General features: G+C 37.4%; 1 protein-coding gene across 1 annotated transcript; it reads right to left on the minus strand.

The window, feature by feature from the left end:
• Positions 1-48,604: 48,604 nt before the first annotated feature.
• On the minus strand, positions 48,605-100,827 carry LOC128639863 (acetylcholinesterase collagenic tail peptide). The gene is made up of 9 exons (XM_053692079.1): positions 100,764-100,827; positions 89,176-89,357; positions 88,089-88,187; positions 84,374-84,472; positions 82,409-82,498; positions 65,018-65,056; positions 63,056-63,136; positions 51,387-51,437; positions 48,605-48,705 (listed from the first exon to the last, which is right to left on the minus strand). The coding sequence occupies exons 2-8, from the start codon at positions 89,339-89,341 to the stop codon at positions 51,391-51,393; spliced, it is 621 nt and encodes a 206-aa protein (XP_053548054.1). The 5' UTR covers positions 89,342-89,357; positions 100,764-100,827; the 3' UTR covers positions 48,605-48,705; positions 51,387-51,390.
• Between the last annotated feature and the right edge of the window lie 43,352 nt (positions 100,828-144,179).

The following is a 144,179-nucleotide window of genomic DNA, read 5'->3' on the forward strand; positions in this document are numbered from 1 at the left end:
CTACTATACATTTTATATATGTTATAAAGGTTGTGGCCACAACATTATATTATTTGTTCCTCTTTGTCTATTTTAAATGTATTGTTGAATTGTATTTTTATGTCTAGGGTTAAATAAACCTTTTATTTAAGTCACTGTACTCATTCATACTTTGCAGAGATTAGATAGGATATTTTCCCTTCCATATATTAGAGCACTTTATTATATATCCTCAGCTTTCATTAGCGCCACTCAACTATTGTTTTTTGTGTCATTTATTGTTTACTTTTGTTTTAGATTAAAAGTTGTGTAAATATGTAATTTTTTTAAGCTTATTTTTTTAAGAGGGGTTAGGATACGCTGGGGGGTGAGGGCGAGCAAAGGGGTTAATAATGCAGTTGGGTTAGAGAGGGGTTAATAGTGTAGTAGAGTTAGATTTGGTGGGGGGTGAGGGCACATAAGGGGTTAAAAGTTTAGAGGCACATTACATGTATAGCCAATGTTTTTATTTATATGCATTATTATTTTAATTATTATATTGATTAATTATTTTTGCGTGTTCTATTTTTAAAATTTTTTTATTTTTCATTATATAAATATGTTACAAAAGTCAGTAGCCACAACTTAAAAGTTTTACAAATCAAAATGACACAAAGTGTCAATGTTAAACATTATGCAGCTTTGTAAAATGATAAGGTCTTTTATAACATATTTATATAACTAAAGATAAATATTATTGTTTTTTTTTTTAAATAAAAAATTGAACATGCAAAAAAAAAGCTGTTTAAAATAAAAACAACACTTAAAATACATAGTATCGCTTTGTACAATAGAATATATAAACATGAAACATTGTATATACATATATCGACATAGCTCCTATAGTTTTTCTTGTCTTTACAGTATTAGCAAGGCAGATCGCAGACATGACGTAGATATAGGTGTTCTATGGGAGTAACCTGTATTTTAATGGGGAAACCGCCGGTAGTGCATAATAGTCAAAGCACAGCTCCCCAGCTTAGATACAGCTTTTCAGCTATATTTTAAAATGCTTTTCAATGGTGAGAATTTCCAGTGTGACGAATGTAGTACAGTGACACTAAGATTGCACATGCATTATTTGAAGTGCTCCTAAACAGAAACCTTTTTTTGTGTCAGCGAACACACTGTTTTATGTAGGAACACTTCAAATACACCCCACCCCCCCACTCATAAGACAAGTAGAGTTGAGGGCAGACGTTTGCTAAAGCCTCAATCACTATTATTTCCCATCGGAGACACATCGCCACTCGTTGTCACAGAGAGGGTCAGACACTTTTTTTCAAAATATCGCTAGACCCACGGACAAAGAGACAGGCAAGGCCAGAAAGGCAGTTTCTTGTGGGTCTGACTATCTTTTGAATATCAAGGCTGTGACGATACCCCGGCTACCCCGACTGGGTAGCTCCACCAAACGGGTCCTGCCGACTGCAGCTATGAAGCTGGCAAGTGACCACAGCCTGTTGCCACCCCTGATGCCTGACAGCACCAGTATTCAGGGTCCCACCCTGTGGCAGACTCCAGCTACCCAGACTGGGTAGCTCTGCCTGAGGGTCCTTCCTCTGCCTGGTACAGGCTGCTATGTAGCCCAGGAAAGTGATTCTAGCAGGAGCCCACCTAAATGACTAGACAGACTAGGATTCAGGTGAAATAAGAACTGATTTTATTGAAAACACACACTCCTTTTATACACACATCTCATCTTGATAAGACAAAGGACAATCCCACAATTTTCCCGCCATTCCCGCCCCTCCAGAGAACCCGGCACCTCCATAGGAGCCACAGTCCCACATAATCCCAGTACCTAGGGGTGGCGGTTTTAGGGTGATCCCGGTGGAGTGGCGGAACTTCCAGGGTGTCATTTTAAAGCTCTCGGTCCCCAGATGCCACAGTCAAAGGAGCTCCCCTCCGGTAATTCCCACACCTCTTGTCCTCCCTAGGGTCTACTAATTCCCAAAAGAGCGGAGCTCTGGGGCATATGGTTACTGAAGCGACCAGGGGTAAAGTTAGCGGGTGTCCTGCTGTTCTGTGGCCGACGGTAGTTCCACTAGCCTGGCCAGCCTAGGAGGGTTTGTTGTAGGGGTGGGGGTGGGGGGTAGCCTTAGCTGTCTGATATCCATGACAGAGGCCTTAGAGAGAACAATGGAAAATGAACATTTTAGTACATCTCACAGCCCCCAACTGGGAGCATTATTTTATCTAAACCTTCTTGTTTACATGTTTTTGCAACCAGAACTTAAGTTTAGAAATGTTCAGTATGTGTGGGGATTCAATAGGCAAAACTATCTATTTCAAATGAGAAAATAAAGGTTAAGGTGCTATTTGTAAACAATTTAATTCACTCCAGTAGGCAAAATTAATAATTGGAAGCATGTTAAAAATGAGAAAATATCAAGAGTACACTGTTCTTTTAAGTATTTTATGGGATGGCATTTTAAGGATTACCGCAATAACAACTAAACATACTTAAGTTTAGCTAAATAAAATATTCCTGTATATAATATAGTGATGCGTTAATTTATCCTATTCCTTAATAGTGATAATAATAAAAAAGGTATTTTTTGACATTTAAAAACCTTAAAGGATACTATTTTTTTATTTTCTGTATTCTTAGGAATGGTCAAAAATACAAATACTACTATTAAAGGGACAGTCTACCATAGAATTGGTATTGTTTTAAAAGATAGATAATCCCTTTATTACCCATTCCCCAGTTTTGCATAACCAACACAGTTATATTAATATACTTTTTACCTCTGTGATAACCTTGTATCTAGGAACCTTTTTCCAGCCCCCTGATCACATGACTGTGACTGTTTATTATCTGTCTTAAATTTAGCATTGTTTTGTGCTAAATCTTAAATAACCCCCAGTGTTATCTATATGGCCCATGTGTACTTTATGTCTCTTTGTGTTGAAAATAGATTTAAAAAGATGTGATAAGAGGCAGCCCTCAAAGGTTTAGAGATTAGCATATGAGCCTACCTATGTTTAGTTTTAACTAATAATACCAAGAGAACAAAGCAAATTTGATTATAAAAGTAAATTGGAAAGTTGATTAAAATTAAAAGTCCTATCTGAATAATGAAAGTTTAATTTATACTAGATTGTCCCTTTAATGTGTAATTTTTAAATATGTTATTTTATATGCAAAATATAAACTTTTTGGAGTTGTGTGTCCTCTATGGATAGGGTGACCATATTGCCGCTTTAAAAAGGGACACATATGAAAAATACATATGTCAGGGCTGTTTAAAGAAATGCTTTGTATAAGAACCCTGACATATGTATTTTTCATATGTGTCCCTTCTTAAAGCGGCAATATGGTCAGCCTATCTATGGATAATTACAATAACTAAATAACAATTTAACGTAAAACATTAGGGGGGCGTAATCACAATCAAATTATTTATCTACAGAAATCCCCATAGACTTTAATAGTGTTTTTCTCTTGAACATCATTAGAAACATTTTTGTAAAGGTTTGTGATCAAACTAAATCCATTGTCATATAGGGTTTGATAAAAATCCTTTAGAAAATAGTATTTAATCATTAAGAAAAGAAAAACACCATTAAAATCCATGGAGACGTTTTGTAGATAAATCATTTGATACATTTTTCTAACTGATTATTATCTAACCCATTATGAGGTTCATCACAATCCTTTCAATAAGCTTAAAGGAACACTAAAGTTAAAAATAAATTTTAATTATTCAGATAGAGCATGGAATTTCAAGCAACTTTCCACAAATGTTCACAGTATATACACATATGACACTGATTTGCTGATGGCTGTCACATGATAAAGGGGTGCAGGGAAATGGAAGGAGATTTAAAATTTTACAGAAAAAAAATAAATCATAAATTTAAAGTCAGAGTAAGTGCTATTGCATTGTCTTTTTCTTTTGCATTTGTTAAAAGATGCAATTCTACTGTATTTAATGACAATTAGCAAATGATTCATTTACAAAAATCCTAATTGACTTTAAAAATTGTATTCCTTATCTGAATCATGAAAGAATTTTTTTGGGTTTTATGTCCCTTTAAATAACGTTCCAATTTACTTCTATTATCCATTTTGCATCATTCTTTTGGTATCATTTGTTGAAGAAACAGCAATGCACATGGGTGAGCCAATATTATGAGGCATATATGTGCACTCAACAGCAGCTCCTTAGCTTACCTACGTATGTTTTTCAACAAAGGATACCAAGAGAACAAAACACAAATGGATAATAAAAGTAATTGGAAAGCTGTTTAATATTGCATGTCTGAATCATGACAGAAAAAACGAGTTTCATGTCCCTTTATTGGTACATTTTGTAGAAAAATATTTAAAGGGACAGTAAAGTCAAAATTAAACTTTCATGATTCAGATAGGGCATGCAATTTTAAACAACTTTCAATTTACATTTATCATCAAATTTGCTTTGTTCCTTGGTATTCTTAGTTGAAAGCTAAACCTAGGTAGGCTCATATGCTAATTTCTAAACACTTAAAGGTCGCTTCTAATCTGAATGCATTTGGCAGTTTTTCACAGCTAGAGGGTGTTAGTTCATGTGTGCCATATAGATTACATTGTGCTCACACCCGTGGAGTTACTTATGAGAGGGCACTGATTGGCTAAAATGCAAGTCTGTCAAAATGACTGAAATAAGGGGGCAGTCTGCAGGGGCTTAGATACAAGGTAACCAGAGGTAAAAAGTATATTAATATAACTGTGTTGGTTATGCAAAACTGGGGAATGGGTAATATAGGGATTAGTTATCGTTTTAAACAATAACAATTCTGGAGTAGACTGTACCTTTAAATAAAGGTTTTAAAGGATTGTGATTAAAACCTATATGTTTAAAAATGTGTACATTTACACTATATAGCTTTTTGATATTTAGATTAGTTACTCATTGCTTTGTCATTTTGATTTAGAAACACAGAGACTTAATTGTTGCTATGTTTTGTGTATTTGTTTGAGAACAGGTTTCAAATCAGAAGATGACGGAACTTTGAAGTTACAGAGGACTCTTATTCTAAAGGTCTGATGGAGAAACTGTATTTACAGACCAGAAGGAAAACGCACGAGAATCCATGTAAAGTACTCACTTAAAATGAACAAGGCATTTTATCAGTATAAATAAAAAATCATTTCAAAATGTTTCTTCATAGATTGAGAAACACATTGGAATGGAACATATATAAATGTAGTGTTTGTTGAATAGTTTGTAGTTTCACGTTCCTCCCAAAATCCATGAAACCTTCTGTGAATATAAAAAAATAAACAGACTGGGGAGTCAAAAGAAAAATGTATAATAACTGTGCTGGCTTAAAGGGGCACAGTTTTTTCTATCACGATTCAGATAGAACATACATTTTTAATCAGCTTTCTAATTTACTTCTATTATCATGTGCATGTTAGCAAACTAGGTATTCTTTTCAACAAAGAATATCATGAGAATTAAGTAAATTTGATAATAGAAGTAAATTGGAAAGTTTTTTTTAAATTGTATGCTCTGTCTGAATCATGAAAGAAAAAAATTGGATTTCAAGTCCCATTAATATGGGACAAGAGGATTCCTGTGCAATGCCGCCCCCTGCTTGGGCACAACCAATTGCGCTAGAGCGGGGAATGTCAATCACCCTGAGGGGGCGGAGAGGAAAAAGCGGTTTCTGCTTCTTAAATTTGTGGAAGTATCTTCTCCAATGCAGCTGCTCCTCATAGCCCAAAAAGCCGTGTACTGAGTATTAAGTTTACCTCTTAGTGTAACTAGATCCAGGGTAAATTGCCTAAACAGAAAAAGAGACATTACCAACTAGGAAGTAAAAGAGCTAGAAAAAATAATTTGTCTTAAACTGGATGATGCTCAAAGCGGGTGCTGCCCTTTTTAAGCATATTATGAACTTTTCATAGGAAAAATCTCTCATTTTGCGCCGATTCTCAAAAACTTTCCAGCACTGAGAGAAATCATCAACTTGTTTTATTAAAGGGCCATAATACCCAAATGTTTAAACACTTGAAAGTGATGCAGCATAGCTGTAAAAAGCTGACTAGAAAATATCTCCTGAACAACTCTATGTAAAAAAGAAAGATATTTTACCTCAAAAGTTCCTCAGTAGCCACCTCCCATTGTAAAGGATTTCTAAGCAGCATTTTAGTGTGTCTGTCCTGGGACAGTTTAGGGGATGAGCCTCGTGAACTCTCATATTATTTCACTAATCAGGTAAAGGAAGCTTACTATGAAATCTCATGAGAGTTAAGTCAAATCTCATGAGATCACAGTAAGAGTTCATGACCTCAGCACTGCTGATGCTGATTGGCTGCTGTTCATTTCTTCATTTTTTTTATCTGCAGCTGGGAGCAGCTGAGTATATCTTTTTACACAGAACTTACTCTGCTGAGCTGAGGAGATTGTGAGGTAAAATATCTTCCTTTTTTACATAGAGATGCTCAGGTGATATTTTCCTGTCAGCTTTTTACAGTTATACTGCATCAGTTTCAAATGATTTAGCATATGAGTATTATGTCCCTTTAAGCATTATATTGTAAAGTAAGTGTCTCTCCTTAAAGCATAGTAGTGAAATCCCCTTAAAGGGACATAAACCCCCAAAGTACTTTCATGATTCAGATAGTGAGTACATTTAAAAAAAAGAAAAAAACATTTCCAATGTATTTCTATTATCAAATTTACTTTGATCATTTGGTATCCTTTGTTGAAAAGCATGAAGATGTAGAAGCGTGCACGTGACTGAAGCAACAAATATGAATCACAAATAAAAAAGGTTTGGGTTTCATGTCCCTTTAATAAGATACAAAGTTCACAAGGTAAACACTGCCTTTAAAACAATCCCTGGAGGGTCTGATAATACTGATGAGGATTCTATTTGAAGCTTTGCAGAATCAATCTGTTTCTGTAAAAGACATTTTGGGCCCACAATAGAAAGTCTTTAAAAGCCTTTAAGTCAGATCTCCTTTAGGTACTTCAGAACATCATATAAAAAGGGCAGCTGCATGCCCTAAATTCACACCACAGAGAAATGTGCACTGATATGAAGAAGTGTCAGCAGGAAAAACGTTGATTGGGTTGGTGCCCATGCAGGGTGGGGTATTTTTTGCAGTCGAAGGGGCCGATTTACCAACAGTCGGACAAACATGATCCGCACAGCAGATCATGTCCGCCCAACATCGCTGAATGCCGACAGCATACGCAGTCGGCATTTAACATTGCACAAGCAGTTCTGGTGAACTGCTTGTGCAATGCCGCCCTCTGCAGATTCCTGGCCAATTGGCCGCTAGCAGGGGGTGTCAATCAACCTGATCGTATCTGATCGGGTTGATTGCTGTCCGCTGCCTCTGAGGCAGAGGACTAGTTAAGAAGCAGCAGTCTTAAGAGCCTGAACGCTTGCACAGAAACAGGGGTATTCAGGGCCATTCGGCCCTTGATTATTTGGCCCCCATGCATTCATCAAAAGGAGTAATCTCAGTGTGTCAGTATATTGTCCCAAGAGACTGTCACATTGTCTGAACATAGAGAACACATACACGCACTTAAAGGGTCATGAAACCCAACACTTTTATTTCATCGTTCAGATAGAGCACATGATTTTAAATGACTTTCCAATTTACTTCTCTTGGTATCCTTTATTGGAGGAACAGCAATGCACTACTGGGAGTTAGCTGAACACATCTAGTGAGCCAGTTTCATGAGGCATATATATCTGCAGCCAATAATCAGCAGCTAGCTCACAGTAGTGCTCCTTAACCTAGCTAGGTATGTTTTTCAACAAAAGGTACCAAGAGAATGAAGCAAACTAGATAATAGAAGTAAATTGGGATGTTTGTTTAAAAACGGTATGATTTATCTGAATGATGAACATTTCATTTTGACTTTACTGTCCCTTTAAGACCATGTGGCCCATTTAATAAGCTCCGTAGGGAGTTTGTGGGCCCGTGTTTCTGGCGAGTCTTCAGACTCGCCAGAAACACAAGTTATGGAGCTACGGTCTAAAGACCGCTGCTCCATAACCCTGTCCGCCTGCTCTGATGAGGTGGACAGGAATCGCAACAAATTAAACCCGATCGAGTACGATAGGGTTGATTGACACCTCCCTGCTGGCGGCCGATTCGCTGCGAGTCTGCAGGGGGCGGCGTTGCACCAGCAGCTCTTGTGAGCTGCTGGTGTAATGCTGAATACGGAGAGCATATTGCTCTCCGCATTCAACGAGGTCTTGCGGACCTGATCCGCAGTGTCGGAAAAGGTCTGCAAGACCTTTCTTAAATAGGGGCCCATATGTTAAACCATACAAATGGTTCCTGATGTCATTCAATAACGAGTAATATTTTTCTTTCATATTTTGAAAAATGTAACCAACAAAACAAATATATACAGAATATTTACAAGAAACTGAACAAATGACAATAATAGCACATTGGAACAAATACTTTTGATCCTTATATAAAACTTGTATACCCTATAACAAGGTTAAGTACAAATAAATCACTCACTAAATAATCTTTCCAAAAACACAGTTTATTCTTCTTCTGTTCGTTGGATTATTCCTGGGTGTGCTTATCTATAGTTATATTGTGTTTTCATCTTCTGCTTGTTCGTTGTTGGCTACTGTTTGTATCCTGACTCGGTACCTCTGCTGCCTGCAAGCTGCTGACCTCGGCTTGTTCTCTGACCTGCCTCTGGTTACTGGTTCTGTTCCTCTGCAAATTGCCTGACATTTGGCCTCTCTGACCTTTCTTGTGCTGAGACCCATAAAGGGACACTAAACCCACATTTTTTCTTTAATGATTCAGATAGAGCATGCAATTTTAAGCAACTTTCTCACGTATTCCTATTATACATTTTTCTTTGGTCTCTTTTTTGGTATCTTTTTTTAAGAAGCAAGAATATAAAGCTTAGTAGCCAACTAATTTTTGGTTTAGAACCTGGGTTACGCTTGCTTATTTGTGGCTAATTGAATCCACAAATAAGCAAGCGCTATCCAGGGTTCTGAACCTAAAATGGGCCTTTAAAATGTGTTTGCTTTCTCTTTAATATGGGTAAGCAATTTATATGCTTAATTAATCAATGATATATGCTTAAAGTAAACCTAAAAAAAAAAAAAAATTCTAATAATATGTAGATTATACACTCACCGGCCACTTTATTAGGTACACCTTGCTAATACTGGGTTGGACCCACTTTTGCCTTCAGAACTGCCTTAACTCTTTGTGGCATAGATTAAGCAAGGTGTTGGAAACATTCCTCAGAGATTTTGGTCCATATTGACATGATAGCATCACGCAGTTGCTGCAGATTTGTCAGCTGCACATCCATGATGTGAATCTCCCGTTCCACCACATCCCAAAGGTGCTCTATTGGATTGCGATCTGGTGACTGTTGAGGCCATTTGAGTATAGCAAACTCATTGCCATGTTCAAGAAACCAGTTTGAAATGATTTGCGCTATGTGACATGGTGCATTATCCTGCTGGAAGTAACAATCGGAAGATGGGTACACTGAAGTCATAAAGGGATGGACAGCAACAATACTCAGGTATGCTGTGGCTTTAAACGATGCTCAATTAGTACTAAGGGGCCAAAGTGTGCCAAGAAAATATCCCCCACACCATTACACCAGCACCACCAGCCTGAACTGTTGATCCGTATTCAGCGAGGTCTGGCGGACCTGATCCGCACTGTCGGATCAGGTCCACCAGACCTTGATAAATAGAGGCCAATGTACCAAATATTAGGTTTGTGTCTGATATTCTGAGTTGTACATAAAGAGTTATAGTCCTAATTATTTTCCCCACTTATTCCGACAATCTAGGTCACTCTTGGACCTGTTATGCAATATCTATCTATAACCAGGGGTAAAGGTTAAACAAAACAGAAGATAGACAAAACAAGAAAATTTGCATCTAAGTGAATATTAATGTTATATTGGTCATTGGGAGAGTAAAGATGCAAAAGCCAAAATGTAATAGGTATATCAACAGATTCAACCATTATGAATTGAAGGGGGTAACATGGTCATTTGACAGGGGTTTGTCCTACGTAATTTGTGCCGTTGATATCTAAAATCTGGGATTTTAATTTGCAATGGGAGCTTATGAAGGTATAATTCAAGGGACTCTACTCCATGTGTCACATTCATGAGGCCACCTTGTGTCTAGTAAGAAAAGAACAATTGTGGAAATATGTGGGCAAGTGGAATCTGTCACAATAATATGAAAGGAGATTATTTGAAGGATTATAAAAGATGCTAGTGCCCAATTAAGCGATTATGGAGGTGGTATATAGGACTATAGAGTTGATAGGCTCTTCGGTAAGGAGATGTGTATTGATTCCTAGAGTGCGTACTAAAGCTCAGTTCTCGACCATTGCCATGCAGTCGGAACCTATTAGTAGAAGAGGGAACCTATTAGTAGAAGAGATCTGGGGGTCACTAGTATGTTAGGGCACGCTATATGTATAAAAGATTCTAGGTATATACATGTATCTAATATTCAGATAATAGTGTTTGTTCAGGGAGGGTTATGTTAATCTAGTTTGTTTGAAAAACTTCTTTGAAGATAGAAAGCATGTCCCAATAAATAACCACCATCCTGCAGTGAGGTGATCCCACATTTCCATGTCATTATATTAAAAATGTTAAATTGTCCAACACCGTACCTATGTTCATGGTAATTGAATTTCAAACATCTGCTAGGTAAGGTTATCCAAATGATAAGTCAGACAAAGATAAACATAGGAGCAGCATAGTTAGGTTATTCTAGATATTATATAGTACAAGTCTATGTTATATATTGCAGTATATAAAAAGAGTATTGACATAGGCCAGCCCTTTTGCCTACTTGAGGGTGAGATTTGTGGCTTGAGAGGCAAACCATCTGATGTTATCTAGTGGAGGGTATTCACAGCTTTGAGTTATCGAAGAGGGCCACATCACATGACAGATGCTCCACTGAGTGGCTTCTCTATCCAGCAACATTTTGGTTTGTTCATCTTCCCCATTGTGCGGTGTCAAACCCACCTGCTCAATCGGAGGGGGTTGTAGTAGTGCTTCTGTAGGCTTTGATGGTATTGCTCTTTCTATAAGGCGTGTAGCTCGTCCTCCAAGGGCAATCTGTTTGCTATTCATTGCAGCAAGGCCTCTATTTTGGAGAGCTGATGATCCAGCTTGTTGGATGAGTTATTAACCCACATGGCTGCGATTAGTGGCAGTGTTGTTAAGTTGCGATCGTGCAGCCTGGTGGTAAAAGCTTGTGTAGGATAGTGATATGATGTGGATTGAGTATTGGAGACAACCAGCTTTGTCTAAATACCCCCGGGTTCTGGGGGGACGGGACGCTGTCTGTAAGATTGTCACCGCTACAGGCCTCAGATGTCCTGTTCTGGCTCCAGTGCTGATGAATACAATGGCAATCATAATCTTGATAAAAGCTGTGAATTTGTATAAATAATCAGCAGATTACTGTTTTTTTCCTCTGGAGCTCAAGGATGCAACTGCTCAGAGCGGCTACTTGGACACGCCCCCATATGTGTGATACATTTATGTGAAATATCAGGCAAATTCCTATTGTCAGTGCTTACACAACTAAAATTAGGAATATCCTGCTTTTTTTTTTTTGCTTTTTGCAATTAATTAATTGGCATCAATTTTTCCCATTCCTTTATCCCCGTTGTACAGTTATCCTGCTTTCATCAAAATATTATTCAAAACAAATACATGATTGATCATCAACATTATCAACATTGCTATCTTTAACCCCCCCCCCCCAAAAAAAACCCAAAAAACCCCACCTTTTTTTAAAATGTTACTTTCCATCTAAATAGTAACTTTGTCAGATAAAAATACACTTTTTAATATCATACAATTGTATAGGTTGCGCTCGATGGACTGTTTTAACCTCATCTACTATATTTGCAAGCATTTTTATTTGTAGCATATTATACAACTTAAAGGGACATTGTACACTAGATTTTCTTTGAATAAATATTTTGTAGATTATCCTTTTATATAGCCCATCTGGGGGTGTTTTTGTAAAAAGGTATAGTTTTGCTTATTTTAACATTGTTCTGATTTTCAGATTCCTAATCAAACCCAGAAGTTTTAGATGTATACTGATGTCTACAGACTCCTGGTTGTGCAATGGGTGTTTTCATATGCAGGGAAGGGAGGGTTGGGGTCTTCTCTTCTTGTTTTCCCCAGACCCTTTCAATGGGTGTCCTAGCCTAACCTCACCAACAGTGCTAAACTGGGAGCTTCTAAGTAAGTTTTTAAAACGTTTTATACTGGATTTTTATATCAGTATCTGTGAATAATATTCTTTATATAAAAAGTGTCTATTACAAGCAGTTATATTAACATTGGTATATACTGTCCCTTAAATATACCAAACCATGAACATTGGTAACAAATCTGCAGTTAGGATTACAGTACAGTGGGAAACAAAATAGAAAACAAAAAACACACCAAGCACACTTCTAGGGCAATCAAAGCCTCAAAACCTTTTACTTACCTCATCCCAACAATATATTTCCCACAAATTTTGATTAGTTTGGTGTGGTCAATTACAATAACATACTCACACTTACATGTACTATGACTTATCTCATTAAGGGACCAATGGATCTAAAGGTCTCAGGGCTGTCAAGACCACTAAACTAGAAGAGCATAATCATTAAATGCATAATAAAAACAGCTTACAAACGCACTTAGTTTGAATTTCAAATGAGTAGTAGATTTTTGAGAATTTTTAAAGATAGTTCTATTTTCCCTTCCACTGCATCATGTGACTGCCATTAGCCAATCACAAAATACATAAATGTATATTCTGTGAATTCTTGCACTTGCTCAATAGGAGCTTGTGCCTCAGAAAGTGTGCAAATAAAATGGATTGTGCACTTTTAGATAATGGAAGTGCACCAAGACTGTTCCTATAAGGCTAAACATGGTTTTTCACATTTCTGAGTGAGTTTAAAAAAAAATTTTTTTTTAATACATACACACACATTTTATATATATATATATATATATATATATATATATATATATATATATATATATATATATATATATATATATATATATACACACACACACAGTATCTAAGTGAGTGTTTCTGTTCCAATCAGCCAATAGAATGCAAGCTCAATCCTATTGGCTGATTGCATCAGCCAATAGGATTTTTTCTACCTTAATTCCGATTGGCTGATAGAATTCTATCAGCCAATCGGAATTGAAGGGACGCCATCTTGGATGACGTCATTTAAAGGAACCTTCATTCTACAGTCAACATCGAAAGAAGAGGATGCTCCGCATCGGATGTCTTGAAGATGGACCCGCTCCGCGCCGGATGGATGAAGATAGAAGATGCCGTCTGGATGAAGACTTCTGCCCGTCTGGAGGACCTCTTCTTCCCGGCTTGGATGAAGACTTCTGCCCGTCTGGAGGACCACTTCGCCCGGCTTCGTTGAGGACTTCGGCCCGGTTGGGTGAAGACTTCTCAAGGTAGGGTGATCTTCAAGGGGTTAGTGTTAGGTTTTATTAAGGGGGGGTTGGGTGTGTTTTAGAGTAGGATTGGGTGTGTGGGTGGTGGGTTTTAATGTTGGGGGGTATTGTACTTTTTTTTTACAGGTAAAAGAGCTGATTACTTTGGGGCAATGCCCCGCAAAAGGCCCTTTTAAGGGCTATTTGTAATTTAGTATAGGGTAGGGCTTTTTATTATTTTGGGGGGATTAGATTAGGTGTAATTAGTTTAAAAAACTTGTAATTATTTTATTATTTTCTGTAATTTAGTGTTTTTGTACTTTAGTTAATTTTATTTAATTGTAATTAATTTAATTTAATTTAGGTCATTAATTTAATTATAGTGTAGTGTTAGGTGTAATTGAAACTTAGGTTAGGTTTTATTTTACAGGTATATTTGTATTTATTTTAACTAGGTAGTTATTAAATAGTTAATAACTATTTAATAACTATTCTACCAAGTTAAAATAAATACAAAGTTGCCTGTAAAATAAAAATAAACCCTGAGATAGCTACAATGTAACTATTAGTTATCGTGTAGCTATCTTTGGGTTTATTTTATAGGTATTTAGTTTTAAATAGGAATTATTTAGTTAATTACAGTAATTTTATTTAGATTTATTTAAATAATATTTAAGCTAGGGGGGTGTTAGGGTTAGACTTAGATTTAGGGGTTAATAACTTTAATATAGTGGCGGCGACGATTGGGGCCGCAGATTAGGGGTTAATAAGTGTAGGTAGGTTGCAGTGACATTGGGGGCGGCAGATTAGGGGTTAATAAATATAATGTAGGTGTCGGCGATGTTGGGGGCAGCAGATTAGGGGTTCATAAGTATAATGTAGGTGGCGGCGGTGTCCGGAGCGGTAGATTAGGGGTTAATAATATAATGCAGGTGGCGGTGATGTCGGGGGCGGCAGATTAGGGGTTAATAAGTGTAAGATTAGGGGTGTTTAGACTCGGGGGTTCATGTTAGGGTGTTAGGTGGAAACATAAAATGTGTTTCCCCATAGGAATCAATGGGGCTGAGTTACTGAGTTTTACACTGCTTTTTTGCAGTTGTTAAGACTTTTTCTCAGCCGGCTCTCCCCCATTGATTCCAATGGGGAAATCGTGCACAAGCACATTTAGCCAGTTCACCGCTACCGTAAGCAGCGCTGGAATTACAGTGAGATGTGGAGCTAAATTTTGCTCTCCGCTCACTTTTCTGCGGCTAACGCCGGGTTTCTAAAAACCCGTAATAGAGGGAATGTTCATCTGATACATGCATGCCTTCAATAAACAAAAAAACAACAGTTTGAACTATATCATAATCCAACTTTTACTTGTCCTCTTTTCATCCTCCCCTATTTGGGGAACATTATTAATTTAACTGAACTTCTATACATCTATTAATTAACTGTGACACCTTCGTATGGCAAGTTATCTGTTGGGTTCTTGGCAAGACTTGTAATAGTCATAGTACCTGCTCTATGAAAAGAAAAGAAAAAAAAAAAAAAAAAAGGGAAGAGAAAAGGGGAAGAGGGTGAAGGCTGTAGTGGATAGGGTCCTAGAGTCACCTATGAGCGTTTATATGGTCATGTTTTCCCTCTCTCCCACCCCATTATCGCGTGGTTGGTACAAGAATCCCCACTCGCCTCTTAGGGATGCTGTCAGCATATATTCAGTATGTGCAAAGGGGTTTAAAATTAGTCTCTGGGAGTCCAAGCTCAATGATTCGATGTATTGTCGCCATTTAAGTATAAACTGTTTAAGTCTCCTAGTAGTATCTAGTTTAGTGTCTAGCTGTTCAATGAGCAATTGTTTGTGTAATCGGTGTTTGAATGCATTGAAGGTGGGGCTAGTACTCTCTGCCCAGACACTCAAGATGGTCTTCCTAGCAATTAAAATAATGGTAGTCAATAAGAGAGTATCTCTGAAACAGAGATCGCGCCATTCCAAGAAGCAAATTTGTTCTATTTCTAGTTGAACTCCAAGCTTAATGGCGCTCGTAATCCAAAAGGCAACCTTGCCCCAGAACTGTCTGATCTTTGGGCATGTGTAAAAGAAGTGAAGAAAGTCTGGGTTAGCCAATTTGCACTTGCTACATTCATTCACTACTCCGGGTCTCCACTTGGTCAATCTTTGAGGGATAATATAATCACCTATGTAGTAATCTAAACTGAGATTCCCTCAGGGACATGGATAAAGTCGCTCTCCGAGCGCACATCACGCTCTGCTGGATTAATTCCGTGAGGTCTGCCCTTTCCACACTCCCACTCCATTTATCAGCCAACAAAGTTATGTTTTTAGAGTCAATGGAGCTTAAGAGCGTTCTGTACATTTCCGAAATGGAAAAGTTGCCTAATTTAAATGAGGACACAGTTCTGACAAATGCATGAGGCTCCCAGAATTGTGGGTCCCCTCTTATCAGATGGTCTATAAAGTGTCTCATTTGTAGGTATGCGTAAAAGTGGGTTCTTGGTAGCCCAAATTGAGTTTGAAGATCGGCAAAAGCTTTAATGCACTTCCTAGACAGGTCTACAGCATCTCCAACAGAGCTCAGTCCTCTGGAGGCCCACATGGTAAAGGGAGAGGAGTCTGTTCCTGGGGGAAAGCTAGTGTTGTTTCGCAATGGAATCATTCTAGACGCCACACAGCAGCGGCCGACCTGTTTGAGGGCTAGTCGCCAGGCCCTCATTGTGTCCCCATAGAGGAAGCTGTCCGTAAGCTGTGCGAGTGGGACACTGGGGGGGGTGAAGGGTAGGACCGATAAATCAAGACCACCCAGGGCCTGTCTCTCCAGTTCTGGAGAGTAGAAGTGGGTTGTTTGCAGCTGCCAGTCGATCATAAGGCGGCCAAGTGTTGCCCAGTTATACAACCTTAGGTTGGGTAGGCCTAGCCCCCCTTCCGAAGGGTGTGAATATAACTTCACAAGAGCTATTCTCGGTCTACCCCCCTTCCATAAGAATTTCGAGAGGGCCCGATTATACTCCGCCATGTCTTTCCTGCTAATAAGAAAAGGTAACATCAGCAATGGGTACAGTAGCCGTGGCAGAATCACCATCTTAACAAGACTTATGCGCCCCGAAAGAGAGACTGGCAGATTTCTCCAGCCGTCCATCGTGACCGCGGCATCACGACATGCTCGGCTGATATTGTCGCAATACAGAGCTTGACCACTGGGGGATAACTGAATACCCAAGTAGGTTAAGGTAGGTTTGGCCTCCTGGAATGGGTAGGGGAACAGTTGAACCTTGTCCTTTTGTAACCACAAAATTTCCGATTTGGTGTTGTTCACCTTGTAGCCTGAGAAAGATCCAAAGGCTTCAATTATCGCCAGGACGTTCGGGATATGTTTGGCGGGATTCTCTACGAATAGAAGCATATCGTCCGCATATAGTGTGAGGTGTAGTCTCTCCTGACCTATTAGAATGCCGGGATATGCCGAGCGTAACTTGATGGCTAATGGCTCTAAGGCCATGTTAAAGAGGAGGGGGGATAATGGGCATCCTTGGCGTGTACCCCTTTGCAGTGAGATGCGTGGGGAGAATAAGCCGTTAGCCATAATGTGGACCCAAGGGGATGTATAGATATTTCTGACATAAGTAAGAAATGAGCCCGCAAAGCCAAAGCGCCGCAGGGTATCGATGAGATGACTCCACTCTACTCTATCGAAGGCCTTCTCTGCATCCAAGGATAGCAGGAAGGCCTCCGAGTTAACTCTCACCTCAGTGGGTTCTGGGGTCGATGCGAAATGCGCGATAGTGTGTAGCACTCTCCGTACGTTCGTCACTGAGGTTCTATGATACATAAATCCGGTTTGGTCCGGATGAATAATGTCTGTCAGGATTACTTTTAATCTATCTGCCAAGATCTTCATAAGTATCTTGTAATCCGAATTGAGGAGGGAGATGGGGCGATATGATTCAGGGAGACCGGGGTCTTTTCCTGGTTTCAAGATCAGCGACACATGTGCCATCGTAAATGTCTGGGAGGGAGCAATCGTTTCCTTATAGTACTGGTTATAGAGTTTAGTTAAAGTAGGGGTAATTTGGGGCCTCAACATTTTAAAGAATTCAATGGGTAGGCCATCGGGACCCGCTGCTTTCCCATTGGACATGGAAGAGATTGTTTTTTGAATCTCTTCAGGGGATATCGGGGAGTTTAGAGCCTCAAGTTGCTCATCTCTGAGTTGAGGAAGCTCCAGGTCCTTCCAAAAGTCTGACACCCTTTCCGGAGTAGAGTCTTGTTGGCTAGTATATAGGTTAGAGTAGTATAGAGCCAAAGCCTTCACAATGGACTCCGGAGTCTTGTAGGTTTTGTTACAGTATTTAATGGCCGCTATGGGCTTGCGAGCCGTCTGTTTATTTATCAGTAAGGCCAGCAACCTGCCCGACCTGTCCCCCTCTCTATAGAACCTAGCGCTGGTTCGAAGAAGTTGACCGACTGCTTGATGGTTAAGGAACACATCCAGTTCGCTCTTACTGGCCAGGTATCTGTCCTTAGAAGTCTGGCACGGTTTGCCACAATAGGCCTGATAGGCTTCCGTGAGAGCTAATTGTAGCGACTGTAATTTGGCCTGGGCCTTTTTCCGTATAGCGACCACATAGGAGATTATATCCCCAGTCAGGACTGCTTTCGCAGTATTCCAGAACAATTCTGGGTTGTCCCGGTGGGCTTGATTATCCGTGTAAAAATCATTCCAGGCATGTGTTAAGTGCTTCAGGAAAGCATCCGAGGTGTACAAGAAGCCTGGGAATCGCAAAGTCTGCTTGTTGGCAATCCTTGCTCCCATAGAGATCACGAGTTCTACTGGTGCGTGGTCAGAGACCACTACCTGGTGTATCTTGGCCTTGTTAACCCTTGGAACGATATTGGAAGAAATCATGAACAGGTCTATCCGCGACACCGTGGGCGACGCTCTAGAGATACAAGTAAAGTCCTTGCTTTCTGCATTCCGCAATCTCCATACATCTACTAACTGTAAGGAGTTCGACAATCTAGAGAAGGTCCTCTTTTCAAAGGCACCAGAATCCCGAGGCTGTCCGCCTCCCGATACTCGCTCTGGGTCTCTCCACCTGTCACACACAGGGTTTGGTGCTAGGTTGAAATCTCCCCCGAGTATGATATCCTGACCAAGATAAGGGGACAGTGTCTGGATGAGCCTGGTCCAAAAAGCTGTGGATTTGCAGTTCGGGGCATAAATGTTGCAGATTACCAGTATCTTTTGATTTGTTCTAATTTTGACTATTAAAAAGCGTCCTTCACTGTCTTTGTGGGTGTTTAAAATCTCAGTGTTCCCCCTTTTCCCAAATAGAATGGCTATACCTCTGCTCGAGTTGGTGTATGAGACATGTTCCACCATTCCCACCCAGTCCCGTCTGAGTTTGTCGTGTTCCACCTCTGAGAGGTGAGTCTCCTGCAGTAGGGCAATGTCTGTCCCCAAACGTCGCAAGTGCGCCAATATGGTGCTTCTCTTAGCAGGGGAGTTAATTCCCCCTACGTTCCATGTCACTAATCTTACAGCCATTTAAGTAATGCTATAAGGTGGCTGTACAGGTCGTTCCCCCAGTGGGGGGAGTCGGGGAGGGGTAAGGCAAGCGGCAGACCGAAAGCAGCGAGAGAAGGCGTAGAGAGGGCAGGGGAAGCAGGAAGGAAAAGAAGGGGGGAGGGGGGAGAGAAGGAGAGAGAGGAGAAGGGAGAGGGAAAGAGAAGAAAAAAAAAAAAAAAAAAAAGGGGGAACCATCAGTTTGATATTATCCTGATAGGTTAAGTGCTCTAGAATGGGGAGGTCCTTTATTTCATCAAATTTGTCATGAGCATTTAAACTAACGGGGTCCGGGGACGCCACTCCCAGGAGTATAACTAGTGTCCCATTCTTTAGAGAGATCGTGAAATATGTAATATCAGAGAATTGGCAAAATAAACAGTTCCAAGATAGCGTATAAGCCCAACTAAACAATCTTAGTACTATAATAGAGAGGTTGAATCGGTACCTGCGAACCCTCCAATCTGTTGACATGATCTGACTGACATATTGTAACATTAGTACCATAGAAATAAAAAGAAGATACCTTATAATATGGGGTGTCTTATCTAACTTAACATTGCTTTGAGTGTTGGAGCAGTAGCAGTCCCTCTGCACCGGCCCTGTTGTCCGGATTACTGTCACATACCTCATGGCAGTAAACTTCAGAAGTAAGAACATTATCAGCATATACAATGAGCTAGGTTCACGGATAAACATAACAAGAAAACATTTTGTGCAAAAAACAAACATCGTAACCAGTCATTAGGCCTATATGGCAACTATCCTGCAAATGAGAAACCTGGACCTAATCAAGGCCATTGATCTAAACCCTCTCAACCCGGGTCTGAGCGAGATGGGCCATTGGGGCTATTCCCTCTTCTATTTTGTTCTCTTCCCAGGTATTCTGTAACCTCCCGCGGGGAGTCAAAGAATCTAGGGCCCGAGGGAGTTAGCAGTTTAAGTCTGGCTGGGTATAAAAGGTAAACCTGCCTACCCTCCGAGTTAAGTCGCGAGCATAGCGGGGAAAATTCTTTACGCTTCCTCATTAGTTCTGAGGAATAATCCTGAAAAATGAGCCATTTAGAGCCTTCAAAAATTACGGGTGACATTTTTCTATAAGCACGTAGCAGTTCTACCTTCAATTGGAAATGTAGTAACTTGACCATCACTTGTCTGGGCTGCGCATTATCCCTCTCCTGCTGTCTATCAGGTCCCACCCGATGTGCCCTTTCCACACTACCTTTAAAAATGTTGGGGATGAGTTTAAGCACTAGGGGCAGGGTATTTTCAATAAAGTGAATAAGGTCTCTGGGCTTGACGCTCTCAGGAATCCCCAATATGCACAAGTTGTTGCGGCGGGACCTATTTTCTAAATCCTCCAGCCTCTGGTGTAAAACAATGTTTTCCTTAACTAGTACATCAATTTGGGTACCATGAGTAACTGCAGTGTCCTCAAGCCCTGACACAGTGTTCTCTATCTCAGTAAAGCGAACCGAAAACTGTTTCATCTCCCCTGTTAAGTGATCTAGGCCCTTCTGCAAGCTATCAATTCTGGGGAGAAAGATGGAGGAAAGTTGCTGCACCACAACATGCGTATCGAGAGGTAGCCCATTAAAGTCCTGCACAGCAGAGGGCGTATCCTGTGTGTGGTCAGCAGCCCCCCTGTTCTTTCCTGAGGACTTGTTTTTCCCTGACATTTTGCCCCCAGTCAAAAATCTATCCATGCAAGGGTACAATCTCTATCAGAGGTAGTGTCCCACCACCCCACTCCCCTTCAGAGGTATAATCAATTCAATAGGAAAAGCCTGTAAAATACAACACTACCTTAGTTATTTGAAACACTTGGCACAGTAAATTAACACAGTCTATACAGAGTCTTAGTTGTATGAACCTCTTTGCATATAATCACCAAAAGTCCAGGCAAGAAACAAACATGTATAAGAGAGTCTGTTTTCTTTTCTTCTGTCTCCCCTTCCCCTAACTTTTGGGTGGATCAGCCAAGGGGAATCCCTGTTGATTGTAGAGAGTTTTAACTGGCTCGTAGCAAGGGGGTTAGTAGTGATGAGAGAGGGCTATAAGGTGATTAGAGCCACTGATGTTGTAAAAAGTTCTCTGCAAGCTGAGCCGTTTGTGGCTTAAGGTGTGCTTCCCCCAGTGTTCTTACAGCTACTGAGTATTATTATAGCACCGTCCAGGCCCCATGTTTAGCTATCAGGGATAGTGCCAGGGCACTCTGTGAGAAGTACGTTCCCTTGTCTAGTGTAATACCAGAGTCTGTCCCCCACCAAGTGAAAATGTGCAGGGTGATAAAGTTACCTTTTCAGCCGGTCACAGGTTATGTGTTGTGGGTACTTAGGCACACAGGTGATCTTTTCTTTAGCGAGCCGATGCAAGGTATGAAGCGGCATGAAGCGGCAGTGCTTTGTGGAGTTGGGCAGCGCTTTTTGTCCAGCAGCCACGTGGGTCCGGTCTTTCTCAGCGGCTTGCGGTGAGCAAGATGGCGGCTTTTCGCGCCGTATGCTGGCGGCCCTGTGGAGTCGGTAGTCTCTGCTCCTAGACAGCCCCGCTTACCTCCGCTGTCATCTCGGCTATTAAAGGTAAGTACACCTTGGATCGGTCCTCTCTACTTGATGTGTCCCAGTACCGGCACAGGAGGTTTTTCCGGATTCGTGGTGAGGCTTAGCACTCTCCAGGCAGCGGTCTCACCCTTGTGGTCTCCCCAACCAGGTGGGGGTGTCTGTCGAGCCCTTCACAACAGCAGCCGGGTTGTCAGACGTGGTCCGGAACTTTGCGGTAACACTCTCATACTCAGAATGGCGCACGTACACGTGCTATCTTTCAACGGTGGGGGCGAGATGACTGTCGCCAGTGCTTGAAGTGCCGAACACCAACCGTGTTAAGGCTATAATGCACTTGTGGGTAGCCAGTAGTAGAAACCAGCAATCCAAAAGGGGTTAAGTAGCAGCTTAATAGCTTTTGAATTTGTAGCAGCTCCGGAGCTCTTCACTACAGCTGCCTATCCCTTGGCCCGCCCACCGGAAGTCTCAGATGGATATATATTTTATTATTACTTACTATATATTTCACTTTACGAACAGAAGTTTTCATTTTGGAACTTTTAGAAATGAATAGACCATTGGAAGTATCATCAATATGTCATTAGAACTCACATTTATGCTATTTGTTTTTTGTATTTTTATTGTGATAACATTTCAGATTTCATTTTTATTTTAAAATCTGATTAGTTTGTCTATTATATATTAAAACATTTTTTTCTCAAACCATTGGAAGAGGAGGATGAGGTTTACATATTTGTTTATTTCTACCAATTGATTTGTCAAGATGCAACAAAGATACCTTGGTCTGCTTTCTCTCCTTTTTCACCAGTATATCCTGCAAAAGACCAAAAACAGCAATAAATCTAAAAAAGTTACTAAATTTGGGCTAATTTATTACTACAGTAAAATTAACTGACATGTACTGTGTTTAATGTATTATAATATGCAAAAAAATGTTTTTTTAATTTTAAGTTGCACTTGTGCTAGACAGGAATTTATGTGTTTTATTACTTTTGAAATTTTGTAGACTTTAAAGGAGAAAAACTGCAGTACAGATGTGCACATTCAGTAAATAGTTGGTGAGAGCTGAATACAACTTATGTTTCTCAGCATAGATAGGAACAAGCAATAGGCTGTGCCAATAATGGAATGAAGAATGAACTGGTAGAAACTGGCTTGTAGTTCAAATTAAGAAACATCAATTTCTTTCATAAGATTCCATGAGCCATCACATGTGGGATTAAAGTCCTGTCCTACAGGATGAGGCAAAACATCCCACATAGAGCATAAATCCCTCCCACTTTCCCATGATTCCATAGTCTTTTTGCTTCCAGCAAGGAATGATGGCGAAACTTTAATTGCTCAGCTACATGTCCATTGAAAACGGTTCTCAGACCAATGTAAGACCCATTATCCCCTTAAAAAGAACTGAGTTCTAGGACAAAGGGGTGTAAACAACTACATTGACAGTGAGTATTTCTCCTGCTTGTTTTTGTCACTTACCTGCCACAGGTGTCACTTGTGCCGTAGCCACATCCTGTTGATGCGTCAAAGTACTCCTTCCTTAGACGCTGTGTTAGTGTGTACTACACAGTATGGGCTCTGCTACTGGAAACAAGTCTCCAGTAGATTAGTAAGCATGGCATATCCCTTTTCACAGGTATACAGAATGTACTCACATTTGGCTTTTTAAACAGGCATTACCAATGTATGCCAATCTCCTTTGGTCTGGCATCAGCACCAATAATCTTCTCAAATATTCTCAGAGCTCTTGTCTATAGTGAAAGCTTAGGGTACGATAGTAGCTCCTTACTTGGACAACATTCTAGTACAGGCTGTTTCTTTTCAGATACCTCACGAACATACAGACACAGTTCTTCAGTTCCATGGTTGGAAAATAAAGCTCCCAAAAAGCTCTACCACAAACCAGCCTTTCTGTGCCTAATCATAGACTGAGGCTCTCACAGACCTAAACTGCAGAAGCCCTGTGCTCTTCTCCATCAAATGCATCTTCCTGCACTACTTCAATGCATGGAAGTATCTGATCTCATGAGAACGTCTTCAGATGCCCTACCTTTTCCAAGATTCCACTTTCTTTTCAGATTCAAATGTTTAAACCATGGAATGAAGATAACAATCTGTCTCAGATCTCTTTAGATTGCAAGACAAGACATTCTATTAGCAGCAGACTCACCAATCATTGATATAGGGAGTCTCATTTCTCCATCCAAATTGGGTAGCAATTACCACTAATGCTTCCTTGGCACTGCAAGGAGTTTGGTCTCCTTGGGAGGTGAGGTTACCGATCAACATCTTGGAACTCAGTGTGATCTTCAGGGCTCTCCAAAGTTGCTCCCTGTTAAGACAGCATTCTTTTCTGAGGTTTAAGTCAGACAATGTCACAGTAGTGGCTAACATTAGTCACTAAGGCACACCTGGGCTGCAAATTAGTGCATAATCTCTTTCATGATGGTGAGCGTCCACAAGAATCACCCTTGCTTTTACATAAGTTGGCAGCAGTACCAGTTTGCCCTTTAACTAGGGATGGGTGAATGTGTAGATCCTATACCCAAGCTGTATTCATTTGGTAGAACGAATAGTCCTGTGGGCATTAGTTTTGGACAATCAAATGTTGATATGAATGAAAATCCATTAAAATTTGGTAATCAAATGTTTTCAGTTTTTGAATGTTACTTTAGTTTTCGAATATTCAGAAATAGATTGAATATCTACAGTCGAAATTTCAAATGTAACATACTTTTCAGAAGTTCAATAGTTCATGTGGTAGGGAATTTTAGTAAATTGATACATAGATACAAATATATCAATTTCAATGTTTCTATTTAGAATATTGCATAATTTAAATAGTACATTTAAAAAAAAAAAAGCATAATAAATACTATTACAAATAAATTCAAATTCGAATTAAATTAAAAAAATTCGAATTGAATACAGGTGGCCCTCGTTTTACAACGGTTCAATTTACAACGTTTCAGAATAACAACCTTTTAATCCAGTCATGTGACTGCTATTGGAAAGCATTGAGAAGCAGTGCATTTATTAAAATAGCCTGTAGGTGGAGCTGTCCACTTGTGTTGCAGCAAAGCCAAGCAAGCTGAAATTAATCAGTTTAACCAGACCTGAGCTATTGATCAGATTTCAAAGATCTTCCTGTCTATAAATCAGTCCAGATTGGAATGCATAGAAAGAACTGTTTGCAGAAAAATGCAAGTGAAGTCTGTGTTGTGTGATTATTTTATTAGGTTTATAATGCTGTTTAGCAAATGTTTTTGTTAATTTAACTTAGTTTAATTATATATTCTGTGTTGTGTGATTATTTTATTAGGTTTATAATGCTGTTTAGCATTTAAATTCTTCATTTCAAAGCTTTAAAAATAATGTATTAGGTGTTATTATGACAATTTTGAGAGGGGCCTGGAACCTATCTCCCTCACTTCCCATTGACTTACATTATAAACTGGGTTTCAATTTACGATGGTTTTGATTTACAACCATTCCTTGTGGAACCTAACCCCGGCGTAAACTGAGGGCTACTTGTATTACATTTTAAGAAAGCATTAGAAATACTTTTAAATGAATGTTAGAATGTTGTACAAACATTCAAAATTCGAAACAAACGTGTTAAAATTAGTTTCATTTTTCAGCTGTTGCAAAACATTTGCCCATCCCTACCTTTAACCCTGCTTTTTCTTTTTTAATTTTCCCACTTGACAATATGTATAAGGAATCATGGGAAAGTATCAGGGATTAAAGGGATATGAAACCCAAATGTTTCCTTAATGATACAGATAAACCATGTCATTTTAAACAACTTTCTAATTTACTTTTATCAAATTTCTTCGTTCTCTTGGTATTTTGCTGAAAAGCAGGGACAAACTCAAGTGCCTGCCCATGTCTGAAGCACTATAAGGCAGCAGTTCTGAAAGAAGGTTTTCCCATTTGCAAGACCACTAAATGGCAGCACTATGTCCTCCCATTCAGTGCTCTAGACACTTAACTAGGTATTTATTCAATGAATATCACGGGAACAAAGCAAATTAGGTAATAGAAGTACATTGGAAACCGTTTAAAATTGTATGCTCTGTCTAAATCACAATTTTTGTGTGTGTCATATCCATTTAAAGCTTTGTTGTTTGGGGTGTTTTGCCTCCTTTTTTAGAACTGGATGTTAATCCCACATGTAAAGGCTTAAAGACTGCAACATCAATAAATAATTTATCAGGTAAGGATACATTTTGTTTTTTACAGCAGAGAAAAAAACATAGGCCTAAAAAAACAAACAAAAAAACCCCTACCCAAAATGTCGTTAAAGTGTAAGGCCTAGATTTAGAGTTTGGCGGTAGCCGTGAAAACCAGCGTTAGAGGCTCCTAACGCTGGTTTTAGGCTACCGCCGGTATTTGGAGTCACTCAAAAAAGGGTCTAACGCTCACTTTTCAGCTGCAACTTTTCCATACCGCAGATCCCCTTACGTAAATTACGTATCCTATCTTTTCAATGGGATCTTTCTAACTCCGGTATTTAGAGTCGTGGCTGAAGTGAGCGTTAGAAATCTAACGACAAAACTCCAGCCGCAGAAAAAAACCAGGAGTTAAGAGCTTTTTGGGCTAACGCCTGTTCATAAAGCTCTTAACTACTGTACTCTAAAGTACACTAACACCCATAAACTACCTATGTACCCCTAAACCGAGGTCCCCCCACATCGCCGCCACTCGATTAATTTTTTTTAACCCCTAATCTGCCGACCGCCACCTACGTTATACTTATGTACCCCTAATCTGCTGCCCCTAACACCGCCGACCCCTGTATTATATTTATTAACCCCTAACCTGCCTCCCACAACGTCGCCGCCAGCTACATACAATAATTAACCCCTAATCTGCCGACCGCAAAGCGCCGCCACCTACATTATAGCTATGTACCCCTAATCTGCTGCCCCTAACACCGCCGACCCCTATATTATATTTATTAACCCCTAATCTGCCCCCCACAACGTCGCCTCCACCTGCCTACACTTATTAACCCCTAATCTGCCAACCGGAGCTCACCGCTATTCTAATAAATGTATTAACCCCTAAAGCTAAGTCTAACCCTAACACTAACACCCCCCTAAGTTAAATATAATTTTAATCTAACGAAATTAATTAACTCTTATTAAATAAATTATTCCTATTTAAAGCTAAATACTTACCTGTAAAATAAATCCTAATATAGCTACAATATAAATTATAATTACATTGTAGCTATTTTAGGATTAATATTTATTTTACAGGCAACTTTGTAATTATTTTAACCAGGTACAATAGCTATTAAATAGTTAAGAACTATTTAATAGTTACCTAGTTAAAATAATTACAAAATTACCTGTAAAATAAATCCTAACCTAAGTTACAATTAAACCTAACACTATACTATCATTAAATTAATTAAATAAAATACCTACAATTACCTACAATTAAACCTAACACTACACTATCAATACATTAATTAAATACAATATCTACAAATAACTACAATGAAATAAACTAACTAAAGTACAAAAAATAAAAAAGAACTAAGTTACAAAAAATAAAAAAATATTTACAAACATAAGAAAAATATTACAACAATTTTAAACTAATTACACCTACTCTAAGCCCCCTAATAAAATAACAAAGACCCCCAAAATAAAAAATTCCATACCCTATTCTGAATTACTAAAGTTAAAAGCTCTTTTACCTTACCAGCCCTGAACAGGGCCCTTTGCGGGGCATGCCCCAAGAAGTTCAGCTCTTTTGCCTGTAAAAAAAAATAATACAATATCCCCCCCCCAAACATTACAACCCACCACCCACATACCCCTAATCTAACCCAAACCCCCCTTAAATAAACCTAACACTAAGCCCCTGAAGATCATCCTACCTTGTCTTCACTTCACCAGGTATCACCGGCTCCAAAATCTTCATCCAACCCAAGCGGGGGCTGGCGATCCATCATCCGGTGGCTGAAGAGGTCCAGAAGAGGCTCCAAAGTCTTCATCCTATCCGGGAAGAAGAGGCGATCCGGACCGGCAACCATCTTGATCCAAGCAGGATCTTCTATCTTCATCCGATGACGACCGGCTCCATCCTGAAGACCTCCACCGCGGACCCATCTTCATCCGGCGACGTCCAACTGAAGAATGACGGTTCCTTTAAGGGACGTCATCCAAGATGGCGTCCCTCGAATTCCGATTGGCTGATAGGATTCTATCAGCCAATCTTAATTAAGGTAGGAATATTCTGATTGGCTGATGGAATCAGCCAATCAGAATCAAGATCAATCCGATTGGCTGATCCAATCAGCCAATCAGATTGAGCTCGCATTCTATTGGCTTATCGGAACAGCCAATAGAATGCGAGCTCAATCTGATTGGCTGATTGGATCAGCCAATCGGATTGAACTTGATTCTGATTGGCTGATTCCATCAGCCAATCAGAATATTCCTACCTTAATTCCGATTGGCTGATAGAATCCTATCAGCCAATCAGAATTCGAGGGACGCCATCTTGGATGACGTCCCTTAAAGGAACCGTCATTCGTCGGGAAGTCGTCGGAAGAAGAGGACGGATCCGCACTGGAGGTCTTCAAGATGGAGCCGGTCGTCATCGGATGAAGATAGAAGATGCCGCTTGGATCAAGATGGTTGCCGGTCCGGATCGCCTCTTCTTTCCGGATAGGATGAAGACTTTGGAGCCTCTTCTGGACCTCTTCAGCCACCGGATGATGGATCGCCAGCCCCCGCTTGGGTTGGATGAAGATTTTGGAGCCAGGACGGATCGGTGATACCTGGTGAGGTGAAGACAAGGTAGGATGATCTTCAGGGGCTTAGTGTTAGGTTTATTTAAGGGGGGTTTGGGTTAGATTAGGGGTATGTGGGTGGTGGGTTGTAATGTTGGGGGGGGGTATTGTATGTTTTTTTTACAGGCAAAAGAGCTGAACTTCTTGGGGCATGCCCCGCAAAGGGCCCTGTTCAGGGCTGGTAAGGTAAAAAAGCTTTTAACTTTAGTAATTTAGAATAGGGTAGGGCATTTTTTTTGGGGGGGGTCTTTGTTATTTTATTAGGGGGCTTAGAGTAGGTGTAATTAGTTTAAAATTGTTGTAATATTTTTCTTATGTTTGTAAATATTTTTTTATTTTTTGTAACTTAGTTCTTTTTTATTTTTTGTACTTTAGTTAGTTTATTTCATTGTAGTTATTTGTAGATATTGTATTTAATTAATGTATTGATAGTGTAGTGTTAGGTTTAATTGTAGGTAATTGTAGGTATTTTATTTAATTAATTTAATGATAGTATAGTGTTAGGTTTAATTGTAACTTAGGTTAGGATTTATTTTACAGGTAATTTTGTAATTATTTTAACTAGGTAACTATTAAATAGTTCTTAACTATTTAATAGCTATTGTACCTGGTTAAAATAATTACAAAGTTGCCTGTAAAATAAATATTAATCCTAAAATAGCTACAATGTAATTATAATTTATATTGCAGCTATATTAGGATTTATTTTACAGGTAAGTATTTAGCTTTAAATAGGAATAATTTATTTAATAAGAGTTAATTAATTTCGTTAGAATAAAATTATATTTAACTTAGGGGGGTGTTAGTGTTAGGGTTAGACTTAGCTTTAGGGGTTAATACATTTATTAGAATAGCGGTGAGCTCCGGTCGGCAGATTAGGGGTTAATAAGTGTAGGCAGGTGGAGGCGACGTTGTGGGGGGCAGATTAGGGGTTAATAAATATAATATAGGGGTCGGCGGTGTTAGGGGCAGCAGATTAGGGGTACATAAGGATAATGTAAGTAGCGGCGGTTTACGGAGCGGCAGATTAGGGGTTAATAATAATATGCAGGGGTCAGCGATAGCGGGGGCGGCAGATTAGGGGTTAATAAGTATAAGGTTAGGGGTGTTTAGACTCGGGGTACATGTTAGAGTGTTAGGTGCAGACGTAGGAAGTGTTTCCCCATAGCAAACAATGGGTCTGCGTTAGGAGCTGAACGCGGCTTTTTTGCAGGTGTTAGGTTTTTTTTCAGCTCAAACAGCCCCATTGTTTTCTATGGGGGAATCGTGCACGAGCACGTTTTTGAGGCTGGCCGCGTCCGTAAGCAACTCTGGTATCGAGAGTTGCAGTTGCGTTAAAAATGCTCTACGCTCCTTTTTTGGAGCCTAACACAGCCATTCTGTGGACTCTCAATACCAGAGTTATTTTTATGGTGCGGCCAGAAAAAAGCCAGCGTTAGCTACGCGGGTCGTTACCGACAAAACTCTACCAGTCCACCACAGTATTTATATATTATATGTATACATATGTATTTGTGTTTATATGTATACATATGTATTTGTGTTTTTATGTATACATATGTATTTGTGTTTATATGTGTACATATGTATTTGTGTTTATATGTGTACATATGTATTTGTGTTTATATGTATACATATGTATTTGTGTTTATATGTGTACATATGTATTTGTGTTTATATGTATACATATGTATTTGTGTTTATATCTGTACATATGTATTTGTGTTTATATGTATACATATGTATTTGTGTTTATATGTGTGCATATGTATTTGTGTTTTTATGTATACATATGTATTTGTGTTTATATGTGTGCATATGTATTTGTGTTTATATGTGTACATATGTATTTGTGTTTATATGTGTACATATGTATTTGTGTTTATATGTGTACATATGTATTTGTGTTTATATGTATACATATGTATTTGTGTTTATATCTGTACATATGTATTTGTGTTTATATGTGTACATATGTATTTGTGTTTTTATGTATACATATGTATTTGTGTTTATATGTGTACATATGTATTTGTGTTTATATATATACATATGTATGTGTGTTTATATGTGTACATATGTATTTGTGTTTATATGTGTACATATGTATTTGTGTTTATATGTATACATATGTATTTGTGTTTATATGTGTACATATTTATTTGTGTTTATATGTCTACATATGTATTTGTGTTTATATGTATACATATGTATTTGTGTTTATATCTGTACATATGTATTTATGCTTATATGTATGCATATGTATTTGTGTTTATATGTGTACATATGTATTTTGTATATGTATACAAAAGTGGCGTTATTTAACCCCCTATAGCGCTTCCATTACAAGTTTAAAAAAACACGGCTTGCATGGGCGATATGGAGATTTTGAGCTCCATACCGCACCAAAATACAAGCAGTGTTTTGACGTGCTCGTGCACACTTTCCCCATAAACATCAATGGTAAGAGTCGGCTAAAAATAAGCCTAACACCTGCGATCACGGAAACAAAAGTCTAAACACCCCTAATCTGCTGCCCCCAACATTGCCGACGCCTGCCTACAGTTATTAACCCCTAATCTGCTGCTCCCGATATCGCCGCCATCTAAATACAATTATTAACCCCTAATCTGCCGCTCCTGATATCACCGCCATCTGCCGCTCCCGATATCGCCGCCACTATACTACATTTATTAACCCCTATTCCACCACACCCCAACATCGCCACCACTATATTAAAGTTATTAACATTGCAACAACCTAAATTAAACTATTAACCCCAACCCTAACGTAACCCTAACCCTAACCCTAAACCTAACCCTAACACCCCCTAACTTTAACATAATTAAATTAGATCTAAATTAAATTTACAATTATTAACTAGATAATACCTATTTAAAACTAAATACTTACCTGTAAAATAAAACATAAGCTAGCTACAATATAACTAATAGTAGACTAACTACATAGTTAAAATAAATACAAACTTACCTGTGAAATAAAACCTAACCTGCCTTACATTAAAACCTAACATTACAAAAAATAAAAAAAACTACCATTACAAAAAATAAAAAAAACACCATTACAAAAAAACAAAATGAAATTATCCAAAAAACATAAATATTATTCCTATTCTAATACCCTATTAAAATAAAAAAAACATCCCAAAATAAAAAGCCTAATCTAGAATAAACTACCAAGGGCCCTTAAAAGGGCCGTTTGGGGGGGCCTTAAAAGGGCCTTTTGTAGGGCATTACCCTGAGTTAAACAGCTCTTTTGCTCCAAAAAAATACAAACACCCCCTAACACTATACAAACTCCCACCCCCAAACTACCAAGGGCCCTTAAAAAGGCCTTTTGGGGGGCCCTTAGAAGGGCCTTTTGTAGGGCATTGCCCTAAGTTAAAAAACTATTTTGCTAAAAAAAAACACCCCCTAAAAATATACATTACACAAAATAACAAATAAATTATCAAAAATAAAAAAATTATTCCTATTCTAATACCCATAAAAAAAAAACACCCCAAAATAAAAAACCTAATCCAGAATAAGCTACCAATGGCCCTTAAAATGGCCTTTTGTGGGGCATTGCCCCAAAGATATCAGCTCTTTTACCTGTAAAAATACACAAAAGACCCCCAACAGTAAAACCCACCACCCAACCAACCCCCCAAAATAAAAAACCTAATTCTAGAAAAACCTAAGATACCCATTGCCCTGAAAAGGGCATTTGTATGGGCATTGCCTTAAAAGGGCATTTAGCTCTTTTACTGCCCAGACCCTAAACTAAAAAATAAAACCCACACAATAAACCCTTAAAAAAGCCTAACACTAACCCCCTGATGATCCACTTACAGTTTTTGAAGTCCTGCTTGAACGTTCTTCATCCCGGAATTGAAGTCCTAATCCAGGCGGCCTCTTCAATCTTCATCCCGGCGGCTAAGTCCTGATCCAAGCGACGAGAAGTCTTCATCCAGGTGGCCTCTTCAATCTTCATCCAGATGGCATCTTCTATCTTGATCCCGGAGGCGCGGAGCGGGTCCATCCTGAAGACATCCGGCACGGAGCATCCTCTTCATACGGTTGCCGCCATACACTGAATCTTCAATGCAAGGGAAGCAATTCAAGATGGCGTCCCTTGCATTCCTATTGGCTGAAAAAATTGAATCAGCCAATAGGAATTAGGGCTGCTAAAATCCTATTGGCTATTCAAATCAGCCAATGGGATTTAAGCAGCTCTCATTCTATTGGCTAATTCGAACACATATTTTTTAATCAAAAGACAGAGATGTTTAATAAATAAGACTAGGATAAAAAAGGGATATATTAATCTTAACTAAGTTTATTGTGCATACAAAAAAGCACTGTTCAAACATAATTTATATTATATTTAGATTTATAAAAAAATGTATTACAATAAAAGATATATTATAAATATATATCTATATAATAATTAAGAATATCTGAAAGTCTCTTAAAAAAAAGGTTCTCAGCCGTGTTCACCAGTGAAATCAATAAATAATATTTTGTGCAATAAAATACTCAAAAACGGCAGAAACAACTGTTTTGTTCCAAAAAAGTTCAAGGTCTTTTCTTAATATGTTAAAGAAGGTTGTACTCATTGATTTTAATGTTATGCTGTATGTGAATACAAAACACTTTTCCGTATCATCTGAAGTGTTTTCACAATTGACCAGTCAAAAATAAATAAAGTAAAGCTAAAGTCTCTACCTGTGGAGTATAGTTCATCTTTTTGGGAATTAATCGGTGTGTCCTCTAACCAATTCCTACAGCACGGACAGAAGACCGCTGAAATTTATTTACGGCATGGGATTCAAAGTTTAGCAGAGAGTACTACGGATCTTCCACAAGGATATTAGAGTAGGCTTATTTACTGCAATACATATCAACCCATTAGCTGGGTCTTTCTCAATCAGGATTTTGACATACTCCTTGGCTTACTTTAAATAGCGTCCTTTATTGAACTGCTTTGTGGGGTGTTAGAAAGAAAACGGCACTGAAAAGTGCGTTTACATAGCAGTCTTTGGGGACTGTGTGTTATCTGTAAATATATATGTATGTGCTTATTTTCATATACATATATATATTTTTATTTGCTGCCCCTCGCTGCGCGACTTACCCCCTTCACTGCGCTAGGTTCTCTGCCGCGTCTCACGGCATGAGAATGAGGCTCCCATTGAATCCTATGGAAGAGCGGTCTCTTGATCGCAAAAATTTCCTGCAATGCAAATGCTCTACTTGTAATAAAAACTGCACATTTGTATTCGCTGGTATTACTGAGTGGAGCACAAATATTGTTTTTTTTTGCGCTTTACTAGTAATCTGTTCCTTAGAGTTTTAAGGATATAAGCTCTTTGTCTGTACTGGTTGGTGCAAGGGACTCTTTCAGTGCAGGGTGCAAATTCTATCTTTTTATTGTTCAAACATAACTTTTCTTCATGAAAAAGCTTAAAGGGACAGTATACACCAATTTTAATAAAACTGCATGTAATAGACACTTCTGTAAAAAAGAATATGCACAGATACTGATATAAAAATCCAGTGAAAGGGGCTGGGAAAACAGGAACAGCAGACACCCCCCCTCCCCCCTTCCATGCATATGAAAAGACATAACACTTAGAAGTCTGAAAATCAGCACAATATTATTTAAAAATAAGCAAAACTATACATTACAAAAACACCCCAGGTGGGCTATATAAATGGATCATCTACTAAACATTTATGCAAAGAAAAATCTAGTGTACAATGTCCCTCAAAGTTTAGGTTATTTATATTGATTATGAAACTAGCAGGAAATGCATAATTGTGCATTAATAATCACTAACGCCTAGATTTAGAGTTCTGCGTTAGCCGTCCAAACCAGCGTTAGGGGGTCCTAACGCTGCTTTTTACCGCCCGCTTGTATTTAGAGTCAGTCAGGAAAGGGTCTAACGCTCACTTTCCAGCCGCGACTTTTCCATACCTCAGATCCCCTTACGTCAATTGTGTATCCTATCTTTTCAATGGGATCTTTCTAACGCTGGTATTTAGAGTCTTGGCTGAAGTGAGCGTTAGAAATCGAACAACAAGACTCCAGCCGCAGAAAAAAGTCAGGAGTTAAGAGCTTAAAGCTCTTAACTACTGTGCTCTAAAGTACACTAACACCCATAAACTACCTATGTACCCCTAAACCGAGGTCCCCCACATTGCCGCCACTCTAATTTTTAACCCCTAATCTGCTGAACGCACACCGCCGCAACCTACATTATCCCTATGTACCCCTAATCTGCTGCCCCTAACATCGCCAACCCCTATATTAAATTTATTACCCCCTAATCTGCCTCCCCCCAACGCCGCCGCTACCTACATACACTTATTAACCCCTAATCTGCCGACCGGACCTCGCCGCCACTATAATAAATGTATCAACCCCTAAACCGCCTCACTCCCGCCTCAAAAACCCTATAATAAATAGTATTAACCCCTAATCTGCCCTCCCTAACATCGCCGACACCTAACTTCAAGTATTAACCCCTAATCAGCCGACCGGACCTCGCCGCTACTATAAATATAAATGTATTAACCCCTAAAGCTAAGTCTAACCCTAACACTAACACCCCCCTAAGTTAAATATAATTTTTATCTAACGAAATAAATTAACTCTTATTAAATAAATTAATCCTATTTAAAGCTAAATACTTACCTGTAAAATAAACCCTAATATAGATACAATATAGCAAATAATTATATTGTAGCTATTTTAGGATTTATATTTATTTTACAGGCAACTTTGTATTTATTTTAACTAGGTACAATAGCTATTAAATAGTTAATAACCATTTAATAGCTGCCTAGTTAAAATAATTACAAAATTACCTGTAAAATAAATCCTAACCTAAGTTACAATTAAACCTAACACTACACTATTAATAAATTAACTAAACGACCTACAATTATCTACAATTAAATCAACTAAACTAAATTACAAAAAACAAACAAACACTAAATTACAAAAAATAAAAAAAGATTACAAGAATTTTAAACTAATTAAACCTACTCTAAGCCCCCTAAAAAAATAACAAAGCCCCCCAAAATAAAAAAATGCCCTACCCTATTCTAAAATAAAAAGTTAACAGCTCTTTTACCTTACCAGCCCTTAAAAGGGCCTTTTGTGGGGCATGCCCCAAAGAAAACAGCTCTTTTGCATTTAAATAAACATACAATACCCCCCCCAACATTACAACCCACCACCCACATACCCCTAATCTAACCCAAACACCCCTTAAAAAACCTAACACTAAGCCCCTGAAGATCTCCCTACCTTATCTTCACCACGCCGGGTATCACTGATCCGTCCAGAAGAGGGTCCGAAGTCTTCATCCTATCCGGCAAGAAGAGGTCCAGAAGAGGGTCCGAAGTCTTCATCCTATCCGGCAAGAAGAGGACATCCGGACCGGTAGACCTGTTCATCCAGGTGGCGTCTTCTATCTTCATCCATCCGACGCGGAGCGGGACCATCTTGAAGCAGCCGATGCGGATCCATCCTCTTCTTCCGGCGACTCCTGACGAATGAAGGTTCCTTTAAGGGACGTCATCCAAGATGGCGTCCCTCGAATTCCGATTCGCTGATAGGATTCTATCAGCCAATCGGAATTAAGGTAGGAAAAATCTGATTGGCTGATTGAATCAGACAATCAGATTCAAGTTCAATCCGATTGGCTGATCCAATCAGCCAATCAGATTGAGCTAGCATTCTATTGGTTGTTCCGGTCAGCCAATAGAATGCAAGCTCAATCTGATTGGCTGATTGGATCAGCCAATCGGATTGAACTTGAATCTGATTGGCTGATTCAATCAGCCAATCAGATTTTTCCTACCTTAATTCCGATTGGCTGATAGAATCCTATCAGCCAATCCGAATTCGAGGGACGCCATCTTGGATGACGTCCCTTAAAGGAACCTTCATTCGTCGGGAGTCGCCGGAAGAAGAGGATGGATCCACATCGGCTGCTTCAAGATGGTCCCGCTCCGCGCCGGATGGATGAAGATAGAAGACGCTGCCTGGATGAACATGTCTACCGGTCCGGATGTCCTCTTCTTGCCGGATAGGATGAAGACTTCGGACTCTGTTCTGGACCTCTTCTTGCCGGATAGGATGAAGATTTCGGGTATATATTTGATTCTGGAGGTGGGGGGGGGATTCTCCCCCATATTCTCTTTTTTCTTTCCCTTTTTTTTTCTTTCTTTCCTTTTACCCTGATTGGTTGTTATTTATTTGAAAATTAGCCACCTTAGCTGAATTTGCATTTGTGAAATAGATAGGGGCGATGCTGACCCGAAATCTTGGATGTATATGTTTTTCTTTTTTTATTCTTTTGGATATGCATTGGTCCTGCGTGACTCAGAAGCTGTTATTTTTATGTTATTATCATTTTTTGTTAAGTGGCTAAGACTAATAAAGATAATAAAAAAAAAAAAAAGGATGAAGACTTCGGACCCTCTTCTTGACGTATCGGTGATACCCGGCGTGGTGAAGATAAGGTAGGGAGATCTTCAGGGGCTTAGTGTTAGGTTTTTTAAGGGGTGTTTGGGTTAGATTAGGGGTATGTGGGTGGTGGGTTGTAAAGTTTTGGGGGGTATTGTATGTTTATTTAAATGCAAAAGAGTTGTTTTCTTTGGGGCATGCCCCGCAAAAGGGCCTTTTAAGGGCTGGTAAGGTAAAAGAGCTGTTAACTTTTTATTTTAGAATAGGGTAGGGCATTTTTTTATTTTGGGGGGGCTTTGTTATTTTTTTAGGGGGCTTAGAGTAGGTGTAATAAGTTTAAAATTCTTGTAATCTTTTTTTATTTTTTGTAATTTAGTGTTTGTTTTTTTTGTAATTTAGTTTAGTTGATTTAATTGTAGATAATTGTAGATAGTTTAGTTAATTAATTTATTGATAGTGTAGTGTTAGGTTTAATTGTAACTTAGGTTAGGATTTATTTTACAGGTAATTTTGTAATTATTTTAACGATGTAGCTATTAAATAGTTATTAACTATTTAATAGCTATTGTACCTAGTTAAAATAAATACAAAGTTGCCTGTAAAATAAATATAAATCCTAAAATAGCTACAATATAATTATTTGTTATATTGTAGCTATATTAGGGTTTATTTTACAGATAAGTATTTAGCTTTAAATAGGATTCATTTATTTAATAAGAGTTAATTTATTTCATTAGATAAAAATTATATTTAACTTAGGGGGGTGTTAGTGTTAGGGTTAGAGTTAGCTTTAGGGGTTAATACATTTATTATAGTAGCGGCGAGGTCGGCAGATTAGGGGTTAATACTTGAAGTTAGGTGTCGGCGATGTTAGGGAGGGCAGATTAGGGGTTAATACTATTTATTATAGGGTTTTTGAGGCAGGAGTGAGGCGGTTTAGGGGTTAATACATTTATTATAGTGGCGGCGAGGTCCGGTCGGCAGATTAGGGGTTAAGAAGTGTAGGTAGGTAGCGGCGACGTTGGTGGGGGGCAGATTAGGGGGTAATAAATATAATATAGGGGTCGGCGATGTTAGGGGCAGCAGATTAGGGGTACATAGCTATAATGTAGGTTGCGGCGGTGTACGGAGCGGCAGATTAGGGGTTAATAATAAAATGCAGGGGTCAGCGATAGCGGGGGTGGCAGATTAGGGGTTAATAAGTGTAAGGTTAGGGGTGTTTAGACTCGGGGTACATGTTAGGGTGTTAGGTGCAGACTTAGGAAGTGTTTCCCCATAGAAAACAATGGGGCTGCGTTAGGAGCTGAACGCTGCTTTTTTGCAGGTGTTAGGTTTTTTTTCAGCTCAAAGTGCCCCATTGTTTCCTATGGGGGAATCATGCACGAGCACGTTTTTGAAGCTGGCCGCATCCGTAAGCAACGCTGGTATTGAGAGCTGAAGTGGCGGTAAATATGCCTGTACGCTTCCTTTTTGGAGCCTAACGCAGCCCTTCAGAGAACTCTCAATACCAGCGTTATTTAAAAGGTGCGGGGGGAAAAAAACATGCGTAGCTAACGCACCCCTTCTAACGCAAAACTCTAAATCTAGGTGTAAGAGTAGATTGACCCCCTCAGACACACCTTCACAGGCAAAAAAAATAAAATAATAATATTTAAGGGTCACAAAAAATATGACACAAATTCTTAGTTCTGCTTTTTTTACAGGGGTCACAAAGACTAAACAATCACTGTGTAGAATTCACTTCAAGATATAACCAAAATAGAAATAGGAAGGGATATAAAATGGCACACACAACCCAAAATTGTGATTTAACACAAATGTAAATTGGACAAACTATTGGTTCAGCTTTATTTGTGTAAATAGAAACTCTACTTAGAAATGAATACAAGAAAACAGTTTGGATGCACATAATTAAATCGTTTGGATGCACATAATTAAATTGTTTGGATGCACATAATTAAATCGTTTGGATGCACATAATTAGGAAAGTATGAATTAATCTGAAGTTTTAACTTGAAAAAAATATTGTGAAGTTGGAAAAAGCGACAGTACAAAATGTTGGCACTGAGAAATGACATCTTACAAATATAAAAAGCAATTTAAAGTGTAATACATTTTGAAGTGTTTGCTACCAAAATAAAAACTCATGTAAAGCCACTTATAATACCTACCATACCTTGGCCGTAGTTGAAACAAAGTCTGTGACTGTGCTTTAGTGGTTGCCTGTTACTTCTTAAGGTAATAATTTATAATCATTGTTTCTTTTTCTTGTTCTTTTATTCCCCATAGATGCTAGAGGGTATCTTGCTTAAAGTGTTTAGCAGTGTTTAGCAGTGGGGCGTTTGGTGGCTAATGGCAGTTAGGGGAATTAAGTGTTGTTACAGGTTCAAATCCCCAAATCCAGATTTCCAAGATCCAAACTTATTCTGAAATCCAAACTTTTTAATTGATATATTTTATAAAATAAAATTATCACAAATTACTATTTTTCCCCACCTGTATGTCACAATCTTCTCTGCCTGTGTTTTTTTGTGATTTCAAATGCAATTACCAGTCTATATTTATTTAAAACAATAAATATTACCTGTACTATCTTTCTGAGGGTACTATGCTTATGACCGATAAATATTGCTCTAATGACATAAGTTGTTGTTTACATTTGATTTCATCCCCTCTCCAAACTGTCCCATTTTAAAGATGCAAATATTCCAAAATCCAAACAGTTTCCAGTTACAAGTAGTTTGGATGAAGGGTTTTCTATGTTTTCTATGTGTGTTTATATTTGATTCTAATGCACAATATGCATGTTCTTATTTGTTTCTAATAACTGTTTTTTCCCTGCCCATGACCTGAATAACCACATGTACCTGTGGCAAACAAATGAAATGTTACAACATGTGACTTATTGATACACCAATGTGTTCCTTATCCAAAGCAGAGTTGTGGGAGGGTGCAGTAGTATTCTGCAGTGTAATGGGTGGCATGGCTTCTGATTGGCTGTATCACCTCCTATGTAAGTGATGAAAAAAATAGCCAGAGGTCATAGAAAGGAACAGGTCTTTAAAACTTTGTAAACTATGTATTTGATAATAACACTGCAGTTTAAAGTATACAATAAACTGCTATAAATTAATATAAAGGGGGTTTCCCTTTTGTTGCTTTAAATTGATGCCTAATCAATTATGCATTCACAATGGCTCATCAGATATATGGCATTACCCATGCTACACTTGATTTGAACAAAAATCTACACTTCAAAGCAGGAGTAAGGGGTGTATTTGTGAACTTTTTGCTTATTCTGCTTTTAATTACTGGAAACCTGGATTTAAATTGATTAAAGGGACATGAAATCCAAAAAATGTATGTCAAGATTTAGATACAGAATACAATTTTAAACAACTTTCCAATATGCTTCTATTGCCTAAATTGCTTTTGTTCTCTTTTATCAAAAAGAATACCTAGTTAGACTTAGGAGCAACAACACACTTCTGGGACCTAGCTGCTGATTGGTGGCTGTACACATATACCTCTTGTGATTGGTTCACCCAATGTGATCGGCTAGCTCCCAGTACATCGCTGCTTCTTCAACAAAGAATACCAAAGGAATTAAGCTAATTTGCTAATTGAAGTAAATTAGAAAGCTGTTTAAAATTGCATGCTCTATCTGAACCATGAAAGAAAAAATGTGGGTTTCCCATCCGCTTAAAGCTGCTAAGTTTTTAACTTCAGTTTTTAACTGTGCACCTGCTACTAGTCTGTTCATGTGCTACCTAGTTATACATATCTAGCCCAGCAGTTTACAGACTGTGTCAACAGTACATAATCTATGACACACAATATACAGTACATATATTTATCTATTTGTGCTAATAGCAAAACTTTTAACAAACTATTCCAGTGAATGAGTAGGGGGCCTCTGCATATTTATGGTATATGGAGGTCATAGTGCAGAGTTTAATATCAATGGTGCAGTGCAACACCCCACCTGTGCAGAGGTTCTGACAATACATATAAATATATAATATGGCGGTCATGATGCAGAGTTTCAGATCACTGAAAACAGGGCACATCCCTACTTGTGCAAAATAAAAAAAACATACACCCAACTGCCTTCCCCAGTATGTGCCAGGGGCTCATACACACTGTGCAGCTTCCAACTTCTACAGAGGAACAGACTATACTCCCAGCTGCCTTCCCCAGTATGTGCCAGGGGCTCCTACAAACAGTGCACCTACCATACTTGTTTAGAGGAACAGACCATACTCCCAGCTGCCTTCCCCAGTATGTGCAAGGGGCTCCTACAAACAGTGCACCTCCCATCAGGGGCGGTTCTACACAGGGGCCCACAGGGGCCAGTGCCCCAGTAAAACTGTCCCTGGCCCCCCCCTGAGCTGACTGAAAAATACCGTACAAGATCAAGGCTATTTATCTGCTTCCCTGTCCCTGAAACGCTGTCTAGTCAAAGCATTGGGTTAACAAAGTGAAGTAAAACTTGTGTCCCCTCCCCTTTCAGAGATGTGCTATCTGAACTATGAAGCACTAGTTAACCTCTTAAGGACATATGACGGAATTTTTCCGTCATAAAACAATTGAGTAAACTGAAAGCTGTGTCCTTAAAGGGTTAAGTGCATATACTTTTTTTTTTAATTTAATTTTTTTCTACTCAGTGTGTGTATGTATATGTGTATGTGTGTGTGTGTATATATATTTATATACTGTATATATATATATATATATATATATATACACACATATATATATATATACAGTATATATGTGTGTGTATATATGTATATATATATTTATATATATATATATATATATATATATATATATATATATATATATATATATATATATATATATATATATATATATATATATATGTGTGTGTGTGTGTATATGTGTATGGTTGTGTGTGTATGTATATATATATCTACGTTTGATGTGAATCCGCCCTCCAGAGGCCAACCACCTGAATGTTCTGAGTAAATATAAAGACTTCACAATAACAGCAAACAAACAGGATTTCAAGTGAGTCAAATTTGACTCATTTGAAGAAATCCTGTTTGTTTGCTGTTATTGCAAAGTATATATATATATATATATATATATATATATATATATATATATATATATATATATATATATATATATATATATATATGTGTGTGTGTGTGTGTGTGTGTGTGTGTGTGTGTGTATGTATGTATGTGTGTGTGTGTATGTATGTATGTGTATATGCGTTTGTGTGTATGTGTATATATATGTGTATGTATGGTGTGTGTGTATGTATATGTGTGTGTGTGTATATATATATATATATATATATATATATATATATGCCCCCCTGATTAAACACTGTGATACAAACAGTGCACCTCCGTACTTGTGCAGAGGAACAGACCATATTCCCAGCTGCCTTCCCCAGTATGTGCCAGGGGCTCCTACACACAATGCACCTCCCCTACTTGTTCAGAGGAACAGACCATACTCCCAGTTGCATTCCCCAGTATGTGCCCGGGGCTCATACACACAGTGTACCTCTCTACTTGTGCAGAGGAACAGGCCATACTCCCAGCTGCCTTCCCCAGTATGTGCCAGGGGCTCATACACACAATGCACCTCCCCTACTTGTACAGAGGAACAGACCATTCTCCCAGTTGTCTTCCCCAGTATGTGCCTGGGGCTTAAACACACAGTGCACCACCCCTATTTGTGCAGAGGAACAGACCATACTCCCAGTTGCTTTGCCCAGTATGTGCCAGGGGTTCCTACACACACTGTACCTCTCAACATGTGCAGAGGAACAGACCATACTCCCAGTTGCCTTTCCTGGTATGTGCCAGGGGCTCCTACACACAGTGCACCTCTCTACTTGTGCAGAGGAACAGACCATACTTACAGTTGCCTTTCCTGGTATGTGCCAGGAGCTCCTACACACATTGCACCACCCTTACTTGTACAGAGGAACAGACCATATTCCCAGCTGCCATCCCCAGTATGTGCCAGGGGCTCCTACACACACTGCATCCCCCCCCTACTTGTGCAGAGGAAGACTATACTCCCAGCTGAACCTCACTGACGAGGCCCACAATAGTCCGAAATGTACATCTGGGATTTTGCTGTTTCTCTCTTTCAGAGAGGGATTACCTGGTATTTCGGGGCTGGACTGGACTGGACTGTACTGTGAAGTCAGGATCAGACTGATATGCTACAGGAAAGTTCTTCTTCTCTCTTTTTATTTACACACTGCACCTCTCTACTTGTGCAGAGGATCAGACCATACTCCCAGCTGCCTTCCCCAGTATGTGCCAGGGGCTCCTACACACACTGTACCTCTCAACATGTGCAGAGGAACAGACCATTCTCCCAGTTGCCTTCCCCAGTATGTGCCAGGGGCTCCTACAAACAGTGCACCTCCCTACTTGTGCAGAGGAACAGACCATATTCCCAGCTGCCTTCCCCAGTATGTGCCAGGGGCTCCTACACACAATGCACCTCCCCTACTTATGCAGAGGAATAGACCATACTCCCAGTTGCTTTCCCCAGTATGTGCCAGGGGTTCCTACACACAATGCACCTCTCAACATGTGCAGAGGAACAGACCATTCTCCCAATTGCCTTTCCTGGTATGTGCCAGGGGCTCCTACACACACTGCACCTCTCTACTTGTGCAGCAGAACAGACCATACTCCCAGCTGCCTTCCCCAGTATGTGCCAGGGACCTCCCTAAATGCATATATAGAAAGAAGCGCTCTACCAGGAACAAGCAGCTCAGTAGCTTGTTCTATAGTGAGTTACGACCTAGGTGCAGCATCTTTTAGTCCCATGGGCAGCATTGCATCTTTTCAGTTCGTTTTCAGGCTATAAGGTAAACAATACTAAATCAGATTTTTTTTAGTTCTATAAGAATGAGAAGGCAAAACATAATATCCCTTTTTAGGAAGCCAATACCTATTATAACATACCAATCATTGATATAAGGCGAACTATCTGCCTATAATATGGAAATTAGAGCAAGATCCAATCAGATGGGCATTGTTCCCTTTTTCTCTGACATCAAAACTTAATTTTTATTATTTATTTATTTTCAAAAGTATTATATCTTATGCAGAAAGTAAACTGCGTATTGCACTAGATAAATTGATGCATTCCCCTCTCTTCAGGTGTATAATTTACTATGCCTAGGCAAGATTGCTGTTGACGGGTCAACAAAGGATATTTATACTTCCCTTATTATTATGATTTCACCATATTCTTTGAAGGCTATGTCATTCTGTCCACTGAAAGATATACCTAATGAAACTCATAAACTAATGATTTCTCAAATGTAATAAAGGCATTGCAAGATATCCTAATCAGACTGGGGATTAATCCTTATATCTCTTATCTTGTACCAATGGTTGGACACCCTCAGTTTTCTTCAGGGTTAAATAATATGGTATTTAAGAAATGGGCTGAAAATGGATTGCAATACTTAAAGGGACACTGAACCCAAATTTTTTCTTTCATGATTCAGATAGAGCATGCAATTTTAAACAACTTTCTAATTTACTCCTATTATCAATTATTCTTCCTTCTCTTGCTATCTTTATTTGAAAAAGAAGGCATCTAAGTTTTTTTTGTTCAATACTCTGGACAGCACTTTTTTATTGTTGGATAAATTTATCCACCAATCAGCAAGAACAACCCAGGTTGTTTACCAAAAATGGGCCGGCATCTAAACTTACATTCTTGCATTTCAAATAAAGATACCAAGAGAATGAAGAAAATTTGATAATAGGAGTAAATTAGAAAGTTGCTTAAAATGTCATGCTCTACCTAAATCATGAAAGAAAAATGTTTGGTTCAGTGTCCCTTTAAAGGGACATGAAACCCAAAATTGTTCTTTCATTATTCACATAGAGCATACAATTTAAAAAAAGTTTCCAATTTACTTCTATTAACAAATTTGCTACTCATGTTATTCTTTGTTGAAGAGATACCTAGATAGGTAGCGTGCACATGTCTGTAACACTACATGACAGGAAGTAGTGCTGCCATCTAGTTCTCTTGCTAAGTTTATAACATTGTTTCAAAGCTCCTGCCATATAATGCTGCAGACACATGCACACTCCTGAGCTTACTTTCCTGCTTTTAAACAAAGGATAACAACAAAACAAAGACAATTTGATAATAGATGCAAATTAAAAAGTTCAAAAATGTTCTGCATCATGAAAGAAAATTTATGGGTTTTATGTCCCTTTAAATGAATGAAGGGAAATCTATGAGAGTTTTTACTTTTGAGTGACTAAAACTAGAATATAATCTCTCTAACAAGGATTTCTATCCTTTCTTACACATCCAACACTGGTTTTGCAATACAATTCAAGACTCTGACCCCAATTGGGAACACATGGAAGTTAAAGGGGCAGTATACACAAATGTTCATATAACTGCATGTAACAGACAATACTATGAAGAAGAATAAGCACAGATACTGATCTAAACATCCAGAATAAAACCTGCGCTTACAAAATGGGACCCTCTTCCTCCTGTACTAGATTTGTTTATTCTGTTATGTTTTTGTATCTTATCACAAATCCCTGTCACTGTATATTCCTATCTCTGTACCCAGTACTGCGGCGTTGTGTGGTGCTATACAAAATAAATTAAAATAATAATAATACATTCATCTCCAAATGTCTCATAAAATGTTAATTTATTTATAGTAAAAATACTTTACAATGCACTTTCATTGTTGATTTTGTAAGCTTTAACTGCAATATGACTCTGAAAATCGCAGCTTTTCCATTGCCACAAGAGAGACTGTACTGCACGTCATAGACATCAGATCCTCATACCAAGGATGTGTTACACAATGGTGTTGTATAAGTGCTTGAGCATATTTAGGTATTTCCTTAATTGGTCACAGTGGAGGAGGTATTCCAAGTGGTATGTAATTGGAGTGTTCAAAATTCAAAATGACAATTTATAAAATGATTTAAAAACATTTAGAGGTTCATCACTATCTTGCGTTTGATCAGACGTTATTGTCAGGGTTTTTTCCAGTAATCACAATCCTAAAATGATAATCTGCCTCTTTAATCTCCTCATAAAAACCAAATACGCAGGATTAAGGATAAACAAAATGGCTTTATATAACCTGTTGAAATAACTTTATCTTGACTGATCCCTTTTATTCGTGTACAAAGATACTAATAGGTGATGTATGCAATTAACTGTTTAACGTGGACTTCAAAACCATAGAGTTATGTGTGTGTATGTCTCTGGGATTTCAATATAGGCATGATCGGTATAGTGGGTATGTGTGTTTCTATTGTTATTGATTTTTCTTTGTTTTTTTAAAATGTAAGTGCTTATTAATACTTTATTTTAAGGGACCCAAATGATGAAGCACTTGGAAGTGATGCAGCATAGCTGTAAAATGCTGACTAGAAAAGGAAAATATCACCTGAAATTTTCCTAAATATTCACACCCCATTGTAAAGGGACTTTAAGCCACCAATCAGGATACTAGCCCCAGGACTTGCAAGAGAGTGTGCATCTGGAATGTGCAGACACAGTCATGTTATTTTACTATTCACTTTAAGGAAGTTTACTATGAAATCTCACAAGATTTAAAGGGACATTAAACCCAAACATTTTCTTTCATGATTCAGACAAAGAATACAATTTTAAATAACATTCCAATTTACTTCTATTATCTAATTTGCTTCATTCTTTAGATATCTTTTGTTAAAGAAATAGCAATGCACATGGCTGAGCCAATCACATGAGGCAAATATGTGCAGCCACCAATCAGAAGCTACTGAGCCTATCTAGATATGCTTTTCAGGAAGGAATATCAAGAGAATGAAGCAAATTAGATAACAGAAGTAAATTAGAAAGTTGTTTAAAATAGTATTCTCTATCTGAATCATGAAAGAAAAAAAATGAGTTTAATGTCCCTTTAAGTGAAATATCATGAGATCACTGCAAAGCAAAGCATGACCTTAGCACTGCTGATGCTGATTGGCTATTGTTTTTTTTGTTTTGGTTTTCAACTTGCAGTTGGACAGTAGCTGAAGGATAACTGTTACCAGAGCACTTACTCTGGTGAGCTGAGGAGATTGTGAGGTAAAATATCTTCATTTTTTACATAGAGATGCTCAGGTGATATTTTCTTGTCAGCTTTTTACAGTTATACTGCATCAGTTTAAAAAATTAAGCATATAGGTATTATACCCCTTTAACTTTAGCTGATCTAGCAAATAAAGATACCATTGGGTTCAGTGTCCCTTTAAGTATGAAGAATTTGGACATTTTCTCTGAACCAATAAATGTAAAAATTTCTGCTAATAATGATAATTATCAAAGGATAGATTGTGATCCACCCGCTATTTTTCATTAATAAAAGGACAGTAAATATAGAGTGTGCAATTTTAAACAACTTTGCAAATTACTTAAATTTTCTAATTTGGTTTGTTCTCTTGGTATCCTTTTTTGACGATCATCATACCTAGGTAGGCTCAGGAGCAGCAATTCTCTACTGGTGACTAGCTTTTAATTGGTGGCTGCACATATATGCCTTTTGTCTTTGGCTAACAAAATGTGTTCAGCTAGCTCCCAGTCGTGTAGTGTTGCTCCTTTAACAAAGGATAACAAGAGAATGAAGAAAATTAGAAAATTGAAATTGAAACATCTATAGGCCTCTAGTTATTAAGGTCTGGCGGACCTGATCTGACAGTGCGGATCAGGTCTGCCAGACCTCGCTAAATATGGCGAGCAATACTCTCGCCGTATTCAGCATTGCACCAGCAGTTCACAAGAGCTGCTGGTGCAACGCCGCCCCCTGCAGACTCGCGGCCAATAGGCCGCCAGCAGGGGGGTGTCAATCAACAAGATCGTAACTCGGACAGGTTATGGAGCAGCGGTCTTTGTGACCGCTGCTTCATAACTGCTGTTTCTGGTGAGCCTGCAGGCTCGCCAGAAACACGGGGCATCAAGCTCCATTCAGAGCTTGATACATATGCCCCATAGCTTTTATTAGAAGTATTTTTGCTAATTCATTTATATTACAAAAATGCTTCCAATCAAAACTGAAATACATCCATGTGCAATCCAATAGACCCTGGAATGTCCCTTTAATGTCTATTGTGACATGCTCCTTCAGCACAAAATCTTGACATGAAGATGACATTTAAAGGTTCATTGTTTAGAATGTAAAAAACAGACAGACACCAACACATATATTATATAGAAACCATATAGATTATTTAGTTAAACAGACACCAACACATATATTATATAGAAACCATATAGATTATTTAGTTAAACAGACACCAACACATATATTATATAGAAACCATATAGATTATTTAGTTAAACAGACACCAACACATATATTATATAGAAACCATATAGATTATTTAGTTAAACAGACACCAACACATATATTATATAGAAACCATATAGATTATTTAGTTAAACAGACACCAACACATATATTATATAGAAACCATATAGATTATTTAGTTAAACAGACACCAACACATATATTATATAGAAACCATATAGATTATTTAGTTAAACAGACACCAACACATATATTATATAGAAACCATATAGAACATACTTTTACAATTTACATTTTTTTGCTGACAGCTGATACAAAATAGAAAACGCTGTATATAAAGACAAACTCATTAACTTTAATTATAGGATAAAATGATTATCTCGTCCTGATCATTATACTTGTTGTTGACTATCCAATATATACTCTCCCAGTTACTCTGAAAAAGAAATAAACAACATTTACTACATCTATAACCGGAAATGTTATTTTAAACTTCTATAATCTCAAAAATGTCAGGTCATACTAACTTTAAAAATAACTAAACAACAATTTGCACAAAAAATTAAAGGGACATTAAACTTAATTGCTTATTGTTATAATTCAGAGAGAACATGCAATTTTAAACAACTTTCCAATTTACTTATATCTAATTTGTTTTGTTCTCTTGGTATCTATTGATGAAAAGCATACCTAGGTAGGCCATGAGCTCATGATCGGTGGCTGCACATATATGCCTCATGTTATTGGCGCACCTGTGTGCTGTTTCTTCAACAAAGGATACCATGAGAATGAAGCAAATAAGAAGTAAATTTGAAAGTTGCTTAAAATAGTTTTCTCTATCTGAATCATGAAAGAAAACATTTGGGTTTCATGTCCCTTTAAAGATACAGTAAAGTCATAATTAGACATTCATGATTTAGACAGAGCATGCAATTTTAAACAACTTTCCAATTTACTTATATTATTTAATTTGCTTCCTTCTCTTGTTATTTTTGCTGAAAGGTTTATCTAGGTAAGCTCAGGAGCAGTAAAGAAACTAGGTTCTAGCTGCTGATTGGTTGCTGCATATAGTTACTGATTGTGATTGGCTCAACCATGTGTTCAGTTAGAAACCAGTAGTGGATTGCTGCTCCTTCAACAAATGATACCGAGAGAATGAAACAAATTTGATAATAGAAGTAAACTGGAAATGGTTTAAAGTTGTATCTTCTACCTAAATCTAAAAATATTTTTTTTGGTTTCATGTCCCTTTAAGGCTGTTTATTTGGGTTTAAACTAATAGCAAGTGCATGTTTGTACAAAACTAATAAATAAGTTCTTCATTGGCTGATAATGACAACTCTCAAAGCCCCATTGGTGGAGAGTGCAAACTCCACAAGAATAAAAACACTTGAACATAAAATAGTTATATGATTTAGAATGATAATAAAATAACATAAATGGGAACAGTACACTATGGTTGTGTAACCCCATGATGCCCTTTTAATAATAAGTACAACATAAATTAACTTTGAAAAGGGTCCTTATTACTCTTAAAGGGACATAAAACCCAACATTTTTCTTTCATAATTTAGAAAGAGCATGCAATTTTAAGCAACTTTTAATTTATTTCTATTATCTAATTTGCTTTATTATCTTGATATTCTTTGCTGAAAATCATATCTAAATAGGCTCAGTAGCTGCTGATTGGTGGCTGCACATAGAGGCCTTGTGTGATTGGCTCACCCATGTGGATTGCTATTTTTCTACAACGGATACCTAAAGAATGAAGCAAATTAGATAATAGAAGTAAATTGGAATGTTGCTTAAAATTATATTATCTATCTGAATAATGAATGAAAAATATTGGGTTTAATGTCCCTTTAAAGTGATACCAATCTCTGAGCACAATTAGCTATTTGCTAGATGTCTGTTTCTCCAGTGAATGTCTGTTAAAGGGACATGAAAACCTAAAAAAACATTTTGTGATTCAGATAAATAATACATTTTTAAACAACTTCCTAATTTGCTATTATGACATTTGCTTCATTCTCATGTTATTTTTTGTTGAAGATATATCTAGATAGGCAGTGTGTACATGTCTGGGCACTACATGACAGGAAATAGTGCTGCCATCTAGTGCTCTTTCTAATGTAAAACATTGTGACAAAACTGCTGCCATATAGTATTGCAGACACGTGCACACTCTCAAACTTACCTTCCTGCTTTTCAACAAAGAATTACAAGAAAACAAAGAAAATTGCTAATAGAAGTAAATTATGTTCTATCTGAATCGTGAAAGAAACATTTGGAGGTTTTATGTCCCTTCGATGCTCTTAATATCACTGCATGGAACCTGTCTGCCTGTGATCAATGGCTGAAATCAGCCCCAGCTGGTAAAATGTAAGATTGCGTAACAGCTCTCTTGTGCACTGCCACCCCAGATCTCTGAGAGATTGAGAGTAGTCATGTGAGAGCAGGGGTTGTCAATCCACAGAGATTTTAATCCACTACCTCTGAGGTAGAGGAGAGCTTAGGAAGTAGGATCCTAAAGACTACTGCTTTTTAAACTGCAGTTTACACTAGGGGGCCGAATTATCATTGTGCGAGCGGATATGATCCGATATTGCGGATCATGTCCCCTGCACATCGATAAATGCCGACAGCATACACTCTCAGCATTTATCATTGCACCAGCAGTTCTTGTGAACTGCTGGTGCAATACCGCCCCTACAGATTCACGGCCAATCGGCCGCTAGCAGGGGGTGTCAATCAACCCGATCGTATTTAATCGGGTTGATTTGTCGATTTCTGTCCGCCGCCTCAGAGCATGCGGACAGGTTATGGAGCAGCGGTCTTTAGATCGCTGCTTCATAACTTGTGTTTCCGGGGAGCCTAAAGGCACGCCAGAAACACGGGGCATCAAGCTCCATTCGGAGCTTGATAATTTGGCCCCTAGGTCTACGAATCTGCATTATCAGCTTCATAAATAAGCCCATCAAACTGTGCACTGATTGGCTTTTTTTTGTTTGCCTGATAATTAAACACTGAGTTTAAGGGAGAGGTTTTGTGTAATTTCTAATAATTACATAATAATTACATAATAATAATAATAAATCACTAACTTGTGTTGCTTACAGTTTTATTTGCCAGCGAACATACTCAGCTCTCTCCGCATATGCAAATTAGCTGTACAAAAAATAAAAAATAAATCAGGTTATACTTATTCATCTACAGCACATTCATGTAAAGCAAATTATTTTCTTTAAAACTCTTTCAAGAAAAAGTGTAATTCTTTCAGGATTTAATTAACACTCCATGCCCAATAATGTAGTTATAGCCATGTCTTGAGGTATCATATTACATATTACAATGCCTTTTATGCCCCAAACTAGGGTGCTGTAGGGCCTCCTGATTTTCCTTGAAAAGATGTCCATTTTTAACTTTTTTTTGTTCAAAAAAATTGGAGTCAATCACATTCCTTTAGAAAAACGTATCTATTGTTTGTCAACAGAGAAACACCATTAACGTCATTGGGGATTTTTGTAGATAGATTTTTTTTTTTTTAATAAAGAATTGTTATTGACTCCACTGCGTTACTTTCATTTAGAATCTTTACCAGTTGCTCCATAGTTTCGACTCTGTGTAGATGGGGCACACATGCTTTAACTGAGAGACAGGAGCTACCATGGAGTGAGCAGAACAGCTTGTGTTTTGCTGATGGGAATTTTCTAAAAAAGATGGCTTTTTCTGTGGAGTGAGCAATGGGCTTTGCGGCACACTACTTTGGTGCATGAAAAACCACTCTGCCTGTTAACCCCTAAACTGCTGGATTGATATACTGCTGCTAAACTCTGCTTCTCTGACCACTCTGCCTGTTATCCCCTAAACTGCTGGATTGATATACTGTTGCTGAACTCGTCTGAGCTTGTCTGACCATTCTATTGTTTTACCCCTGAACTGTTATACTGCTGGATTTCTCTTTGTTGCTGACTCCTGCCTATTCCTGGTCCTTCTATTGGTTTACCCCTGAACTGCTATTCTGCCGGATTTCCTTCCTATTGCCGCTAAGGACTGCCCTGCCTACTGTGAGTACTGCTTACCTCGTTTTACAAACTTTCTCTGCTCTGGGATATTTCCTATCACTCCACTTGATGCGGGGATAAGAAGACTACTGGCCAAGTTTGGTTTGATAGAGGAATATCCCACAAGCATTATACTTGGGCTATGGATCCAAATGAGGTTGCAAGAGCAGTCCATCTTCAGGGACAGATGCTGGGAACCCATACCGTACACTTGCAGAATGTGGAATCTAAACTAGAGACTATATCTGCTATGATCCTCATTGGTTGCAGAAAAGAATACTACTCCTGTCGTTGCGCAGCCAGTCCCAGCTGCCAATGCTGCATCCTCTTCCCCTGCTTCTGGAAACATACACCGGATACCTTTGCCTGACAAGTACGATGGTACTACTGACTGTAGGGGTTTTCTTAACCAGTGCAGAATGCACTTTTGCAATGATCCTCACACCTTCCAGTCTCATTAGTCAAAGGTCACCTTCATCATTTCTTTATTGAAAGACAAGGCCCTGGCCTGGGTCTTTCCCCATTTGGTACAGAGCGCTCAACTCCTGAACGATGTTGATGCTTTCATTACTGCATTATCTTCTGTGTTTGGGACTTCTGGCCGTGCTTCTGCTGCAGAATACTCTCTCTTGGATCTCCACCAGAGCAATAGGACTGTTGCACAATATGCTATCGAGTTTCGCACCTTGGCACTTGAGACCAGTTGGGACGGCAGTGCACTCAAGGTGGCCTTTAGGAGAGGTTTGCATGAATGCATCACAGATGAACTTACTTATTGTGATGCTCCTCCTTCCCTTGATGAATTTATATCACTTTGTATCAGTCTAGATTCTCGCTTCCAGGAGAGACAAGTTGAGAGAGACAGAACTCATAGAATCCTTCCCTCTCATCCTCTTACTCTTCTGGTTTCTAGGCTATCCTCTACCCCTTCAGCACCTCCAGTTGTCTCTGTAGAGGAACCCATGGATCTCTCCTCCCTCAAGCCCTCTGAATCCAAAAGACAGAGAAGAAGGAGATTGAGACTGTGTTTCTTTTGTGGTTCTATCTCACTCCAGCTTAAGAACTGTGGTATTCTGCCGGGAAAAGCCAATTCTTAGTGGATAATATTGGGGTACCTCTAAGTGTGGTCACTACTAAATTCCCTCACTCCTTTCAGATCAAGGTACCTGTTACCCTGACCTTCCTTCAGAATTCAGTCCACAATCAAGCCTTTATTGATTCAGACGCAGCTGGAAATTTTCTTGATCACTGTTTTATGATTCAGACAGGCTTACCTATTCTGCAGAAAAAACAATGTCTCAAGATAACCACTCTGGATGGCACTCCCCTTGGATCAGGTTTAATCCAATTTGAATCAGCACCCCTAACCCTAACTGTGGGAGTCCTTCATATCGAACAGTTGCAGTTCAATGTCATTCATTCTCCAGCACAACCTGTTATCCTTGATCTTCCTTGGCTTCATATACACAATCCACAGTTTGACTGGGCTGAGGGACAGTTTACCTCCTGGGGTACATCCTGCTTCCACCCCTGCTTTGCTAAGGTTACTCCTCTGCTCCGCATTCCCATAGCCAGTCTACAGACCACTTCAAGCCTTCCCTCAGTATATGCAGATTTCACAGACGTCTTTGAAAAGAAAGCAGCTGATCTGCTGCAACCCCACCGTCCTTACGACTGCAAAATCAACCTCTTTCCTTGAGCCCCACTTCCTAAAGGGAGGACTTATCCACTCTCTAAAGCTGAAACCAAGTCCATGGAGGACTATATTCAAGAAAACCTAGAGGCTTTATTCGCACTTCCTCTTCTACTGCAGGGGCTGGCTTCATTTTTGTCAGTAAGAAGGATGGTGGACTCAGACCCTGTATTGACTACAGAGTCCTAAATAACATCACTATCAAGAATCGCTATCCCATTCTTTTGATCACTGAACTTTACGATTCACTTCAGAATGCTTGCTACTTCACCAAGTTGGACCTAGGTGGGGTGTACAATCTTATCCGTTCCTTCCCAGGGCATTAATGGAAGACTGCCTTCAACACAAGATCAGGGCATTACAAATACCTTGTAATGCCCTTTGGGCTGTGTAATGCCCCTGCAGTCTTTCAAGAATTTGTCAACGATGTCTTCCGTGACCTCCTCAATCGCGCTGTCATCGTCTACCTGGATGATATCCTTATATTCTCTTCCACCCTTGAGGAGCATCATGACAGGTACTTCTCCGCCTCAGAGACAATTCTCTGGTAGCCAGATTGGAGAAATGTGAGTTTGATCAAGTCCAGATCCAGTTACTTGGCTATGTCATCTCGAAGGAGGGTTTTGCCATGGATCGTTCTAAGCTTACAGAAGTTCTGGAATGGCCTCAACCAACTTCATTAAAGGAACTACAGAGATTATTGGGGTTCTCCAATTATTACCACGTTTATAAAGAACTTTTCCCAGATAGTTGCTCCACTCACTGAGTTGACTAAATGGAACAATGAGAGCAAAAATTGGCCTCCTGAAGCCATGAATGCCTTCTCTCTTCTGAAAAAAAGCCTTTTGTTCTGCTCTTGTGCTCCGCCATCCTGATCCTGACCTGCAGTTGACTTTAGAGGTTGACGCCTCTGATATTGGAGCTGGGGCAGTCTTAACCAAAAGGGATCCTATAACTTCCAAGTTGCACCCTGTAGTCGTTTTCTCTAAACGCTTTGCTCCTGCCGAGAGGAATTACGATGTGGGTAATCGTGAACTCTTAGCCATTAAGATTGCCTTGACTGAATAGCGTCATTGGCTAGAGGGTACCACCAATCTCATTTAAATTCTCACTGAGCACAAGAATATGACTTACCAAGAGACTGCTCATCGACTCAATCCTCGACAGGCCAAGTGGGCCTTGTTCTTTTCCTGTTTTAACTTTGTGGTCTCTTATCTTCCTAGGATCAAAAATAAAACGGCTTACGCCCTTTCCCATCGGTTTCCTCAGTCTAGTGATTCTTCTTAAGCTCCTATTGAACACATCATACTCCCCTCCTGTGTGGTTGCTCAACCTAACACCTGTCTTCTTCAAAGACTGCAACGTGCCCAGTATAGAAAGCCTCCTGAAGCCCCCACGGCTCATGATAGTAAACTGTCAGGACATCCTGGTTTGACAAGAACTTTCAATTATCATCTCTTTTTCTCTTACATGTGGTACGATTACATGGAATTCCTGTGAATATAGTTTCCGACAGAATTCCACAATTCATCTCTACTTTTTGGAAAGCTTTTTGCAAGTTGACTGGAACCATTGTTTCCTTGTCTTCTTGCTACCATCCTCAGACTGATGGGTTGACTGAGAGAGTGAATCAAGATCTCGAAGCCTATCTCAGAACATTAGTTAATTTTCTCCATACCAACTGGTCTGAATTGTTACCCGTAGCTGAGCTGGCAAAGAATATTCATTGGCACTCTTATCTACAATGTTCTCCCTTTCAAGCTGCAGTAGGTTACCAACCTCTTGTCTTTCCTCTTTCTGATCAGTCCACAGGGATCCCCGCTGCAGACCGACACATCACTAACCTCACTGCTCATTGGCAACATATTCGCTCTTAGTTGTGTTCAGCTGTCTCCAGATACAAGAGGTTTGCTGATCACCATAAAGCTTCTGTTCATGCCTTTTCGGTAGGTGAACGTGTTTGGGTCTCTACTCTACATATTCGTCTACATCAACCCAGTTACAAACTAGGGCCTAGGTTTATTGGCCCTTACAAGGTCCTTAAAAGACTGTCTCCCTTTGCCTACAAAGTGGCCTTGCCCAGAACCCAACATATACACCCAGTCTTCCACATCTCACTGCTCAAGTCCTACATCAAGAACAGATATACTCGACTCAGATCTCCTCCTCTGCTCTTAATTCATGGTGAACCTGAGTACGAGGTTGCTAAGATCCTGGATTCCCAATACAGGCGCAGGCAACTGGAGTACCTTGTGCATTGGAAGAGTTACTCTGTGGCAGATCGTTCCTGGATTCCTGTGTACACCTCTGCATCCTCCTTGGTGTGAATCTGCGCCTATGCAAGTACCTGCAGTGCTTACATGCACTGCCCAAGTATAAGTGTTACTTAGTGTTCTCCTGGGTGTTTTTGTTGCTGTATGCTGGACTGTTACTCTGCTTGTCTGACCACTCTGCCTGTTAACCCCTAAACTGCTGGATTGATATACTGCTGCTGAACTCTGCTTGTCTGACCACTCTGCCTGTTAACCCCTAAATTGCTGGATTGATATACTGTTGCTGAACTCTGCTTGTCTGACCATTCTATTGGTTTACCTCTGAACTGTTATACTGTTGGATTTCCCTTTGTTGCTGATTCCTGCCTGTTCCTGGTAATTTTATTGGTTTACCCCTAAACCGCTATTCTGCCTGGATTTTAAATCCTATTGCCGCTAAGGACTGCCCTGCCTACTGTGAGTACTGTTTACCTCATTTTACAAACTCTCTCTGCTCTGGGATATTTCCTATCACTCCACTTGACGTGGGGATAAGAAGACTACTGGCCAAGTTTGGTTTGATAGAGGAATATCCCACGAGCATTAAAAATACATGAACTCACATGCGATAATCTAACTTTGGCTATTTGTGCTTGTTGGGTTAGCACGGGAATAAAAACAGTTTAATTTCAACTAATTACGAGCGCAACTGTGATGTCCTGTTTTATGCAGGAACTTTTGCAGTGTTATTGAATTAAGGGTTTGTTGCTCTTTTAATGAATAAAACAGGCAGTATGATTTGAACTACCTGTTAGATCACTGGTGAGACTTTTACTGGTAGAAAACTTCATAGATGCCAAATAGAGGCAAGGAATAGGTAGAAACAATTGTTGCAATATAAGTAAGGAACATAAATCAAACAGTTCTGAGTAAATGATAAAAGAAATATGTATTTTGATACACTTTGTGAAAGCGTCAGTAATTGATTCTTGTTGTAGCAATGTTCAGATATGGCTTCACGCACTCACACACTCATTCATAAAATATATACATCACAGACAGGCAATGGTAATAACCGGAAGATTCAGCAAGGTAATGCGGATGGTTTCCAGAGAGTAACAACGTAAGAACAATCCTTTGTAAATGGATTAAATATTACCTTAAGTTTGAAGGGAGCGGTTTTACCTCTGTGACCGGTAAATATCTTCAGTGAGAGTGCGGCTTCCAGACGCTGCAAGTAGTTCCGGTGCTCCTTGATTCAGTTTGTTTGTTAAATTAGAATTCCGGAAGAATGAGTAAATACTTTGAAAGTAAAATGTGCAACAAAAGATTCTAACTTACTACTCCTGTTTAGAGAGAAAGAAGTTAAAGCAAGTTAGGAATTTTCAGAGTAGAATCACAGCAATAGGGATGCGGTCAAATAAGCTGCAAAGGGAAAAAATTTTTCAGGCAATGAATGATGGTTCAGGTGTGCCTGATATAGGGTGGAGGAAAGGTAGGCGGGATATACCTTAAAGGTATATCACATACTCCCCCCACTAAGGGGTCCCCCAATTGACGAGAGGGATGGCTTCAAAGGATATCTGCGATGAAAGGATCTAATTAAACGGGGAGCAGAAATGTCCGTGCTACGATGCCAAGAATTGTCCTCAGGACCAAAACCTTTCCATTTTAATAAGTACTCTAAGTGATGATTCTTGATCCTAGAATCCAGAATATGTTCCACCTCAAATTCATCGTGGTCATCTATTTGTAACGCAGTTGGAGTCTGAAGACTGGATGGTACGGTAGAAGTATAAGGTTTAATTAAAGATACATGTATAGTGGGATGAATCCTATAAGCTGCAGGAAGAGTTAAACATACTGTCATAGGGTTCAAAATTGTATTGATTACAAAAGGTCCAATGTATTGATTTGCCAATTTCTTAGAGGGTACATGGAGTTTTAGATTCTTTACAGATAGTAATACTTTGTCACCCACTTTATATACTGGACTGGGTCTGTGACGTTTATCATAATAAGCTTTCTGGTAATTCTTTGCGTCAGATAAATGTTTTTTGACTAGGGCTAGTCTTGCTTCTAGTTGTAAAGAATAGTCTTTAGCAGCTGGAGAATTTACATCAGTTTTGGATAGAGTCAAAGTTGTTGGATGATAGCCATAGGTTACATAGAACGGTGTCATCTTTGTTGAAGATGATACTGAATTGTTGTAAGAGAATTCCGCCATTGATAAATAATCTATCCAATCATCTTGCAAATGGGAAATGTAACAACGAAGATATTGTTCTAATGTTTGGTTTAGTTTTTCAGTCATCCCATTGGTTTGGGGATGGAAAGCTGTTGAGTATCTTGGTGTAATTTTTAATAATTTGCATAATGATCTCCAAAAGGATGAGGTGAATTGTGTACCTCTATCTGTTATAATATCAGTGGGTAGTCCATGAAGTTTTACGATGTGATTAAGAAAAACATTAGCTGTAATATAAGCGGAAGGTAACCTTTTTAGAGGTATAAAATGTCCCAACTTTGTTAGATGATCTATTACAACTAATATAGTGTTAAAGTTCCTTGATTTTGGTAGCTCTACAATAAAGTCCATCGAGATCATGGACCAGGGTTTATCCGGAACTGGCAATGGGGTCAACAATCCGATGGGTCCTTTATGATCTATTTTATTTCTAGCACAAATGTCACAGGAATTGACATAATCTTGAATGGTTTGATTCATGTGGGGCCACCAAAAGTTTCTTCTTGTTTTTTCAATGGTTTTTTGTATTCCGGTATGACCGGATAAAGGTTCGTCATGAGTGTGTTTCAATATTTGTTTCCTTAATGAACTGGGTATATACAATTGATTTTTATGATTTATCAAACCAGTATTTAAGTTTTTGTGACAGGATTTAGGTGTATTGGTTTCTTTTTCTTGTGCCCTTTTAATCTCCTCCTCTAGAGGTGTTAGGGCTCCAATAAATTTTTCGATTGGTACTATTGGAGTCATGGTCTCTTGAGGTGTCATTTCCTGTACTCTGGATAATGCATCAGCCTTGGTATTCAGACTTCCTGGTCGGTAAGTGATCAAGAAATTGAACCTATCTAAAAATAGAGACCATCTTACTTGTCTAGAAGTTAGAGTTTTACTTTTCTTCAAATATTCCAGATTCTTATGATCTGTGAAGATTTTAAATGGTTTTTGTGTACCTTCCAGTAAGTGTCTCCATTGTTCGAGGGATACTTTGATAGCAAGGAGTTCTTTATCTCCTATACTATAATTATTTTCTGCGGGTGTGAATCTTCTTGAATAATAAGCTACAGGAAATAATTCTGATTTGTTATCTACTTGTTGAGATAGAACTGCTCCTATACCTGAACTTGATGCATCTACCTCTAATACATATTGCAGCTCAGGATCTGGCATGTGTAAAATGGGGGCTTTGGAAAATTGCCCTTTTAAGTAGTCAAAAGCTGATTGGGCCTGTTCGGTCCATTTATATCTTTGTTTCTTACTAGTCAACTGAGTTAAGGGCTTTACTATATCAGAAAAGTTTTTTATAAACTTTCGATAGTAGTTGGCAAAGCCAATAAAACGTTGTAGTGCACGAACTGATTTTGGTGTAGGCCATTCTAATACAGATGAAATTTTATCTGGATCCATTTGGATCCTATTAGGAGTTATTATGTATCCCAGAAATTTAATTTTGTTAACATGAAATAAACACTTTTCATGTTTGGCATATAACTTGTGTTCCTTCAATCGCATTAAGACCCAACGTACATGTCTTTCGTGTTCCTCTTCTGTCTTGGAATAAATCAGAATGTCATCTAAATACACTATAACACAAATATCCATTAAATCTCGGAAGATTTCATTAATAAAATGTTGAAAAGTGGCTGGAGCATTGCTCAATCCAAAAGGCATTACATTGTATTGGTATAACCCATATCGAGTCCGAAAAGCGGTCTTCCATTCGTCACCTTTCTTTATTCTGATAAGGTTGTATGCCCCTTTTAAATCTAATTTAGTAAATATTTGTGCTCCTTTTAACCGTTCTATTATCTCTGGTATTAGTGGTAATGGATACCTGTTTTTTATGGTTATAGAGTTTAAAGCCCTGTAGTCAATTATAGGCCTTAGAGTGCCATCTTTGTTTTTTACCAAAAACATGCCTGCAGCAGCAGGGGATGTGGAGTGAGATATAAATCCCTTTCTCAGGTTGTCATCCAAATAGGACCTTAAGTATACTAACTCATCTTGTGATAGAGGATAGATCTTCCCATGCGGTATTGGTGACCCTGGAATGATATCTATAGGGCAATCGAAGCTTCTGTGGGGTGGTAAATTTTCTGCTTCTTTCAAATTGAAGACTTCTGCCAAATCCTGATATATCCCTGGTATCCCTATCTCAGATGATGAAAGAATGCTATGAGGGTAACAGGTGTTCATGCAATACGTTGAGTCTAGATTAAGCTTTGAATGTTCCCAATCTATTTTAGGATTATGTTTTTGCAGCCAACTATATCCTAAAATAATAGTATGTAATGATATGGGGATCACATCAAATGTAATATATTCTGTGTGCCCCTTGTTTATCATTGTGAGCAAAGGTATTGTTTGGTGTGTAATGGGTCCCTTATTTATTAAAGTACCATCAATTGATTTGACAAACACAGGGTTCTGCTTGCAAACCAGAGGAATTTTATTATTTACAATATATACAGAATCAATATAGTTCCCAGATGCACCTGAGTCAATCAATGCCGTGGAGTGTATATTTTCCTGATCCCACTGCAAAGAGAGAGGTAAAGTCAATTGCATTGTATCTGAGATATGATATATGTTTTGATAACCTGTTTTCTTACCCTTCTTTTGTCTTTGTAATGAAGGACAGCTTGAGACGTTATGTTCTTTTTGTCCACAGTATAAACATAAGTTTTCTAATCTTCTTCTCATTTTTTCCTCATTACTTAGTGGCCCCTTGATAGTGCCTATCTCCATAGGGGTTACACTACCTTGATGTTTCTCAGATGTTGTAGTGTAAGTAATCTGGCGCCTAGGTATTGTGTCTGAAGTAAATCACTCTGCTCGCCGTTCCCTGAGTCTTCTATCTATGGATGTGCTTAATTTTATAAGTGCTGGAAGAGTATCAGGCATTTCCTGGCGAGACAGTTCATCCTTAAGGTTTTCAGATAGGCCCAGCCTAAACTGATTTTTAAGGCTAACTTGGTTCCATAGTGAGTCTGTTGCCCACATTTGAAATTCAGTTGTGTACTCCTCCACCGTGCGCTTACCCTGTTTGAGTGCGCGTAGTTTAGATTCTGCAGTGATTTGTGTATCTGTGTCTTCATATAAATTAGACATAGCTTGAAAGAAATCCTGTAGTGACTCCAAAATTGGGTCATTATTTTCATAAAACCTGTTAGCCCAGGTCCTAAGCTCTCCTTGTAAAAAAGAAATAGTGGTGCAAACCCTGATGCGGTCTGAATAATATGTGCGGGGTCTCATGGTGAAAAGAAGTTTACAAGCAGTCTTGAAATCTCTGAATTCATGTCTTTTGCCAGTGAAAGGTTGAGGATATTGAATATGGGGTTCAGGTACTTCAGTACTTTTATGAGACATATATTCTTTAACAATAGCTTTTAATGCGGTATTATCTGCTTGTACTTCTGTTAAACCTTGTGCAAGATAATCTAATTTTCTTTGTATGTTAGAGAACTCAGTTTTAATTTCATTTGCATCCATGATATTAAAGTTTTGTTTACCAGTAACAAACCCTTAGAACACTGTGGCCTGAAAATTATGTGATGTCCTGTTTTATGCAGGAACTTTTGCAGTGTTATTGAATTAAGGGTTTGTTGCTCTTTTAATGAATAAAACAGGCAGTATGATTTGAACTACCTGTTAGATCACTGGTGAGACTTTTACTGGTAGAAAACTTCATAGATGCCAAATAGAGGCAAGGAATAGGTAGAAACAATTGTTGCAATATAAGTAAGGAACATAAATCAAACAGTTCTGAGTAAATGATAAAAGAAATATGTATTTTGATACACTTTGTGAAAGCGTCAGTAATTGATTCTTGTTGTAGCAATGTTCAGATATGGCTTCACGCACTCACACACTCATTCATAAAATATATACATCACAGACAGGCAATGGTAATAACCGGAAGATTCAGCAAGGTAATGCGGATGGTTTCCAGAGAGTAACAACGTAAGAACAATCCTTTGTAAATGGATTAAATATTACCTTAAGTTTGAAGGGAGCGGTTTTACCTCTGTGACCGGTAAATATCTTCAGTGAGAGTGCGGCTTCCAGACGCTGCAAGTAGTTCCGGTGCTCCTTGATTCAGTTTGTTTGTTAAATTAGAATTCCGGAAGAATGAGTAAATACTTTGAAAGTAAAATGTGCAACAAAAGATTCTAACTTACTACTCCTGTTTAGAGAGAAAGAAGTTAAAGCAAGTTAGGAATTTTCAGAGTAGAATCACAGCAATAGGGATGCGGTCAAATAAGCTGCAAAGGGAAAACAATTTTCAGGCAATGAATGATGGTTCAGGTGTGCCTGATATAGGGTGGAGGAAAGGTAGGCGGGATATACCTTAAAGGTATATCACAGCAACCTGATTGCAAAAAGCTTACTTCTAGCGCAATTAACGCTCGAGCTTGAGCGTTAATTAGCACTCAACTTGTAATCTGCCCTATAGTGTCCCTTTAAAAGTGAGTACATTGCCTTGATTGATTTTCTGTAAATGAAAGAAATTGTTCAGTCTATATCCTCACCTTCCTGCACACTTTTCAACATCTTTTCCAAACGAGCAAGTTTGGTTTCCAGGTCTGTAACTTTTTTGACAACACTATTATCTGAAACAAAAGCAATGGTTAAAGATTCAGATTTTTATTTCAGAATAATATACTCAAAATGTGAATATAGAAGGTCTTAAACAGCGAGTTTAAAGGAAACTGTAGTTTATAGTATGTAGGTTTATCTTACATTGGTTTACCAAAAACTTACATCCTCAATTAAGTTTTCACAACAGTAGCATTTTTACTCAAAACGTATCTCTTTAATATCTTGATAATGCAAACTTCCAGGATCTATTTTTGGTGGAAACTTATTAGCCAATTGTAAATTCCTCAACTGTAACACATTTTACTGAAAATCTCCATTCTACTGAATGTCTCACAGCTCTCTATCACCTGTAAAGGTCCTGATTTTGAAAGTGAAACTGGAAACCTCCTACAATAACCCAAAAATGATAGACCACTGTCCCAGAAGGCCTTGTCATGTCCGAAAACTGCATTTGGCTCCACCAACAGGATTCACCCCCAACCAATATCCTGTTTTGAATCTTCCTCTGATTCACTTGGCCCTGTTCTTAGACAAGACAAGAGCTCAGAGATCAAAGCCTAAAAATACTGAGAGGTTTGGATCAGTAATGTAGGAACATCTTCAAAATTATATTTATGTAGAAGTTTTTGCAGTTTAGTGCAAATCAACCAATATCTCTAAAAAGTTATACTCAGCTGCTGTTCAGCTGCTGGTAAAAAAAAATAAAAATGAAGAAATGAACAGCAACCAATCAGCATCAACAGTGCTGAGGTCATGAACTCTTATACTGTGATCTCATGAGATTTCACTTAACTCTCATGAGATTTCATAGTAAACTTCCTTTACTTGATTGGTGTAATAAGATAAGTGTGCACGAAAGCTCGCTCCTTCCGCTGTCCTGGGACAGGCATACTGATTTGCTGCTTAGAAGTCATTTACAATGGGATGTGGCTACTGAGGAATTTTTGAGGTAAAATATAGAGATGTTCAGGTAATATTTTCTAGTCAGCTTTTTACAGCTATGCTGCAGCACTTTCAAGTGTTTCAACATTTGGGTATCATGGCCCTTTAAACAACTTTCTAATTCACTTGTATCATCAAATTTGCTTTGTTCTCTTCATGTTCTCTTCATATTCTTAGTTGAAAGCTAAACCTAGGTAGGCTCATATGCTAATTTCTAAGCCCTTGAAGGCCACCTCTTAACTCAATGCATTTAACATTTTTTGCAGCTAGAGGGCGTTAGTTCATGTGAGCCGCCATATAGATAACACTGTGCTCATGCCTGTGGAGTTATTTATGAGAGGGCACTGACTAGCTAAAATGCAAGTCTGTCAAAATAACTGAAATAAGGGGGCAGTCTGCAGAGGCTTAGAAACAAGGTAATCACAGAGGTAATTAAGTGTATTAATTTAACCGTGTTGGTTATAAAAAACTGGGGAATGGTAAATAAAGGGATTAGATCAGGGCTGGATTGGCCTACCAGTATACCAGGAGATATCCTGGTGGGCTGCAGCAGCTGGGGCTGGAAAGCTACAATTTAAAGGGGTGATAAATGGATTACATTGGGTTGTAGGGTTCCTATATAACATCAATCTGACATTTGTATTTAATTCTAAGTAAAAAAATGTAATTCTGAAACAAATATTGGGTAAGGTGTGTCCCAGTAATCCCCTTTGAGAAAAATAGGGCATGTGCTTTCTACCGACTTAATGGAAAATAGGGCTGGTCTTCATATTTTTCCAGGGCTGCTTTTTATTCCCAGTCCGTTCCTGGATTAGATTATCCCTTTAAACAAGCTTGAAACAGGACCTTTATCCACTGCAATTTAATATATCAGGTAACTACAGAGTGTTATTGATTTTACTACTACTGCTATTATTACTATTACTAATTAATAACAAAAACTATTTTACCTGCTGTATCTCCACTTTCTCCTTTCTGACCAGCTTGTCCTGTAAAAACCAATGAAAAGAATTTAAACATCATATTTATCTACTGAATAAATAATAAAATGTTTTTTTTCTGAACCAATAATACACATTTAAATTATTTAAATTGTATCATCATAATATAAAAAATCTAAATATAAATGTTTTGATTTATCACATCAATGAAAAAAATTACTTTAACTTTTAATTTTGACAGTAAAGAAACAGTTATTTGTACCTAATTTTTTTTTATCAATTTCATTTATGTGAATTGTATTTGTTCTACAGCTTTAAAAAACATCAAGGGTCAGATTACAAGTGGAGAGCTAAATATTGCTTTCTTGAAAGCTATATTAGCACTCTACTGTGTAATACAAGTGCACACTAATGTATTAGTAGGTATTAAAAGTTGAAAGCATTGCGCACATGAGAACGCGCTTCCATAAACTCCAATGGGAGCCTCGTTCTGCTGCTCCCGATATAGCCGCTCAAAAAAGGCTATTCTAAAAAGAAAAACCCTCCCAAAACAAAAACAAAAACATTACACAAAATAACAAACTAATTATCCAAAATAATAACAATTATTCCTATTCTAATACCCATTTAAAAAAACACACCCCAAAATAAAAAAACCTAATCTATAATAAACTACCAATAGGCCTTAAAAGGGCCCTTTGAAGGGCATTGCCCTAAGTTAAACAGCTCTTTTACCTGAAAAAAATACATACAAACCCCCACCCCCCCCAATCCACAAAATAAAAAAACTATCTAAAAAAACCTAATCTACCCATTGCCCTGAAAAGGGCATTTGTATGGACATTGCCCTTAAAAGGACATTTAGCTCTTTTAAGAAAAGTCCAAACCCTAAAATAAAAAAAACACCCCAAAAGTTGAAAAAATCCTAACACTAACCCCCGAAGATCCACTTTACAGTTTCTGAAGTTCCGCTTGAAGAATCTTTGTCCCGGCGGCTCCATCCAGGCGGCGAGGTCTTCATCCATCCAGGTGACGTCTTCTATCTTCATCCAGGCAGCATCTTCTATCTTTATCCCTGCGCGGAGTGGGTCCATCCTGAAGACATCCGACGTGGAGCATCCTCTTGATACAGTCGCCGCTGTATACTGAATCTTCAATGCAAGGTACAGGATTCAAAATGGTGTCCCTTGCATTCCTATTGGCAGATTTTATTTTAGAAATTCAAATCAGCCAATAGGATGAGAGCTACTGAACTCATATTGGCTGTTCAAAACAGCCAATAGGATGAGAGCTTCTGAAGATGCTGCCTGGATGAAGATAGAAGACACAGCCTGGATGGATGAAGACCTCGCTGCCTGGATGAAGATGGAGCCGGTGGGATAAAGATCCTTTAAGCGGGACCTCAGCAACTGTAAGTGGATCTTCGGGGGTTAGTGTTAGGAGTTTTTAAACTTTTTTAGGTGTTTTTTTTTAATTTAGGGTTTGGGCTTTTCTTAAAAGAGCTAAATGCCCTTTTCAGGGCAATGCAAAAGAGCTAAATGCCCTTTCAAGGGCAATGCCCATACAAATGCCCTTTTCAGGGCAATGGTTAGCTTAGGTTTTTGTTAGAGTTAGGTTTTTTTATTTTGGGGGGTTGGTTGGATGGTGGATTTTACTGTTGGGGGGTCTTTGTATTTTTTTTACAGGTAAAAGAGCTGTTTAACTTAGGGCATTGTCCTACAAAAGGCCCTTTTAAGGGCTATTGGTAATTTATTGTAGGCTAGGTTTTTTTTATTTTGGGTGGGCTTTTTATTTTTATAGGGCTATTAGATTGGGTGTAATTCTTTTTTATTTTTGATAATTTCGCTTGTTATTTTTCGTAATTTAGTGTTTGTTATTTTTTGTAATTTAGTATTTTTTATTTTTTGCAATTAGATACTTTGTAATTTTTATAGTAGTGTTAGGATTTTTTTATGTTTATTTTAGTTTTCTTTAATTAGTAGTTAGTTTAATTTTAGTTAAATAGTTATATTAGTTTAATTGTTAGTTTAAACTTAGTTTTTTTTAATTTGACAGGTAAGTTTTAATTTAATTTAAGATAGGGAAATTGTAATTTTAATATAAAGTTAGGGGGGCGTTAGGTTTAGGGGTTACTAGTTTAAATTAGTTTATTGCAATGTGGGGGCTTTCGGTTTAGGGGTTAATAGTTTAATTTAGTATATTTCATTGTGGGGGGCTTGCAATTTAGAGGTTATTAGGTTTATTATAGTGGCGGCGGTGTAGGGGTTAATAACTTTAGTATAGTGGGGCGATGTGGGCAGACGGCAGAGTAGGGGTTAATAATATTTAATTAGTGTTTGCGATGTGGGATGGTGGCGTTTTGGGGTTAATAACTTTATTATAGTGGTGATGATGTCGGGGTGCGGCAGAATAGGGGTTATTACATTTTATTAGCAGATTAGGGGTTAATAACTTTAATATACTATTTGCGATGTGGGAGGGCCTCGGTTTAGAGGTTAATAGGTAGTTTATGGGTGTTAGTGTACTTTTTAACACTTTAGTTATGAGTTTTATGTAACAGTTTTGTTGCGTAAAACTCATAAATACTGCTCTCAGATGGCGTTACGGATCTTGTCATTATAGAGTGTAACGCAAGCTTTTTAGCCTGAACGCACAATTCGTAATGGCAGCGCTATGGAAGTCCCATGTAAAAACGTTATCTTTACGAGTGCAGGACTGACATTGCGTTACAGGCTAAAAGGCTTGCGGTAAAGCTATACCGACAACACTATTAACGGCTGCGTTGCTGTTTTAACGCTGAAATTACCATTTTCAGCGTTAAAAGACGAACGCATAACTCGTAATCTACCTGAATGCTAGTTTGTGTGCGGGGGAGGGGTTATCACTGTGCTAGCCCCCCCTCAACTGAATTCTGGACAAAATGATAGATTATTTATTGATTTTGATAGATATACGTTAGATCAGGTTAGATCAACTTTTTTTTCGTTAGATCTATCACTCAAGAGGCGGTATTCACAATCCTAGTTTGTGTGCGGGGGAGGGGTGATCACGGGCTTGCCCCCCCTCAACTGAATATGGTTTATACACTAGGGGCAGTTATAATGCATGTTCAAGGAAGCTATTACATTTCATGTTGTCAAAGAAAAGACAATTTTTGAGAAGTATACAACGATATGGTCCAATCTGTGAAAAAAGTGGAGCCAAAGTATGTAGACTTTCAGAGGTAGTTATATATGTTAAAGTGTAGCTTTATCTGCTGCAACCCTGGTAGTTCCGCTACTGAAACAGTATAATAAACACAAAAATGGTAATATCCAAATCTAAATTTCTCTACTGACCACCAATATTTTCTCGTGGACCGCCAGTGATTGGCGACCGCTGATCTAAGACATAGTTTTAAATGCTTCTTATAAACTTACTTTAAAGTAATTAAAAGACCATTTTCATAACTGCAACCAACGTAATACAATGATGTTTAAACCTGGGCCATACCTCATAATGAGCCACATGTTGGTTCACTTACAACCAAAAAATGTTTTCTGAATTTACAAATGAGGTAAACATATCAGATATGGTTTGTACACTATGGCATTTGTTCAGAAAAGCCATTACAGACTGACTGCTTACGTTTTCTTTATGCATCGCATTGTTTACAATAAAAAGATTTTTAAAAAAAGCCATTACAATAAATGTTAGAGAAGAAAAGGAAATGCTTAGTAATTATAAGATGATATAGCCCAATCTTTAAAAACCTAAATAAATATCAGGGCTTTCAAAAGAAGTTATATGTTAAAATGTAGGCGTTCTGTTTACATAACAGTGATTAACATTTCAGAACTTTTATGTTTTCGTTTTTATATGTAACTCTAAAAGCACTAAAAAATGAATTTCTACAACGTATTACTCTTAATTTTGTTTTAGACCATGTAAATAACTTTCGGCTAGATTACACGTTTTGTGGTATGAGTGAAAAAGCAGCGTTAAGGCTCTTTTTCACTACTGCTGGTATTACGAGTTTTGCAGGTATAGGTGTACCGCACACTTTTTTGGCCGTAACGCAACGTAACTACCGCAGCTTTCCAAAAGTACTTTTTCAATGGGACTTCCTTTGGGCCGGTATTACGAGTTTGCCTGAGAGACCAAAAAGTACAGGTACAGCCTATACCGTCAACATCTGTACCGTAAACTGAAAGTCTGTAGTTATGGGTTTTATGCTACAACTCCGTAACATAAAACTCATAAATAAAGTGCTAAAAAGTACACTAACACCCATAAACTACCTATTAACCCCTAAACCGAGGCCCTCCCGCATCGCAAATAATAAAATAAAATAATGAACCCCCAATCTGCCGCTCCGGACATCACCGCAACTATAATAAACATATTAACCCCTAAACCGCCGTACTCCCGCATCGCAAACACTAGTTAAATATTATTAACCCCTAATCTGCTGTCCCTAACATCGCCACAACCTACATTACTGTTATTAACCCCTAATCTGCTGCCCCCAAAATTGCAGCCACTATACTAAAGTTATTAACCCCTAAACCTAACCCTAAGTCTAACCATAACCCTAACACCCCTAGCTTTAATGTAATTAAAATAAATCTAAATAAAACCTACTATTAATAACTAAATAATTCCTATTTAAAACTAAATACTTACCTGTAAAATAAACCCTAAACTAGCTACAATATAACTAATAGCTACATTGTAGCTATCTTAGGTTTTATTTTTATTTCACAGCTAAGTTTGTATTTATTTTAACTAGGTAGACTAGTTAGTAAATAGTTATTAACTATTTACTAACTACCTAGTTAAAATAAAAACAAAGTTACCTGTAAAATAAAACCTAACCTGAGTTAATTAAATCAATTACATTTATTAAATACAATTAACTAAATTACACAAAATAAAAAACAAATTATCAAATATTTAAACTAATTACACCTAATATAATAGCCCTATCAAAATAAAAAAGCCCCCCCAAAATAAAAAGGGGCCTTTTGCGGGGCATTGCCCCAAAGAAATAAGATCTTTTACCTGTAAAAAAAAAATACAAACAACCCTCCAACAGTAAAACCCACCACCCACACAACCAAACCCCCAAATAAAACCTAAATAAACCTAAGCTCCCCATTGCCCTGAAAAGGGCATTTGGATGGGCATTGCCCTTAAAAGGGCATTTAGCTCTTTTTCGGTGCCCAAACCCTAAGCTTAAAATAAAACCCACCCAATAAACACTTAAAAAAACCTAACACTAACCCCCGAAGATCCACTTACAGTTTTTGAAGACCCGACATCCATCCTCAATCCTATTGGTTGATTGCATCAGCCAATAGGATTTTTTCACCTTTAATTCCGATTGGCTGATAGAATTCTATCAGCCAATCGGAATTCAAGGGACGCCATCTTGGATGCCGTCACTTAAAGGAACCTTCATTCGAGAAGAGTCGTCGGAAGAAGAGGATGCTCTGCGCTGGATGTCTTGAAGATGGAGCTGCTCCACGCCAGATGGATGAAGATACAAGATGCCGTCTGGATGAAGACTTCTGCCTGCTTGGACGAAGACTTCGGCCAGCTTGGATTAAGACTTCTGCTGGCTTCACTGTGGACTTCTGCCGCTTCATTGAGGATGTCGGGTCTTCTAAAACTGTAAGTGGATCTTCGGGGGTTAGTGTTTTTTTAAGGGTTTATTAGTCTACCTAGTTAAAATAAATACAAACTTAGCTGTGAAATAAAAATAAAACCTAAGATAGCTACAATGTAACTATTAGTTATATTGTAGCTAGCTTAGGGTTTATTTTACAGGTAAGTATTTAGTTTTAAATAGGAATTATTTAGTTATTAATAGTAGGTTTTATTTAGACTTATTTTAATTACATTAAAGTTAGTGTGTGTTACGGTTAGGGTTAGACTTAGGGTCAGGGGTTGATAACTTTAGTACAGTAGTAGGACGTTGGGGGCGGAAGATTAGGGGTTAATAATTGTAGGTAGGTGGCGGCGATGTCGGGGATGGCAGATTAGGGGTTAATAACTGTAATGTAGGTGGCGGCGACATTGGGGGAGGCAGATTAGGGGTTAATAAATGTAGGTAGGTGGCGGCGGTGTCAGGGGTGACAGATTAGGGGTTAATAAGTGTAATGTAGGTGTCTGCGATGTTGGGGGTGGCAGATTAGGGGTGTTTAGACTCAGGGTTTATGTTAGGGTGCTAGGTGTAAACATAACTTTTCTTTCCCCATAGGAATCAATGGGGCTGTGTTACGGAGCGCTACGCTCCTTTATTGCAGGTGTTAGGCTTTTTTTCAGCCGGCTCTCCCCATTGATGTCTATGGGGAAATCGTGCACGAGCACGTAAAACCAGCTCAAAGCAGCGCTGGTATTGGAGTGCGAATCGCGATATGGAGCTCAATTTTGCTCAACGCTCACATATTGCCTCCTAACGAATAGCAGCGCTAGAAGGAGGTGAGCGGTGGAAATAACTTGCAAGTTAGCACCGAGCAGCTCTTACCGCAAAACTCTTAAAGGGATAGTATACTGTAAAATAGTTTTTCCCTTAATGTGTTTACAATTGCTTTTTTTACCAACTGCAGAGTAAAAAATGTATGAAAATGAGCTTTTTAAGGTTTATTTCTGTATATTAAAGCTCTGATTTTGTGTTTTGAAGCCACAGCCTAATAAAATAGGTTGAGCTTGTAGGTATAATCAGATCTCATTACTGTATCACATTGTGCACATATACCTGCTTCTTTATCTTATATCTGTCCTTAATACAATCACCAATACTTTGAGAGAACAATGGAAAATCAACATTTTATTACCTTATCTCTGCTTTATCACACTGGGAGTGTAATTTCTTCTGCTGGCTGTGTTTACAAAGCTTATCTATAGCTGGTACGCGCGGCCACAAACTTTCAGAATAAGTGGGGATACCACATGCTAAATTAACAATTTCAAATGCCAATATAAGGGTAAAGGAGCTACTTGTAAATAATTTAATACACTCCAGCAGGTAAAGTGGATCATTGGGAACAAATTAAAGGGGAGAACGTTTTTGAGTAAACTGTCCCTTTAATCTAGCCATTTAATATTTACTGTCTCGTGTGCTCCTTTATGTGTAGGTCTGTACAGAGGCAGCTCTCTAATTAGATGACTTAGGCGGCCCCTAAGTCTTTGCGCTGACTGGGACCTTGCTCACAGTGACATGGGACAAAATATTTACTCTTGGCATAGAGTCTGAAAGCCATACGTGGTACAGTATACATAGTATCAGGAGATCAGTCTGCCAGATACAGATGGTGGTACAGTAATCTGTCAGCCACAGACCGTGGTAAAGAACAGCTACCATCAGCATACACACACATGGTGATAATGTATACTTATTATTACATGCCTCCCATCATTCCATATGTCTTATCACATTACCCTTCTATTCCTGTCACACTCACCTTCTCTTGCACTGTCATCACTCACCCCCAATCCTATCACACTCCCCTCCCCCCAACCCTGCCACACTCCCCTCCCCTCAACCCTGCCACACTCAACCTATTACATTAACCCAGGGGAATTATGGCTGTAAGAGCATTATGGGAGATGTAGTCCATAACATCTGGAGGGCCAAATGTTTGAGCACCCCTGCATCAACCCCTCCAATCCGGTCACTCATCCCCCCAACCATGCCATACTCACCCTGTCACATAAACCCCCCCAATCCCCCATACTCACCTCCCCTCGTCCTGTCACACTACCTCCTCCAACCATGCCACACTCAACCCCAACCCTGTCACACTCACCCTATCACCTTAACGCCTTTAATCCTGTCCCACTCTACCACACTCACGCTGTCACATTAACTCTCCAAATCCTGTCACACTTACCTCCCCTCGCCCTGTCACACTCCCTCCTCCAACCAAGTCATATTCATCCCAACTCTGTCACACTCATATGGTGATAAAGAATACTTATTATTACATGCCTCCCAACATTTAATATGTCAAAAGAGGGACACTATGGTTTTGGGGAGTGTGGCTGAAGGTCACTGCTGAATGTCTCTTGGTCTTGTGCAGAGCTTTGGGGCAGGGTAATAATAATGCCCCTCACAGGCCAAATGCATGCAGTGCGTGCAGGAGCACTGACAGGTCTGTGCATGGGCGTGCTCTCCTGCATGCTACCACTGCCACCAATGATGTGGGGGCAAAATTATTATTGCGCAGTGACACCTGAGGACTCATGGGCTGCGTGCAGCATGAGAAATAAAAACATTTAAAAAAAATGCTTGTGAATCTAGTCACAGCAGCTGACAGCCTACCGGGTAATCTCTCAGTATCCCGGTATGTCAGTCTGGCCCTGGTTTAGCCTTTTTTTATGGAAATGCTATGCTAAGCTAAATGATAGAAAGGGAAGCCTATAGATAGTGAAAAAATAAAATGATTAAAAGGTTTTATTTTAAACTAGGCGATAAGCCTGCCCAGAGGGCAGTCTATTTTTTTAATGTGACGTCCATCTATTCCTATCCATCTAACCTTCTATCCCTATCCCTCTATCCCTATTCCTCTGTCCCTATCCTTCTGTTCCTATCCCTCTGTCCCTATCCCTCTGTCCCTATCCTTCTGTTCCTATCCCTCTGTCCCTATCCCTCTGTCCCTATCCGTATCCTTCTGTCCCTATCCCTCTATCACTATCCCTTTGTCCCTGTCCCTATCCCTCTATCCCTATTCCTCTGTCCCTATCCTTCTATCCCTATCCCTCTGTCCCTATCCCTCTGTCCCTATCCCTCTATCACTATCCCTCTGTCCCTGTCCGTATCCCTCTGTCCCTGTCCCTCTATCCCTCTATCCCTGTTCCTATACCTCTATCCCTATCCCTCTGCCCCTGTTCCTCTGTCCCTATCCCTCTGTCCCTATCCCTCTGTCCCTGTCCTTCTGTTCCTCTGTCCTTATCCCTCTATCCCTGTCTTGATACCTCTGATCCTGTCCCTATCCCTCTATCCCTATCCCTCTGCCCCTATCCTTCTGTCCCTGTCCCTATCCCTCTGTCCCTATCCCTCTGACGCTATCCTTCTGTCCCTGTCCCTCTGTCCCTGATCCCCCCTCAAATAGCTCTCTAACCCTCCCTATTGCCGCCATCTTAGGTACTGGCAGCTGTCTGCCAGTACCTATAAACCCCTTTTTTTCTATTCTATTCTTTTTTATTTTATTTTTTTCTGTAGTGTAGTGGTCCCACCACCTCCCTCCCGCACGATCGCCATTTATCCCCCCACCCCAAACCCCTTTTCTGTAGTGTAGCTGCCCCATCCCTCCCTGTCCTTTTTTTTTCTGTAGTAGGGCACTCCCACTCCCTCCCCACTTCTCTGCTGAAACGCCCATCCGCCACCTGCCCACACCCCCCCCGCCGGAACCAGCAGAAGATCGTTACAGACGGTGACACACCCAGGCATCTGGCCTTATATGGAGGCGAAGCACCGATCGCGCTCCGGCTCCATATGCGGCAGATGCCTGAAGCTTCAGGAGCTACAGCTGTTATGTTACAGCTGAGAGCTGGAGCTCTTAAAGCTGTCTCGCCCTGCAGGCTGCGCGCCCAACTGACCACAGCGACGGACACGTTACAAATATGATTATGTTATAGATGCTCATTAGAAACAGATGCATCTGCTTGTTTTTTCCTTTTTTACTCTTAGCTCATAAAAACAGCATCTAAAGATTAAAGAGACACTCCTAGATAAAATAAATACCCATTCATGTAAAAAAAAGTTTAAACTCTATTTGAATTTAAATTTTGCAATAAAATGATCAAGTCCACTTTACTTGATTAGACCCCCCAATATGTCCCTATTTTATTTTATTTTTTTTAATTATTTTATCCAATGGGACTCAACCTAACCTGATCTAACAAAAATCTATCAAACTCAGATTGTGAATATTGCCTCTTGTGTGATAGATCTAACAGAAAAACAGTTGATGTAACCTGATATACCTGGTATATCTATCAAAATCAATAATATATGTTCCAGATTTCAGTTGAGGGGGGGCTAGCCCAGTAACCACCCCTCCCCCACACACACAATAGGATTGCGAATACCGCCTTTTGCGTGATAGATCTAACAGAAAAAAACTGTTGATCTAACCTGATCTTGTAATGCTCATGGGATATTTCCCTATCAGACCAAACTTGGCCAGTAGTCTTCTTATCCCGGCGTCAAGTGGAAGGATAAGGAAATATCCCAGAACAAAATGAGTGTAAGGAATGAGGTAAGCAGTACTCACAGTAGACAGGGTAGTCCTTCAGGGCAAAATGATAAAGGCACAGAATGGTCAGAGACAGGTGGAGCTCGGCAACAGGAAGGCAATCCAGCAGTAAAGTAGTTTAGGGGTAAAACAATATAATGGTCAGGAACAAGTAGAAGCCAGCAACAAAAGTTAATCCAGCAGTTTAGCAGTTCAGGGGTAAACCAGGCAGAGTTCAACAATGATAAGGCAATCCGGCAATTCAAGGGTTAAACAGGCAGAGTAGTCAGACAGGCAGAGTTCAGCAATAATAAGATAATCCAGCAATTCAAGGGTTAAACAGGTATAGTAGTCAGACAGGCAGAGTTCAGCAATTCAAGAAATAAAGCACCTAGGAGCACACAAAGTAACACCTATACTTGGGCAGTGAATGTAAGTTATGCAGGTACTCACATAGGCGCCAATTCGTGCCAAGGAGGAGTTCAAAGAATCCAGCTTGAGAGGAGAATAGACGTGCGGCGATGACATCATCATTGCACGCTCACACTGCCGCATCCCTGGCAACAGCCAGAGCAGTGCAAGGAAGTGGCATGACAGATCTAACGTATATTTATCAAAATCAATAAAATTTTGTCCAGATTTCAGTTGGGGGGGCTAGCCCAGTGAACTCAAATTTACACACAAACTAAGATTGTGAATACCGCCTCTTGTGTGATAGATCTAACGAACAAAACAGTTGATCTAACCTGATCTAACGTATATCTTTCAAAATCAATAACATTTGGTCCAGATTTCAGTTGAGGGGGCTAACCCTTGATCAACCCTCCCCCGCACAAAAAATAGGATTGTGAATACCGCCCCCCTCCCTCATTAAAAATGCAATATCTCAGAAATTAGACTAGATCTAACAAAACTTTTGGCTGATTAAACCTGATCTAACATGGAGCTATCATAATCAATAATATTTTGTCCAAATATTTGTTGAGGGGGGGCTGGCTACGGGTTAGCCCCCCCCTTAAAAAGATTGTTAATATTTCATATTTTAGAGTAGATCTAACGGGAAAAAAAACAGTTGATCTAACATGATCTAACAAATGAAATGATCGTTTGTTAAAATTTTGAATATGGGGGCTAACCTGGGTGAGGTCAACGCAGGTTACAATATAAATATCTAGCCATTAAGAGACTATTATAGAACTTAGTAATCAGCTCACCATATCCCGATGATCCATATATAAAATATATCTAGCAAGTCCAGTCTCTTCCATGTAAGTACTCTCAGCAGCTTAAAGTGATGGTACAGGAAACCAATAATAAACCATCATCATAGATACATAGAATATCCCAAAGCAAACCTCAATATTATTTTTTATTTTAAATACTTACATTTTTAATATGTTATATTGTATAACTTTTTAATCACTCCGCCCCCTAAACCCTCTTCATTGTAGTGATGTGTAGAGCGGTCCCGCCCGCTCTACATGTAGTACCCGATGTGTGCTCTTGAATCAGAAACTGCACATGCGCATGCTTCCATGTAGACAGAAAATCGGAATATAAGCTTCAATTTACTGTTTACATTCATGCCATTGGGAAAACCACTTTCCCTTTAATGTGCATGTGCTAGCTTCTCATGCACGTGGATGATGACAAAAGATTAGAATAGATTTCATTGGATGAACGGCTATAAGAATTCTCTCGCTAATGCACATTTGTGATTCACTGGGATATACTACAAAGCATTGGAAACAGCGAGTCGTACGGCAATGCATTTAATTGGATGCCGCATGCACATTTTTAAAGTACAAAAAAAAAAAAGACTAAGAAGGGGGGCAGGCTGAGGATTACAATAAGCACAAAATGAAACGGTATGTAAAGAGCAATTTCTATGGGGCTAACATATATAATGTAAATGTTACTAGTATTATATTAGCACAATAATTCTATAAATACAAAGCCATCTGTTTGAGTATACTATCACTTTAATTTGCATTATCAAAGTATGTGGTGGAATCACTCAAATTTAAATTAAATTGTTCATTGTGTTCTCTCACAACTAAATCCAGAGGAGGCTAATTTAATTTTTGTGTACCCTTCTCAATGCACATGCCTGATCCTGTCTAAGGGGTAGATTTATCAAGCAGCAGATGCTGCTTTCTATGCCTGAGGTTTGCGGCATAGAAGCAGCGGTCATAAGACTTTAGGTAGCGGACTGCAATCATCCCAATCCGATCGTGATGATTGACACTCCCTTCTGCAGGGGGCGGCATTGCACAAGCCACCCTCCCGCTTCACAAACACTATAATAAAGTTATTAACCCCTAATCTGCCGCTCCTGACATCGCCGCCACTAAAAAAAGCTATTAACCCCTATTCTGCCGCTCCCCGACATCGCCACCACTATAATAAAGATATTAACCCCTATTCCGCCGCTCCCTGACATCGCAACCACTAAATAAAGTTATTAACCACTAAACCTCTGGCCTCCCACATCACTGCCACTAAATAAACCTATTAACCCCTAAACCGCCAGCCCCCCACATCGCAAAAAAATAAAATAAACTATTAACCCATAAACCTAACAACCCCCTAACTTTAAATTAAAATGACAATATCCCTATCTTAAAATAAATAAAAACTTACCTTTGAAATTATAAAAACCTAAGTTTAAACTAACAATTACCCTAACATAACTATTAGACTAAAATTAAAATAGCTACAAATTAAATAAACTATATTACACATTAAAAAAACCTAACACTACTAAAAAATAATTCTAAAATTACAAAAAATAACAAACACTAAATTACAAAAAATAACAAACACTGAATTACAAAAAATAACATACAAAATTATCCAAAATAATTTCGTTTGTTATTTTTTGTAATTTAGTGTTTGTTATTTTTTGTAATTTAGTGTTTGTTATCTTTTGTAATTTTAGAATTATTTTTTTTAGTAGTGTTAGGTTTTTTAATGTGTAAGCTACCAATTGCCCTGAAAAGGGCATTTGTATGGACATTGCCCTTAAAAGAGCATTTAGCTCTTTTGCATTGCCCTGAAAAGGGCATTTAGCTCTTTTAAGAAAGCCCAAATCCTAATCTTTTTTTTTTTATTTAATAGTTTTTATTGAGGTTCTTGAATAAGCATACAGACAATTGCAAACAATAAAGTATAGGACTTAACATAGCAGTAATATACATCATGCTCCTAACGTAAACACACTCTGATTGACTCTGCTCCAATGGAGCCATTGAATGCTAAGACAGAAATACATCAAACGTCCTAATAAATGATTACAAACCCATCTGATGCTAAACATAAAAAGTCAAACATAATTGAAAGAAAAACCTTATATTTTCAAATTTCTTTCCTGGGATATTTCTCTTAATGAACATTTCAAAACATCTTGGGTTTAAATGTCTGCAAAGGAATTGGTTAGGGAAATACAATACCAAGGTGAACAATATATGTAAGCTAAAAAATCGTATAGGCGTTACTTAGGGAGGTATAACACCTAGGTAAATGTAAGATGCAAACTGGATAATTGTGGAGGCATTACTTAGGGAGATATACCAACAAGGTAAATAACAAATGTAAACTAGATATTTATATAGGAGTTGCTTAGGGAGAAATACCAACAGGGTAAACCTCAAATGTAAGCTCAATATTTGTATCAGAATTGCTTAGGGAAATAGAACAGCAAGGGAAACATCAAATGTGAACTTAATATTTTATTTGTGAGAAAGAAAATAATACTAAACAATCTTGCTCAGCTTGGGAGGGGAAGTGATGCTAATATAATTGTGTATTGTAAGATAGAATCGTAAGAAGGGGAAGTAAGGTGTGGTATAGGCTAGAGAAACCACATAATTCACTCTCCTGAAATAGGAGGTATATTATATTAAAGTGGGGGGGGGGGAGGTGATAAGTTAAGTATGTTAGGCAGAATATATGAGCAGGCGCTGTATCAAGTCTGGGAATGGCGCAAGCGCCTTGCTGTATAAAAAAAAAAGTAAAAAAAAAAATTCAGTGGGCGCATTATGTGTTAGTGGGCTTATTGTATATGTGTGTGGGAGAGAAATGGCAATTCAAGTATGTTAGGTAAACATATAAGCAAAGCGCAATAACTAGACTGGGAGTGACCAGGATAAAATCTGGTGTGGATATCTGAACTAATCCTAGGGCAGAATGATTGATAAGGCAATGCCTAAAATGAGTAGCGCAGGACCTGCCTGTCCTAAGAAACTTTGTGGATACCTATGTGTGTAAGCGAAGGCAAGGTAAGGGAGCTAGGATGGAATCTTTAAAATATAAAACCCTCCTAACTATGGGGGGCTGCTCCTAATGATGTTAGCTGGGCCTTGCTGTCTGAATTACTGTGATAACAGTCCACACACTCAGTGAAAATTGAATAATTCAATATAGGAGAAGGGGGGAAGGAAGGAGGGCATTTAGATATGGCAGGTAATATGGACTAAAAAATTTACCTTATGGAAATATTTGTAGATAATCAAAAGCAATGAAGATATAGCTCTGTATGCAAGGAGACTAAGAAGCAACTATGAAAGGCCTCCCGTAGAGCAACACAGGGCCTGTGATTGAGATTGGAGCAAATGACGCACTCAACAGAACTAAAATGACAACAATGTGGCTGCAATACTGTGAGATAGGGATAAAGCAACTGAACCATATATAACAGTCACATGGTGGGACTCAACAAATGGTAGGGCGCAACCTCGGCCGCTGGCAGCACCCTCATTGCATCGAAATGAAACTCAGTATCCTTATTATTGAGCCCCAACATGCGCCCTAAAATAAGTTAGTAAGAGTAATGGAGTGATAAATGGCTTACATATAGTCTAGTAGTAAATTATGAATTATTCCAAAGAGCTGCTCACACCTATAGGGTAGACACATCAAGGTAAAATGTGGAACCCCCTGCTGTTATATGTCTATGAGTCACGGTGGTCTCATAGCTTGACTACATGTGTGAGCGGCATAGGGAGCTCTCGAAGTGATTAGGGTTCTGTAAAGGGTAATGTATATATCTGTTAGGCATGGAACAGTGAAGTCTCAGTTACATACATATTATTATGAGAAGCGGCTAGCTATAAGAAATACAATATTGGAGACATTATAGTATAACAAGTACTAAGTCCTGCAGAAAGAGAAGGGGGAAAACAGTAAAGACATCAACCATAATATGTGAACAGTAACGCAGTCCCAGCAGCTGTGAATGAGCTGTCAGTGTTAAATTCAGTTGTGACTAAGAAAAAATCCCCATGCAGGGCCAGACTACTCCGTATTAAAGAAGTTTGTGTCTCTTTCTGTTCTCTGTAGCCACAATTAAATCTGCCGCTGAGAGCAGAGTAACATAGGCCAGATTAGCCCCTGCCCTGCCTGAAGTTAGAGGGAGCACGTAGCACTAGCAGATTACCAATAGAGGATGTCCACATCAATTTCCCAGCATAAGCCGCAATATATAAAAACAATCCATCATGGCAAAACATGCAGCAAGTTTTCTTTTTCTTTTGTCCAGCCATCATGTCAAATTATGCAGCAGTTTTACTATTTCTTTTATGTCTGCATATAAGCATTACCCTTAGATGAAACGACCACCACAAAATGTCCCAAAGGGCAATACTTATCCCAGAAACAAAGTCTCTCAACCGATCCCCTGCTTCCTCAGTAGTGACAGTGTGCCTTTGAAAACAATGGAGCATGTACAATTAGAGTACACGTGGCAAGAGAGGTACACATTAAACAGCACACCACTCCTCATCATGAACCAATAGTCCATATATAAATCTGGCCTGTGTGTGAGTCGAGGCTCACTCTTAACTGCCTGTGTATCTGCACATGAAAGAACCTTTTGGCACCTTAAGGACTCACGCAGCTGCAACCATGTCTCCCTCCTACCTCTAGAATTCTGCGGCGCCCCTGTTGGGCTAAGTGTGAGAGTCGGCTGGATCGGAACAGCGGCACTTTCCATGCCACATAATGGGTGCTCTCCTTGTAGTGCCGCACCCGCCGTAGCGATGTCTTTGTCCGCCGCAACTGATTCGAAAGGACAACCCTGCACATCTCCTCTGTATGTATGATCAAGCTGCGTGTCCAAACTAGCAGTGCAGATGTCCTCCGGTTGGAACGCTTCACACAGCAGACTTTCAAATGCAGCATGGTGGTCCCTCAGCATACAGCGCAGCGCTTCCAAAAACTGAATAGCAGTTAACATGTTGGCTTTAGGTATCCGATTTCTAGGCAGGCAGAGGAAGAGTATTGTGGATTATAGATGTTGGTGTATGCCCCAAGGAGTTTGTATAGCGTTACTACCATAAGGATGTAAAGATGGTCGCCCGTTATGAGCTGCCAAAGCAGGCCTCCAGTTTCAGTTAGTTAAAATCACGCTCAAAACCAGAAATAACTCACACTAAAAGCAGGATATGAATCCCAATAGGTAGTAAAGGGCTCCAAAAAGATTAGTTGAACTAGAAACATGTTCCAAAGTCCCCTATAGAGACATTAGTGCAGGAGCGATATGAAAGTACATCCATTCTTGTGTGCTGATGGCTCCACCCCCCCCAAATCCTAATCTTAAAAAACAAAAAAACACCCAAAAAAAGTAAAAAAAACCCACTAACCCCCGACGATCCACTTACAGGTTCTGAAGTCTGGACATCCAGGCGGCGAGGTCTTCATCCATCCAGGCGGCGTCTTCTATCTTCATCCAGACGGCATCTTCTATCTTCATCCAGGTGGTGTCTTCTATCTTCATCCCGGCGGCGTGGAGCGGGTCCATCCTTGAAGACCGCTGCTTCATAACCTGTCTGCTTGCTCTGAGGAGGCGGACAGACATCACCGGAAATCAACCCGATCAAATACGACCGGGTTGATTGACACCCCCCCTGCTAGCGGCTGATTGGCCGCGAATCTGCAGGGGGCGGCATTGCACCAGCAGTTCACAAGAGCTGCTGGTGCAATGCTGAATGCGGAGAGCGTATTGCTCTCCGCATTCAGCAATGTCTGTCAGACATGATCCGCTGATCGGATCATGTCCGACAGACATTTGTTAAATAGGTTCCTATGCCTTTTCATAGAGAAAAAATATCCTGTAGCATATTAGTCTGATCCTGACCAATGGCAGTCCAGCGCCAAAATATATTTATTCTATTATTACCTCTGTCTCCTTGATTTCCTTTGGGTCCCATAGGTCCAAGTGCTCCAGGGACTCCATTAAAACCGTGGTCTCCAGGAAACCCAGGCAGCCCTATTAACAAACAATAAATAAAATAATACCCACAGATTGATCAAACAATGTGCATGTGCAAATGATTTTAATATTTTATTTGTAAAAAATATAATTTTATAATTGTGTCAAAATTACAAAGGGGTGCCGCTTTCAATATTTAGGGCCAGATAACAAGTGGAGCAGTATTTTGTGCTTCCGCTATAGCTCTAATTGCTGCAGAATCAAACTTTTTATGCTTGATGGATTGCCCTGGTATTATGAGTTGAAAGTTAAAATGTATCCCTCTTTCCCTAACCCGACGAGCACAAACAGCTTCCTTCTAGCGCAATTAGAATGTCACACAAACTATAACCTATACCCCCATAGATGTCAAAGGAGAAACACGATTGCATTTTTTCATATGCGCGTATCCGATCAAATATTATAATATGTGCAAGCCCGACATGAAAATATCAATATTGCATATATATGCTTTTACATGTTTTTTTTTCTACTTAAAGGGACATTATACACTCATTATTTCTTTGCATAAATGTTTTGTAGATGATCTATTTATATAGCCCATAAAGTTTTTAAAAAAAATAAATGTATAGTTTTGCTTATTTTTAAATAACATTGCTCTGATTTTCAGACTCCTAACCAAGCCCCAAAGTTTTATGAGAATACCGTCAGCTACCTTCTCCAGCTTGCTCCTGTTTGTGTAAAGGGTCTTTTCATATGCAAAAGAAGGGGGGGGGGGGAGTGTCTTATTTGCCACTTGCAGTGGGCTTTCCAACTACCTTTTCAACAGAGCCAAACTGACATCTTCTAAGTAAGTTTTTAAACAGTTTTATACTGGATTTTTATATCAGTATCTGTGCATCTTATTCTTTATAGTAGTGTCTATTACATGCAGTTATATGAAAATGAGTGTATACTGTCCCTTTAACAGCAAATGGCTCCAATGCCCTTGTATATATGTCTATATATTTTTAAATATGTATTCATGTGTTTTTATGTGTATATATGTCTATATATGTTTACATAGGTTTTTATACTTTTATATGTGTATAATTATGTCTGTATATACATATATGCACAAATAAATACATAGATACATATGTACACACACACACACACACACATATATATATATATATATATATATATATATATATATATATATATATATATATATATATATATATATATACACAAAGATATGCATCTGTAAACATGTATATGTATGATTCTATTTGTTAAAGTCCTTTCCTGGCTTTTTTTTTTCTAACACCTGAGATCAAATATCTTTAAGCCCTTATAACTTTTGTGTGCAATTAGATTTTTTAAATTTTTTTTATTAGATAGTGTTTTTATGAGTGTAACTGTACTTTGTAATGTATTTTTTTTATGTATTTTGTGATTTGCTCTAAAATCAAGGTAATGATTCTAGCGTAAATCGTGATTGCGCTCACACGATCATACTCGACTTGTTATATAAGTGCAATTTAACCAGTGCACAAACAATCGCAAAAATCTGAGCACAATAGTTTGTGCACCACTTGTAATCAAGTCTTAAAGGGATACTGAACCCAAAATGTTTCTTTCATGATTCAGATAGAGCATGCAATTTTTAGCCAACCCATTTTTGGTTCAGCATCCTGGATAGCGCTTGCTGTTTGTTGGCTGCATTTAGCCACCAATCAGCAGTTGCTACCCAGGTGTGGAAGCAAAGATGGGTCGGCTTGTAAGCTTACATTCCTGCTTTTTCAAATAAAGATAACAAGAGAACTAAGAAAAATTGATAAAAGGAATAAATTAGAAAGTTGCTTAAAATTGCATACTCTATCCATACTCTATGTTGTCATGACAACACAACATGTTTGGGTTCCAAATTTGGTTCAAATGCATTACCCCTTTCTCCTTGATTTCCTTTGGGTCCTGATGTTCCTGGTATTCCTGGTGTTCCAGGATCTCCTTGAGGACCTGGCGCTCCAATATCTCCTCGTATACCTATAACCAGAAAAATAATTAAAAGATACATTAATATAATTTTATATTTTTGTTGCATTCAAACGTTTGGAACGGGTTTTTGTTTTTGCTAAATTGATATTCCTGTACTAAAATTAAAGTAATACATTTCTCTACCCACCAAAGGGTTAAATGGACAGTCTAGTCTGATAGAGAATGTAATTTAAAACAAATTTCCAATATACTTTTATCATCAAATTTGCTTTGTTTTCTTTGTATTCTTAGTTGAAAGCTAAACCTAGGTAGGCTCATATGCTAATTTCTAAGCCCTTTAAGGCCACCTCTTATCTCAATAAATTTGACCGATTTTTGCAGCTAGAGGGCATTAGTTCATGTGTGCCATATAGATAACACTGTGCTCATGCCCATGGAGTTATTTATGAGAAGGCACTGATTGGCTAAACTGCAAGTCTGTCAAAAGAACTGAAATAAGGGGGCAGTCTGCAGGGGCGTAGATACAAGGTAATCACAGAGGTAAACATTGTATTTCTATAACAGTGTTGGTTATGCAAAACTGGAGAATGGGTAATAAAGGAATTATCTGTATTTTTAAACAACAACAATTCTAGAGCAGACTTTCCCTTTAAATATCAAAACACAAGACAATGGGCGTACAATCTTTACTGATTAAATATTTGATTCAAGTACTAGAATAAAGAACACAACACATTTTAAAGTGGGAACTGTACAATTTGAATATAAATTATTATGTGCTGTGCCAAACCATGACACAAACTTAAAGGGACACTCAAATCAAAATTAAACTTCATGATTCAGATAGACCAGCAATTTAAACAACTTTCCAATCTACTTCCATTAACAAAGACCGCTGCTCCATAACCTGTCCGTCTGCTCTAAGCAGGCAGACAGACATCGCCGGAAATCAACCCGATCGAGTACCCCCTATTGGCCGCGAGTCTGCAGGGGGCGGCGTTGCACAAGCAGCTCTTGTGAGCTGCTGGTGTAATGCTGAATACGGCGAGCGTATTGCTTGCCGTATTCAGCGAGTTCTGTCGGACCTGATCCGCACTGTCGGATCAGGTCCGACAGACCTTGATAAATTGGGGCCATGGGCTTTAAAGTACTGGCGAGATATTTTAGAAAATCTTACAAGGCCAAAGAGCTTTAGATAATTGGGCCAATAATCTTAGATGTCACATAAGCAGCTGCCTAAATTGTGTAATTCATAAATTTGATTTCATTTTAGAATTCAATTACTTATTATCAATTAATGATATCAGTAGTTTAAAACTAGTTCTTCAAATATTAGAAATTCTCTTAATCCACTCATTGATTTAATCTATGTGTCTGGAGTTTGTAGATTAAAGGGACATTCTTTTAAAAATTGAAATGCGCATAGATGAGTTCTATCTTTGAAAAGAAACATATTTGCAATATACATTTTATAGGCAAAAATGCTTCTAGTAGTCATTACCAGATGGCACAAGCACCTTAGGCTCTCTGCGCAAGTGCTGTGTTTAAAATGCTGGTGCACGGTGCAAACTTAAATACACAGTTGAAACAGCTGTAGTCTTTATTAGAAGCATGTTTGTTGATACATGTATATTACAAGAATGCTTCTATTCTAAACTAAAATGCATCCATGTGGATTCCAATTTTGGCTGAAATGTCCCTTTCATGTGATCTAATTTATGTTAGTAGCAGGGGTTAAATATTAGCAGAAAATACATAAACATTAGCATTAAAGGGACACTAAACCCAATTTTTTTCTTTCATGATTCAGATAGAGCAATTTTAAGCAACTTTCTAATTTTCTCCTATTAACAATTTTTCTTCGTTCTCTTGCTATCTTTGCCGACACATTTTTTTGTTGAGAACCTGGGTTATGCTAGCTTATTGGTGGATAAATGTCAGTCACCAATAAGCAATCACTATCCATGGTGCTGAACCTAAAATGGGCTGGCTGCTAAGATTTACATTCCTGCTTTTTAAATAAAGATAGGAAGAGAATGAAGAAAATGGATAATAAGAGTAAATTAGAAAGTTGCTTAAAATTTCATGCTCTATCTGAATCATAAAATGTGGTTTTAGTATCCCTTTAAGTGCTAAATGTCAGCAGAAAGCCTTAAAAGCTTTGCATAAGGTGAACATTTTAGCAGCAACCATAAAAAAGCTTACCAACAGGTGCCAAATGTTAGCAACAAGTGATCAAAGCTTAGCATCATGTGCTAAATACTTAAAAACCAAGCACCACATCTTAAATAATGTTATAAAAATCGGTTTAACAATGGTCTATTGGTGACCTGTAACTAACAGCTTTTGGATTAAAATACAGACAGAAAAAGCATTTTGCAAATCCCATATCAAGTACCAGTGGCCTTTACTGTATACGTCTGGTAATGGGGTAAATGTATTTTTCGTGTCACCTGAGTTTTAAATGACTGCAGTGAGGCATAATTATGCACCTATGACAACAGTTGGAGGGATATAATGGCCATATACTCCTATAACCCTGAAACTTAATCCTTTAATAAACCTTATTTTTTTTTCTATGATATATAATATTATGAGGTTTGTTTTTTCCTAATAGTTGTGTGAATATTATGCTGATTGCATAAAATGTGACCAATTCTTAGTTGATGAAATGTTATATACAGGTGGCCCTCGGTTTACAACGGTTCAATTTACACTGTTTCAGAATAACAACCTTTTTTTCCAGTCATGTGACTGCTATTGAAAAGCATTGAGAAGCAGTGCATTTATTAAAATAGCCAGTAGGTGGAGCTGTCCACTTGTGTTGCCGCAAAGTCAAGCACGCTGAAATTAATCAGTTTAACCAGACCTGAGCTATCGAGCAGATTTCAAAGGAACAAGATCTTCCTGTCTATAAATCAGTCCAGATTGGAATGCATAGAAAGAACTGTTTGCAGAAAAATGCAAGTGAAGTCTGTGTTGTGTGATTATTTTATTAGGTTTATAATGCTGTTTAGCAAATGTTTTTGTTCATTTAACTTAGTTTAATTATATATTCTGTGTTGTGTGATTATTTTATTAGGTTTATAATGCTGTTTTAGCATTTAAAGTCTTCATTTCAAAGCTTTAAAAATAATGTATTAGGTGTTACTTATGACAATTTTGAGAGGGGTCTGGAACCTAACTCCCTCACTTCCCATTGACTTACATTATAAACTGGGTTTCAATTTACAACGGTTTCGATTTACAACCATTCCTTCTGGAACCTAACCCCGGCGTAAACTGAGGGCTACCTGTATATTAAAGGGAGAAAAACTAAATGCTTGATTTGAAGAGTGAACTTGTAAGATTTTCATAAAAAGTTCAACTTTGCCTGTCAAAACTTATGCCACTGCCAATTAAAAACAGAGGATATGCAGACTTCATCCAGAAACAAATACAACATTTTTAAGTACGTATATGTCATACCAGCAAATGAGCTGATGCGTTTCCTATGCCACCAGGCACACTTCCTCAGAGATCAAAACTTGTCAAAACTTCTGGTTGGTTCACTACATAATTCCAAATACTATATTTATCTTGTTCTTCATGCGTTCTTCATTTTTCAAATTCATTGTAATTTACCATAGAGGTTGTTGTGAATTTATCAGACCTCAAACATTACCTTTTTCTCCTTGATCTCCCTTGGGCCCTGGAGGTCCAACTTTTCCTGGAGGCCCAGTGCTTCCCTTTGGTCCTGGGGCTCCAGGTTCTCCTATTAGGCCTTAAAGCAAAAAAACAAACAAACAAAAAGAAACATTTTATTTACATAAAATAATATATATATATATTACTTCCATCATGGAACCCCCACCCCAAAAATGGTATCAGACACTTGGCCAGGTTCACTACAAATTAATAAGTTGAGCGAGGACCAATACCCTATATATGCTAAGACAAATATGTATCACTTATTGTTTCTTTTTCACAAAAAGATTATATAAGCATTGGAAAGAAATTACTCTCTGAAGAAGACAACCCATACTAGTCCAATATAGTCCATTGTGAATATTGTTTTGTAATAATGGATACAGTCTGGAAATGGGAGACTGAATCAGACATGCCTGTGGGAGAAGTCACAGATTTTAAATAGTTAAAGTCATGTTAGGTGAGAACGTAGTCATGGGTATTCAGAAGGTGGGGTAGAGAGCACCAGGGGTGAGGCTGAGTGGGCTGCCAGAGACACTCAGGGCTGTGGCTAAGCAGTCTCTGGTTTCACTTACACAAAATGGTACATTTATAAGACAGAGAGAGCTTTTGGCGGGACATCAAAGAAGAGCTGCCATACTGTAATAATCCTGCAGGAAGCAGGACAGCTGGGAGTTCTTTTATTATAGTTAAAACAATTATTTATTGTCCCTAGGCTGCCAGAGGGACAATACATTTTATATTTACAATTGTCCCTCCACGAGTTCTCTCTGTCTTATAAATGATCCCTTCTCCTTTAGCAGAGGCGGGGGTGCAAATATGATATTTTGGCACAAATACAATATTTAATTACCTAATGAGAAGTGTGGAACTGATTTTTCAAAAGTAAATTATTGAGATTTGTTATTTTCTCAGTGGCGCGGAGGTCTCTTGCAGCGCCAGATATTGCCCAGTGGTCATTGTTTGGGCAGTCCTTATATAAAATAACATATAAAGCTGTTCAGGGTTGAGACATTGTCAGCTGCATAATTATATATTTTTAATGCCATGACTTTTTATCTCACCTGGTTCACCTTTCAGTCCATTGGTTCCATCTTTACCACTGGGCCCTGGGGGCCCTTGCACAAGGGTGCATGTTCCTTGTGTGACTAGTGTTTCTGGATAAGCCTGACTGCCTAACACTAGGGCTGCTGCAGTTACAAATGTGACAGTATTTATAAAATGAAGCATCTCTGATGTAGAAAACCTGGAAAGGAATTATAATGTTAAAGATATTATTAATAATAACCAAAGATCAATTGGCAATTAAACATATTTTAGCTGACTTGGAACTTTCATATTCTTTTTTTAAGCAACTTGATATTAGATCTATTAAAAAAAAACTGCTTAGCCTTTTTTTTAACTTGCAAGTCAGCACCAATCACAGTACTAGGATTGCCAACATTTTTGAAGAAAATAAAGGAGAGTAAGAACCAACACATTTCACATATGAAATCGACAAATTATAAAGTAGTTACTGGAAAAAAATATATATTTTACAATTTGGTACAACAAAATTTTTCATACAAGTCATCTTCATTCATACAATCTAGCTTAATACATTCAGAACTTCTGCAAATCAGTTTTAAATCGTTTTAAATCCGTCCGTCGTTACCTGTGAATTGCGACTGAACGTTCAGCCTCCAAAGTTATTCAAAATTATCCTTTTTTTCATTTGCGTCAAATCTGATACGAGTTACAGTGAAGACTGTTGATAACTTTGGGTACATCGATGATGCGATTCAGCTAAGTCGTCAAGCTTACATTCTAAATTAAGTAAATTTAAACTATGTGATCCATATTTCAAGCAATAGCAACCATATTTTCATGTAGTTTTTGTTAATATTTATAAAACGTAGCGTTCTGAAATGGTCGCAGTAACGTACACCATTATTGAGCAAGGTTAAAGGAACATTGAAAGCCATTATTTATTGATAAATTATAATTTCTATGACCTTCTTTGTGGTTCTTGAATTGTTCTGTCCAGGTTTTTAATTTCCATTCTTCTTCTCCCGTGTCTAAGAAGGATGCTGAAGCTAAACATGAGCATATATGTTTTCATGTTTTAAAGAGCACTACACAAGAGCACACACATGGCTGTAGGTTCAAGAAGAGTATAAAAACAAAATTGATGCTTACCTGATAAATGCATCTCTTTCATGGTGGTGAGAGTTAACAATCCATTACTCTTGGGAATTGCTCTTCCCTACCCCTAGGAGGAGGCAAAGATTCCTAAACCCCAAGAACTCTTTAAAACCCCTCCCACCTTACCAGTGCCTCATTCTAACATATAGTCAAGCACAAAGAGGAAGGAAACGTAACAAGAGACAATAAAATAGGAGCAGGGAGAAAAGATGTGCGTAAAAAAAGGAAATAAAACAACCCAGAACAAAACAGGGTGGCGTCTTGTGGACTCTCACCACCATAAAATAAATAAATTTATCAGGTAAGCATAAATTATGTTTTCTTTCATACAGGTGGCGCGAGTCCATGATCCATGACTCCTGGGAGCTAATAACCATGCTGTGAAGTCCACAAGTAATAACAGAAAAGGGTGGGATCTAAAAAAACATATTATTTTCACTGAGAAACGAAAACCACAACCCCAAATAGAGCATAAAAAAGGCAATAAAAATAACTAACAGGCAAAAATAAATTATTCTGAGACAACTGCCTGAAGGACTTCCTACCAAAGGCTGCCTCAGAAGAAGCAAAAACATTACAATGGTAGAAATAAAATATGCAAAGAAGACCAAATAGCTGTCTAGCAAAATTGGTCCACTGAAAAAAACACAAGAAATGGCAACTGATCTGAAAGAATGAGCAGAAAGCCATCTTGGTGGAGGCTCAACTGCCTCCAAGAAAACTATATGAATCAAAAGCTTCAACCAAGAAGTAAAAAAACCAGCAGAAAATTACTGTACTTCATACAACCAGCAAAAGGAACAAACAAACTAAAAGTTTGTCTGAAAACCTTAGCAGTATCAACATAACACTACAAAGATCTAATAGAAACCAAAACATGAAGAGACCACTCTGAAAATTTCTAAGGATTAAGACATAAAGGGCTATATTACAGTTGGAGCACAACGCTCCCGGCACTCACATCGGGGGAAAAAAGGCACCTTTTTGGGTGCACCTGAAAGCTAAAAAAAATACTAGTGGATAGTAAATGCGATGACGAGGTCATGATCGTGTTTTGCCCATTAGTAAACACTGCAAACTCAGATCTCTGGTTTAGTGAAAAAAGTTGCATAAAACAAATCAAAAATACATTATAATGTATGGTAACATTCATATTGACACTGTCTGATAAAAAAATTTTAATAAAAAAAATTACACGGATAAGGGCTCACATTGAGGAGATGTGAGGTGTAAGAAAAAAAAATCTCTTTAAATATATATATATATATATATATATATATATATATATATATATATATATATATATATATATATATATATATATATATATATATATATATATATATACAGGGAGTGCAGAATTATTAGGCAAGTTGTATTTTTGAGGATTAATTTTATTATTGAACAACAACCATGTTCTCAATGAACCCAAAAAACTCATTAATATCAAAGCTGAATATCTTTAGAAGTAGTTTTTAGTTTGTTTTTAGTTTTAGCTATTTTCGGGGGATATCTGTGTGTGCAGGTGACTATTACTGTGCATAATTATTAGGCAACTTAACAAAAAACAAATATATACCCATTTCAATTATTTATTTTTACCAGTGAAACCAATATAACATCTCAACATTCACAAATATACATTTCTGACATTCAAAAACAAAACAAAAACAAATCAGTGACCAATATAGCCACCTTTCTTTGCAAGGACACTCAAAAGCCTGCCATCCATGGATTTTGTCAGTGTTTTGATCTGTTCACCATCAACATTGCGTGCAGCAGCAACCACAGCCTCCCAGACACTGTTCAGAGAGGTGTACTGTTTTCCCTCCTTGTAAATCTCACATTTGATGATGGACCACAGGTTCTCAATGGGGTTCAGATCAGGTGAACAAGGAGGCCATGTCATTAGATTTTCTTCTTTTATACCCTTTCTTGCCAGCCACGCTGTGGAGTACTTGGACGCGTGTGATGGAGCATTGTCCTGCATGAAAATCATGTTTTTCTTGAAGGATGCAGACTTCTTCCTGTACCACTGCTTGAAGAAGGTGTCTTCCAGAAACTGGCAGTAGGACTGGGAGTTGAGCTTGACTCCATCCTCAACCCGAAAAGGCCCCACTAGCTCATCTTTGATGATACCAGCCCAAACCAGTACTCCACCTCCACCTTGTTGGCGTCTGAGTCAGACTGGAGCTCTCTGCCCTTTACCAATCCAGCCACGGGCCCATCCATCTGGCCCATCAAGACTCACTCTCATTTCATCAGTCCATAAAACCTTAGAAAAATCAGTCTTGAGATATTTCTTGGCCCAGTCTTGACGTTTCAGCTTGTGTGTCTTGTTCAGTGGTGGTCGTCTTTCAGCCTTTCTTACCTTGGCCATGTCTCTGAGTATTGCACACCTTGTGCTTTTGGGCACTCCAGTGATGTTGCAGCTCTGAAATATGGCCAAACTGGTGGCAAGTGGCATCTTGGCAGCTGCACGCTTGACTTTTCTTAGTTCATGGGCAGTTATTTTGCGCCTTGGTTTTTCCACACGCTTCTTGCGACCCTGTTGACTATTTTGAATGAAACGCTTGATTGTTCGATGATCACGCTTCAGAAGCTTTGCAATTTTAAGAGTGCTGCATCCCTCTGCAAGATATCTCACTATTTTTGACTTTTCTGAGCCTGTCAAGTCCTTCTTTTGACCCATTTTGCCAAAGGAAAGGAAGTTGCCTAATAATTATGCACACCTGATATAGGGTGTTGATGTCATTAGACCACACCCCTTCTCATTACAGAGATGCACATCACCTAATATGCTTAATTGGTAGTAGGCTTTCGAGCCTATACAGCTTGGAGTAAGACAACATGCATAAAGAGGATGATGTGGTCAAAATACTCATTTGCCTAATAATTCTGCACTCCCTGTATATATATATATATATATATATATATATATATATATACAGTTAAAATTGACACCATTAGAAAAGAGATCTGCACCTCGCACCCCGCAAACCCAGCAATCCTACCCACCCCTTCTATTAACAAAAATCTATGCTATTTCCCTCCTGTAACAGAGGTAGAAGTCTCTGCACTCCTATCCTCGGCTCATCTCACAACCTGCCCACTTGACCCTATTCCTTCACGACTTATTCCCCCTCTCTCTGCTTCACTAACCCCTACCTTAACTCATCTCTTTAACCAGTCCCTCACTGCTGGCACATTTCCTGACACATTCAAGCATGCGTCAATCATACCAATCCTAAAAAAGACCTCGCTTGACCCCTCCACGCCTTCTAACTATCGACTGGTCTCCTTACTTCCCTTTGCTTCAAAATTATTGGAACGACTAGTCTATAATTGGCTAACTCAATTTCTCACAACTAACTCCTTACTTGATCCACTACAATCTGGTTTCCGCCCTAAACACTCAACAGAAACCGCTCTTGCTAAAGTAAAAAATGACCTGTTATCAGCCAAAGCAAAAGGCCATTACTCATTACTAATTCTTCTTGACCTGTCCGCAGCTTTTGACACAGTTGACCATCCTCTCCTCCTAAAAATACTACATTCATTTGGCATCCGAGACACAGCCCTCTCCTGGTTTGCATCATATCTTTCAAACCGCTCGTTTTCAGTTTCCTTTAACAATGTATCTTGTGATCCTATGCCTCTCTCAGTTGGAGTACCACAAGGCTCTGTCTTGGGCCCCTTGCTTTTCTCTCTTTATACATCCTGCCTTGGAAAACTTATAGCCTCCTTTGGATTCCAGTACCACCTATATGCTGATGATACCCAAATCTATCTTTCCTCTCCTGATATCTCTCCCTCTTTACTCAACCAGATTTCTGACTGCCTCTCTGCAATTTTCTCTTGGATGTCTTCACACTACCTCCAACTCAATCTGTCCAAAACTGAGCTGCTTCTTATTCCCCCCTCTTCGAGACATCCGACACCTGACATTTCTCTGATGGTTGGAGACTCTATTCTCAACACCTCACCCCAGGTCCGCTGCCTTGGGGTCACACTAGACTCAGAACTCACATTCAACCCACATATACAAACGCTTACCAAATCCAGCCGGTCACGCAACATTTCCAGAATTCGTCCCTTCCTTACTCAAAATACTACAAAAATACTTATTCATTCCCTCATCCTGTCACGCTTTGATTATTGCAATCTACTCTTAAATGGCCTTCCAAAACACTGCCTCTCCTCCCTCCAATCTATTATGAATGCTTCTGCTAGACTCATCCACCTAAGCCGACGATCTACATCAGCTGCTCCACTCTGCCAGTCTCTACACTGGCTCCCCATACACTCCAGAATATAATTTAAAGTATTAGCCCTAACCTACAAAGCACTCAACAGTCTAACTCCCAACTATATATCCTCTCTCATCGTGAAATACTCCCCATCCCGTCCTCTTCGATCAACCTCTGACCTACGTCTCTACACTCCTGTTATCTCTACATCCCACTCCCGCCTCCAAGACTTTGCACATGCTGCTCCTGTCCTCTGGAACTCTCTACCCCACTCCATCAGACTGTCTCCAACCTTGTATAGCTTCAGAAGATCCTTGAAAACCCACCTATTCAGAGAGGCTTACCATCTCTCCTCCATCCCGCATCCGAACCAAGCTAATACATGTACATGAACTGCCTGACTCACTGCTGCAAATACAACCGATGTAACAAGCTACCCCAACCTTATGTCTCTGCACCCTTAACCTATAGACTGTGAGCTCTCCGGAGAAGGGCCCTCTTCCTCCTGTGCTAGATTTGTTTAGTCTTGTTATGTTTTGTATTGTATTACAAATCTTTGTCATTGTATAACCCTATCATTGTACCCAGCGCTACGGAATTTGGCGGCGCTATACAAATAAATGATAATATTAATAATATATATATATATATATATATATATATATATATATATATATATATATATATATATATATTTATACTGTATATATATATATATATATACCGATACCAAGTATTTGCATGAGTACCTCCAATTCCTACTCATACACCATCTTGTGGCGTTTTTCAAACTGCATGTTCCCATTTCATTTTAAGCTGGAGTGGAGACTTAACTAAAAATTGTTCACTTCTGTTCTGCCAATACAAATTGCTGTTATTTGTATTATTGTACATCAGAGCAGTGCTCCAAAAGCTGCTACTTTACAGCTGGAAGCCTACCTGGGAGAGATCACTGTACCTCATTCAGGCAAACCCCTGAAGTACTGGGCAGTTAATAAACTGAGATTTAATGGCCCAAAAATATCTTTCTGCCCCATGCAGTAGTGTGAAAAGTGAAAGACTGTTCAGCTTAGCGTCAAACGTCCTTACTGATAGCAGAAACAGACTTATAGCTGAACATGCAGAGATGCTTCTGTTCCTTAATAAGAACTTGCCACTAACTTTTAAAAAAATATTCTAATTGCTAGATTGCCTGTTATCCTGCTAGTTCTCATCTTGCACAATTATGCTCAAAACATACTGTACTCTGAGGAACATCCTTAGTCAGGGCTGGACTGGGAATAAAAAGCAGCCCTGGAAAAATATGAAGACCAGCCCTATTTTCTCTTGAGTGAGTAGAATGCAAATGGCCCATTTTTTTCAAAGGGGATTACTGGGATACTCCTTCCCCAATATTATTTTCAGAATTAAATTATATTACTTTGTATTAAGTACAAATGTCAGATTGATGAGTTATACAGGCACCCTGCAACCAAATGCATCCAGTAATCCCCCTTTAAATTGTAGCTTTCCAGCCCCAGCTGCTGCAGCTGTTATTTATTGTTATTATTAATATATGTTATTGTAATATTTTTATTTGTAAACTTGTTCTGTGAACTTTGTGACAACAAGCACATACAACTGTTTTATTATTTCAAAATGTCTTTTGAGATACAGTTCATAATTATAAAGAAGCTATCTTAAATCATTAGTCTGTATTGTGCTTGGTAAACTGTCATGACATAAAAAAGTATCGGTAATTGGTATTGGTGAGTATTTGAAAAAAAGTATCAGTACTTGTACTCAGTCTTAAAAAAATGGTATCAGTGCAACCCTAGTATTCATACATATATAAACATATAAACACATAATTTTTTATATATATATATATATATATATATATATATATATATATATATATATATATATATATAAAATTATGTGTTTATATGTTTATATATGTATGAATACTAGGGTTGCACTGATACCATTTTTTTTTACCATAAATTTACATATATATTAAAGTGTATTTGCGATCAGGGTAACACGCTGCTGTTAGACTGTTGGCATGAAAATGAGTCTCAATTGAAGTCTGTAGGGGAAAACTTAAACAGTGATTGAGCAAGCTTTTGAGTCAGAGGCCCCAAGTTGTCAAGGTCTGTCGGACCTGATCCGACAGTGCGGATCAGGTCCGACAGACCTTGCTGAATACGGCGAGCAATACGCTCGCTTTATTCAGCATTGCACCAGCAGCTCACAAGAGCTGCTCGTGCAACGCCGCCCCCTTCAGACTCGCGGCCAATCGGCCGCCAGCAGGGGGTGTCAATCAACCCGATCGTACTTGATCGGGTTGATTTCCGGCGATATCTGTCCGCCTGCTCATTGCAGGCGGACAGGTTATGGAGCAGCGGTCTTTGTGACCGCTGCTTCATAACTGCTGTTTCTGTCGAGTCTGAAGACTCGCCAGAAACAGGGGCCATCAAGCTCCATTCGGAGCTTGTTAAATAGAGGCCAGAGGATGCAATAGCGATGGAGAGATATTTGCGCTTCCCAATGGTAATCTCATGCTCAGTAGAGCACAAGAAAATAACAAAACTGAGTGCAGATTACGGGTTCGCGGAAGTGCAAATATGCACCTAACTCATAATCTAGCCCAAAGGAAGAACAACAATGTCCCAACTTATATTGTCAGAAAACATAACCTAATCCTAAATAAGAAACTGTTCTTAAAGATGAAATAGCTACAAGAAACAGAACTTCCAGAAAGAAGTTTAATATCCACCTGATGATTAGGCCCAAAAGGAGGAACATGCAAAATCCTCAAGACCAAATAAAGGTCCCAAGGAGGAAAAATTGGTAATACCAGGCTTAATTCTAGGCCAGGCTAGGACTAAACCATGAATGTCACGGAGATTAGCAATCTTCTTATGGAACATAACAAAAAAGGACAGAAATCTCCCCCTTCAAAGAACTGACAGTAACTGAACAAATAGTTTAAAGGGACTGCACACACCAATTTTCATTTAATTTCATGTAATAGCCACGCTGCCACTACTATAAAGAAGAATATACACAGATACTGATCTAAAAATCCAGTATAAAACCTTTTAAAAACTTACTTTGAAGCTCCCAGTTTAGCACTGTTGATGAGTTTAGGCTGGGACACCCAGTGAAAGGGGCTGGGTAAACAAAAAGAGCAGACACTCCCCCCCCTTCCCTGCTTATGAAAAGACAGATAACATAAATAGAGCCAGCAGTAGTCTGTAAACGCGCGTATACATCGGACACCTTGGGGCTTGGTTAGGAGTGTGAAAATCAGCACAATGTTATTAAAAAATAAGCAAAGCTATACATTGTTACAAAAACACTCCCAGATGGGCTTTATAACTGAATCCTCTGCAAAACATTTATGCAAAGAAAAATCTAGTGTACAATGTCTCTTTAAAGACAAAGAGTATTTCTGATCCTATCTCCATGCCATCAAGTCAGGATAACTAGAATCCTGATAAAAAAAAGGACTTAAAGGGACAGTCAACACCAGAATTTTTGTTGTTTAAAAAGATAGATAATCCCTTTATTACCCATTCCCCAGTTTTGCATGACCAACACATAGGGTGAACATATTGCCGCTTTAAAAAGGGACACATATGAAAAATACATATGTCAGGGTTCTTATACAGGACATTTCTTTAAACAGCCCTGAAAAAAAGCCCTGACATATGTATTTTTGATATGTGTCCCTTTTTAAAGCGGCAATATTGTCACCCTACCAACACAGTTATTATAATATACGTTTTAGCTCTGTAATTACCTTGTATCTAAGCTTCTGCTGACTGCCCCTTATTTTAGTTCTTTTGACAGACTTGCATGTTAACCAATCAGTGCTCACTCCTAGGTCACTTCTTGTGCATGAGCTCAATGTTATCTATATGAAACACATGAACTAATGCCCTCTAGTGGTCAAAATGCATTAAGATTAGAGGCAGTCTTCAAGGTCTAAGAAATTTGCATATTAACCTCCTAGGTTTAGCTTTCAACTAAGAATACCAAGAGAACAAAGCAAAATTGGTGATAAATGTTAATTGGGACGTTGTTTAAAATTACATGCCCTATTTAAATCATGAACATTTTTTTTTGGACTTGACTGTCCCTTTAAAATAGAAGGCCTGGATGTAAAAGAAGCAGCCAAGGAAAGAAACTAGATGTCAGAACCCAATCTGCACACCAAATACTGCAGAAACAAGCTGGAGCAAACACAAACATCAAAGTTCTTCCTGCCAAATCTTGACTAGGGGATGAAAGACCAGAGGTGAAAACATATAGGTTAGCAAAAAGATATGTCTATATGTGTGTACATATGTATTTATGTGTTTATATGTGTATATATGTGTGTACATATGTATTTATGTGTTTATATGTGTATATATGTGTGTACATATGTATTTATGTGTTTATATGTGTATATATGTGTGTACATATGTATTTATGTGTTTATATGTGTATATATGTGTGTTCATATGTATTTATGTGTTTATATGTGTATATATGTGTGTACATATGTATTTATGTGTTTATATGTGTATATATGTGTGTACATATGTATTTATGTGTTTATATGTGTATATATGTCTTGAAATACATACTGTGTTTTCACATATAAATAAATAAATAAATACATATGTACACAAACATATATATATATATATAATATATATATATATATTTATATACATACATACATAGACATCTTTAGACATGTATATATATGTATCTCAATGATAAAAGAAATTTGCAGCCTTTTTTTCTCTAACACCTGCGACCTCATATCTTTGAGCCTTTATAACTTTTGTTTGTGCAATTTTTTATTAATAATTTTTGTTAGATGGCGTTATTATGAGTGTAACTGTACTTTGTAATGTATTTTTGATGTGTTTTGTGAAACGTTTTTATTTCATGAAACAGGTAACCAGAGCTTAACTTTAATTGCGCTGAAGGGATCATGTTTACTTTCAATTTGTAATACGAGCAAAAAACTAGATGCGCACAAACACCCACAATAAACCCCTTTTCCCTTGCGAGTAACTGTTAGCGCTCCACTCGTATTCTGGCCCTGTATGAGGGAATATACTTGAGATTAATGTCTCTATACACACATTTAAAAAATATAGAAAAATTGCTAGAGTAAAAAAGCACCTGTCATAAAAAATAGACACAAAAAAATATGTATTAGAGTACATATTATGTAGGATGCATTACTTAAAGGGACACCATTGTTTTTTCATGAATAAGATAAATCATATAGTATTAAATATCTTTCCAATTTACCTCTATTATTTATTTTGCTTCATTCTCTTGAATCCTTTGTTAAAAGAGCAGCAATGCACTACTGGGAGCTAGCTACAGCCAACGTCAACAAATACATATACAGTATGTAGTCACCAATCATCAGTTTCTGAGACGATTTAGGTATACTTTTCAACAAGGGATACAAAGAGAACAAAACAAATTAGGTGATAAAAATTATTTGGAAAGTTATTTAAAATGGCATACTCTATCTGAATCAAGAAAAAAAAAAATAGGGTTCCATGTCCCTTTAATCATACAGAAATTACATCCTGCCTATTCAAAGTAATAATATTATTGACCATACTACTTTGAAAACTAAATTAAAGAGACTTCTTCATTTGACTTTAATTATCTGGACATTTATATTGTACACAGCTGATTTTAAGATAATTATTACAACCACGTTGGTATCTAATATATCTTAAAGGGACATTGTAGAAAAAATTTATTATGCATATGAAGCCGCCCCCACATGTTTAATGTTTTTTTTTCAATTATTACCACTGGCTATATCTGTGAAAATATCTCTGCAACTTAGGACAAGAACTGTCTGTTTCTTTAAGACACAAAAAAAATGTAATCCGCTGTGAAATGTTTTTTTTAGATGCACTATAAAGTACCATTATTTTTTTCTTAATTTAATCTAAATTCTCATTAACATATTAGAGCTTCATATTAGTTTTTTTTTAAACATTGACTGTTTTTTTTTTAATTTGGTTAAGTAACATATTAATAAATTACAATAAACAAGGTGTATATTATCATAGTGGATAATTAAAATATTTCTATGGGGTTATTTCTATTACTTTGGCATTTTAAGAAGAATTACATTGAATAATATTTACATTTTCAATAGAATTTTGTGAATTAATCCCAGATGGTTTTGTACTCACCAGCCTGATTATCCTTGCTGAGACGTTAGTCAATTTGTATCTATGAATGTTCTGTTTAGCTCAGAGAACTGTACATGCTGGGATGCCTCATGCTCTCTTTTTATCCATGGGAATATTGATTATCTAGGAAATCTTGATGAACTTTAGACATTTTAAAAGAATTCCCAGAAACCGTACATATTGTGTAATATATTTATCATTACTGTCTCACAAATAATATTTCTGTCTGTAAGGGAATGGTTTATGGTTTTTTTTTTTAGTTAGAGTTACAATTTAACATAAAAAAGGAATAAATGCTACAGTACATTTAAAGTTAGCAATGGAGATTCCTTGTAGAGTAGTAACATTAAAGGCTGCTATTGATAGATGAAAAAATTGAGTAGCTCAGAACCAAGTTATTGCTAAATATATTTTTCTTTTCCCCCTTTCTTCCATCCATCCATCCTTACTTCCTCCCTCCCTTCCTTCCTATCTCCCTCCCTCCCATCCTTCCTTCTTTATTTTCTTCTTTATTCCTTCCTCCCTCCCTCCCTTCCTTTCTCCTTATCTCCCTATCTTGCTCCCTCCCTCCCATCCTTCCTTCTTTATTTCCTTCTATCCTTCCTTCTTTCTTTCCTTCCTTCCTTCCTTCCTCCCTTCCTCCCTTCCTTTCTTCCTTCCTCCCTCCCTTCCTCCCTTCCTTCTATCCTTCCTTCCTTCCTTCCTTCCTCCCTCCCTATTTCCTTCCTTCCTTCTATCTATCCTTCCTTCCTTCCTCCCTTCCTCCCTTCCTACCTCCCTTCCTTCTATCCTTCCTTCCTTCTATCCTTCCTTCCTCCCTTCCTTCTATCCTTCCTTCCTTCCTCCCTTCCTTCTATCCTTCCTCCCTCCCTACCTCCCTCCCTTCCTTCCTTCCTTCCTTCCTTTCCTCCTTCCTCCCTTTCTTCCTTCCTTCGTTACTTCCTTCCTTCCTCCTTTCCTTCCTCCCTTCCTTCCTTCCCTTCTTCTTTCCGCTCTCTCTCTCCCTCCCTTCCTTCTTTCCTTCCTTCCTTCTTCTCTCTGCCCTCTCTCCCTTCCTTCCTCTCTTGCTTTCATCCCATCAATATTTCAGTCTTTCTCTCACTTTGTATTTCAGTTTATCTCACTGTCTCCCTTTTACAATCTTTCACTTTCCGATTCATCTGAATGTGAATTTAACATAGTACAAATAAGGTATAAATGCTACAGTATATTTACAGTTAGTAATGGAGATTCTCTGATTCTTTCTTTTTCTTTCTTTCTTTCTCTCTTTCTTTCTCTCTTTCTTTCTCTCTTTCTTTCTCTCTTTCTTTCTTTCTTTCTCTCTTTCCAAGAACCAAGTTATTGCTAAACATATTTTTCTTTTCCCCCTTTCTTCCATCCATCCATCCATCCATCCTTACTTCCTCCCTATTTCCCTCCCTCCCTCCCATCCTTCCTTCTTTATTTCCTTCTTTCTCCCTTCCTTCCTTCCTTCCTCCCTCCCTCCATTCCTTTCTCCTTATCTCCCTATATTGCTCGCTCCCTCCCATCCTTCCTTCTTTATTTCCTTCTTTCCTACTTTTCTTCCTTCCTTTCTTCCATCCTTTTATCATTCCTTCTTCCCTTCCTTCCTTTCTTCTTTCCTTCCTTCTTTTTTTCCTTCCTTCCTTCCTTCCTTCCTTCCTTCCTTCCTTCCTTCCTTCCTTCCTTCCTTCTTTCCTTCCTTCCTTCCTTCCTTCTTTCCTTCCTCCCTTCCTTCTTTCCTTCCTTCCTTCCTTCCTTCCTTCCTTCCTTCCTTCCTTCTTTCCTTCCTCCCTTCCTTCCTTCTTCCCTTCCTTCCTTCCTTCCTCCCTCCCTCCCTTCCCTTCTTCTTTCCGCCCTCTCTCCCTTCCTTCCTTTCTTGCTTTCATCCCATCGATATTTCAGTCTTTCTCTCACTGTCTCCCTTTTACAATCTTTCACTTTCCGATTCATCTGAATGTGAATTTAACATAGAACAAATAAGGTATAAATGCTACAGTATATTTACAGTTAGTAATGGAGATTCCCTGATTTCTCTCTCTCTCTCTCTCTCTCTCTCTCTCTCTCTCTCTCTCTCTCTCTCTCTCTCTCTCTCTCCCTCTCTCTCTCTCTCTCTCTCTCTCTCTCTCTCCTTCCTTCCTTCCTCCCTATCTTCAGCTAACCAATTTCGTCTTTTTTGATCGATCAAGCTTTTTAGTCTATCTCAGTGTTTCCCTCCTGGCCTATCTTTCTCTTTCTATTTCAGCTGAAAGTCAAGAGATGACTGTACTTCTGCTACAAAGCATAATGGTTCTTGCATGAAATAATTTATTAAAGAAGAATTCTCATTAAAAGAAAAACTATTGCATTAATAGTTATAATGTACAAAATTAAATTTTACTGGCTGAACCAATCCACACATTTCATACATTTAAAATTCAATTAGCACATCTGTAGTAAAGATATTAGACACCAAAAGTCAGTTTTCCTTACCAAAACCAATTGGCTAAAAATGTATAGCAACCTTTTGTTAAACATTTATAAGGGGAATACAATGTTTCATAACTAAAAGATTGCAAGAAGGCTTATAGTAAATTACAGGTTACATTGTGTCATTACTAGATATAATGTCATGGAACTGTGTCAGCAAACAGATACAGCAAATAAACAGGCACAAATATCAGACAACTTAGAAATGACAGTATACACTTACCACTCTTTCTATTGTGCAATTCTGTTATGCAATCAGTGCGTCTTTGGAAGTTGGCACTTTAACATTGTGGATTATGCATCTCACTGGTTCTGTTTATAGAGTATACATGTACTAATACTGCGCTTATAAACTAACATATAACATAATCTAGCTCAACTAATTTGCTATAAAGAGACATGAAAACCCAAAAAATGAATTAATAACTCAGAGCATATAATTTTATACAACTTTCTAATTTATTTCTATTATCAAATTTTGCTTAATTATCTTGGTATCCTTTATTAAAGGAGATGCACTACTTGGAGCTAGCTGAACACATTGGTAAACCAGATACAACATGTATATATGTGAGGCACCAATCAGCAGCTAGCTTCCAGCTCCTGAGCCTGCCTAGGTATGCATTAAAAAAAATAACACCAAAAGAACAAAGATAATTAGATTATATAAGTAAACTGGAAAATAATTTAAAATTTGGGGTCTCATGCCCCTTTAAATCATTGCATTACACAGGTTAAAGAAAAATATTAATATACTCACATGCTCTGATTGGTGCTGATGAGATCCTGCGTCATATAAATTACCTTCATAGTCATGTTGATAATAATTAGTTATCAAAATATTTATTTTTTGTTAGGGACAATCTTCTTTACTTCCTCCCTTCCTTCTTTCCTTCTTCTTTCCTTCCTCCCTTCCTTCTTTCCTTCCTTCCTCCCTTCCTTCCTTCCCTTCTTCTTTCCGCCCTCTCTCCCTTCCTTCCTCTATTGATTACATCCCATCGATATTTCAGTCTTTCTCTCACTTTGTATTTCAGTCTATCTCACTGTCTCCCTTTTACAATCTTTCACTTTCCGATTCATCTGAATGTGAATTTAACACAGTACAAATAAAGAATAAATGCTACAGTATATTTACGGTTAGTAATGGAGATTCCCTTATTCTTTCTTTTTCTTTTATTCTTTCTTTCTTTCTTTCTTTCTTTCTTTCTTTCATTCTTTCTATCTTTCTCTCTTTCCAAGAACCAAGTTATTGCTAAACATATTTTTATTTTCCCCCTTTCTTCCATCCATCCTTACTTCCTCTCTCCCTATCTCCCTTACTCCCTCCCTCCCTCCCATCCTTCCTTCTTTATTTCCTACTTTCTTCCTTCCTTCCTCCCTCCCTCCATTCCTTTCTCCTTATCTCCCTATCTTGCTCCCTCCCTCCCTCCCATCCTTCCTTCTTTATTTCCTTCTATCCTTCCTTCTTCCCTTCCTTCCTTCTTTACTTCCTTTCTCCTTCCTCCCTCCCTTCCTTCCTTTCTTCCTTCTTTTTTTCCTTCCTTCCTTCCTTCCTTCCTTCCTTCCTTCCTTCCTTCCTTCCGCTCTCTCTCTCCCTCCCTTCCTTCCTTCCTTCCTCCCTTCCTTCCTTCCTTCCTTCCTTTCTTCCTTCCTTCCTTCCTCCCTTCCTTTCTTCCTTCCTTCCTTCCCTTCTTCTTTCAGCTCTCTCTCTCTCTCCCTCCCTCCCTTCCTTTTTTCCTTCCTCCCTTCCTTCCCTTCTTCTTTCCGCTCTCTCTCCCTCCCTTCCTTCTTTCCTTCCTCCCTTCCTTCCTTCCTTCCTTCCTTCCTCCCTTCCTTCCTTCCATCCTTCTATCCTTCTATCATTCCTTCTTTCCTTCTTCTTTAGTTTCTTCCCTTCTTCTTTCCACCCTCTCTCCCTTCCTTCCTTCTTTTCTTTCTTCTTTCGCCCTCTCTCCCTTCCTTCCTCTCTTGCTTTCATCCCATCAATATTTCAGTCTTTCTCTCACTTTGTATTTCAGTTTATCTCACTGTCTCTGTTTTACAATCTTACACTTTCCGATTCATCTGAATGTGAATTTAACACAGTAAAAATAAGGTATAAATGCTACAGTATATTTACAGTTTGTAATGGGGATTCCCTGATTCTTTCTTTCTTTCTTTCTTTCTTTCTTTCTTTCTTTCTTTCTTTCTTTCTTTCTTTCTTTCTTTCTTTCTTTCTTTCTTTCTTTCTTTCTTTCTTTCTTTCTTTCTTTCTTTCTTTCTTTCTTTCTTTCTTTCTTTTCCTTCTTTCTTTCTTTCTTTCTTTCTCTTTCTTTCTTTCTTTCTTTCTTTCTTTCTTTCTTTCTCTTTGTTTCCTCTTTTCTTTTCTTTCTTTCTTTCTTTCTTTCTTTCTTTCTTTCTTTCTTTCTTTCTTTCTTTCTTTCTTTCTTTCTTTCTTTCTTTCTTTCTTTCTTTCTTTCTTTCTTTCTTTCTTTCTTTCTTTCTTTCCTTCTTTCTTTCTTTCTCTCTCTCTCTCTCTCTCTCTCTCTCTCTCTCTCTCTCTCTCTCTCTCTCTCTCTCTCTCTCTCTCTCTCTCTCTCTCTCTCTCTCTTTCTTTCTTTCTCTCTCTCTCTCTCTCTCTCTCTCTCTCTCTCTCTCTCTCTCTCTCTCTCTCTCTCTCTCTCTCTCTCTCTTTCTTTATTTCTCTCTCTCTTTCTTTATCTTCCTCCCTACTCCATTCCTTCCTTCCTCCCTATCTTCATCTAACCAATTTCGTCTTTTTTGATCGATCAAGCTTTTTAGTCTATCTCAGTGTTTCCCTCCTGGCCTATCTTTCTCTTTCTATTTCAGCTGAAAGTCAAGAGATGACTGTACTTCTGCTACGAAGAATAATGGTTCTTGCATGAAATAATTTATTAAAGAAGAATTCTCATTAAAAGAAAAACTATTGCATTAATAGTTATAATGTACAAAATTAAATTTTACTGGCTGAACCAATCCACACATTTCATACATTTAAAATTCAATTAGCACATCTGTAGTAAAGATATTAGACACCAAAAGTCAGTTTTCCTTACCAAAACCAATTTGCTAAAAATGTATAGCAACCTTTTGTTAAACATTTACGAGGGGAATACAATGTTTCATAACTAAAAGATTGCAAGAAGGCTTATAGTAAATTACAGGTTACATTGTGTCATTACTAGATATAATGTCATGGAACTGTGTCAGCAAACAGATACAGCAAATAAACAGGCACAAATATCAGACAACTTAGAAATGACAGCATACACTTACCACTCTTTCTATTGTGCAATTCTGTTATGCAATCAGTGCGTCTTTGGAAGTTGGCACTTTAACATTGTGGATTATGCATCTCACTGGTTCCGTTTATAGAGTATACATGTACTAATAGTATACATGTACTAATACTGCGCTTATAAACTAACATATAACATAATCTAGCTCAACTAATTTGCTATAAAGAGACATGAAAACCCAAAAAAAAACATTATATACTCAGAGCATATAATTTTATACAACTTTCTAATTTATTTCTATTATCAAATTTTGCTTAATTATCTTGGTATCCTTTATTAAAGGAGATGCACTACTTGGAGCTAGCTGAACACATTGGTAAGCCAGATACAACATGTATATATGTGAGTCACCAATCAGCAGCTAGCTTCCAGCTCCTGAGCCTGCCTAGGTATGCATTTAAAAAAATAACACCAAAAAGAACAAAGATACTTAGATTATATAAGTAAACTGGAAAATAATTTAAAATGTGGGGTCTCATGCCCCTTTAAATCATTGCATTACACAGGTTAAAGAAAAATATTAATATACTCACATGCTCTGATTGGTGCTGATGAGATCCTGCGTCATATAAATTACCTTTATAGTCATGCTGATAATATATTAGTTATCAAAATATTTATTTTTGCTAGGGGCATTCTAAAGGCAAAATACTCAGAACTTTTCTTTTATGATTCAGATGGAACGCATCATTTTGCAAACCTTTCCATGTTTCTCATATGCTAAATTTGTTTATTTCTCTTGTTATCCTTTGTTGAAGAGCATGCACATGTTGGAGCACTATATGGTAGCAGTTTTGAGTAAAAAAAACCCTTTTAACAATGTTATAAACTTTTGAGCCCTAGGTGGCAGCAGTAATTGCAAAAAGGCTTCAGTCAGATTCCAGCAACTTTAAGGGACAGCAAAGTCCAAATTAAATGTTCATAACATGTAATTTTAAACAACTATCCAATATATTTATATTATCAAATTTGTTTTGTTCTCTTGGAATACTGTGTTAAAGAGTAAACCTAGGTGGGCTTACAGGGCTTTAGGAGCATGCACGTGTCTTTAGCAGTCTATGGCAGCAGTATTTGCAACTTTTTATAACATTTTTATAAACAATGTTGCAAACACTACTTCAATAGACTGCTAAAGTTCCTCTCCTGAAGTCTTATGAGCCCACCTAGTTTTAGTCTTTCACAAATAATACCAAGAGAACAAAGCACATTTATTATTAGAAGTAAATTGGAAAGTTGTTTAAAAAAGGCAGACAAAGGGCTTTAAACTTGAGATACATACATATACAACTCTAAAGATGTATATGTATGTCTATATATGTGTACATATGTATTTATGTATTTATATGTGTATCAATGTTTTTACAGACATATATACACATATAAACACATATATACATATGTATGTACACACACACACACATATATATATATATATATATATATATATATATATATATATATATATATATATACTGTGTATATATATATATATATATATATATATATATATATATATATATATATATATATATATATATATATATACTGTAAGTATATTGGAGCCCTTTGCAGTTAATTAGATGAAAACATGAAAAAGCATATTTATGCAATATTCATATTAAATAAAGGTTTTAACTATGAATTTACAGTAAATATTTCACATTCCAATATTCTGCACATAGCAGAATATGTTCTATGTATTTATAAATATATTTTTCTATATATATCTGTTTATATCTATACCTATATATAATCATGTATATATATATATATATATATATATACACAGTAGGTATAAATATATATTGTACCAAAATACCATCAGATATGTTGAAATGTTTATTTAGGAATACATAGAACATATTCATCTATGTGAAGAACATTGAATTCTGAAACATTCATTTTTTCATGTTGGGTTAGCGCACATGAGAATATGAGATCGGATTTGCGCAAGAGTGGGGTGTTTTTTCCTATGGGGGAATACGTGAATGCGCATATTGTAAATCAAGCTTTTTGTGCTCGTCTGATTAGAGCAAGCGAAAACTGTTTACTTTTAACTTAATATGACCGCAACCCAACACACACACAAAAAGCTTACTTTGAGAGCAATTAACGATTTAGCGGGAGTGTTAAATAATCTGCCTACTATGTTTATATTCTATCATAACTATTATTCTTTAAATCAGTGTATTACACAGCAGTTTTGCAATGTTTGAAACTTTTGAGCACTAGATGGCAGCAGTACTTGCATTGATGATAGCAACGTTTGAAGCAAAGGCTTCTGCCAGACTTCAACAACTAAACAACTTCTCCAAGTGTATGAGGTAAGAAGAAACTTTGAAATCAATGCCAAAAACATTGTTGCAAAACTGCTGCCATATATTGTTTCAGACACATGCTCTCTCCTAAACCTACATAGGTAAGCTCTTCACAACAGTATACCAAGAGAACGAGGTGCATTTAACATTAATGGTAAATGGGAAGTTTTGGGGCTTTTGAAACAGATCATTGCTAATGTGGGGTAAATATAGAAAAGTTTTTTTTTATGATTTTAAAGTGCTGTTTTAAAGATATTATATTATAACAGTTTGGAACTCCACATGCTCACAGATATTCACTCACCAGCTTTCTAAATATTCAGTTGTATTTCCTCTATGTGGCAAGCATAATAAAGTCCTGCAAATAGATAATAGCTTTTGTCTGGGATACAGTGTCTTTCTCTAACCTTTTAACAGTAGGTTCCTGTTAATTGTTTGCAAATTTGCTGTGCATGGAAGAACAGAAACATTGATGAAATATGACAGTGTGAACTTATTTTGCTTATATTTCCATATATTGGGGTGCACCCAATATTGCACAGGGCTTGTTAAAATTCCAGGCCATATCAGTAATATTTTTATTGGATGTTATTCTTGAATTTTGGTTTTGCAGACCTCAGTTACTCAGATAGCCTCCATTATTATTTATTAAAAGACACTGTTTGACTTATGGTGCCTACACATATAGAGTCAGGATGGGATGGGGAAAAAAATCTGCTAAAAACTAAATACAATGGCCCAATGTACTAAATTGTATGTGGTCAAGGTTTCAAACTTGGTAACCTGTCTGCCCGCCTTCGTGGTGAATGGACATAGGACAATGTACGTCTGCTGACCGCATGCACCATTGCACAATGAGTTAAACTGCTAATGTTATTGAGCACAATAAGGTAAATGTATGTGTCTCTTCGCACATAAACAAGAGATACATAGCTCTCAAGGTAAAATTTGCCCATTCAGAATACTGTATAGGACATTGTAGCACTGAGGGATGTGTTTAAATAATCTCAAGTGAGTGAAGGACACAAAATCAGGTCCTATGTGTTTATCCATAGCAAATATGTGATGACAGGTGCAATGCATTGTCATGCCTGAGTAGGACATACCTAGTAAGCCAGTCAGAAGCAACTTAAAGATAGTTAGAAATTAGTCTAATAATATGATGTTCTAATGTATTAGAGCATATTATTTATGCACTTCTTTGTGTTTTTAATAATAGTAAAGGGTCAATAAATCCAAAATAAAACCCCCATGATTCATAAAGAGAATGTCATTTTAAGAGAGATATCAATTTATTTCCATGATCAAATTCAGTTCACAGTTTATTTGTTTATCAGTCTGTGATTGGCTGATGTCTGTCACATGATCCAGGGGATAGGAAAATAAAAGGAATATTTGTCAAAAAAGAAATCTATTGGTTGACTGAAATTAAAAGCAACCTTTATTGCATAATATTTTTTTATTATGAATGTGTTGATAATTAAATTGTACTGTAATTTTAATTTTTTACTGCATTATAAATTAACAAACTACTGGGAGTTTCTTATCACAAGTAGTATCAGCCAATGTTTCCTCTTCATGTATCGAAACATAGTTATCTACCATCATTTGGCTCATTTTGGTACCAATTTAGTTTATTTTTTTCTAATTAAGATGTAAAAAATCTCCTTCCAACCTTATGTCGTTCATCCCCAGGAAGATTCTTTTTTCTATCAAAATTTTTACCATCTTTGCAATACCATTCAATGCTACATTTTCATAATTGTTCAGTGGAATAGACAAAGTTCCCTGATATTTTTCACACAAAGCCTCAACCTTAGAAAAAAAGTGCTTATTTCCAATTCATACCAAACATTTTACAGCCACTGATGTCTTGTGCCATTTACAATAATAAAACCCAAAAGAAAAGGGATATTGAAGTGAATAAATTACTTAAATGGACAGTCTACACCTTAATCATCTTAAAGTCTTACCTTAATCTGCAAATAGCCTCTCGCACCTTTTCTAAAACATGCAGCAGGAACAGTAAAAAAAGTTATTTAAAGTGAATATTGTTTCTGGCCAGTAATGGCTTCCAAGCCCACTGATGACATCACGATCTGGGCTGCATCTAGGCACTCTGCTGAATAGCACTGGCAGTCTGTTGAATCCAACTAGTGAGCCTTTTGTAATTGGATGCCATATGCAGCCCAGATCATGATGTCATCAGTGGGTTGAGCTTGGCAGCCATTACTGGCCAGAAACAATATTCATTTTAAAATAACTTTTTTACTGTTCCTGCTGCATGATATAGAAAATGTGCGGGAGGCTAATTGCAGCTTAATCTAAGGTAAGACTTTAAGATGACCAAGGTGTAGACTGTCCCTTTAATTACTTTGATATGAATATAGATTTTTTTTTATTTTGAATAAATGAATAACATGCCATATATTTATGTATAGGTTTGTCAATGACAAAATAACAACAAACATTTGAAACAAAGTCCATCAAATACTTAGTTTAGATGTAAAACAGAATGGGACTGGTTTCAAACTATTTTTTTTCTATATTGGAAAATGGAGAACAGTCTTTTTTGTTTACAAAAAGTCAAAAACAGCTGAGCTTGATTACTGCAACTAGATTGAATCTCCATTCACCTTGAACTACTGATAATGCATGCCGATCACCGAAAACCAAGGTTAATGGAGCCCATGTTTGTGTTTTTCAATTAGAGTATTGTTTCTAATAAGTGTTAAGCAATCTGATTGCTATTTATATGTGGACATGATGGCTGCATATACTGAGCATGTTTGATCAATGTTGTTTTTAAATGTTTAATCTGTTAAAAATATTTTTATTTATTTATTTATTTAATTCTTTTTTATATTCATTGAGAAACCACATTTTTCATTTTAATGAGATTTTAAAGGGATAGTCTTAGTCAAAATTAAACTTTCATGATTCAGATAGAGCATGTTATTTTAAACAACTTTCTAATTTACTCTATTATCATTTTGTCTTCGTTCTTAATTGGTATCTTTATTTGAAAAAGCAAGAATTTAAGCTTGGGGGCCGGCCCATTTTTGATTCATCACCTGGGTAGCGCTTGCTGATTGGTGTCTAAATGTAGCCACCAATCAGCAAACGCTACCCAGGTGCTGAACCGAAAATGGGTCGGCTCCTAAACTTACATTCTTGTTTTTTCAACAAAAGATACCAAGAGGACAAAGATAAATTGATGATAAGAGTAAATTAGAAAGTTGCTTAATATTGCATGCTCTATCTGAATCATGAAAGTTCAATTTTGACTAAACTGTCCATTTAAAGTGATGGTAAATTCAGCCAAAGTGCTCCCCATATTTGTAAAGGTCTTATCCTAACTAGCATATCGATATGCTTTTTTATTAATTAATTCATCAGCACACTGAATAATTTTACTTTTATTCCTGCTAAGTTACCGTATTGAATTAAGCCTCTCTCTAAGATTTTTGAAGCTCCTTCTTGGAGTGGCATCTGTTCTAGCCAATCAGAGCCTCACCATGTGCCCCATGTAAAAGTCTATCTTATTTAAATGCTGTCATCTTATTTAAATGCGTGTGTGCTACAAGCAACTTACGCTATTTGCGCAACAGAATTGGCTATAACAGAATTCAATACGGTAACATAGCAGGAATAAAAGTACAATTATTAAGTATGCTGATTAATTGATTAATAAAAAAGCATATCGATATGCTAGTTAGGATAAGACCTTTACAAAAATGTGGAGCACTTCGGCCGAATTTGCCATCACTTTAAGTTAAAGTAAAAAAGAACACTGCAGGAAAATAATTTTTATAAGAAGACATTGGTCTCAACTTATTTCTATTTCTATAACAGGATTTTAACAGTTATTATACTTTAAATTGTGAAACCACTAAGTGATGAGGTTTAATGAATCTAGAGCATATATTCATCTATAAATCTAAAATGATGTCAGTATCTATTTCAGAGTAAATTGTACATGTGCAACATAGTAAAATTATTCCAAATTGTCTTGGAATACTCATGTAAATGGTACTTTTTACACTTAATAAATACCCTTTGGCACTTTCCATACTTCATATAGGTGAATTTTCAAATAAGAGTTTTTTATTATACTGTTATCACATTTTTTTAATTTTCTTGTTATCCTTTGGTGAAAAGCATACCTAGGTAGGCTCAGGAGAAGCAACGCACCACTGGAAGATAGCTGTGTATATGTGGCTACACATATGTGCCTCTTATCATTGGCTCACCAGATGTGCTTATCTAGCTTCCAGTAATGAATTGCTATTCTGGAATTGACTTTAACTGTTCAGTTATCCCATTAGAAGTGGTTAAACACATAGTTATATACAAGTAACAGTGCAATAATATCTTGCTCTAACACAATACAGCATTTGTTTTGCGGTTTTCTGTCCCATTAATTCACCAAATCTTGGCCTGACCAGTAAAAAGTCTATTCAAGCTACTGGACTGATAATTTTATGTTATTTTAGAAATGATGATTAATTTGAACAATTTGGACCCTCACACATTCCTTGACATTCAGTGGTCTACAAACGACATTGTGAAAGGAACAGATACTGATATCTCTACTTATGAGAGACTAATGATAAACAATTTAGTTAATTTCATTTATTTAAAATGACACTTTCTATGATACAAAATCACATTCTTAGGGCCCAGTGATCTAAAGCTCTCCACTCTGGCGAGATGATCTAACACAACTCGTCAGTACGATGAGGTCCTTCAAACAAATTTAGAAAGGCACATTTTTGGCTTGAGAGCTGTTTACTTAGCTATAAAGGGATCTGGGTGTGAAGGAGAGATACACACTGTACATTGCAATATAATTCTGAAAAAAGCCCCCAAATGATTTGTCCGATTTCTCTCCAGGCTGGCGAGTTTTGTATAATCAGGTCCTTTATCAGGTATTATGGAAGTAATACTAAAACTACTATTGAAATTTTAATTACTAGTAAACATGCATTACAAATTATAAATGTTCAGCACATCTGACAATCAAGTGGGCGGACTTTGACCTAGCAATACAAATAGACTCCATAAATAAAAATGTAAATTGTATTTGTTTATCTTGTATTGACATTTATAACAAAATATTTTGCTCAAATTACTTAGCAAACAAATAGTGCATAACTGCTAATCCTTTATTAATGGTTCATAATTAAAAAAATGCAGATAATTTCAGCAGTGGTAATGAAAAAATTATAAAGCATAATATGAAAATACAGTATTTAAGATGATCAATAAATATACTGCTTTTCCTCATATTTATTTGTTTTAGGATCTGTAGCAACTTCATGGTCCAAACTGTATATACTGTATGCATCATCTATATATTGATATTACACAGAGTAGTTGTGTTCACAGTTTAACTTAATTTAATAGATTTAATTAAAAGAACATGAAACACAACCATTATTCCATGTTTTTTGCTTGTAAATTTAAACAACTTTCAAATTAAATTATATTATCAAATCTGCTTCATTCTCTTGGAATCCTTTTTCGAAGGATCACTGGGAGCTAGCTGAGCACATGGGATGAACCAATGACAAGATGCATATATGTACAGCCACCAATCAGCATTAAGCTCCCACTAGCACAATGCTGCTCTTAAGCCTATCTATGTAAGCTTTTCAGCAATGGATGTGTTTTTCAGCTTGTTAGCATTCCTCAGTGAGATCCCATAAAAAAGGAAACAGAAAATTGCAACATAGTGTGAATCTGTAATGGCACTTTGAGGACGTAGTTGTTTTGTAACAAATGACTACTCACATTTGTTGGAGCTTTCCACTAAGCTCAAGGATATGCACACTCCCACTTTATACTGATGGGAAAACAGTACACTAGGCAAAACTTGGATACAAATTTATTTTAAAATATATAAAAGCGTCACATAAGCCTTGATAACACCACAATGTAAGGGTACAAAAGCAGATATGCTGTAATAAATGCTTCAAATCGCCAAACTTGCAAAGAGGTAAATGGATCAGCAGGAGTGTGACCGCCGAAACCAAAACCTCTTTAGTAGCAAGACAGTAGCGCTAAGCCCCCAGGTGTCCTGGCTAGTGTAGAGACGTGATAAAACTCAATATAGAACAGTTCAGTTCCGACGTACGTTTCGCAGGTATGCTTTACGTCGGAACTGAACTGTTCTATATTGAGTTTTATCACGTCTCTACACTAGCCAGGACACCTGGGGGCTTAGCGCTACTGTCTTGCTACTAAAGAGGTTTTGGTTTCGGCGGTCACACTCCTGCTGATCCATTTACCTCTTTGCAAGTTTGGCGATTTGAAGCATTTATTACAGCATATCTGCTTTTGTACCCTTACATTGTGGTGTTATCAAGGCTTATGTGACGCTTTTATATATTTTAAAATAAATTTGTATCCAAGTTTTGCCTAGTGTACTGTTTTCCCATCAGTATAAAGTGGGAGTGCGCATATCCTTGAGCTTAGTGGAAAGCTCCAACAAATGTGAGTAGTCATTTGTTACAAAACAACTACGTCCTCAAAGTGCCATTACAGATTCACACTATGTTGCAATTTTCTGTTTCCTTTTTTATGGGATCTCACGGAGGAATGCTAACAAGCTGAAAAACTCATCCAGAGGACACAGACATATCCTTTATTCAGAACTTTATTTGGTTTTCCTTTTATGATTTTTGTTATCACATTTATTTCACATTTTTTTTTCTTTGTGATATTTGGTATATTTATTGTAATTTTCAGCAATGGATACCAAGAGAACAAAACTTTATAGATAATAGAAGTTAGTTGTAAAATTGTTTAAAATTGCATGAACTGTCTGAATCATGAAAGTTTAATTTTGACTTTACTGTCACTTAAAATTGATAAATGCCATAAAAGGCATGTGTGTTAATAAGGTGCACAAAATTGAGTTATGCGTTAACATACTTAAAGGGACAGTATACACTAATTTTCATATAACTGCATGTAATAGACACTACTATAAAGAATAAGATGCACAGATACTGATAAAAAAATTCAGTATAAAACGGTTTAACCCCTTAACGACCGAGGACGTGCAGGGTACGTCCTCAAAAAAAAGGCAGTTAACGCCTGAGGACGTACCCTGCACGTCCTCGGTGTGGAAAGCAGCTGGAAGCGATCCTGCTCGCTTCCAGCTGCTTTCCGGTTATTGCAGTGATGCCTCGATATCGAGGCATCCTGCAATAACCATTTGTAGCCATCCGATGCAGAGAGAGCCACTCTGTGGCCCTCTCTGCACCGGACATTAACGGCTAGGTTTGTGGGTGGATAGGAGCCGGTGTGGGAGGCGGGTGGCGGCCATCGATGGCCCTGGATGATGCTGAGGGGGGCGGGATCGGGGGCGGGGATGCCCGGGGGCGCGCACGGGCGCGCGCGCGTGCACGGGAGGGTGGGGGCGGGCGCGTGCACGGGGAGGGAGCGGGTGGGAACCGCTGCACTACAGAAAAAGTAGCAGTAAAATTTACAAAAAAGGGGAAATAAAGTTGGAAATAAAAAGATCAGGCAGGTGGTGGGGGTTGGTCTGTGGGGGGGGGGGAAGCTACACTACAGAAACTAAAAATAAAAACAAAAAAAACCCTTTTTATTTTGCAAAATGGGTACTGGCAGACAGCTGCCAGTACCCAAGATGGCCCCCAATAAGGCAGATGGGGAGGATTAGAGAGCTGTTTGGGGGGATCAGGGAGGTTGGGGGCTAAGGGGGGATGCTACACCCCCAGCATATGTAAATATGCTTTAAAAAAATAAAAAATTAAAATAAAAAAACCTTTTATTTCTTTCATGTAATTAACAAGAGTCCATGAGCTAGTGACGTATGGGATATACATTCCTACCAGGAGGGGCAAAGTTTCCCAAACCTCAAAATGCCTATAAATACACCCCTCACCACACCCACAAATCAGTTTTACAAACTTTGCCTCCTATGGAGGTGGTGAAGTAAGTTTGTGCTAGATTCTACGTTGATATGCGCTCCGCAGCAAGTTGGAGCCCGGTTTTCCTCTCAGCGTGCAGTGAATGTCAGAGGGATGTGAGGAGAGTATTGCCTATTGAATGCAGTGATCTCCTTCTACGGGGTCTATTTCATAAGGTTCTCTGTTATCGGTCGTAGAGATTCATCTCTTACCTCCCTTTTCAGATCGACGATATACTCTTATATTTACCATTTCCTCTACTGATTCTCGTTTCAGTACTGGTTTGGCTTTCTACAAACATGTAGATGAGTGTCCTGGGGTAAGTAAGTCTTATTTTCTGTGACACTCTAAGCTATGGTTGGGCACTTTATTTATAAAGTTCTAAATATATGTATTCAAACATTTATTTGCCTTGACTCAGAATGTTCAACTTTCCTTATTTCCAGACAGTCAGTTTCATATTTGGGATTATGCTTTAATTATCATATTTTTCTTACCTCAAAAATTTGACTTTTTTCCCTGTGGGCTGTTAGGCTCGCGGGGGCTGAAAATGCTTCATTTTATTGCGTCATTCTTGGCGCGGACTTTTTTTGGCGCAAAAAATCATTTCGTTTCCGGCGTCATACGTGTCGCCGGAAGTTGCGTCATTTTTTTTGACGTTATTTTGCGCCAAAAATGTCGGCGTTCCGGATGAGGCGTCATTTTTGGCGCAAAAAGCATTTAGGCGCCAAATAATGTGGGCGTCTTATTTAGCGCCAAAAAATATGGGCGTCGTTTTTGTCTCCACATTATTTCAGTCTCATTTTTCATTTGCTTCTGGTTGCTAGAAGCTTGATGTTTGGCATTTTTTTCCCATTCTTGAAACTGTCTTATAAGGAATTTGATCTATTTTGCTTTATATGTTGTTTTTTCTCTTACATATTGCAAGATGTCTCACGTTGCATCTGAGCCAGAAGATACTACAGGAAAACCTCTGCCTGCTGGATCTACCAAAGCTAAGTGTATCTGCTGTAAACTTTTGGTAGCTATTCCTCCAGCTGTTGTTTGTATTAAATGTCATGACAAACTTGTTAATGCAGATAATATTTCCTTTAGTGATGTACCATTGCCTGTTGCAGTTCCCTCAACATCTAAGGTGCAGAATGTTCCTGATAACATAAGAGATTTTGTTTCTGAATCCATAAAGAAGGCTTTGTCTGTTATTTCTCCTTCTAGTAAACGTAAAAAGTCTTTTAAATCTTCTCTCTCTACAGATGAATTTTTAAATGAACACCATCATTCTGATTCTTTGGACTCTTCTGGTTCAGAGGATTCTGTCTCAGAGATTGATGCTGATAAATCTTCATATTTATTTAAGATGGAATTTATTCGCTCTTTACTTAAAGAAGTACTAATTGCTTTAGAAATAGAGGATTCTAGTCCTCTTGATACTAATTCTATACGTTTGGATAAGGTTTTTAAAGCTCCTGCGGTTATTCCAGAAGTCTTTCCTGTTCCTAATGCTATTTCTGCAGTAATTGCTAAGGAATGGGATAGATTGGGTAATTCATTTACTCCTTCTAAACGTTTTAAGCAATTATATCCTGTTCCGCCTGACAGATTAGAATTTTGGGACAAAATCCCTAAAGTTGATGGGGCTATTTCTACCCTGGCTAAACGTACTACCATTCCTACATCAGATGGTACCTCGTTTAAGGATCCTTTAGATAGAAAAATTGAATCTTTTCTAAGAAAAGCTTATCTATGTTCAGGTAATCTTCTTAGACCTGCTATATCATTGGCTGATGTTGCTGCAGCTTCAACTTTTTGGTTGGAAACTCTAGCGCAACAAGTAACAAATCGTGATTCTCATGATATTATTATTCTTCTCCAGCATGCTAATAATTTCATCTGTGATGCCATTTTTGATATTATTAGAGTTGATGTTAGATTTATGTCTCTGGCTATCTTAGCCAGAAGAGCTTTATGGCTTAAGACTTGGAATGCTGATATGGCTTCTAAATCAACTCTACTTTCCATTTCTTTCCAGGGAAACAAATTATTTGGTTCTCAGTTGGATTCTATTATTTCAACTGTTACTGGTGGGAAAGGAACTTTTTTACCACAGGATAAAAAGTCTAAAGGTAAAAACAGGGCTAACAATCGTTTTCGTTCCTTTCGTTTCAACAAAGAACAAAAGCCTGATCCTTCGTCCTCAGGAGCAGTTTCAGTTTGGAAACCATCTCCAGTCTGGAATAAATCCAAGCCTGCTAGAAAGGCAAAGCCTGCTTCTAAGTTCACATGAAGGTACGGCCCTCATTCCAGTTCAGCTGGTAGGGGGCAGGTTACGTTTTTTCAAAGAAATTTGGATCAGTTCTGTTCACAATCTTTGGATTCAGAACATTGTTTCAGAAGGGTACAGGATTGGTTTCAAGATGAGACCTCCTGCAAAGAGATTCTTTCTTTCCCATGTCCCAGTAAATCCAGTGAAAGCTCAAGCATTTCTGAATTGTGTTTCAGATCTAGAGTTGGCTGGAGTAATTATGCCAGTTCCAGTTCCGGAACAGGGGATGGGGTTTTATTCAAATCTCTTCATTGTACCAAAGAAGGAGAATTCCTTCAGACCAGTTCTGGATCTAAAATTATTGAATCGTTATGTAAGGATACCAACGTTCAAGATGGTAACTGTAAGGACTATATTGCCTTTTGTTCAGCAAGGGAATTATATGTCCACAATAGATTTACAGGATGCATATCTGCATATTCCGATTCATCCAGATCATTATCAATTCCTGAGATTCTCTTTTCTAGACAAGCATTACCAATTTGTGGCTCTACCGTTTGGCCTTGCTACAGCTCCAAGAATTTTCACAAAGATTCTCGGTGCCCTTCTGTCTGTAATCAGAGAACAGGGTATTGTGGTATTTCCTTATTTGGACGATATCTTGGTACTTGCTCCGTCTTTACATTTAGCAGAGTCTCATACGAATCGACTTGTGTTGTTTCTTCAAGATCATGGTTGGAGGATCAATTTACCAAAAAGTTCTTTGATTCCTCAAACAAGGGTAACCTTTCTGGGTTTCCAGATAGATTCAGTGTCCATGATTTTGTCTTTAACAGACAAGTGACGTCTAAAATTGATTACAGCCTGTCGAAACCTTCAGTCTCAATCATTCCCTTCGGTAGCCTTATGCATGGAAATTCTAGGTCTTATGACTGCTGCATCGGACGCGATCCCCTTTGCTCGTTTTCACATGCGACCTCTTCAGCTCTGTATGCTGAACCAATGGTGCAGGGATTACACGAAGATATATCAATTAATATCTTTAAAACCGATTGTTCGGCACTCTCTAACGTGGTGGACAGATCACCATCGTTTAATTCAGGGGGCTTCTTTTGTTCTTCCGACCTGGACTGTAATTTCAACAGATGCAAGTCTCACAGGTTGGGGAGCTGTGTGGGGATCTCTGACGGCACAAGGAGTTTGGGAATCTCAGGAGGTGAGATTACCGATCAATATCTTGGAACTCCGTGCAGTTTTCAGAGCTCTTCAGTTTTGGCCTCTTCTGAAGAGAGAATCGTTCATTTGTTTTCAGACAGACAATGTCACAACTGTGGCATACATCAATCATCAAGGAGGGACTCACAGTCCTCTGGCTATGAAAGAAGTATCTCGAATTTTGGTTTGGGCGGAATCCAGCTCCTGTCTAATCTCTGCGGTTCATATCCCAGGTGTAGACAATTGAGGTATTTCTTCAGATTGTTCAAATGTGGGGGCTCCCAGAGATAGATCTGATGGCCTCTCATCTAAACAAGAAACTTCCCAGGTATCTGTCCAGATCCCGGGACCCTCAGGCGGAGGCAGTGGATGCATTATCACTTCCTTGGAAGTATCATCCTGCCTATATCTTTCCGCCTCTAGTTCTTCTTCCAAGAGTAATCTCCAAGATTCTGAGGGAATGCTCGTTTGTTCTGCTAATAGCTCCGGCATGGCCTCACAGGTTTTGGTATGCGGATCTTGTCCGGATGGCATCTTGCCAACCATGGACTCTTCCGTTAAGACCAGACCTTCTGTCTCAAGGTCCTTTTTTCCATCCGGATCTGAAATCCTTAAATTTAAAGGTATGGAGATTGAACGCTTGATTCTGGGTCATAGAGGTTTCTCTGACTCCGTGATTAATACTATGTTACAGGCTCGTAAATCTGTATCTCGAGAGATATATTATAGAGTCTGGAAGACTTATATTTCTTGGTGTCTTTCTCATCATTTTTCTTGGCATTCTTTTAGAATACCGAGAATTTTACAGTTTCTTCAGGATGGTTTAGATAAGGGTTTGTCCGCGAGTTCTTTGAAAGGACAAATCTCCGCTCTTTCTGTTCTTTTTCACAGAAAGATTGCTATTCTTCCTGATATTCATTGTTTTGTACAAGCTTTGGTTCGTATAAAACCTGTCATTAAGTCAATTTCTCCTCCATGGAGTTTGAATTTGGTTTTGGGAGCTCTTCAAGCTCCTCCGTTTGAACCTATGCATTCATTGGACATTAAATTACTTTCTTGGAAAGTTTTGTTCCTTTTGGCCATCTCTTCTGCTAGAAGAGTTTCTGAATTATCTGCTCTTTCGTGTGAGTCTCCTTTTCTGATTTTTCATCAGGATAAGGCGGTGTTGCGAACTTCTTTTGAATTTTTACCTAAAGTTGTGAATTCCAACAACATTAGTAGAGAAATTGTGGTTCCTTCATTATGTCCTAATCCTAAGAATTCTAAGGAGAAATCATTGCATTCTTTGGATGTTGTTAGAGCTTTGAAATATTATGTTGAAGCTACGAAATCTTTCCGTAAGACTTCTAGTCTATTTGTTATCTTTTCCGGTTCTAGGAAAGGCCAGAAAGCTTCTGCCATTTCTTTGGCATCTTGGTTGAAATCTTTAATTCATCTTGCCTATGTTGAGTCGGGTAAAATTCCGCCTCAAAGAATTACAGCTCATTCTACTAGGTCAGTTTCTACTTCCTGGGCGTTTAGGAATGAAGCTTCGGTTGACCAGATCTGCAAAGCAGCAACTTGGTCCTCTTTGCATACTTTTACTAAATTCTACCATTTTGATGTATTTTTTTCTTCTGAAGCAGTTTTTGGTAGAAAAGTTCTTCAGGCAGCGGTTTCAGTTTGAATCTTCTGCTTATGTTTTTTGTTAAACTTTATTTTGGGTGTGGATTATTTTCAGCAGGAATTGGCTGTCTTTATTTTATCCCTCCCTCTCTAGTGACTCTTGTGTGGAAAGATCCACATCTTGGGTAGTCATTATCCCATACGTCACTAGCTCATGGACTCTTGTTAATTACATGAAAGAAAACATAATTTATGTAAGAACTTACCTGATAAATTCATTTCTTTCATATTAACAAGAGTCCATGAGGCCCACCCTTTTTTGTGGTGGTTATGATTTTTTTGTATAAAGCACAATTATTCCAATTCCTTATTTTATATGCTTCGCACTTTTTTTCTTATCACCCCACTTCTTGGCTATTCGTTAAACTGATTTGTGGGTGTGGTGAGGGGTGTATTTATAGGCATTTTGAGGTTTGGGAAACTTTGCCCCTCCTGGTAGGAATGTATATCCCATACGTCACTAGCTCATGGACTCTTGTTAATATGAAAGAAATGAATTTATCAGGTAAGTTCTTACATAAATTATGTTTTTAGTACTGGCAGACTTTCTGCCAGTACTTAAGATGGCGGAGACAATTGTGGGGTGGGGGAGGGAAGCGAGCTGTTTGGGAGGGATCAGGGGGTCTGATGTGTCAGGTGGGAGGCTGAGCTCTACACTAAAGCTAAAATTAACCCTGCAAGCTCCCTACAAACTACCTAATTAACCCCTTCACTGCTAGCCATAATACACGTGTGATGCGCAGCAGCATTTAGCGGCCTTCTAATTACCAGAAAGCAACGCCAAAGTCATATATGTCTGCTATTTCTGAACAAAGGGGATCCCAGAGAAGCATTTACAACCATTTGTGCCATAATTGCACAAGCTATTTGTAAATCATTTCAGTGAGAAACCTAAAATTGTGAAAAATTCAACGTTTTTTTTAATTTGATCGCATTTAGCGGTAAAATGGTGGCATGCAATATACCAAAATGGGCCTAGATCAATACTTTGGGTTGTCTGCTACACTACACTAAAGCTAAAATTAACCCTACAAGCTCCCTAATTAACCCCTGCACTACTGGGCATAATACACGTGTGGTGCGCAGCGGCATTTAGCGGCCTTCTAATTACCAAAAAGCAATGCCAAAGCCATATATGTCTGCTATTTCTGAACAAAGGGGATCCCAGAAAAAAATTTACAACCATTTATGCCATAATTGCACAAGCTGTTTGTAAATAATTTCAGTGAGAAACCGAAAGTTTGTGAAAAAGTGAACGATTTTTTGTATTTGATCGCATTTGGCAGTGAAATGGTGGCATGAAATATACCAAAATTGGCCTAGATCAATACTTTGGGATGTCTTCTAAAAAAATATATATACATGTCAAGGGATATTCAGGGATTCCTGAAAGATATCAGTGTCCCAATGTAACTAGCGCTAATCTTGAATAAAATGGTTTGGAAATAGCAAAGTGCTACTTGTATTTATGGCCCTATAACTTGCAAAAAAAAGCAAAGAACATGTAAACATTGGGTATTTCTAAACTCAGGACAAAATTTAGAAAATATTTAGCATGGGTGTTTTTTGGTGATTGTAGATGTGTAACAGATTTTGGGGGTCAAAGTTAGAAAAAGTGTTTTTTTTCTATTTTTTTCTCATATTTTATAAAATTTTTTATAATAAATTATAAGATATGATGAAAATAATGGTATCTTTGGAAAGTCCATTTAATGGCGAGAAAAACGGTATATAATATGTGTGGGTACAATAAATGAGCAAGAGGAAAATTACAGCTAAACACAAACACCACAAAAATGTAAAAATAGCCTTGGTCCCAAACGGACAGAAAATGGAAAAGTGCTGTGGTCATTAAGGGGTTAAAAACGTACTTAGAAGCTTTCAGTTTAGCTCTGTTGAAAAGGCAGTTGGAAAACCCACTGCAAGTGGGAAATAAGACACTCCCCCCCCTCCCCCTTCTTTTGCATATGAAAAGACCCTTTACACAAACAGGAGCAAGCTGGAGAAGGTAGCTGACGGTATTCAAATAAAACTTTGGGGCTTGGTTAGGAGTCTGAAAATCAGAGCAATGTTATTTAAAAATAAGCAAAATTATACTTTTTTTTAAAAAAAAAAACTTTATGGGCTTTATAAATAGATCATCTACAAAACATTTATGCAAAGAAAAAATGAGTGTATAATGGCCCTTTAAAGGGACACTGAACCCAATTTTTTTTCATGGTTCAGATAGAGCGTGCAATTTTAAGCAACTTTCTAATTTACTCCTATTATCAATTTTTCTTTGTTCTTTTTTTATCTTTATTTGAAAAAGATGGCATCTAAGCTATTTTTTGGTTCAGGACTCTGGACAGCACTTTTTTATAGGTGGGTGAATTTATCCACCAATCAGCAAGGACAACCCAGGTTGTTCACAAAAATGGGCCGGCATCTAAACTTACATTCTTGCATTTCAAATAAAGATAATAGGAGTAAATTAGAAAGTTGCTTAAAATGTCATGCTCTATCTGAATCACGAAAGAAAAAATTTGGGTTCAGTGTCCCTTTAATTGATTATCCTATTTAATTATTCAAAACCACTAGTAAATTAAATAGAAATGCAGAATTTAAAAAGAAAAAACTGTTAGTGTTTTAAAAGTATACACAATACCATTAGTACAATCATTTAGTCTATGTGGTCTGTGTTTGGAAACTGTATACATTTGCACTAAATCCTCAATATATAAACAACATGTTCACAGGAGGTCTTCTAATGCTGTCTTGCACAGTGAAAACTACGTGTGTGTGTGTGTGCAAATGCGTATATGTACTCATGCGTGCATATATATATAAATCAATGTATATATGTTATATACAGTATAAACCTATGTCCCAAATATTTGTCACCAGAGATTAAAATGTAACCATTCTTTTGGTAGGATGGAATAAACTATTTTCTCTTTTATAAGTATAACTTTATAGGTGTGAACCCCATGTCTCATGGAATGAACACTTCTTCTAGAAACTATGCAAGGGTTTTATATCATAGAAGTGTAAACTCACAAACAACCTGGCCAAATTGGTCACATGTAATGTCAATCCATTTCCCTTCGTGAAGTCCAATGCAATTTTCAACTCTTGCCCCATTGGGTTCATTTTTGTACCAATTTTGATAAGTTATTTTCTTCCCATCAGGATATATAAAAACTCCCTCTTGTTTGATGTCCGTTATACCCAAGAATATCTTTTTGTTCGTCATCACTTTTGCAATTTGTGCAAGAGTGGATAATAAAGAATTTTCTTCATTGTTTTGTGGGATAGGTAAATTTCCTCCATACTTCTGACAAATAGCTTGAGCTGAATAAAAACTACCTTGTCTCCAACTTAAGGTGAACATTTTATTTCCATTAGTTGTGGTCGCCATCTGAGATAAAACAACTGAGCAAAAAAATCATATTAAGCAAAAAATATTAAACATACAATTATGACAACATTTTAGTTTTATTTGACTATCACTATAAGAAAGCAAATAATTCCTCAGTTGTAATAGAAGCTACAAAGTCATTCACACTCTTTTAATCACTTGATCAGATCATAATCACATTTTTTTCATAGTTTTTTTGGACCCAAAATAAATAAAATACAGGCATGCCAAAAAAGGTCTGTATACTTTATATAGTATATAATATATATATATATATATATATATATATATATATATATATATATAAAAATATATATACTGATTTTCTTATCTTTATACATATATATATATACAGTATATATATATATATATATATATATATATATATATATATATATATATATATATATATTATTGACACCCCTGCATTTCTGTCAGATAATGCACCACTTCGCCCAGAAAATGTTGCAATTAAAAATGTTTAGGCATACTCATGCTTATTTTTTTTTGTTTGTATTGGTATAACACAAAAAAGTGGAGAAAAAAAGCCAAATCTGACACATTCCACGCAAAACTCCAAAAATGGACTAGACAAAATTATTGGCAACCTCAATTTAATATTTGGTAGCATACCCCTTGGAAAAAATAACTGAAACCAATCACTTCCTGTAACCATCAAGGAGTTACTTACACCTTTCGACGTGAATTTTGGACCACTCTTCTTTCGCCAACTGCTCCAGGTCTCTCAGATTGGAAGGATTACTTTTCCCAACTGCTGTTTTGAAATTTTTCCACAGGTGCTCTAAGGGATTGAGATCTGGACTCATTGCTGGCCAGTTCCGTACTCTCACGTTTTTGGGTCTATTTATGAAGCAACGGATGCTGCCTCCGACCCACTCCGCTTCAGAAGCAGCTGCTCCTTAACTCGTCCACCACCTCTGAGGTTGCGGACAGCAATCCACCCGATCGAATACGATCAGGCTGATTGACACCCCCTGCGAATATGCGTATGCTGTTGGCATTTATCGATGTGCGGCGGACATTTTTCTGAAAACAGTAGAATGATGGACTTTACCAAAAAGCTGTAATTTTGTTTTGTCTGTGCACAGCACATTCTTACAAAAGGATTTTGGCTTCCTCAGGTAAGTTTTGGCAAACTCCAATCTGGCTTTTTTATGTTTCTGTGTCAGCAGTGGGGTCCTCCTGGGTCTACTACCATGTGCCCCTTTTCATTCAGATGGCAATGTATAGTGCAAGCTGACACCTTTGTACCCTGTACCTGAAGGTCAGCTTGAATTTTCTGGAAGTTGATTGAAGTTCTTTATCCACCATTCGAACAATCCTTAGTTGCGATCTTTGATCAATTTGTCTCTTTCATCAACTTCCAGAGAGATTAGCTACAGTGCTATTTGCGGTAAACTTATTGACAATGTTGTGCACAGTGGACACAGGAACATTAAGATCTCTGAAGATAGATTTGTAACCTTGAGATTGTCCACGCTTTTCCACAATTTTTGTTCTCAAATCCTCAGACAATTATTTGCTGCTCTTTCTCTTCTCCATGCTCAGTGTGGCACACAGACACACAACAGAAAGGTTGAGTAAATTTTTCACCATTTTAACTGGTTGCCGGTGTGATTTCTATATTGTCAGCACCTGTTAATTTATGCAGGTGAGTTTAATTACAAATTACAGGAGCATCCCAAACTTGGAAAGCAATTATTTCTTACGATTTTGAGAAAGTACCAGTAATTTTGTCCGGTCCATTTTTTGGAGTTTTGCGTGGAATGTGTCAGATTTGACTTTTTTTTCTTCTCTTTTTTGTATCATACCAATACAAACAAAAGAAATAAACATGATTATGCCTAAACATTTGTAATTGCAACAATTTTCTGGACAAAGTGGTGCATTAACTGACAAAAATGCAGGGGTGCCAATAGTTTTGGCCATGACTGTATGTATATATACACACATAGGGGCCCATTTATCAAGCTCTGTATGGGCTTGAAGGGCAGTGTTTCTGGCGAGCCTTCAGACTCGCCAGAAACACCAGTTATGAAGCAGCAGTCTAAAGGAGGCGGCCGCAAATCTGCAGGGGGCGGCGTTGCACCAGCAGTTCACAAGAGCTGCTGGTGCAATGCTGAATGCAGAGAGCGTATTGCTCTCCGCATTCAGCGATGTCTGTCAGACATGATCCGCTGATCGGATCATGTTGGACAGACATTTGATAAATAGGCCCCATACTGATAAACTTAATATTATATATATATATATATATATATATATATATATATATATATATATATATATATATATATATATATATATATATCTGTAATGAATAGAACTCACAGGTCTTATTTAAATAAATAAAAAGAGAGAAGCGCTCAACCTGGGAACAAACAATAGCATAATAGCTTGTTCTATGGCTAGTTACCACCCAAGAAGCAGCCTCTTTTTGCTCAACATGTGCCTTCCACAGAGAAGAACTTTCCTGAAGCATATCAGTCTGATCCTGACTTAACAGTACAGTCCAGACTTGAAATACCAGGCAATCCCTCTCTGAACGAGAGAAACAGCAAAACCCCAGACGTACGTTTTGGCCTATTGTGTGCCTTGTCAGTGAGGTGCAGCCATATCCCTCAAGGCACACTGAGCAACGGGTCAACGTCTGGATTCCCACATCACAGTTAGGGAGACTTCCCTAAGTGTCATAATGTGCATAAATAAAAAGAGAGAAGTGCTCAACCTGGGAACAAACAATAGCATAATAGCTTGTTCTATGGCTAGTTACCACCCAAGAAGCAGCCTCTTTTTGCTCAACATGTGCCTTCCACAGAGAACTTTACTGAAGCATATCAGTCTGATCCTGACTTAACAGTACAGTCCAGCCCCGAAATACCAGGCAATCCCTCTCTGAACAAGAGAAACAGCAAAACCCCAGATGTACATTTCGGCCTATTGTGGGCCTCGTCAGTTAGGTGCAGCCATATCCCTCTAGGCACACTGAGCAAAGGGTCCACGTCTGGATTCCCGCATCACAGCTAGGGAGACTTCCCTAAGTGTCATAATTTGCATAAATAAAAAGAGAGAAGCGCTCAACCTAGGAACAAACAATAGCATAATAGCTTGTTCTATGGCTAGTTACCACCGAAGAAGCAGCCTCTTTTTGTTCAATATGTGCCTTCTACAGAGAAGAACTTTCCTGAAGCATATCAGTCTGATCCTGACTTAGCAGTACAGTCCAGCCCCGAAATACCAGGCAATCCCTCTCTGAACGAGAGAAACTGCAAAACCCCAGACGTACGTTTCGGCCTGTTGTGGGCCTCGTCAGTTAGGTGCAGCCATATCCCTCTAGGCACACTGAGCAACGGGTCCACGTCTGGATTCCCGCATCACAGTTATTTAAGTAAGAACTGAAACATCAACCTGATGTTTGACCTGATGTTTTAAGGAATGTTTCGAATAAAGGATTTAACTTTTATTGAAATAAGATCTGTGAGTGCTATATATATACTGACATGTTCAAATTTTTCAATGTTCCCATGTGATAATGTTAAATGTATCAATGTAAATCTATCTTCATAAACGTAATGCTTTTTTCTCATTTTAAATCTTTCAACTATAGAAACAAAACAATACATAAACAATACATAGATCATGTTTTATGATCCCTATATTAACTTAGATTTTTTTTTATTAATCTTGTAACTTTAAATAGTAGCTGTATTTAAATTATAGATATTAACATGTAAATATGCAAACTATGGAAATATGAAAGTGTTTCAGTCATAAAAGCAATGAGTGTTTTAAAGGACATTCAAATTAAGTTAAATTCAAACTCATTCAAAATATTTTATATAATGATCAAATTATTCAAAAATATTAATGAAGTTACTCAATGGGTTAGGTTGGAGTTATACAATTACGCAATAACATTTTATAAAATTGGCATAGGCAGACAGTTGATTTGTTCCTTGTATATGCACTGTAAGCTGTGAGAAATAACCTGGGTATTCTTTGTGCTGAGAAACACACAGACATTTAGCCAATATGAACATGTATACCTGACAGCATAGTCCTTCCTTAATCACAGGACCGTCAGCTAGAAGGTAGTTATGAGATTATAAATAATATGCTACCTAGTTAACCAGACAGGTACAGTTTAATCTTGCAATTAGAATATACTTCTAAAGCAAATGTTGTGAAATACTAATGATGCAATAAAACTATAAAACTTACTGTTCTGTAAAAAGGAGAGGCTCTTTTCTATAGAAATTATTTTGTTTTCTAAAATAGCGATTTGTAGTGACTCTGCAACATCTGTAAAAGAAAACATTTAAAATTGTTCAAGTATGAATATAGGTTATTGTTGTAAATGTAAATTTCATTAAACTTATTACACACATGCAGATGACATTGAGCAATACATATTCAGCAAAATCAAGTTTCTCTATCAACTATAAATGCACATACAAAACCATTTTTGTAACACACTATCCATAGCCACTGATATGTATCATTATGCATTTATGTGTTTTTATGTCTATATATGTCTGAAAAAACAAATATACACATATAGATACCTAAAAAATATGCACACATATAGATACCTAAAAAATATGCACACATATAAATACATAAAAATTATGCACACATATAAATACATAAAAAATATGTACACATATAAATACATAAAAATTATGCACACATATAAATACATAAAAAATATGTACACATATAAATACATAAAAATTATGCACACATATAAATACATAAAAAATATGCACACATATAAATACATAAAAATTATGCACACATATAAATACATAAAAAATATGTACACATATAAATACATAAAAAATATGCACACATATAAATACTTAAATACAAATGTGTGTATATATATATATATATATATATATATATATATATATATATATATATATATATATATATATATATATAAATACATACATATACTTATTTAGACATGTATATGCATGTATCTCTTTATGTATCTGTGTTAAAGCCCTTTTTTATGGCACCTGAGACCTCATATCTTTGAGCCCTTATAACTTTTTTAATGCAATAATTGTTTTAAATAATTTTTTATTAGATAGAGTTATTATGAGTGTAACTGTACCTTTAAATTTATTTTTGATGTGTTTTGTGCAACTTTTTATTACAACATAAAAGTTAACCAGAGCTCGGAAGTTGTTCTATCGCATTATATTGAATTGCACCATCAAACGGAGGATTGTTTTGAAGTAGGAATAGTTCTATAGCATGATACCTACCCATTGCTATGTTCCTAAATTGTATAATGTATTAATTGTCTACATAACCTCATCATGCATTTCTGGTCTCTTGTGAGAAATATATAAAGTAAATATGAGGTCACGTGTTACCTATAAAGCTGCCACTCCTAACCTTTGCTTGATGTTTACCTGTTACCAAAGGGCTATGTTTCCTTACTCCAGGCCAAAGGACTACAAACAAAAATGATTTTCAGGATGTCTGAAGTACAGCACAAGCGATATTATCCACTTATAAGTAATTGTGGTTTTCAAACCTGTGTGTAATGATGCGGCTGGTCTTACCGCTATCACTTCGATACAAGAGGATTCCTCAGGGAGATGGTCACACGGAGAGCAGTGTGACTCCCTTAAATTTATATTTAAAAAAAATAAAAACCAACCATTAGTGAAATATTTAGATTTGTTTTCTTTAACCAAATGTACACGTTCCACTGCTAGAGGTGAAAAAGTTCTCCTGTAGTGATTAAAATACTTACCTAAGGGCACTGGAGAGCCGCGCTAACCCGCTCCTCTTCTTCACAAAGCCCCGCTAAGGAGGCTTAGTGTGGCAGCTCTCAGGGTCTGCACTAAGGGACCTTCTCCTTTAAGTACAGTCCCTGGTAGCTGTCATACTAAGCCTCCTGGTAATGCGACTGGGGCTTTGTAAAGAACAGGATCTGGTTAGCGAGGCTCTCCAGTGCGCTTAGGTAAGTATTTTTAACTATTTAAAGGACACTAATGAACACTGGTGAAATAAGCATTAATAAATGCACAATTTATATCTGTAAGCCATGATCTGAAAATATGTTATAATTACTAAGAATATAATTTCTGACCTCCGTAATCCATTATTACCTTTTTCACCTTGACTCCCTTTAGGGCCAGCAGGTCCTGCCTTCCCAGGGGTTCCAATACTGCCCTTATCACCTCTCGCTCCTGTCTGTCCCTGAGAACCTAGAATAAAAAAAAAACACTGAGAAACACTGCTTTTCCTCACTGCAGCTTTTGCATTTTCTGCTCATTAAACTCAGCATTTACTCTCCGTATAAAGGACCAGATTAAGCGTTAGCTGTGCTAGAAGTAAGCTTTTTGCGCATGTTGGGTTGTGCTTGTATCGTAAGTTGAAAGTAAAAAGCTACCGCTCGCACGCTAAACCAGCATGTGTAAAAATCTGAATTTAGAATATCAGGCATGATAACCCATTCCCCCATATTATTATTATCATTTATTTGTATGGTGCCACCAAATTCAGTAGAAGTTAATGGAGCAAAAAAAAGTGGAATAAAACTCAACTCGCAAGAAAACATGATCTCATATTCTGAAGTGCGCTAACCTGACATGAAAATATATATATTTTACATTCTAATCTTTTTCACATAGAAGAATATGTTCTATATATATCTGATGTTTTTTTTAGTACAATAAATATCTATACCTATATATGTACATGATTAAATATAGTTATAGATATATTTAGATATATATAGGAATATCTATTTATAAATCCTTAGAACATATTGCGCTATGTGCAGAACATATGAATTTTAAATATTTACAGTAAATACATAGTTAAAACCTTTAGTAAATACGAATATTGCATAAATATGTTTTTTAATGTTTTCATCTACTTGACTGCAAAGGGTTTTATATATGTGTACATTTGTATTTACGTGTTTATATATGTATATATGTCTGTAAATAAATATGTATTTACGTGTTTATATGTGTATATATGTCTGTAAATACAAATATACACATATAAGTACATAATACATATGTACACATATATCATATCTTTATAGATGTATCTGTATGTATCTCTATGTTAAAGTCCTTTGCCTGCCTTTTGTTTCTAACACCTGAGACCTCATATCTCTGAGTACTTCTAACTTTTTTGTGCAATATATATATATATATATTTTTTTTAATAGATTGTGTTATTATGAGTGTTACTCTACTTTGTAAAGTTTTTTTTGATGTGTTTTGTGACACTTTTTTATGTTTCACGAAACACTAGAGCTATGAGGATACGCTAACCCGATGAACGTTAATCTGAATTGCGCTCAAGCGATTGCGTTTACTTTCAACTTGTATATGAGTGGAAAACCCACTGCGTGCAAACATACCCCTTATCGCTTGAGTGTAACTGTTAGCGCTCCACTTGCTCAAAATGTTTAAATTAAAGAATATCAAACAACATTGACATATAAATAGATTAGTTATTTTTCCGGCTTTTGCTGTAAAACACTTCAGAAATATATACTTCTTCCACTTCCTTTCAGTGTTGGACAGCCTCCGTCATACCTGAGTATTATGAAGTTTACCTGAGTCTATAACCTCATACACAATGATTGGTTAGCTCAGAGAACAAGCTTATTTACTCTTGTCCCTAATTGGCTAAAGTGATGGAGACCATGAACATGAATTACACAAGAGGTTTATATCTAAACTGCTCTTGATTTGCAAAATCTTTTAAAGTGTGGAAAAATAATTACTAATTTACTCCTATTATCATTTTTTTCCTTCTCTTGCTATCTTTATTTAAAAAGCAGGAATGTAAATCATAGAAGCCGGCCCATTTTTGGTTCAGAACCTGGGTTATGCTTGCTAATTGGTGGCTAAATGTCAGCTACTAATAACTAATAAGCAAGCACTATCCATGGTGCTGAACTTAAAATGGGCTGTTTTTAAGATTTGAATTGTTGTTTTTTTTAAATAAAGATAGCAAGAGAACAAAGAAAAATTGAAAATAGGAGTAGGTTAGAAAGTTGCTTAAAATTGCACACTCTCTATCTGAGTAATGGAAAACAAATGGGTTTAATATAATATAATGGGTCCCTTTAATATAATGATTTGTTTTCTATGCATAGCAAATAATGAACTATAAACAGAAATATACAATTTAAAGTCAAAATACAAAAATGTGATATAAAAAAAACTGTTTGGGCTAGATTACATGTGGTGTGCTATTTTCCTTTTTTGATCGCACGCTATCTGTGCTCATGTTAAAATATTAGTGCAGCCATATTTGTGTCCGTATTAAAAACTTCAGGACTTCGCATTGCAAGACAGATCTAACTCCTTCGCTTTACGACACTGCTCTAGACCAACTGTGCTAAAGCCGAAGGTGCGTTAGGAATTGTTTACATTCTTATGTTCTTCACTTAAAAGAAAATGCTCTTTTTATTTTTAAATCTATATTTCTATATGTATCTGAATATTTTTATTGTAAAATACACACACACACACACACACATATATATATATAGAACAATTGATTTAAAAAAGTGAAGAACATAGGAATATAAACTATTTCTTTTCAAACATATTAAAATTGAATAAAAATTATATTGTATGATTCAAAGTATTAGACAGGGAAGGGCTCAAAGTATATATATATATATATATATATATATATATATATATATATATATATATATATATATATATATATATATATATACAGTATATGTCTATTTGTGTATATGTGTTTATTTGTATATGTGCACATTTACATATTTACACATATAAACAAATAAATACACATGTTTACACATAGACATGTTTACATACACACACATATTTACACATATAAACAAATAAATACGCATGTTTACACATAAATAGACAGGTTTACATACACACACATATTTACACATATAAACAAATAAATACACATGTTTACACATAAATAGACAGGTTTACATACACACACATATTTACACATATAAACAAATAAATACGCATGTTTACACATAAATAGACAGGTTTACATACACACACATATTTACACATATAAACAAATAAATACACGTTTACACATAAATAGACAGGTTTACATACACACACATATTTACACATATAAACAAATAAATACACATGTTTACACATAAATAGACATGTTTACATACACACACATATTTACACATATAAACAAATAAATACACATGTTTACACATAAATAGACATGTTTACATACACACACATATTTACACATATAAACAAATAAATACACATGTTTACACATAAATAGACAGGTTTACATACACACACATATTTACACATATAAACAAATAAATACACATGTTTACACATAAATAGACATGTTTACATACACACACATATTTACACATATAAACAAATAAATACACATGTTTACACATAAATAGACAGGTTTACATACACACACATATTTACACATATAAACAAATAAATACACATGTTTACACATAAATAGACAGGTTTACATACACACACATATTTACACATATAAACAAATAAATACACATGTTTACACATAAATAGACATGTTTACATACACACACATATTTAGACACTATGGGGCTGAATTATCAAGCTCCGAATGGAGCTTGATGCCCCTGTTTCCGTGCGAGCCTTCAGGCTCGCTGGAAACAGCAGTTATGAAGCAGCTGTCTTAAGACCGCTGCTTCTTAACTGGTCCGCCGTCTCTGAGTGGCGGACAGCAATCAACACGATCGAATACGGTTGGTTTGATTTGCAAGGGATGGCATTGCACAAGCAGTTCACTAGAACTGCTTGTGCAATGCTAAATGCCGACAGCGTATGCTGTCGGCATTCAGTGATGTTTGGCGTACATGATACGCTACAGCTGTTGTTCCTGCTTTGTTTGTTCTTAGCAAGCTATAACTGAATTTCTGATTAATCTTCCCCAATAAAGCTTGAACTATTCTACACTATTTCAAGTTTATTCACATTTAACCTGTGATTCAATTTACCGGCTGCTGCTTACCCTTTGTGCAATCTTGTACCTAGTATCCTATTCCAGTAACACACCTGAAAGTGAACTATGTGAACAACCAAATACCCAGCGTTACATTCAGTTGGTGACACAATAATAATTAACCTCTGTTGATTAATAGTGACCAGGAAGTATGAAAACATTAAAGTGATAGCAAACTTTCCCCTTTGTATAAACAGACCTCTGCTCCATTACTGGTTCCCCTGCTCTGACATCCTATACGATCGGGCTGATTGACACCCCCTGTCCACAAATCTGCAAGGGGCAGCATTGCACAAGCAGTTCACAAGAACTGCTTGTGCAATGATAAATGTTGACAGCATCGGCATTCATCGATGTCTGTCGGACATGATCCGCTGAGCACATTGGAGCCATTTTCAGTCAATATTTAAATGATATATAGTCATGCTAAATATTCTACGGCAGATTCAGTTTTGCTTGAGCGCAATCTATAACGTTTAACATGTGATACCAGTGCATTTTACCATGGTCGCAATATCCATTGAAATTATAGATTGTGCTAGAGCAATGCCAGCCACACTAACCTCATCTGGTTAATGGGATTTACCATTGACTTGTAAAATCAAGTTGTGCGAATGTTAACATGATCCCGCAATATTGTTTATGCTATCATTAGTGCACCACTTGCAATCTGGCTCTTTATAGGTAGAAAATTCACCTGACTTGTTAAATTAGTCACTGCAGTATTTCATTGTATATTTGATAGAAGGAAAATGACAATTTTCAGATTAGATTTATGTGACAAACAAAATACTCCCGTTAATTTGTTTTCATACCTGGTTCTCCTTTTTGTCCGTTGGTGCCATCTCTTCCATCTCTGCCATTAAGACCAGGAAGTCCTTGTATGACAGAACACATGGGCTGTGTATTTGATAAGGTTGCACAGGGAAACAGCAGGGCTATTGCAACTACACATATGTGTGAGTTTAAAAACTGCATCATATCTAATGTTGAATACCTACAATAGAAAAATGTTGTAAAAAGACCACTTTAAAGTTATCCAGTGCTGCCCTGTATTTGAGGACTGCTATCTAATAATTAGTCCCCCACATTAGTGTCAACTAAATTAACATCTACAGGGTGTTATAATACTAAATATAAATAAAGATGTTTGATAAATTAGATTTTGCTTTCCTTAAAGGGATATCAAAGGAACAGTCAAGTCAAAATTAAAATTTCATGATTCAGATAGGGCATGCAATTTTAAACATCTTTCCAATTTCATTTTATCAAAATTCCTTAGTATTCTTTGTTGAAAGCTAAACCTAGGTAGGCTCATATGCTAAGTTCTATGCCCTTGATGGCCGCCTCTTATCTCAGTGCATTTTGACAGTTTCTCACACTTAGACACTGTGTCACATGTGTGTCACATAGGTAAGATTGTGCCCACCCCTGTCGAGATCTTTATGAGTAGGCACTGATTGGCTAAAATGCAAGTCTGTCAAAAGAACTGAGATAGGGGGCAGTTTGCAGTAGCTTAGATACAAGGGAATCACAGAGGTAAAAAGTGTATTAATATAACAATGTTGGTTATGCAAAACTGGGGAATGGGTAATAAAGGGATTATCTATATTTTTAAACAAAAACATTTTTGGTGTAGACTTTTCCTTTAAACTTAAGATGTCACTCTCCATAACATGCTTAATTATATATAACTAAAAAACAAAACAACTTTGTAGTGCACTCTGATTACTTATTTTTACTTTTAGGTTATTTTACCCATTTTAGGTTCAGCACCCTGGATAGAGCTTGCTGGTTGGTGGCTACATTTAGCCACCAACAAGCAAGCACAACACAGGTTCTGAACCAAAAATTGTAAGCTTAGATTTCTGCTTTTTCAAATAAAGATACCAAGACAGCGAAGAAAAATTGTTAATAGGAGTAAATGAGAAAGTTGATTAAAATTGCATGCTCTGATTCATGAAAGTAAAAAATGGGTTCAGTATCCCTTTAAGAAAAAACATAATAAAATTAATAATAGGATATTTGGCGGCATTTGGAGGGGCACTGCCCTCACTGCCCCAATGGACCCGCCACCACTGATAAACCTGTTTATACCACTAACTGGCCACAACTAATGAAGTATGATAAATTACCTACATTAAAACATTTTAACAAGGGGTGTTCCTGGGCTGGCAGAACAATGCACATTCTTCTAACAAAGTGATAGTTTCAAATGCTGTAAAACATTTATTTTCCATACAGTACTTTTCCAACCCAGGGAATAATTTCTGACACATAAATGACATTAATATATCTTCAGGTTTTGATTCCTCTGGTCTGTAAGTATGTAATGTAGCTGTCACTTTGTAAAACAAATTCACATATTGTCAGTCAACGTTTCTGATACATCTGAAGAAATTTGGCACGAACGCGCCAGAATACAAGTTATGGGTGAATGAAATGTCTTGAAAAAGGCTTCAACGTAAAGCTGAAACGTTGACAGACAATATGTGAATTTTAAAGGATATTTAATGAAGGAAATTTTTTTTAAGCCTTCTGAGTGCCCTCATAATTAAGAAAGATTGAATACAGTTATTGGAGGATAGGCACCTGGGCCATTACACATGATGGTAGTGAGTGCATGGCAACAATAATTCTTTATACTTTTTTCTATATTTTTATTCAGCTATATTTTTGCAAACATAACGTTTCAGTAAATTATCCACGCTAAAGTACTTTACATCATATCTAGTATAATCTATCTATATAATCTATATAATATCTAATATAAATTAAGCATGTTTTCCAGAACACCTTTATAGTATTTAGTAAGTATCTTAAAGGGACATGAAACCCAATTTTTTTTCTTTCATGATTTAGAAAGAGCATGCAATTGTAAACACCTTTCTAATTTACTTCTATTATCCAATTTGCTTCATTCTCTGAATATTCTTTGTTGAAAAGCATATCTATATAGGCTCAGTAGCTGCTGATTGGTAGCTGCACGTAGATTCCTCATGTGATTGGCTCACCCATGTGCATTGCTATTTCTTTAACAAAGGATATCTGAAGAATGAAGCAAATTAAATAATAGAAGTAAATTGGAATGTTGTTTAAAATTGTATTCTCTATCTGAATCATGAAAGAAAAATGTTGGGTTTTATGTCCCTTTAAGTACTTTAGAGCATGTGAAATTTAAAGAGTTACAAAATATCTGCAATAACAGCATCTGTATCTATCACTGTGGCATACATTAATCCATCTAAATAAATTTGCCAGAAGACCTAAATGAGTAAAATGATGTAAAACACATACAAATACTGGAGATAAAAATACAAAAATACTATTCATCCACTTTGTATCACTGCTTTCATTTAAAATTTGACTTACAGAGCATCTATTCTATGAAGCATTTGGTTGCCGAATTTAATTAAAATCCATCTAGGCTATTATTTTAATTGATTAATATTTAATATAAAAGTATAAATTTGCATCTGCTATACACAGTACAAGAACATTCTAGGCACATCAAAACACCAAAATAAATCACAAAAAAAAAAATGGTTTCACCAGAAGCAAGAGTTTTGGTACATAGTTAAAGATAATTTTATTATCCAATGAATGACCAGTTAAGTATTAATAATTTCAGCCACAGTAGTAACTGTATTCTCACCACTTGTATTAATCTTGCCGTTGATGATGATTTTAGGTTGCGATTTTGGCTGAAGTTCTAGTGTATGTGAAGGAATATAATGAATACGTTTGTTACTGTAAAATCTCCTTTTATACACGTGATTATCGATTACTTGAAAATATCTTAATGGACTTTGGATATTTTCAAAGAGAATGTCCTGTGTGTCAGTCACATAAAAAAATAGAGTAGAAATATTTCTCAATTACTTAGCATTAAAATAACAAAATATATGTTACCATTATATAAAAAATTCAAATTCTAAAGTATTCTATAAATAAAAACTTCTATTTATAAACAAAGCAAAAATAAAAAGGAAAAGTTTGTTTTATGTCCTTTTCTTATCAAATGTATAGAGATTTCTGATTTCTTGCATAATATAACTTAATCTTGAGAACCCCATTTCCAATTATTGATGGTCCACAAATGGCCATAGTTCTAAAAGTACCTTCAGGTTGACTGAACATACTTGCTGGACCTTGTGATATAGTTGCAATATACAATTCAATTTTTGTATGATTTTAAATAGTAACTAAGAGTTTGCTGTATTTAAGCTTTGATTCCTCTGGTCTATAAGTGAACATAATTGTCCGAGTTGTCCTTTCTTGATGTGGTTTGTAGAACTTCTCTAATTAGAAGTATATTGTTTAACCGCTAAGATGTTCTAAGAAAATTGTAAGTTTATATGTTATATAAATATCTATCAGACTTACACCGGAGATCACAATGGTGATTTAATTTGATTCGTTTTATTATATTATTATTTTAAAGGACAATGTTAGAAAGTGAAAAAAACACGTCATCATTATCTTTAAAATTATAATTCTCTAGATTTAAAATATTTTATATTACAAAAAATATATATAAAATGGATGTTTCATATACAGTTAGTTTTCAAGACCTTCTACTAATTTCTCCAGAGGAAAGAGAGATATTAGGCTACTTAATATGTGTTTTTCCTGACAAATGCGTATTTACTCCTGATTTTTCTTTTTCATTTGAAGTATAGCATAACTTGATCTAGTTTGGGTATCTCAGTTAATGATGGTCAGCAATAGGGCACAGTTAAAAAAAAATAGCTGCTTAATGAATGATTAAGTTTTACTGAGTATAATTGATTTGCAGGACCTTGTGATGTTTTTGCATTACAAAATCTAACTTTTGTATGATTTTTATATAGATAAAATGAATAAAGCACTGGTAAAAGGCATTTAGTCCTACAAAAACATTATCTTTTTATTTTCTGAGCTTATAGTTGTTCACCTTCTTGCCTGCATTTCCTATTTATTTATTTATTTATTTATTTATTTATTTATTTATTTTTAAAGGCAGGTATTTGCCTTTAAAATCACAATTGCAGCCAGTAGCTTCTGCCCTGTAGATTGTGAAGTAGTGTGCTCCTTCCGCTCTCAGTTAGCTGTTAGTGTTCCTCCAAGTCATATTGCAAAAACTGGTAATGCTAAAGTTAACACTGTATCTCAAGCACCCACAGTCTACTATACTTTGGGTTCTGTGCTCATTTTGGTACAAGCAATCAGAACTGAAGAAGGGCAGGCTTACTTTCAAAACTGAGCATGACTATTTTTCTTATTGCTTAGACTAATCAATCAGAATGATTATTATAGAGATTATAAGTATCAGAGAACCTGATAGTGTGGCAAAGGAAGGAGAAGGCTACATCTATTGCTGATTATTATGAAGAGCCTGAAAAAATATTTTTCATTCAGACATCACAAAATGAGATTTTAATAGACAACTGATTTTTAGGTGTCTCTTCTAGTCGCTCCTATAGAAAGTAATAGGTATTAGACTTGTGCATTCAGATCCGTTGTTAGTATCCAAATACGTCAGTATGAACTATTTAGCTCTTTTTTGCACAAGAATCAATCCAGCTCTGAAAAGAGCCGAATAGCTCATATTCTGCATTCGATCTTAACAAAGGATCTGAATACACATACCTAATATGTATCACAATTAGACAGGAACTACCACAATGTTTTAGCATATTAAGTAAGTTGGTAAAAGCAAAAGTCTTGTAGTAACCAATATTACAAAGAGTTGCATGAAAGAGTAGGATGAATATATAACCTACAGCACTCTCTACAATTGTGCTACTCAGAACACAAAAAACACAAAAAAATCTGATGTGAAAAATCCTTATTGAAAATTGAAGTACCCTCTCCTGAGGGCTGTAAATTTGAGTACAGAATATCCCACTGATGGGGAAATTGTGGTTACTAAACTGGACTCCATCTTGTAACTCATGTATTGTTGCATCCTGTGATAGGAGAAGGGCTTTTTCACAGATCTGTTTTTTTACAGCTGTACCTTTCACTTCAGTTTAGCGTATGTAATAGAGAGGGGTAGCATTACATTGTTGCCATTGTTTGCACAGTTTTAAAGTTAAATAAAAAATATAAGCTTCAAGATGGCGGTTCCCAGTGTGAAGATGCAGAGCTTCACTAACTGATACGTGTAATGGGTTAAAATAAGAGAATAACTTTAAAGACAGCTGTAGGCACAGTAGGAAAAACAATAACATGGTGAGCAGCAACCTAATACTGTAGTTGTACTCAGTAATTTAATGTATCTTTAAATAGGCCATACATTTAGATAATGTTGTTTTTCATTCAATGATTTTAAGGGAAGTTAGATCTGTGCTAGCTGCCCTATTAACTGATCTCTTGAATAAGTCTCTATTGACAGGAGTTGTTCACAAGGACTAGAGAATGTAGAACCTCTTCATAAAAAAGGGCAGTATGGAAGAATCTGGTAACTATAGGCCAGTCAGTTTAACTTCAGTAGTAGGGGAAACTCTTAAAATAAATAATTACGACTTACATAAAGACAAACAATTTAGAAACAAATAAGATTTACATAAAAACAAACAATTTAGAGGACGAAAACTTCAGGGAGATCATGTCAGACTTATCTAATTTACTTATTTAGTTATGTAACAAAAGAATTAGACCAGAGTGGATCAGTTGATGTAGCATATCTAGATTTCAGAAAAGCATTTGACACTCAACAAACTAATTCATAAACTGTATTTCCTTGGTCTATACTTAAACAAATGTGAACTGGGTAGAATACTGGCTTAAAGGGAAAGTAAACCTTGATATTTGTATATAAAATGTTTATTTATACATAATGAAATAACTAACTATTCAATATATTTTAATTGTTTATGTTGCACCCTTTTCATATAATTTAGCTCTGAAAACTGAGCAATGTCTAATAATCAGAACCTCAAATGCACTTTCCTGACTTATCAAGGCTAATTTATCTAGATTTCTGTCCCTAAATGGATTTAACTTATAACAGCAAATAAATGCATTTTATGCTAACTGTATGTCTGTGGCTACTAACCTTGCTCTCCAAATAAGGCAAATAGTGAATGTAGTTTGGTTGATATGGTATTCTTTAGCAACACAACAGAAATGTATTGTAATTACAAGGTGTTTACCATCCCTTTAAAGGACCACTAAATACAGTAGAATTGCATAATTAAGTACATGATAAAAAGACTTACACTGCATTTCAAATAAGCAGTAGATTTTTTTTTTTTTCAAATGTATTTTTTCTCCCATTTTCCAGCCCCCTGTATCATGTGACAGACATCAGCCAATCACAGACTAGTATTCGTATACCCTGTGAGCTTGTGCACATGCTCAGTAGGATCTTGTTGCCCAGAAAGTGTATATCAAAAGACTGTGCAAAATCTAATAATGGAAGTAAATTGGAAAGTGTCTTAAAACTGCATGCTATTTCCGAATCATAAAACTTTATTTTGACTTGAGTGTCCCTTTAAAGATAGACTTAGGGCTCCATGTACAAAAGAGCGAGATCTGCTCCGTAGACCTTGCGGGGCAGGTTTGCATATACAGGTTTGCTGCTTCTTACACCCTACACCACCTCTGAGGTGGCGATGGAAAATCACGGAGAGTTTACTCGCTCTCGGTGATTGACAACCCCTTCAATCGCGCGATTGGTTGCGCAAATGAAGGGGCGGGCATTGCACACTGAAAGGAGTGTGTAATGGTACATACGGATCCGCTGCCCATATGTAGCGAAGGTGGGCGGACAGCTTTGCAAGTTGAGAAGCTGTCTGCTCGCCTCTTAGTACATGGAGCCCATAGTGTCTTAGTAAATGGAGTGTATTCAGCAGAGAGGACATTTACTAGTGGTTTCCTTTAGCGATCAGTTCTGGGGCCTGTTTTGTTTAACATATTAAAGGACTACAGGGGAAAGTATGTCTGCTTGCAGATGATACTAAAAGGAGGATTGGACAAATGACTGGGATCTCATGTTTCAAGGAATATGATACTCATTTTTTTCCTTTCACAATTAAGATAGGAAATGTAATTTTAAGCAACTTTCCAATCTACTCCTATTATCAATTTTCCTTCGTTCTCTATTTTTATTTGTAAAGCAGGAATGTAAGCTTAGGAGCCAGCCCATTTTTGGTTCAGCACTTTTTTGGGTAGCGCTTACTGATTGGTAGCTAATTAAAAAAGAGGAACATGACTTGTGAAATATTATTTCAGATGATTTAAAATTTAGTAAGCATTGCCTCAAGTAAGGCCAGTAGAATGCTTGGCTCTATTGGTAGAGGTATTTTCAGCAGAAATAGTAAGGTTCTTATGCCACTTAAACAGATCACTAGTTAGGCCTTATCTTGAGTATAGTGTGCAGTTCTGGAGGCCATATCTCCAGAAGGATATAAACAAATCTGTTCAAAGTATGATTACTAAAATTGTACATGGTCTAAAGAATAAAACTTACCAGGAAAGTCTAATGACCTAAATATGTATAGCTTAGAGGAGAGAAGGGAAAGAGGTGATGATAGTAACTTTCAAGTATATTAAGGGGCTTAGTAAAGCTTAAGCTGTGAGTATTTTACATAGAAAGAAAAATTTGCGAACAAGAGGTCATGAACTCAAACTGAACGATATTAGATTCAGGAGTAATTTGTAGAAACACTGCTTCGCAAAATGGGTGGTTGATTCTTGGAATAAACTTCTATTAGAGGTGATAATTACAAACACTGCAGGGTACTTAAAGAATGCCTGGGATGAGCATGAGGTTATCTTATGAACAAGATAAGTT

Source organism: Bombina bombina, chromosome 9 (assembly GCF_027579735.1).
Source record: "Bombina bombina isolate aBomBom1 chromosome 9, aBomBom1.pri, whole genome shotgun sequence".
NCBI classification, from domain to species: Eukaryota; Metazoa; Chordata; class Amphibia; order Anura; family Bombinatoridae; genus Bombina; species Bombina bombina.

Excerpts from the sequence above, each read along its gene's own strand:
- LOC128639863 (XM_053692079.1), bottom strand. The coding sequence starts at position 89,341 with ATGCTTCATTTTATAAATACTGTCACATTTGTAACTGCAGCAGCCCTA. Across the intron at positions 65,057-82,408 it reads AGGAAATCAAGGAGACAGAG|GACAAGCTGGTCAGAAAGGA; the intron begins GTAATAATAGAA and ends TGGTTTTTACAG. Across the intron at positions 63,137-65,017 it reads AGAAAGTGGAGATACAGCAG|ATAATAGTGTTGTCAAAAAA; the intron begins GTAAAATAGTTT and ends CTTTTGTTTCAG.